The sequence below is a fragment of the Cornus florida genome, unplaced genomic scaffold, assembly GCF_030987335.1.
Source record: "Cornus florida cultivar Cherokee Brave unplaced genomic scaffold, ASM3098733v1 CherokeeBrave_3.0.0_Hap2_Chr11, whole genome shotgun sequence".
Lineage (NCBI taxonomy): Eukaryota > Viridiplantae > Streptophyta > Magnoliopsida > Cornales > Cornaceae > Cornus > Cornus florida.
This window is the reverse complement of record NW_026775581.1, coordinates 88,539,854-88,684,032: the sequence shown is the minus strand read 5'-3', so window position 1 is coordinate 88,684,032 and position 144,179 is coordinate 88,539,854. Positions and strand designations below refer to the sequence as shown.

Here is a 144,179-nt window from a genome sequence, read left to right as displayed (position 1 = left end):
CTTCTCCCAAGTATTAATCTGAACAACCGGTGCTGGTAACGGTGGCGGCTGTACCTGAGGCTGATTCCGAAGTGTAGCCATTACCCCTGCTTCTATAGCCCGAGCAACAAGGTTATTGAGGTGAGGAGGAAACTCTGGATCTCCTCCCTGATCCCGAGTCTGCTGAACTTCCTCCTGCTTCTCATAGAACTGACCTTCATCTTCCTGACGCTGCCTACGGGCCGCTTCCCTTCAGGCCCACATGCAAGTCTTGATCTACTACGATCCAAACAGGAATCTGATACGCAGATACATCCTAGATAGACTCAATAATATCTAGAGTAGTCCATCTATGTATATATTACACACTATAAGACGCTCACTAGTCCAATAGGTCTGTCTCAGCCTGAGTAGAGATACCATGCAAATCGTACATTACGTGGTCATGTGTACCTAGACCTACCAGGGAACAACACCTATGTCCAATTATCCATCCTAGGTGATATACGCACCCTAACCATGGTCCTGAGACTCAAGCTCATACCATGGCACCATATAATAAATATATAAAGTACGTACTCTTCCTAATACAAAATACCATCCATCTGTGTAGTGGTCTGATATATGCATAATCATCCGTCCTGAAATCATATTAAGTCATTCGACTATTTTGTTGACATAACACAGTTAGGTGATGGACTTAACCTATATGGTTAAGCCGTACCTTAAACCAAATTAGGTAGCACTTAGTGTTTGAACTAGTCCATACCTAATATATCACCGTCCCATACCGATACATACAGTCCTCCAGTTAACAAAGTGGACAAAACAATATAACTATTTATCAACCACTTCCCAAAATAAGCATAAACACAATTTAACATATGTATAACTAAATTTTGTATCCAAAAAAAGATTTAGAATTCCAACTCCAGTCCATTAAATTGACAAAGCAAGATTATGCAATTTATTTCACCAACAGTACCATACTGATGCAATTTATAGCAAATTGAAACCATCGGTTTATTCCATTCAAGCATACATATATTTGAAATACTATATGCTTATACTTCAACTAAAACATGATTAGCAATTTAAGATGTTGCAGAAGAATTAAAATCCAAAAACAGTAGCCAAAAGAAATTAATTCTCCAATTATCCACCTACGAGTTCTCTATTTAGACTTAGGTTAATTCCATCCTCAATACCTGAATGTAAGCTTGCTTCCCAACATTTCTATAAGTCTTAAGCATTGAATTACCTCAGTCAGTAGCTTTTAAACAATTTTAGAAAACCCAACCACAACCCAAACAAACCCTTAAATCCATTTTCTGTGCGTTTTAAGAAGGAGCAGGCTCTTAAAATGGGATCCTGCTCCAATTTTCTTCTAGAGCCGGCTCTAGGCTCTTTAGAGCTGGCTCCAAGAACACCCAGAGCCAGCTCCACCTCTTTGGGAGCCGGCTCTAAGGAAATTGGGAGCCTGTTTTCCCTCCCCTTAGCAGCCGTTGTCCGTTCCAGTTTTATCTTCTCCAATTCCGGTGATTACAGTTGTGTTTTAATTCCTATTTTAGGTTCAATCTCAGTCCTAGATAAATTTTAAACCACTGATAATCAATCATAATATGTATTGAACACCAGTTTTAAAGCAACGAATTACAGAATCATCGTTAGAAATTTTAAGCAACTCATAACAGATTTATACAGATTAATTTAGTGAAATCAAATACTATTTTAAGAACTTGTTCTAGGGTTCAAACTCAATCCCAGATTAGTTACAAGACATCCAATCCATTACAAATCTCTATTAAACAAAACTTAAACGTAAACAACGAGAGAAAACAAATAAGAGAACATCACAGATTTATGCAGACCAGTTAATTCAACGAGATTAAATAAAATTCATATATGCATAAAAGACTTGTTATAATGTTTGCTTAAATCCGTTTTAGCTTTTATTTAATCCATGGAGTCTAACTAGGCATGCACAGAACACGAATTAAAGGGAAAGAGAAGAATAGAGACTTGCCTTTGAGTCTCAACCTTGAAAACTAATTCCACGTCTCTGAGTGTTAACCCACCCTTGCTGCTCCTACTGCAGTCCAGTAACACACACCAAACTTCCCTCATTGATTCTGTGTTGTGAACCACCCAAATTCCCACTCCGGTTATCTCTGTATCTCTCTGGTTTTCACTACCAAACTAGAGGCTCTGTTTGTGGTTTACAGAACGCACGTTTATTTTCTCTAAACCCAATATATATATATATATATATATATATATATATATATATATATATATATATTTATTTATTTATTTATAGGTGCAAATTAACACTAACCCTAATCCATGTACAATCAGAGGCTAAGCCCTAATTCCAATTCTAACCGGCCCATGAAATTATTAGTTCTAACCTACGGTAGCTCTTATAACTGTAACCTTAAGTTACCATAAAGAAAGATACAGTACATTAATTAAATAAAACAATTAAATCAGTATTAAAAATTAAACAGGTAATTAATCCACATTACATAAATTCAGCACTTAATTTAATTTAAATAATTAATTAAAACCGATTAAACAAATAAAATTTAATCAACACAATAAAATAATTAAACAATTAATCAAATAAAAACATTCAAATAAAAACAATTAAATCAAGAATTAAATACTAGAAATATTCTTTTAAAATTAGGGGTATTACATTCTTCCCCCCTAACAAAAGGAATTCCGTACTCGGAATTCGCTCTTACCTTCTTCCAATATTTCAAGAAACTATGAGCGAATGACATCTTCCCGTTCCCAAGTGGACTCAGCCTCATTGTGATGACTCCACCGAACACGTACCAAAGGAATAACTTTGTTACAAAGATCCGATCCCGTCGGTCTACAATACGACATGGCGGCTCCAAATAAGTTGCATTCGACTGCAACTCAATCTCCCCAACGTCGATATGCTGATACCGATTCTCATCTCACAGAAATTTTCGCAACATGGAAACATGGAACACATTATGGACGTGATCCAAGTTATCCGGAAGTGCCAACCGATAAGCAACAGCTCCAACACGATCCGTAATCATGAATGGACCAACAAACCGCGGTGACAACTTCCCTTTCTTCCCAAAGCGCATGACACCTTTCATAGGTGACACTTTGAGTAGAACCTGATCTCCAACCTTAAACTTCAAAGCACGAGTACGCCGATCAGCATAACTCTTTTGCCTACTCTAAGCAGTACGCATGCGATCTTTAATAAAAGCTATCTTTTTAGAAGTATCCTTGATGAACTCAGGACCCAAGAATCGGCTCTCATTAACCTCCATCCAACAAACAGACGATCGACACGGTCGGCCGTATAACGCCTCAAATGGTGCCATCCCAATAGTCTTCTGGAAACTATTGTTATAAGCAAACTCCACAAGCGGTAAGTAATCCTCCTAGTGGCCCTTGAAATCAAGAACACACGATTGAAGCATATCCTCCATAATTTGATTCACCCGCTCAGTCGGTCCATCAGTCTGAGGATGATAAGCAGTACTAATGTGCAATTTTGTACCCAAGGCCTGCTGAAAACTCTTCCAGAATCCAGACACAAAGCTCGAATCCCTGTCCGATATAATAGACAATGGAATGCCATGTAACTTCACAATCTCGGTAATGTAAAGTCTTGCCAACTGCTCCGAGGTGAAGTTAGTGCGAATAGGCAAGAAATGAGTTGATTTCGTCAGTCTGTCCACAATAACCCAAATGGAATTGTGATCTTTGAAGGAATTTGGCAACCCTTCCATAAAATCCATAGAAATACTCTCTCATTTCCACTCCGGTATCGGTAGTGGCTGTAAAGCTCCTGGCGGCCTCTGATGATCAATCTTGACCATCTGACAAGTACTACATCGTGAAACAAAAAGAGCAATATCCCTCTTCATACCTGCCCACCAAAACTGCCGCTTCATATCCTGATACATCTTGTCGCCTCCTAAATGAACAGAAAACTCAGAGTGGTTAGTCTCAGTCATCACATCCTTCCTCAAATAATCAGCAGAAGGTACCACTAACCGTCCCTTGTACCTTAAACCCCCATCAGCCCCAACATAGTAGAATGGAACCTCTCCGGAAGCTATCTCTGCAACCTTGTCAATGCACTGCTGATCCGTGAGTTGTGCCTTCAAAACCTTGTGAATGATAGAAGGTGTAACTACCATACAGGCCATGAAAGTATTAGACATCTCATCCACTATCGTCAAAGCGTTCCACTCAGTAGCGAACAGAGCAGAAAGACTACCAATAGGTCGGCGACTGAGTGCATATGCCACCCCATTCGCTTTCCCTGAATGATACTGTATAGAGAAGTGATAGTCTTTCACGAATTCCAACCACCTGCGCTGTCTCATATTCAGCCCCGCTGAGTGAACAAATACTGCAGACTCTTGTGATCGCTTATAATCTGAAGGACTCACCCAACAGATAATGCCTCAAAATGCGTAAGGCAAAGACCACAGCTGCTAACTCTAAATTATGTGTCGAATAATTAAACTCATGAGCCTTAAGCTTTCGCGATCCATACGAAATCGGTCGCTCCTCCTGCATCAAAACACATCCAAGACCCTGCAATGAAGCATCTGTGTAGACCAAATACTCTATCCCACTCTGTAGGGTAGCTAAAACCGGTGCAGAAGTCAACTTATTCTTCAGCTCATCAAAAGCTTTCTGACAATGTTCATCCCACACGAACCGTACACCCTTCTTAGTCAGATGAGTGAGTGGTCCTGCTATCTTTGAGAACCCCTGGATGAACCTCCTGTAATATCCTGCCAGACCGAGGAAACTCCGAATCTCGGTAGGTGAAGTAGGCTGTCCCCACTCAACCACTGCGGAAACCTTGGCTGGATCCACCGCTATTCCTTTTTCTGACACCACGTGACCCAAAAACTTCACCTCCCGCTGCCAAAATTCACACTTCTCGAACTTGGTATACAACTGGTGTTCACGAAGCGTCTGTAAAACTATCCGTAGATGTCTAGCATGGTCGTCCTCTGACCTTGAGTAAATCAAAATGTCATCTATGAAGACAATGACAAATTAATCCAAGTAAGCCCTGAAGACTCTGTTCATTAAATCCATGAAGACCACTGGTGCATTAGTCAACCCAAACGGCATCACCCGAAACTCATATGATCCATAACTAGTGAGAAACGCTGTCCTCGGAACATTCTGCTCCCGAACTCGAAGTTGATGATACCCTGACCGCAGATCAATCTTAGAGAAATAGGTAGCTCCCTTCAACTGATCAAACAGATCATCGATCCTGGGCAAACGATACTTGTTACGAATCGTAACCTTGTTCAACTCCCTGTAATCTATACACAGGTGGAGCGAACCATCATTTTTCTTCACGAATAACACTGGCGCTCCCCAGGGTGAAGTACTTCGGCGAATGAAACCCTGGCTAAGTGGCTGCTGAATCTAATCCTTCAACTCGTGCATCTCCACTGGTGTCATCCTATAAGGTGCACTAGCAATAGGCGCAGTGCCTGGAGCTAAGTCTATCACAAAATCGATCTCGCGACTAGGTGGCAACCCTGGAATCTCCTGAAATACATCTAGGAAATCCTGTACAATCGGTATGCTATCCAATGATACAGTAGTCCCCTCTTCCGTTTTCTCCTCCGCATGAAACAAATAGGTGCTAATGACTCCGCTAGAACGCGGCATGACGACGACATACATGTCCTGACCAGGTATGGTAAACACAATAGATCTATCAAAACAATTAACTTGGGTATGGTAGTGCGATAACCAATCCATCCCAAGTATCACATCATAAGTGTGCATGTCCAGGACCAATAGATTGGCTAGAAATCAGAGTCTGCCAATATTTAATGCCATAGGCCCATCACTCCTATGAAGAATGGTTGTATCGCCCAACGGTGTAGAAATACCCTGAGGTCTACTGCATACCCGAGTCGTCATCCCAGACAAAGTAACAAAAGTCCTAACTACAAACGAGTGTGTAGCACCCGTATCAAATAAAACACGTCCATGAAAACCATGTATAGGAAACTTACCCTCAACAGCCTGAGGTGCCTGCATACCCTGTGACATAGGGTTGTACACCCTACCATAATGTAGCTGCTGCGGTGCCTGTCCTTGAGGCTGCGACGGCGCTGGTAAAGCCCGATAAGTCTGTCCCTGAATCCGTGGAACCTGTAGAGCTGGTAAAGTCACTGGCGCCCTCTGCCCCTGCTGCACATGTTGCCCCTGTCCCTGTCTCTGTCCCTGTCTGGCTGTAGGACACTGCCTGAAAGTGTGACAACTACCCTGGAAAGTACCAAATGGTCTCATTTGTCGGTTAGCCTGTGGCTGACCCTGTCCTGCTGTGGTCCCCCATTCTGCTGTTGCTGATCTGTTGTCCCTGGAACTTGCCCTTGTCATTCTGTCGGTGACGGTTCCTATTCCCTTTTTCAGCTGACTGATTAGCAGAGTCTCTGTCACCCCGCTTCTTACCCTTGGCCTGTCTGATATCCACGATCAACTGATACTGCTGTAGAGCGGCATCTACCACCTGAGCATAGGTAGTATAAGCTGGACTACCCGTAATAGCTCTCTTGATAAACCACATCAGTCCCTTAACGAAACTGTTGCACTTCTTCTCCTCTATATCCACCTCCTCTGGTGCAAAGAGAGACAAACGTGTGAACTGCTACTCATACTCTGCCATTGTCATGTTCCCCTGCTGCAGATTTAGAAACTCAGTCTTCATAGCTGCCCTGACTGCATAAGGGAAGTACTTCTCTTCAAAGCGTGCACTGAACTCATCATAAGTCAACGCCATCTTCTTCTCTATGGTGGTAACTGACTCCCACCACTGCAGTGCATCCCCAACTAGCTTGAAAATAGCAAGCATTTGTTTCTAAACCTCCGTGCACTGAACCAAGCGAAGATGTCGCTCGATGTCCTGTTTCCACTGGTGAGCTGCTCTCGCATCGGTGGAGCCTGTGAACTCAGGTGGGCTCCCCTTTGTGAAAGAACTCCTAGCCTTCTCCCAAGTATCAGTCTGAACAACCGGTGCTGATAACGGTGCCAGCTGTACCTGAGGCTGATTCTGAAGTGCAGCCGTTACCCCTGTTTCTATAGCCCGGGCAATAAGGTCATTGAGGTGAGGAAGAAACTCTGGATCTCCTCCCTGATCCCGAGTCTGCTGAACTTCCTCCTGCTTCTCATAGAACTGACCTTCATCCTCCTGACGCTGCCTACGGGCCGCTTCCCTTCGTTGCCGATTGTTCCGTCTGGTTCTTGCGTTAGCCTTTCTGTCAACACAGAAAGACAGACATTAGCACGATTAAACCGAACCGTAAAGAATACAATGAATCCTAATACTTAAGCTCTAATCAAGAGAAAACGCGGAAGTCTTATACGATAGAATCCTAGAGACACTTGAACCTGGAGTGCTTTGATACCAACTGTGATACCCCTCGGATTCAAGACACGGGTTGATCAGGCCCAGTCCCAAACCCGAGGGAAATATCAAACAATTAATACTTTAATGAACACATAATACAAGATGAAATAAGAAATAAAATAATAAACTGAAGGAATGCTAATTGAAAATTCTTAAAATAAAATTATTCAAATATGATAATCCAAAACTCCATAAGTTTAACAACTCGGGAATCCATCTAGTGGACCCCTAATAAAAATCCCAACTGTAAATGAAAATACTAAAATAAGATCCAAGGCTAAAAAGTAAGCAGTTCTACGTAGTCGATGGAATAAAAGTCTGTATCTGCTCTGCACGACCAAGCTCTAACCCTGGAACTGACGAGCACCTGAAAAATAAAAGAGTGGGTTAAGCCCACATGCAAGTCCTGATCTACTACGATCCAAATAGAGGAATCCGATACGCAGATACATCCTAGATAGACTCAACAATATCTAGAGTAGTCCATATATGTATATATTACACACTATAGGACGCTCACTAGTCCAATAGGTTAGTCTCGGCCTAAGTAAAGATACCATGCAAATCGCACATTACGTGGTCATGTGTACCTAGACCTACCAGGGAACAACACCTATGTCCAGTTATCTATCCTAGGCGATATACGCACCCTAACCATGGTCCTGAGACTCAAGCTCGTACCATGACACCATATAATAAATATATAAAGTCCGTACTCCTCCTAATACAAAATACCATCTATCTGTATAGTGGTCTGATATATGTATAATCATCCGTCCTAAAATCATATTAAGTCATAAGGGTAAGCAAATAATCCGTCAATCTGATCCGAACCAATCCAATCTGTGTGGTTCAATTCGGTTTTCAGATGTCATGGTTCGGTGATGGTTTGAAAAATTTGTAATCCGGCATTTGCGGTTCGGTTAACGGATTGGACTATGGGAAAACCGATCCGAACCGTTAACCGATCCGTTGCCAATCCGAACCGAACCGTTACTAAATAATATATATATATATATATATGTATAATATTAAATATAGTAATGTGCAGTATACTTATTAGTTATTACCGCATTTCTTTTTTCTTTTTCTTTTTTTATTCATTATTCTAACCCTAGCTCCCAAATAACTCATCACTCTCATCTAGTATCTCATTAGTACAGTCGCGCCTCCCTCGTCTCTTTCTCTTCACCCTATTCTCTCTTCTCCCAGACTCTTCACTATTTACTCTTCACCTCTGTTTTTGTTCACTCTTCGCCTCCCAATCTCTCACCTCTCAATCATTCACCTCTCAATCCATATCCATCGTTCACCAGATTCGAAGCAATGGCGACCTCTTCGAGTGGATCTATCTCTTTTCCGGTGAGTTCACAAAATTTTTGTATGGATTTTCTTCTTCTCCTCTTTTCTGAACATTTTTTGTAAATAAAATCAATATTTTCTCTTAATCACCGTAACACAGTGATGGATCTTCTTATTCTGGAAGACGCCGCCGCCGACGCCGACGGTCATCCCGTGGCTGAGCTATAACTGTGTGGCTTCAGGCTCCACTGTATTCGCCATCATGGAGGGTTCTCGTATCTTTTCGGTGAACGCCGCCGATCTCTCAGGTCGCCGGAGTACAATTCAGCCTAGTGTTAGTAGACCTTCAGTTTATTTTCCTTTGTCAAGACAGGGAATCCATTGCCCTAACCTTTCCCAAGATGTAAATTTAAAGTTATTCATTGGAAAAAAGACCCATATGAAACTCTGTCTCGAATTGAGGAGGTTTGTTTTTTCTGAAATTTTGTTTCTGTGTGTTTTTTTCTTTTAGGGTTTCCTTGCTGCCATGACTCCTTTCTTTCCATGTAAATATCATTTATTTTGTATTCATATTTTTTTAAAAAAAATAATCAAGATTGACAAAGCCTAATCCGCATAAACCGATCCGATCCGTTACTTCACGGATCGGTTTGGTTCGGATTGAAGGCTCCAACGGATCGGTTCGGTTTCATTTTTTCCAATCCATGGGGAGCGGTTCGGCTTGATCTTTATCCCCAAACCGAACTGATCCGAACCGTGATCAGGCCTATTAAGTCATTCAACTATTTTGTTGACATAACACAGGTAGGTGATGGACTTAACCTATATGATTAAACCGTACCTTAAACCAAATTAGGTAGGACTTAGTGTTTGAACTAGTCCATACCTAATATGTCACCGTTCCATACCGATACATACAGTCCTCCGATTAACAAAGTGGACAAAACAGTATAACTATTTATCAACCACTTCCCAAAATAAGCATAAACACAATTTAATGTGTGTATAACTAAATTTTGTATCCAACAAAAGATTTAGAATTCCAACTCCAGTCCATTAAATTGACAAAGCAAGATTATGCAATTTATTTCACCAACAGTACCATACTAATGCAATTTATAGCAAATTGAAACCATCGGTTAATTCCATTCAAGCATACATATATTTGAAATACTATATGCTTATACTTCAACTAAAACATGATTAGCAATTTAAGATGTTGCAGAAGAATTAAAATCCAAAAACAGTAGCCAAAAGAAATTAATTCTCCAATTATCCACCTACGAGTTCTCTATTTAGACTTAGGTTAATTCCATCCTCAATACCTGAATGTAAGCTTGCTTCCCAACATTTCTATAAGTCTTAAGCATTGAATTACCTCAGTCAGTAGCTTTTAAACAATTTTAGAAAACCCAACCACAGCCCAAAAACCCTTAAATCCATTTTCTGTGCGTTTTAAGAAGGAGCAGGCTCTTAAAATGGGATCCTGCTCCAATTTTCTTCTAGAGCTGGCTCCAAGAACTCCAAGAGCCGGCTCCACCTCTTTGGGAGCCGGCTCTAAGGAAATTGGGAGCCTGCTTTCCCTCCCCTTAGCAGCCGTTGTCCGTTCAAGTTTCATCTTCTCCAATTCCGGTGATAACAGTTGTGTTTTAATTCCTGTTCTAGGTTCAATCTCAGTCCTAGATAAATTTTAAACCACTGATAATCAATCATAATATGTATTGAACACCAGTTTTAAAGCAACGAATTACAGAATCATCGTTAGAAATTTTAAGCAACTCACAACAGATTTATACCGATTAATTTAATGAAATCAAATACTGTTTTAAGAACTTGTTCTAGGGTTCAAACTCAGTCCCAGATTAGTTACAAGACATCCAATCCATTACAAATCTCTATTAAACAAAACTTAAACGTAAACAACGAGAGAAAACAAATAAGAGAACATCACAGATTTATGCAGACCAGTTAATTCAACGAGATTAAATAAAATTCATATATGCATAAAAGACTTGTTATAATGTTTGTTTAAATCCGTTTTAGCTTTTATTTAATCCCTGGAGTCTAACTAGGCATGCATAGAACACGAATTAAAGGGAAAGAGAAGAATAGAGACTTGCCTTTGAGTCTCAACCTTGAAAACTAATTCCACGTCTCTGAATGTTAACCCACCCTTGCTGCTCCTACTACAGTCCAGTAACACACACCAAACTTCCCTCATTGATTCTGTGTTGTGAACCAACCAAATTCCCACTTCGGTTCTCTCTGTATCTCTTTGGTTTTCACTACCAAACTAGAGGCTCTGTTTGTGGTTTACAGAACGCACGTTTATTTTCTTTAAACCCAAAACCACCGTAATACATATATTTATAGGTGCAAATTAACACTAACCCTAATCCATGTACAATCAGAGGCTAAGCCCTAATTCCAATTCTAACCGGCCAATGAAATTATCAGTTCTAACCTACAGCGGCTCTTATAACTGTAACCCTAAGTTACCATAAAGTAACATACAGTACATTAATTAAATAAAATAATTAAATCAGTATTAGAAATTAAACAGGTAATTAATCCACGTTACATAAATTCAGTATTTAATTTAATTTAAATAATTAATTAAAACCAATTAAACAAATAAAATTTAATCAACACAATAAAACAATTAAACAATTAATCAAATAAAAACAATCGAATAAAAAAATTAAATCAAAACAATTAAATCAAAAATTAAATACCAAAAATATCCTTTTAAAATTAGGGGTATTACAAACATGCAATTGCAGAATTAAATAAATGGAGACTTGCATAAATAGTCCAAGAGAGAGAGAACAAAGCTTATTCACCCAAAATAAAAATCACTTAACCAACTCTAAACAATAATTATTTTGGTCCATTTGTCCACATTCATAAATTGTTATTTAAAAAAATATATACATTCACATATTGTTGCAAAGAGAAGTAACAACATGGATTTTTGTAACCAAACAAGTATACCTCTACAATATTACTAAAATTCAATAACAGAGTTGTAAATAAAAAATTAAAAAAATTAGGGGAATTGCAGAGACAGATTCAAAGAAATAAGTTGTTGTCCATCCCGTTTGATGCCTCACTAAGAAGTTTAAACCACATAACCTTATGATTCATATTAATGTTTCATTATTTCCTATAGAGATAAGAGAGTCTGCAGCTGCATATGCATGGAAGAATTAATGAAATAAAAGAGTTTTGAAATATATTAGTTCTTCTAAGAAATTCGATACTAATCCCAAATATGAAGAAACCCAGATCCAATAGCACGATTCAACACAAAACAATCAAAATTTAACCTAAAGTAAATAAACTGATTTTCCAAAATCTTCGGACAATAATCCAAAAAAAAAAACTCAAATCACAACCCTACGATAATAACTTGGACAAATATACTAAATCAAAGCTGTGATTTAATCCCCCATAAGAAACCCTTCGTGGGCTTTCATGGTCTCTCGTTCTAGAGACCCTCTGCGAACGAACTAGGGTTTCAGTCATATGAGCTTTGAATTGTCTCACACCAGGTGAGACAACAAAGAAAAATGAGTGACAGAACAATGATTTTGCAGCTCAAAACCTAAGATTTGTGGTGGCACAACGATTGAACTCTAGGGTTCTAGTCGGATAACCAAAATCACCCAGAGAAACTGACTGAGAAAAGAGAGAAACGAGAGGGCACAGGGGGTGACAGAACAATGGTAGGGTTTCTGAAAGATTTGCAGAGAAAAATGATCGATCTGTAGTTTAGCAACGATAGCGTAAGGTAAAGGAAGATCGGCCATGAAATCGACCATGAAATGGCCTCCAAGGAGCTGTGCAAAGAGAGAGAAAATGAGGCTGCAAATGAGGGTTTTTTAATATGCGATATTATATATTTGTTATGGCTGCTACAGTGTTTTGATATAAGTTATTGATATCAGTTTGGGTTGATATCTTTGCTATAGTGCCCATAATACTCAATATCACCAAATTGGTGATATGGGTTTGGGCTTATATTTGGTATTTGTTATTATACTATTTAATATTATATCAGCCCATCCCAAACGTGATATGGGATCAAAATGCAATATCAAACAGGCTTGTAGTTATGTGTTGCACGGGTTCTGCACACGGTACTTAAACAATAGTTTTTTTTTAATAATAAATAAACAATATCTAAAGTACAACTAGTAAGCGTTACTATCAATTTGAAGTTAATGAGCGTAACTAATGGTCTAAATCTTACTATTATTTATGCAATAAATATAAAAATAAATAACTATATTGTGGACTCATAAGTAAGTTTTTATCTATATTTTGTGTTTAGACTTTTTTAAATATTAAATACTCTGTCTGTCCAATATTAATAGTCCAGTTTTCCTTTTGCGGTTGTCCTAAGCTACTTACCCATTTTAAAAAGTCAAAGCAAAATAAATACAATTTTTTCATCATTACCCTTTAACTTTTCAAAAGTCTTTCTACTTGATAATACACATATTTAATGTTGAAAGGATAACTTGGTAACTTTAAAAGGGGACAATACATTAATTGCATGTTCGCTTAAAAAGTTATAATATAAAAAGCGAATAATTAATATAGGACGTAGGGAGTATATAAGTAATGTGAAGACTATCTTACCTAATTCAAAGAAAAAAAGAAATGTGTGTATGACTTTCATGTTTTAGTTAACTTGAATGACATACAATACAAGGAGAAGAGTGTGTTGTTAGAGCTTAACAACAAAGGAAACAATTTATTTTGTAGTGAGGCATGATCTAAGAAAGGGAAGAATAAATCGCGAAAGATCTTGTAAAAAATTTGATATGTGAGTGTTCTTAGATTTTTTTGAGCACATATTTCATTTTTCACTACGATTTCAGTTCATCCAGAGGATTTGGGTTCTTCCAATCAGGCTTTGCGCTGTACAGTTGGGGTTTGTCTCATTGAGGTAAGTCGAAACTTCTTCTTCACTTGATTGTAACATCTCATGTTTTGAAAATAAAGTCATGGCAGAACAATGCCTTATTTCATTAATCAATGAGATTTATATGTTTGCCTTGTTATTGATACTTTATGCAAGATATATTGATATACTCTGTTATATTTTTGGTAAATTTTTCTCCTTAAAAACATTATTTGTGTAGCAAAAGAAATAATGATTTAGTTTCCAAATTCACCCTCGAGATTTCGGGTTAAAGTTTTTACACATTAATAATTCTTAGCATAATTTATATGAATTAATTAAAAATGTGTTTATTTTATTATTAGATTGATGCCCATATATTTTAAGGTGCGTCCAAATTGTCTCAAAATTATTTTAGAATTTAAGGTGCATCCAAATTGTCTAGGAATTATTTTTTCAAATTTTACTAATTATTAATGTGTAATTGAAATATATATTTTTAATCTCTGAACAATTTTAAACTCAAACCTTGTAATTGAAAATGATTATGACTAATGATTTTTATAAATCTGTATATTATTGTTGTTGTTGTCGTTATTATTATTTTGTTATTATTGGTGAAAAATAAGACCACATTTTTGTAGGGTAAAGTGCCCAAAAAAAAAAAAAAATTGTATATACAGAATGCACAAATACCTTTTTATTGTTAAAAAAAAAAAAAAAAAAAAAAACCTATATTTTTTATATTATGCAAATAAAGAAAATTCTTTAATTTGAAGACTAAAATACCTAAAATGCGCTTAAGTAAAATAATAATAATAATAATAATAATAATAATAATAATAATAATAAAACAAAAGGTAAAAAATAATACTAATAAATAATAATGGAATTTAAAATTTTGTTTACTTATTTTATTATTTTTTAAATTTTAAATTTTATTTTATATTTATTAAAAAAAAGAAATACCTTAAATTCCCTGAAGGGTATTTTTATGATTAGGCAAAGTACAAAACCTCTCTCGATTTGTAACCTTTTTCAGCAAACCCCTCTCATCTAATTTTTTACCAAAGAACCCACCTCGACTTATAACCCTTCCCAATAAATCCCCCTTGTTTAATTTTTTACCAAAGAACCCTCTGAATTATCTAAAGGGGGTAAAATAGTTGATATTTGGACCAAAATGCCCGTTTATTTAAATCTTCACTTTCCCGAACTTCAAAAATTCACATCTCATAAACTGTACATTCAAATATTGCAAATAATATATGCATGGAAAGCTTATAACACAAGGATTTTAGAAACATAAGATTTGTTTAACAAAATTTCATAATCAGAGAGAAATCGACAATCTAAAAATCTACTGCAACAATCTTATTTGATTTTATTTTTTATAAAATACTCGGGTTATTTGCAAGAAAATTTTTAAAATTATTCATTTTTATATGGAGCATAACATATAAAAAAATTAACCCTAATAGAGACCGAATATTCATTTTTATTTTTTTAAAATGGTGAGTTTATAAAAGAATAAAAATACTTTGACGCAAAATATGATATCTCATTAAATCGATCTCTGTTGGGGCTAATTTTTTTATATATTTGGCTCCATATGTAAATGAATAATTCGAAAATTTTTCTTACAAACATCTCAAGTATTTTATTTTTTAAAAATAAAATAAGATTGTTGGAATAGATTTTTAGATTACCTATTTCTCTCTGTTTATGAAGGTTTGTTATGCAAATCTTATATTTCTGGAATCCTTCTTTCATAAGTTTTTCGTGCATATATTATTTACAATTTTTAAATATACGGGGTTTGTGAGATATGAATTTTTAAAGTTCGGGAGAATTAAGATTTAAATAAAAGGGCATTTTGGTCCAAATATCAATTCTTTTACCCCCTTCAGATAGTTGAGGGGGGTTCTTTGGTAAAAAAAATGGACAATGCGGTTTACTATAAAATGCTATAATTCGAGGAGGGCTTTCTGTACTTTACCCTTTATGATTTTATAAAAATAAATTGGTCAAAATTGATGATAAAGGGTCAATGTATTACAAAATTTCAAAATATAAGGATTTATATGAACTGTATAAAAAGCGGGAGTGTTTCTTGTACATTTTTTATGTAGCATGATTTTTTTTTTTTTGCAATTTATCCTTTTTTTTAATTAATCCATGTATAGCCTAATGGGTATCTCGTTATCCAAAAATTAGATAGCGGTTCGCCTATCATAAAAATTGAAAAGGATGCACATCGCATGACTAATGCACATTCCAATTATTATAATAGCTTTTCAATGATAAACTTATCAGTGCCATATTAAGTTAGCTAATTATATTATAGCATGGTAGCTAAGTACTAATATGAAGAGCTAGATTTTTTATTATAATTATGAAAAAGTATACAATACATTAAGGGTATTTACTTTATGGTATCTCCTACAAATGGACAGTCATTTTTTAAAAAATAAATAAACTCTCAATTTCTCTATTATTAAGACAAATTGAGAGTTTTCATGAATGTCTATTGGTATAGACTTAACAATGTGATAATTAATTTAAAGCATCTTTTAAGATTCTGATTAAAGGTACATGTCCATGGCATAACACTATGATGCAAATTTAATCTGATAAATTATCAATTCTACAACAACTCTTATTTTGAGTAATTTATACATAAATTTCTATACAAAAATGACCATAGCCGATGCATTTTCACACACTGTTAAATATTGTAAGTCAATTTTATTCTTTTAAAAAAGAAGGTTAAAAGTTCAAATCCTTGCAGGAATAGTGTGGGTAAATAGATGAGATCTAAAGTGAAGATATATAGATGAGATCTAAAGTGAAGATATATATATGACGTACTTCTGTTAAGTGTTGACTTAAGTATAGAGGTGGCAATTTTAAGTCCAAACCCGTTAAACCTCCCAAACTCGCCCACTAAAATTAAATCATTGGACAATCAAATTTAAATGAGTGAGTAATAATGAGTAAAAAGTGGGTACCCATATAATTCAATGATCAATAATGGGTTAAGAGTGAGTACCCATCTTAACCCACTCAAATAAAACCATCTTTTATTTTTCCTCCATTTCTCTGTCTTTCATCCCCTTCCTTTTCTACCTCTCTCTCCTCCATTTTTATTTTTATTTTTATTTATTTATTTATTTTTTTCCTCGATTTATCTCTCCTCCCTCTCTCTCTTCCTGCTTCTTTTATTTTTTATTTTATTTTATTTATTTCCCTATGTTCTCTCACCTCGTTGCTTCATTTCGTTTTTTTCTTGCGTTCTCTCTCCTCCCTGGTTCTTTACTTCTTATTTTTTTCCCCTGTGATAACCCCCCTCTCTTCACTCTTCCTACTAATTTTGTTTTATTGTATAAAATAAATTACTAATAATTAATGAAAACTCTTGCTCAAAACTCATTTTTTAAAAATATATGTAATTAATAATGTTGAGTAAGTTGTATAGTGACTTTCCTCATAACAAATTAAAAATAAAAAATTGTAACTCTTGAAATCAAAAAATTAATTAATATTGTTGATTAAGTTGTACGCTGACTATTCCCAAAAGAAAAAAGGAAAACAATTTGTAATGCTTGAAATCAAAAAATTAATGTAAGAACAAATTATTAAATTTTTTTTTTAGCCATGGATGGTAGGAAAGTAAAAAAATTGCAGAAAAAAAAAAAAAAAAAAAAAAGAGTTGGAATGAGCTAACCCGTTTTGATCCGTCCATTTAAACATTTACTCATTTGTAATTCACTATTAATAGGTTAGGAATAAATTATTGATCCATTCATATCTAACCAATTCAAACTCGCCCAAACTAACGCAGCTACCACCCCTACTCTGTGCCTAACTATTTTAGGCTTTTGATCTTAGGAAATTCCATTCTGGTCTTGTAACAGTTTATCTAGTAAGCTTATTGTAGTTGTCATTTCTTTGATTTTATTTTTATTTTTATTTTTATTTTGTTTTTCATGCTTACTGAGTTGACCAGGAGAAAGGTTGACCTCTGACTTTTGACCTTTGGTAGAACTAACTTCAAAGGAAAATCAAGTAGAGGTAGGACGTACCTCTGGCTTCATATTTGTGAAAAGTCTTGAACCAATGACAAGCCCACTTTGGTATAGGCATGACCTAATTTTGAGAATGTTTGTTAGAGGGTTTGCTGGTGACAAGAGTTATTTATTTATATTTAATCACCAGGATAAATTAAATGATTTATTTTGACATTTTATATATTTAAAAAATATATGTGAAGTGATTAAACATAAAAAATTTATAATTTCTGTCGTTAGAGACCCCCCTCGATAGTATTATTTGTAGGTAGTATTTGATTCTTGATGAGATAGAGGTTGGACCTGTCTTTGCCATATCTTTTACGGCCTAAAAAAGATAGTCCTTGTGACATTTTGAAAATATGGTTAATTGGACTCGTATTTTTCTTGGCCCTTAGATTCTATGGAAGATTTTGCAGGCCACGTTTAGCAAAGGCATTAGTGTTTCCGAACTCGGATCTTTTTCGGTCAGTGCATAGAAAACGATAGAGATCATTCACATAAGGTGGGGTTCACTCTATCTGTGAAGACCACATCTCAAGTGAGGTGATTTCCTCCCTGCCCTGCATGTTGGATGATCGGATATATGTAATTTATTTATTTTTTATCTAAACACCAATACAACTAAAGCAGAATCAGTGCCAACTACTTAGACTAATGGCGTAAATGATAGAACTCATTTTGACTTCTATCATATCATAACAAATTGTTCCACCTCTTAATTTTACTACCATCTAGATGAACTCTGAATAAAAATTTTATTCGTGTAACATTTTCATTCTTAGGAAGCCTAAAAAAGTAATACAAATAATTACACAGAAAAGTTTACTGAATGGACCGTATGAAGATCACATGACGCTTGCATCCACAACCACAAACACTATAAGTGACAATCTTGATGATTTTTAAACGATTAAAATTATTTGATAGCAGTTATAGATCATCATTCAATAAAAAATAAAAGCTAGTTGTTATTTTCCTCTTCAGCTTCAATTACTATATTTAACTGTCCATGAACTATCATAGTATCTACGTTTCAATGAAAGATGATAAACAAAACAGTAGTGAGAATAGGAAACAAATCAAATTAATTATGCTTTATATTATGTATCTACTACCTTATTCTGATAACTTACTTCTGTATACAACTGTTTTTATTTATTTATTTTGTTTCCTTTTTTGCATGAATCTGTATTACATTATTTCTTAGAGCTAATTGGGAATTCTTATAGTTGTTTAGGATCACAAACATGGATGACAGATCGAAGGATCAAAGTGATCATACAAGTGATTCAAGCACTGACCATTCAGATCATATCCATGATCCTGATTACTCTGTTAGGTGGTCAGAGATGCTGATGAAACAGAAGCAATTCACTTCCTATGATGAATATAAGAGCAAGAAGACAGAAATGAAGCTTGAAGAAGGAATAGGAAGTTCGAGTAAAACTCCCGGTAGGGGAAGGAATCGCGGTCGTCCTCAAGAATTGCAAAGGGTAAAAGCCCCAAGAAAAACAAGAGCAAAAACAAGTCGAACTTCAAGCTCTACAAGTAGAAGAAAAAAGGCGCTGAAAGCAACCATATTGTCATGGTTAATAGATTCCAAGGCAATTCAAGAAAGCGCGAAAGTCTGTTGCATGGATGAGGCAGGGGAGAAGGGAATCAAAGAAGGGGAAATCGCGAGGGAGGGGATACTATGCTGTTGCTGCAACGAGGTTTTTGCAGTAATGGACTTCGAGGTTCATGCAGGAAGCAACCTCAAGAGGCCTTACGAGAGAATTTTCATCGCGGAGACTCGTGCTTCTCTGTTGTCCTGCATGATTGAAGCTTGGAATCAGCCTGAGGAGTCCAAAAACCACAAGTTCAACTTGATTGAGGCTCCAGGCGAGGCTAGTGACTCGTACGATGATGCTTGCATCATCTGTGCAGATGGAGGGAACTTGATGTGTTGTGAGGAATGTAATTCAACATACCATCAAGCCTGCATGGGAATGGAGGTAAGGACATTTTTTCACTAGCTAAAACTCTCTTCTTTTCTGACAAACTATTCGTTTTTTTTGTTCAAATTATTACATATTAATTGAAAATCCACGAATTTCGATTGCAGGAACTTCCTCAAAATTCATGGTACTGTCCATACTGTGCTTGCAAATATTGTGGGGAAAGTAGTCACGAACACAGTTTTTTACTCACTTGTTCTCAATGCGAGAAGCGATGTATGTAGACTAGTTTCTTATTCAAAATTGGACTTTTTTTAGCTTTTGGACCAGTTTTCATTAAAAACCATGACTTAAATGTGTTAAACAGATCACTGGGAATGCTTTCATGACAGAGAGCAGATGGTGATTGATATTAATAGTGAGCCTCTCCCATTTTGTGGGAACAGCTGCAGAGAGGTACTTCTTACTAATTTCATTTCATTTCATTTTATTGGATTCAAAATCCTCATTTTATGTAATGTATCTGAAATTAAGAAGATCAAATTTTCTAAGTGTAGCGATAAGCAGAACATTTTCGATGAGATTAAGTTATAACTAACCTCGTTTTTTTTTGTAAAAAGGTCCATGAGAAACTTGGAAAGATGGTCGGAGTGGAAAATCAGATTGATGAAGAAATTACATGGACACTGCTTCGACAAATGGATCGACAATTTGGTGTTCATGTGGATGACTTATATCATAGAACTGAATGCCACTCCAAGCTTGCAGTTGCATGGAGAGTAATGGAGGATTGTTTCGAGACAATAATAGACCGACATACTGGAATCAATGTTATTCAAAGTGTGGTCTATAATTGTGGGTAAGCACGAACCTAGAAATAATTTTGTTCACTATAAAGCAATAAAAATGACCAATAATTTCATCTAAATCATTGCAGCTCAGTGACCATGGTCAGTGTATAACAATTATTTTTAAATTTGTTCACTAAATTACAAATTTCCCATATGTTTCTATTATACAAATTGACAATATTGCTGATAAGTCCTCGTCTTATTTTCTTCTTATTTTCTTGGGTGTGACTGAACTTACAATGCAATTTTAAATTAAGATAAAAAAAATTTGCTCACTTCTAACCATTTTAGTTTATTTTTGCAGATCCAATTTTAATCGGATCAATTTTAGGGGCTTCTATAATTTTATATTGGAAAATAACAATGAGATCATCTCTGTAGCATCCTTGAGGTATCCTTCATCACATGCTTATATATACGCAAGTCTGTTTAATATTTATGCATTTGATTATATGTATTGATGGGTAAATAAACCTGCATATATATATATATATATATATATATATTAGACTGACTGTGGTTCTTGTAGGATTCATGGAACCAGGCTTGCTGAGATGCCCTTCATTGCAACCAGCGAGAATTACCGGTGCAAGGGGATGTGTGCGAAACTAATGACAGCAATTGAATCTGTATGTTATTCTACAAAAATTTCTTTATGAGTATTAAGTTGCATCTAAATGGTCTGAGAATATAAATTTGATTATTCATATATATTTCCACAATGTTGACACTTGAATTTGTATATGAACTCATCCATATGATATTAGTACGTTCATTTTTATCTTTTGAATTTGAATTTGATGAAGATAGTTACTATAACAATCATGTGCATTTCATTTAGTAAATGACAAAAAAAATAAATAAAAATGGAATGCATGATTTCAGCTAAAGTCAGTTACTTTTGATGCCCTTAATTAATTTTCTGTTCTACTTGAACTGGTTTGTGCATGTTAAAAGAACTTCTTGTGCTGATTTAATTTTCAGACACTTTGCTATCTCAAAGTCCAGAATCTTATCATTCCATCCACTGAAGAAAGAATTGGAAAGTGGATACACAGCTACGGTTTTCGCAAAACCGAGGCAGAAGCAATGGAGGACATAATGCAGTTCAACACTCTGATGTTCCACGACTCAGTCAGGTTAACCAAGACATTATGTTCAACGGTTGCCAGAGAACCGAACGCCGAAATCAATGAAGGTTCTCTCTATATATCTACATGTACTTTTGTCCAAGTTTGTTTGTGTGCATTGTTTCTTGACCACCTTGTTTATCTTCAACAGCTGTGGATGATCAGGTCGAAGATGATCAGATTGGAGTATCCGGGACGAAAAATTCTGAAAATGTGAATCGTTTTGACCTCAATTTAGAACCTGAACCTGAAGAATCGTGAAGATAGCTTGTAAAATACATAGATAGTCATGTACTTGTTTTAATTAGCTCATTGTTTGCATATGATAGATAGTTCAATGACTTGTGACCTAATTGAGTAAAAGCTGTGATGAAATCTTGCTAGTTGTGGATAAATAGAGAAGAAAGAGGGAGGGGAGAGATTTTGGAGCAAGAGAGGTTAGATTTATTTGAGGACTGACATAATTGGCCCTATTGTTTGGTGTTGTACCATGTTTTTGTGAATTGTCTGCAACAGAAACTTCATTTGTATGTTCATTTTCAATTTCCTTTGTGTACTAGTATTGTACATGGATTGAACTTGATTTCACATGTGTTTTGGAAGCTCTTCAATTAATTGAAGGGTATTTTGAGTGAAATTTCAAATATACATGAATAGTCTATGTAAATGACATAGGCAAATAATTCCCGCCAACCAAAGCAGCACAACTCGCACTGTGCTCTACGGTGTGTATCAAAATAGCACCGTTTTGATGCAACCGTTCTTGAATGTGGGTTGCTCTAAATCAAGTCGTCATGTTTCGTGCATATGCCTAATACAAAAATTTTCACAGATTGTTTACTACGAGACTCGAATCCCTCATCTTCTGTTTGAAGCGAAAAGGTTATACCATTAAACTAATAGCCCACTAATTATAAAGAACAAGTTTGAAATGTGAACATTCAACTAATTTCCATATACCATATCAATGTTTTTCAAGATGAATGAATTTTTATGACTTGGAAGACTTGACTTTTTGCTAAACATGATAAACCCCATCCAAAATATTCATATTTCAACCACTAAAGCTAAAGCGGACTGCGTGCATAGAATTGAGGCATTCAAATTAAAAATAAATTAGTTGTTAGTTTTGAAATTTTTTTTCAATTTTAATTTTAAAACATCAATTCTGTGTAATTGAATATAGCATAATAATATTAAGATATAAACCAATTTAACAAATTGTGGCATCGTGTATTTTTTATAAATTATATATGAGAGAAACAAAAATAAAACATTTATAACCTTAAGGAATTGGCTTCGGTGATGAAGCCCTGGGATTTAGTGTCTCATGAAGCATTAAATTTCAAGTTTGAATTCTCTTGCGATCAATTTCTTAAGGATTATGACCGCAAACATAGTCTAAACTTTACCCGATTCGTGTGGAGAATTCGTTATTGAAATATATATATATATATATATATTATTTATCTAGTACTGTACCTACCAATTAGGGTTTACTTGTTGAGAGTGAGTTCCTCTCTCTTTCTCTTTCCCTCTGTTTGTGCCGTGGATCATGTTTCCCACCATATACAAGAAATACATGCAGTTCATGAATAACACGAGTTTTTTAATTGAGGAGTGAAGTCCATTACCATTATTAACAATGGTTGTTAAAATCCCATCCCTCTCTTTCTCTGTATCTTCCCCTAACTTTCACCGTGTCGGTTAGCCGAATTACTCACAGGGCCAGGCCTCTGTGGGCCCACACAAAAGCCCTAAACCCATAAAAAAATATCATCACTTTTCACTTTTTTATCCTTTTTCAATAGAAATTCTGCAAGTCTTTTCTTTTCTTTTTTAATTAAAAAATCTACAAGTTGAGTGTCCTATTTCTAGGAAAAAATGATCTCCTTGTGGGTATTACTATTTCGCTTTTAAATCTATACGGTTTTGTTTTGCTTTGTTTTTATACACTCGACTTTAAGTATCAAAAGCAAAAAAAAAAAAAAATCTCCTAGGTCATTCTCAATTTAGTCAACTCCCACTTACTATGAGTCATATATGCACATTTAAAATTTTTGATTGACAAAATAATGTTGGTCACACGTTGGTTGTTTTTGCCGTGTCACACGTTACACATCATCCAACATTGAGTTTATTTAAACAACGACTAAAGGTAACCTTTTCTTTTTATTAAAAAACATCTAGAGTCAATATTTTCACTAATTGTAGTCAAACCACCTAATTAGTAGTTTGTAACTTTGTGTTAGGATTCAATTAGAGTAATAATGAAAATGTGGAAGAAAATGAAGCCGCTATGGTGATGGATACTGTATAATGGATTTGATAACTCCCCCACTATGGCACTATTGAGTCCCTCCACTATGTAGCACTTTTATGCATCATTGTGACTCTGAATGTTTCACGTGATCCAAACACAACAATTAATTATACCAAAAAAAAAAAATTAATAAAGTAATTAATATATGACATTAATATAGTATTGCATGCATGCCTTAATTATTTAAAGAAAAAAAGAAAAGTATTGGCTAATTCTGGCATGACACACGATTTTTGCATGTGGTCGGTGTACAGGAACAAAAACACGTTTGTAAGTAATAACAACAAACCACTTTTAAAAAACACATGCATGCGTAAGAAAAAGACAGAACGAAAGCATAATGTAAGTGGAATTTAATGTAAGATTTTTTCTAACTTTAGGATTGAGACCGCGTATGGTGAACGTTGTCCTACTTTCCCAAAAAATGAGTGGCCAAAAAATGAGTGTGCTAATTAGAGCTAATGGTGGTTAGTGAAAGTGTATTTGATTTCAAAATTTTAAACCTTTTTCTTGTGGGCAGTTATTAATACTTACAATTAAGGCAGCCGCAAGGCAAGGCAGACCCAATGATTAAGGGATCTCAAAAGATGAATAGTAACCATCGACTACTAAGTTTAATTTTTATAAAGTATAAAAACACACAAATTAACATGATATGTGTGATTTACTAGTGATTACACATATTCAAGATTTACCTTACCGTCATAAATCTAAATGGCCGATGGTTGGAAGAATGCAGATCCAATGATTAAGGGATCTCAAAGGGTAAATAGTAAACACGAACTTTTTAAGTTCGATTTTTAAAAAGTATAAAAATACATAAATTAACATGATACGTGTAATTTATTGGTGATTACATATATTCAAAGTTTACCTTACCGTCATAAATCTAAATGACCAATGGTTAATCGGAAGAATTCTTAGTTTTTCATAAATAAATAAAAAAAAACCCTAGCCCAATCAATTAAAGCTTTCATAAGGGACAAAAATTAAGAATACAATAAAACAAATAACATACAATTTAACAAGTACAAGGCCAAACACAAAAAGTATTTGGTTTGACGTATTAAGGAAAAATTTTATTATGTGAAAGAAACAAAAAATCAACAAGGCTTTGTCTCTTTCTCACTGTCTACCATGACTTTCAATATTTTCTCAACCCTAAGCTCTATTCTCACTATCTACCACGAAATTTTATTGTCCTCTCACACCTTTCGCAAATCAATGCACAGGACTTTAGCTGTTGAGGGTTAGGTGTACTAGATACACTATCTACGCATGTAGAAATGCTGTTTCTTTATTTTGAACATTTGACCACTAAATATATATTTGCTTTGATTAAAACAACAAAATTTTTAAATCACAATAGAATAATCTTACAATTTTAATATTCTTTATGGTACCCGGGCACAAACCATTGCAGTCTTTTATATTGGGTTATAATATAGACTAGACCTACCCACAATACGAAAGGAGTCAAAAAAAAAAAAAAAAAAAAAAAAATCTCATTTTTTTGAGTCATAGTCCAACCACAACTTCAGACAATGCATTAAACAAATTCAACAAAACTAAAAAAAAAATCTCATTTTTTGAGTCATAGTCCAACCACAACTTCAGACAATGCATTAAACAAATTCAACTAAACTAATCTGAATTGCAAACTTGATAGTACTTATAATTATTTGTAATAAGATAATATAGCCATAGAATTAAGTGTGTGTGTGTATATATATATATATATTTATATAAATGAATTATACTTAAACAACTCCTCCTCCTCTTCCTCGAAACTTCCAATTCTAAGAATAGAAAAGGCAGCAAAGGAGGGGCCCGTGAGCCGACTAATTAACAAGCCTCCTGCCAAATTTTCAAAAATCAAGTCTTCATTTGTTCGCTTTTGTTGTTAAAATTCATGAAGTTCGATAAATCGAATTTCACGAGATTGATGCAATTATTTTAGGACTAATTGTAAGGAAGGACAATCACGTGTTGGCAAAAAACTCAACAAACTTGAGAATCAAATCCCGACACGAAGAAGAAGAAAAAGAAAAAAAAAGAAAAAAAAAAAGGGCACTAGAATGCAGTAAAATTTTATTTCAAACACCTGTGAAGTTTTAATTGAGACAACTAAAAATTTTTATTTGGGTCACTTGTGTTACATGCCAATCTTGACCAAATAATATATATGGTACTAAAACATATTAGCTAGTGAGTTTTCGAAAGAAGAAAAAAGAAAAGCAAGTTGGTTTTTGGTCATTGCAAGAAATGTAGTATATTTGGCAATTGAAACATATATATATATATATATATCAACGCAGACAAACATTCAACTTAGAAGAATTGACAGAAGTTGCAGCTGGACTTGAATTTAATATTATTCATACTTGTAAACAAATTCAAGATTCAACCTTTTACTGCATCAAAATTCCGGTGAGAGGCGTTTCTTGCGTACCGTTGTCTCATAAACCGACGACCAAATTAAACATTCTTCGACCTGCATGTATTATTTGTATGCATTAACAAATTAATGACCAATTTGGTTATCTCTTGACAGAAAAGGAGATATTGATGGCAACATATTATTCTGGTCGAGTCCTCAAAAGTAGGTGTAAGACTATGTTGAAGGATACTTCGCAACGAAAAACTGAGGAAAAAAAGGAATTAAGCACCGTCCCATTAACTTTAGTAAAAGAGAATCCCGTTTATGTGTGGCGACTTTTACTCTTCAAACTTTGAAACAGATCAACATCAATAGTTTGAGAGTGACAGTATATATGACGAGCACTCTTTTACGCAGGCTAGTATGTCATGAAAAATCAAATCCAACATAAATTAGTGACTTAATTGATAGAGCGTCCAACTTTTTGTATAAATATACCCGTGTTCGTATCTCCTCTCCCCTCCCCTTAATTTTTCAGGATAAAATAATAATAATAATAATAATAAAAAGTGTCAAAAAAACAATATAAAGTTGATTTTGTCTTTTATATATATATATATATAATGGTAGACCCTCTGTTGTATATTCATAATGTTATTTTTTAGGACTATGTGTTGGCTTTATACATGTTGTAGAATGTGTTAGTTGAGTACGGTGTTCAAAAACCAAGTATTGGGTATGCCTCTAAAAAATTTCAATATGTGTTGACTAAGTACTGGGTCTGCCTCTAAATAAATTCAATATGTATCGATTAAGTGTTCAAAATAATTATCTATATAAATTATGGACACGGTCATAAAGTGACATACACATTTTTAAAAGAGTCTATAAAATAGTATTATTGTCCGATAAATATTTGACACGAATAGATGGTTGGAACACCTTCGACGCAAGTTTCAAAATTGTTGTGACATTATTATTATTTTTAATATTTGGAATTATTGACAAGTCAATTGCAAATAATCCAATGATGGATCCCTTGTAAGAAAAGTTAGCAAAACAATAGGAGAGTTTGGGTCAATCAATCTCATCCACAAGGTCGTCAAAATATGTGCAAAAGCTAGTAGAGCAGGAGACCGCGGTTCGTGCAAAAAGATAGATGGCTTTATGAGTTATGACCGTTCAAAATTGCAACCCATTTTAAATTGTGACATTAGTTATATGGTTTTTGCTGTAATTTAGGAGAAGAACAAGGGTATACATTGATAACTCCCTCTATATATTACCTCATTGATCCAGTTAATCCCACTCTCCAACTAACATCTTGTAACTGTCCTTTCGGCTTCTCAAGAACACACACTCTCTCTCTCTCTCTCTCTCTCTCTCATCATCATCATCATCATGCAGATAGGTTTAACAGTTCCGGAACATAACCTTCACCTCTTTCAGGCTAGACGTGCCAGCTTCAAGCCTCATGTATCACTATTGAACCCTCTAACAAAAATACAAGCTGTTCAAGTTCAAACACAGACTGCTAAACCGGTCACGTCCACTGAGTTGACTCGGCAGCACCTATCCAACCTAGAGAAGCTACTGCAAAAGGACTGCCAGTCAAACCAACATGACCCACAACCAGTACTTGAGAAAAAAACCAGCATTGGGTCATCGGAAAACAAGGGAAAGTATGTTTTGGAAGGCTTAAATTTGTCTACAATTTGGCCACAAAAGAATGAAGGAGAGGAGATGTCCCCGCGGCATCTAAACCGTCTCCACCGGCTTTTATCAATGTTGCCGGAGAAATCTCCGAGGAACAATCTTGGTAGCCGGTGGCGCGAGTACCACGGCAGCAATAACTGGTCCGGCCTCCTCGACCCGCTCGACGAAAACCTCCGGCGAGAAGTGGTCAGGTATGGTGAGTTGGTTCAGGCAGCCTACCATGGTTTTCACTCCGATCCATCCACGTCAGCAGATGAAGCTCCGTTACCGAGACACGTGACATTGCCGGAGAGTTCCTATAGAGTGACAAAGAGTCTCTATGCCACGTCATCAGTTGGTTTGCCCAAATGGGTGGATGATGTGGCTCCGGATCTTGGTTGGATGACCCAACGTTCTAGCTGGATCGGGTATGTGGCCGTTTGCACCGATTGGAGGGAGATTGCACGGATGGGACGTAGAGATATTGTCATTGCCCTTCGTGGCACTGCCACGTGTCTTGAGTGGACCGAGAATATGAGGGACTTACTAGTTCAAATACCAGGACAAAATGACACCAGCGATGGACAACCCAAAGTGCAATGTGGATTCTTGAGTTTATACAAGACACACGGAGCTCATGTGCCGAGTCTATCTGAGTCCGTGGTGCAAGAAGTTCGTCGATTAATTGAACTATACAAGGGCGAGACCCTAAGTATCACTATAACCGGACACAGCCTCGGAGCAGCCTTAGCACTATTGGTGGCGGATGAATTGAGTACGTGCGCGCCAAAAGTGCCTCCAGTGGCCGTTTACTCCTTTGGGGGGCCTCGTGTTGGTAATCGAGGCTTTTCAAATCGTCTCAACGCCAAAAATGTCAAGGTGTTACGTGTTGTGAACTCTCAAGATGTGATCACTAGGGTTCCAGGAATGTTCGCAAGCGAAGACCTCGACAAGAAGCTAAGAAGCACGAATGTCGCGGGAGTGCTCGACGTGCTGGATGACAATATGCCATGGGCATACTCGCATGTTGGGGCAGAATTAAGAGTGGAGACAAAGATGTCACCATATCTAAAGCCAAATGCAGATGTAGCATGTTGCCATGACTTGGAGGCCTACCTACACTTGGTGGATGGGTTCTTGGCATCTAATTGTCCATTCAGAGCAAATGCTAAGAGAAGTCTAGTGAAGTTGCTCCATGAACAAAATTCTAATGTGAAGAAATTGTATACAAGGAAGGCAAAGGCCTTGAACTTGAACTTGAATCTTGAAAGAGATGGAGTTCCTATGCCTGCTTGTCTGCCAAGTCCATCTTGACACTTCATGCAGGTTGCATATATGGTACAGATATTTTTTAATTGATCACAATAAAATGCACAAAATTTTATTGTACCAAATTGACAAACATAAAGGAGAATTGTTTTTAACCATTGTTTTGATTACTTTTCACCTTAAAGTCCTTAAGAATGTGCATCACATTTGACATCTATTTGGAACAGTCGGTCCAGGAAGACAACCTAGCTAACTCAAAAAGTCTTCAAACTAGATCCAAGTTCAACAACAAATTATTAAATGGTTAGTCTATTTACACTTGTTGTCTCAGTTTAATTTAGACTCTTTAATTAATAAAAAAAATATGAATTTACAAAAATATAATAATACATTATACAAAAGAAGTACTAACGATAGTCTCTACGCTTGTCTTGGACCCTTGTAGCATTTAAAGATTGTTGAAAATTAATGCTTGTGTGTGTATATATATATATATATAGTAATTAATTTTCAATCACTACAATCCTCGTTACAAAAAGAATTATAAATTTTAATTTTAATATAAATAAAAAATAAAAAATAAAAAAGTCCTAAGAATTTAATAATTTCTCTTTATTATTTTGTCTTTGAACTTGACACGGTACTGGCAGCCATCTTAGATATTTTTATTTCTATTTATTTATTATTTTTGTGGTGATGTTTTAGTCTTGTACACGTACTTGTCAAGTTGACCTAATTACTCGTTATTTTTCTTAATCTTCTTTCGTCAACGACTTTGTTGATGAGACAATCACTTGTTAAATCTTAGAATGGTCATCGAACCCGAGTAGATTGACACCATATGCTATAAGTTTAATTATTGTTGTTACTGATACTATATTCTATGTAAACAGTATACACGCACCCTTTTTAGTTTGTGGTTCACAGGGCATACATATATATATAAAGAGAGAATCTCCTTCTCATGTATACATCAATCAGCATCTCCCCTAGCGTGGCATCGCATTATTAATCACGCCATGTTTGCACGTTATGTCCATGACTGACTTTTTATATATATACACACATGCACACACATATATATATACACACACACACACAAGTATATACATATAAAATAATGATTTCTTACTCCTGCAATAAATTATCTACACACCAAACAGGTGATACTGATAGTTGATTATGATTTAAGTGTAAAAATGATAATTTAAAAAAAAAAAAAAATCCCATAACAATAGCAAGATATCATTTATGCATATATTTTATTGTAAAGAGGGATAATTAGTATGGATAAATTTCTTAGTTACCAGCGAGCAAGATCATTGTATATATTATATTTAATCATATTAAATATAATGACCGTTTAATATGACTTATAATTATTTTTTATAATTTTTTCAGACTTGAATTATATCTACGGTCATCATATTTGGTATGGCTAAATTTTATACTCATTGGTTAGCAAGAGATTACTGACTGTGTATTCCCTACTAGAATATTTTTTAATTTTATTATTGTGTTTTTATTCGAGGTGGAGAGATCTTTAATTGAGGTCGAGTTATGAAAAGATCTTCATTCGAAGTGGAGATATAAAGGAGCGCATGAAAATCGAACTCGGGTCAAGGTGGAGATTGTTAAGTTTTGTGGCTCAAATTCGGTATGCGAGTAATGTTTTAGCGGAAGTTATTATGATGGAATCAGTTTAACATTTTTTTGGAACCAATTGGACATACAACCCCAATTGAAACCGTTCAAGAACAGTTGAATCAGTTAGATGTGCAAGTACTATTTTAGAGTTGAAGATTTATATGGTAACTCCTAATAGACAAATTGAGAAATACTTATATATGCAGTAAGGAATTGAGTTTGAAAACTTTATAAATAAGGTGTGAGAGGTTGATAGAAAGAAAAGATATAAAAAATGTAAGGAATTTAAAGGTAAACATATGTTGTAAGGAGATGGGAGAGTATATGTAATTTCTTAATATATAGAATTAATCTCAAAAGAAATGATGAGTGGGTATGAGTGAGTGAGTAAAGTTTTGACATCTGGTTATATAAATGCAGTTTTCTATAAATATTTTTGAAGATTTCAATTTTTTCTGATTTTATTATTTATATACAAAGTAATGCTATTACGAAGTCTCCCTCGAAACACTTATCGTGAGCTTTTATTTTTATTTTTATTTTTATTCCTTTTAAATTAACATATTTTAAGCAAATAAAATAATGCAAAAATTATATTATCACGTGGTTAATATTAAAGTGATCTCAGTGTAAAAAGGAAATTTAGTTTAAAATACCATAAAATAAAATTATACAATACGTGCGGTTAAAGTTAATGGTATAATTTGATCAAAATAAAGAAAAAGCGAGTAAAATTTTGACTGATTGGTGTGATTTATTGTAAAAAAAAAATATTATAATTTTGTTGATTATATAATGACTGTACAATCATCTTTCAAAAGGTTAGATTCACGGCTTAATATTTATACACGAGGCATGACAAAAAGACAAAACTGAAAAGTGATCATGGTAGCATTTAAACTTTAAAAAAGATAAATCCATAATTTTAAAAAGGAACAATGTATCAATTGCAATACCCTTAAAAACGTTTTATTTTCAACAAAAAAAACTCTCTACTTCTTAAATTGGAGAAAAAAAAATAATTGCTTGTAGTGATGATATGGCATAATTAGCTTATTAAATATTACTATATAACTCATGGAATAGATATTTGATGCACCAGGCGTCATGTTATTAGTGTATCCATTCAATGATAATGCACTATTTTAAAAAAGTTAGTCCACTTATAAAATTATAAATAATAAGATAATATGTTATATTTCATTGGAGGGTTACACTAATGATATGGCATGCCTAAAACACCTAATATTTATTCGTAATTAATGTGACATGATATAATTAATTGATGACACAAATAAAGAAATATTAAACGTACACATAAGTCTATCCCTCAAATTGAGACATTTGGCAAGAGTCTATTTTGGATGAACATGGCAGTTGGGCCTGTATCGGGAAAGCTGAAACAGGGCCAGTGGGCCTTGAATTGATTAGGCATCGGACTCGTTTTTGCAGGGTCTGCTTCTAGGGTCTTTAAGATACAAGCCAGCTTCAAAGATACAAGCTTGTAGGGTCATTCTTGGACAAATAAATAATATGCAGTATAATTGAAGATATATCAGGATCCACCAAAACTTACAAAAGAGTCAACATTTCTTAGATGTTATTGAACAAGTATTTGGTAAATTAAAATGTATCCATAGCTTAAAATCAGAATTCTTTATCCTTGTACACATAATGGACACCTCCTAATGTCGTACTAAAATGTGATTTATGAAAACACTTTCTTTTAGCTGTTTGGTTTTTATCATCAGGAGGCACCCTTGAGTAAAGGGGGGTATAGTACCTTGGATGTGGGAAGTTTGATCACGAGGCCTCCATTTTGATTCTTTGTGCTCTCTAAAATTAAGTGTTTGACTCTAATAAAAAAATAATAATTATATGCTCCATTGTGAGAGATGTGATGTTAGTGTTAACATTATTATACTTTTTTTTTTTTTTTTTAAATATATATAATATATTTGTATTTCACTTTCTTTGTATTATTTAGGTAGAAGTCTATCATTTGTTATAAAATACTCGTAGGGCCAGAATATTTGTAACAAGAGTCTCTTGTATACTTGTAAAGCAATAATATTAGTAAAAAAATGTCTCTCTAAGTCTTTTCCAATTCACCTATAAATATAGATAGCCATTGTACACAAAATTAAGAGAGAGTATTGAAAGAGATATAAGTCCTTTAAATTAGTGTGTGTGGATGGAAAAAACTGTAATGTTTGTCTTATCAACGCACAAGTAAATATTGGCGAAAACCGGCTTGATCGGTCGATTTGATTCATGAGAGTATTTAACGATATCGGTCATTTGAAAAAGGGTTACGAACCGAAACCATGATATACAGCTGACTTGATCGGCCGATTCGATTCATGAGAATATTTAACGATATCGGTCATTTAAAAAAGAATTACAAACCGAAACCATGATTTATGTTAATGCAAGTGTAATTTTTTAAAGATAGAGAGCAATCGCGGTATAATAGATTCGAACAAAGTCAATATAAATTGACCAATACGAACCACGTATCAAACGAGCATATACTTATGCCCTACCCGCACCTTTTATGCATGATGTAACACACAATCCCATGTGAAGATCTTAATTGGTATCTGGTACACTTTTCTTGCCCGACCCGGTATGTTTGGTGTGAATCTCAAGGCCACCAGACCAACTCCTATCTACATCGGTTGATGGTGACAGCCTCACTTGCTACTGTGAAGCCACCCTCACCCTAACTCATCCCACTAGGGTTTTTAAGATTAAGTTAGGTCCTTCTCGAATCTCTGCCACTTCGGCTAGGGTTTTCAGAGCCCCCATCTCTCTCTCTCAATCTATCTATTTCCGTTATCATTTCTAAGTTATTGTTGTATTCAAATTATCAGATCCATTAATGGAGTTTAATAATAACTAGGGTTTCGTGGTTGCTCGCTGTCTTCACAAAGTTGAGAGCTTTATCTCTCTGTATCTATATATCGAATAACAAATGGCAACCACAAACCCATTTGATCTTCTCGGTGACGACGACAACGACGACGTCAATCAGCTCATCCAGAAGCTCCCGCCGCCTCAGAAGTCTCCAGCTCCGCCTCAAGCCGCCGCTGCTCAGCCGGCTAAGCAGGCGAAGCTGCCCTCCAAGCCCCTCCCTCCAGCTCAGTCTGGTAAATTCATCAATTTCTCTCTTTCTCTTTCATTTCCGAATCATATTGTGCACTTTGCTATGCATGTATAACATATGTAATTTTGGATACACATGCTGATTTTTCTGGGTTGCTTGAAAGATGTTGGAAATGAAAAAGATTTGTAAATGTTATTGTTTTTTTCTTAAGTGTGCGCGCGCGCGCGCGCGTATAGAGAGATATGCATACCCTCCTACATTTAGTTATTGTGCTTTTCCCTCTCTCTCTATATATATTACTGTGTCTTAGAATCAGTGTGAGTGGTAACTGAAAAAAAAATATAAATTTTTTACTGTTATTGAATTTGCCCTATGGGGTGTTCAACAATCCTTTTACGGAGAGAAAAAAATAGAGCAGTAAGTATTTCGTTTCTGCACTTTTTTTTGCTTTCATAGATTTAGTTTTTTTTTATATTAGAGTTGGTTTAACTTTTTTTTTTTTCCTCCACTTCCACCATGATTGACAAAAATGTTACTGAAATTACATCATATTTTGAATTTTACTGTTATAATATTGTCATTGTTTATGTTTTCTGTTGTGTTTCAGTGGTATTGATTTTTTATACCTTTCAAGCTGTAAAGGGATCTATTGATTGGCTAGATAGTAGCACATGCTTCATATTTGTGGTTTTTGTTCCCTACTACTGTATGATTGCTGGTGTTGAGTGAAGGAGAGTTTGTTCATCAAATGATGATCAAGCAAAGTGGGTTTAGTTTTCTTGGGGCATCTTTGGAATTTCCATGGAAATTGAATTGGTCCACGTCCACAGTTCCTATATATGGTTTTTTTGAACAAATTCATCACCTGCACGCCCTATTTTCACCACCATCACCTCCATCTCTGATATTACAAAAGCCCTCACCACCATAACCGCACCAATTTCGGCACGTCTCTATCGTCACCACTAGATGTTTATTGTTCTCAACATTAGCATCACTTTTGTCCACCACTGCTATAATGAAATTCTTCACATTAACTTCACGAATTTTGTTATTGTCAAACATTGTCTTCAATGTTGTTCTCCACCTTCACCATCCATATACTTGAACCACATACCACGCTCAGTGACTTGCAATCTCTACCACTACCAGGTTTTTTTGCATTCCATATAGCATCCTGATAAGAGCTCCACCATCATCTTGTAACTACCATCATTTTAGTTTTAGTGTCAAATTTAATATTAAATTGAGTTCCATATCAATGGAAAAGGTGTGCTTAAATGACTCATCCAAAAAGTCAAATTTTGGTTTCACATATTTTCTTTTCTCTGTCATGGAGATCCAAAGAGTTTTCCAGTCCAATTTTCTAAACCAGATGCATTAGTTTGATGTTCATATTTTGCCCTTCCTGATGTCCTTTTTTGGTTATACATAACTTATAGGGGTGATGATTTACATAAAATTATCATTCCTCCTTATTTTCTTTTCCATGGCAGTACTCTCTCACTCTCTTGTGGGGTCTTGTCAGAATATGCATAGCTGTTGGCAATTTTATTCAATTTTTATGTATACTTCCCAAAGGATTTGCCTCACAAGGCTTTATTTTTATATTTTCTGTTCCGCCATTTCCTCTCCGCCCCGTCCCACCAAAAAAGTAAAAAATAATAGAAAAGAAAAATTTATTGTCCTATTGAAGAAATTTGTTTGGTTTTGTGTTTTATTTTTGATTTTTCCTTGTATATGTGATTTTGTTGTGTAGTGAGGGAGGCCAGGAGTGAAGCTCCTCGTGGAGACCGTGGTAGGGGACGTGGATTTGGGCGTGGACGTGGTAGAGGTGGTTTCGATCGTGATTCTGGTAGAGGTGGTTTCGATCGTGATTCTGTTAGAGGTGGTTTCGATCGTGATTCTGGTAGAGGTGGTTTTGATCGTGATTCTGGTAGAGGTGGTTTCGATCGTGATTCTGGTAGAGGTGGTTTTGATCGAGATTCAGTCAATAATGAGAATCCATTTGGCAACAGCAATGGTTATTCTAAAGGGTACAGACCACTTGAGGAGGGAGATGCTGGGAAATCTTCCGAAAAACGTGGGTATGATAGGCCTCGCGGTGGTTACCGTGGTGGCCGCCGTGGTGGTTTCAGCAATGGAGAAGTTGTAGAAGGAGAACGCCCACGGAGGGCGTTTGAACGTCATAGTGGGACCGGACGTGGGTCAGTTTTTCTTCTTCTTTTTTCCCTTTTTATTTTTTATTATTATTTTTTTGCACTTGATTATATTGTACAAGTTTATGATTCTCTATTTTGTTATGCTTACATTGTTAATTCTTTTTTATGCTTTCATGATTCTCTATTTGTATTATTCTCTCCACCTTATTAATTTGCGTTGTTGTGAAGGAATGAAATCAAACGCGAGGGTGCTGGCCGTGGAAACTGGGGAACTCCAACTGATGAGATTTCTCCGTAAGTGATTCTCTTTGAACTCTTAGCTTTATGTTAGACTCTTTACTTTTGGTATGATTTTATTCCTTTATATGATTTTAGAACTATTTGAATATATTTGGCAACATCTATCTTTTTCTTCCCCACAAATTTAGGGAGACTGAAGAACCTGTTAATGAAAATGAGAAGACTGTGGATGCTGAGAAACAATTGGGAAAGGAAGATGCTGAAGATGCCAATAAGGAGAATCCAGTGAATGAGCCAGAGGAGAAGGAGCCTGAGGAGAAGGTGAATTTCTTATCTGCACATGTTTGACATATGTCATCTTAAAAAAGTTATGTTTCAATTCCCTGAAGTGCTGTTTGGCTGCTGACAATAGGTATGAGAATAGAAGAAAACTTATAATTCTACGACTCATTGGATTTGAATTTTAAAGGAGTCTTTGTTCCGGGACTGAGTACTCCAGCATTGATAGGAATTGTCATGTTGGATTGAAAAGCTTATAAGCTCTAGAATCTCAATTAATCAAATTTAATTCATTGAACCTTTTTGAGTGAGGTCAACCAATCAGAGTTGTGGCTTTGCTAGTACCTACCCCCACCTCTCTTCCTCTTTTTTTTTTCCCCCGGAAATTTCTCTTCTCCCTATTTCTTTTAACTGATACTTACCAAGATTAGAAAGGAAAAGAAATAGTTATGAGTCAGTATTATGAGGGGATCATCTGGTAGAAAACATTTGTCCCTTTGCTTATATGCCTTTTGTACTGCTGAAGATAATAGCCAGGTATCAACTCATTCAAATGTGTATGTTACAATTACATCTAGGTTGGTTCACAACACTACCTGCCAAAGGATATGAATTTTTTATTTCCAAGTGAGGACTTCGTAATGAGGAAATATTCTAGTTATAAGAGGGACTTAAATGCCATTTCTGATACTTCGTAATCAACCATTTGTAAGTTTCTTGTTGGTATACTGTTGTTTAATTTATCTGAAAAAAGGTAAATTGTTATTTGTTCAACTTCAGTAACATATATGAAATGTTAACTACATGCGAGTTAGGATATGTACTTGGTAAATTTCACTGAATTTTATAAATAAAAATATGCATTTTAATAGTAATCGGTTTTAGCACCTACTGTCAATAATGTGTAAAATTTATTAAGTTTCTCTCTACATTGAGCTGGCTTGGTCAAATCTCAGCCTCTTTGATTGTAAACATGTCTCTTGGGATCTTCAATGGGTGATGATTTAGGCATGTCTTACTTTGGGGTGAATTACCCTGACCTCCCCTGTGATTTGACGTTCACTTGTGGATGAACTTTGGTCAAATTTGCGTCAACCTCCCTTGAGGTTTTGAAAAAATCACAGATTTTCCCCTGCCGATAAGTGGCCTTTAGAGGTGTTAAAAAAAGTTAGACTGAAGTGCCAATATTACCCTTATATACTTTAAAAATTGCAAAAAAAACCGTGTAAACTTTTTGTAATGATTTATATACCTATTCCTTATCCTTACCTACTGCCATTTATGTATTTTGGCTCTATTTATTTATTTATTTTACATTTCCCTCCATTTCTCAACAACCAAGCTGTCTCTTCCCCCCTACTGCCCTCCATTTGCAGTAGGGGACGACCTTGTTTGCTCTCTCACTTCACACACACACTGTTAACTGCCATTTGTAGTAATATAATTGGTATAATTTATTATTAAATTTATTACTAAAAATCATCTGTGAACATTTTTATAACATTTTAGTACACATTTTATCTACATGATTAAAAATTGTATATAGATATATACATTATTTTATTTGCATAAAATTTAATCTGCAAAATTTATAAACTTACTAAATTATATGAAGCATTTAGTATATACTTGTCTCTTACACATTACAATTTACAGTTAATTCATCTTCCCTCTCTCACTGCAATTTTAGAATTATAAATATATAATAAGTTTATATATGTATGTGTTTGTATACAGATTTGCATGCAGAATCAAAAACAGCAAAACTGACGAGAACTTAAAAACTAGTACTATATATATATATATGTATAATATATACTCATACACACATTTATGGCAGTTAAATCTAATTTCAGTTGCAAGATCTTGAAGTGCAGAACCAAAGAGCCTATATAAGAATTTCCACTTCACATACTCCAAATAATTCCTACTAATTTCCCTTTTGAGAAAAAAATTCCTAATTGCCAAACTACTCTCTCGACAATTTCGGAAACACATCTTCGAAAATGGAACCCAATGACCACAAAGTTGAAAACATTTTCATCAACAGAATTTCTTTTAGCTCCTTTCCATTCCAAAAATACCTAGAGACACTACTAGATTGTCGAATTACAGTAGGGCAGCATGCCGAAATGGCACATTTATTGTTTTCATGAAGTTTTTCTCATTTGAATTCGCAACCAAATGAAGTTTTGAAGTGTTTGAGAGAGTTAAGGGCTTACGAGAAGGTTTGGGATTAATGGGTATGGTTGTTTAGGGGCATGGGAATGTGGGTTTTGTGTGCTTTCCATGGATACTGACTGGAAATGAGGAGGAGAAAAGGAAGCAGTGTAGTGTATCATCAGAACCAACAAAATTCTATATATGTGTTTTGTGTGCTTGCGCGTGAGAGAGAAAATGATACAGATGGAGAGGGTAGAGAGAGAGAGAAATGAGATTTTGTCTATTCAACAATGGTCGATTACGATACAAACTCTGACATGGAGGTCAGAGTGATTTTTCAAAAGGTTTCATCCATGGGTGAAAATTCTAAACCTCAGGGGATTTTGGGGTAATTAACCCCCTTACCTTTTGGTAATTTAGCCCTTACTTTTTATATGAATGTAACATTTTAATCAATAAAAAATATATAATAGTTTTTGCATGTAATAGCTTTAATATAATTAATATTGATCTCAATTTAGTGTATATCCACTAGTTATTAAAATAAGATTTTAGTTTTCCATTCCCGGATGGCAATGCTAGCCAAGTTCCTACGTGATTTCCTACTCAAGGCATCGGCCACAACGCTGGCCTTTCCTGGGTGATAGTCCTCGATATACTCCACCCATCGTCGTTGCCTCATGTTCAAGTCCTTTTGTGAAGTGAGAACTTAAAGATGATCAAGTTTATCCATTTGTTACCTATTCTGCAACTTATTTTTGTTTACTTCAACAATCTCATATACATAATGTTGAACCAGAAATGTTAACTAACAGGTTGAGATTTTCACAATCCTGTTATGTGTCAATAGCAAAATTGGATCATAGCCAAGACCTGCCCTAGAAAATTTGAGAGAGAAACTGCAGAATGAGTTGGACTGTTAATTAAATAAAGAAAGAATGTTTAGGAATATTTATTGTGGGTGCACATTTAGTGTATTATATATTAATTATACAAACAAGAGGCTTGTCAGCTTTCTTATATGCACATGTGCTGAAGGACTTTTGATGTGTGCGATTCTATAAATCTTTTTTTTTTTTTTTTTTGGCATAAATTAATTATAGCTTAAGAAGGAAAAGAAGACGACCATTTGATAGTTTCAACCATTTGCGTTTGACCCATAAATCTATGGCATGTGCATCATAACTTAAATCCTTCTCTCAAAAAGAACTTTTAATTATTAGGGTTTACCCTAATTACACACGGGATGAAACTTTTTAAAAATCTTGCAATTACACACGGATGAAACTTTTTAAAAATCTTGTAATGACACACGGATGAAACTTTTTAAAAATTTTGCAATGACCTCCCCTCTAACAGAAACAGTCAACTTTTTGAGTGATTTTGTCTTTATACCCCGAATATTTTAACATTAAAAACACCAAAATATGAAATGACCACTTTGCCCACCTCTATCTTCTTCCCAGAAGCTCAAACACTTGCCACACCTTCTATTACCTCTATAATCATCTCATTTGTATACGAATTGACACATTTTGGGACAATAAGGATAATCGCGAATGAAAAGAGGTCTTAAAAGCAATCTGGAATTCTGATATCTCAGACCTAATATTCTCCAAATAAGGGATGCAGTGTTTAAAATTCTTTTGGTAATTAAATGTCATTGTATGGGTAATAAAGTCATTTCAAATGGAGGAATCGGTATTTTGGTCAGATCATGTAATTTAGACTAAACAAACGGTTTTTTGGACGGAGGGGGTATTTGTTACAAGTGATCAAACATATGGGGACCACGGTGCAAGATTTTTGAAAAGTTTCATCCAGTGTGCAATTATGGCAAATCTCAGGGGTGGTTGGTATACAAATTAATATGTTCATTAACTTCATTATACAAATAAGTAGTTACTTGCTGGTGGACAGTGGGTGCATACCTAATCTAGCAACAAATGAACTTGATATTTGAATCTCTTGCTTTTTTAACTGTAAAACAAAGTCCTGTGATTGGAACATCGAATTCTTTGTGATTGTTATGTTATAGAGAAATGGGAGAAACTAATAAGTTCTGCATGATCGTTAGTATGTTTATTCTGACAGCTATATGTAAAGTGTAGTATATTTAGCTGAAGTGTGCCTATATTTACATTATATTCCTGTTCTGTCATATTAGGAGATGACTCTGGAAGAGTATGAGAAGGTACTTGAAGAGAAGAGGAAGGCTCTGTCTGCGCTAAAGGCTGAGGAAAGGAAGGTTGACTTGGACAAAGAATTTGAATCCATGCAATTGCTTTCAAGCAAGAAGAGCGACGATGAGATCTTTGTTAAATTGGTGAAACCCAGTATCACTTTCAGATGTCATTTTAACTGATGTTATTCTATATTTCAGTCAGTGTAACTCAATGCAAGTGTATTGATTGTGTTGACATTTATTGTCAGGGTTCTGAGAAGGATAAACGTAGAGAGGCTGCTGAAAAAGAAGAGAGAGCCAAAAAGGTGTGTTTAGTATTTCAGTCTGATTGTTTCCTTTACTGTCTTCCCACTGCATATAGCTTTGGTGCATATATTTGGGACGGTTTGGGCCGGTGCACATGAAATTCATCTTGGCAATTCTGCTCTACCTTTGTGCGTCTCATTGTTATGGGGATTACCTGACTTATTCTTTTTCCTTTTTAGAGGGAATTTGATGCCTGACATGATATCTCAATATTTTACAATCTTCACATATTTTTAGTCGCATCCAAAATGGATGATCTTATAGAATCTGACTTAGCGTTCCGGAGGGCCAAGATAAGTTATCCTACTGGTGCATTAACTTCCTCACTTTGTGCCTCCCTCCCGAGTGCTTCTCCAGCGATTCTGGTTACCCTGCTGTGGACTCTTGCGCTAATAGTTTATTTATCCCCATGAACCTGCCTCATCAAATTTGCCAATTCATAGAGGCATGTGTGAAATTTTCATCGTTTTGGAATTTGTTTTTTTCATACAACTAGGAATTTAAATGACCCCTAAAGTGTCCGAATTTTTATCCTTTAATGGTCTATTACTCCATGCTTTCTTACATAACTCTCTTCAAATTTAGGTGTGGTAGTGACTCTAGTGAGACATTACAACCTTCTGACCTGATAATTTATTTTAGTTTTTGCTTGCTCAGATTTTGTCAACTGCAGGATAATGTATGAATATTACATATATATATATTTTTAATTTGAGAACTTATAATGATATCCTGACATCTCCTTTTATTTGTATGAGATTCTTTATATATATATGAGTCGTTACTTTAACATAGCAGAAGTCCTGAGTGGACTGAATTAGGTGAGGCAAACTTAGAGACTATGTTACACGGACTCTTCAAAAGTAGTTGAAGTACCCGTGTCGGGCACACAATACCCAGACATGGGTATGGGATATGTGTCGACACTTTTGGTTTGACATGCACCTAAAAAGCATATCGAATGATTCAAATTTATTATATAAATGATTCAAAACGAGTTAAACAAGTTAAATGCCTATATTAAATACTATGTAATGTAAATGATTTTACTTTGTAAATTAAATAAAAAATTAGATAATATGAATATTTAGTAGTGTCCATGTGTCTTTCGTTTGGGAATTTGATGTCTGACACTTGGATACATACAAGAGAGAGAGGATGGCAGTGTGGAAGTTCACCGTTGGCCTTTATTTATAGGTTGAGTGAGTGAGGGTGGATGATGGCATGCTAAGGTAGTATATGAACATTTATTAAAACGCAAAGGAAAATAATATAAAGTGATGGGAGATAATAATAGTGTGTGTGATTGTTGATGTAGTAAGGGTAATTATTTAAATAATATTAACATGGTTGGTTTAAGTGAGGATAGGATGAATGGGAGTCGAATTGTCTCTCTCTACAAATCGAAAGTTAGCTGATCCACTATGAGGGAGTGGTTGTCTTTCTCGATGGGCTGTGGACTTGATCCACCAAACCAAGTATCTTATCGGATTCCAAATATTCCCGAGTCCTACCCCCCTCAGGTCTTCAAGTCTCCAGTCTTCTATTTGATAATTTTGATATTTATTGATGATGTGACAAGTGCCACATAACTTCTTGTTGACTAAACTTTTTTGCAATGTGGGCCATTATTAAGTGATGTAGCAAGTGCCACATGGGATAACACATCCTCTACCTACACCTTTCAATTAATGTTTAAATTTATTGTTTATTTTTTTGTAGAATTTTGATTTAGCAATTAATGCAAGACCAAATTTTTTTCTTCATTTTTTTTTTTTTTGCATATACGTGAATTTAATTTTCTTCAATTTATTTTTAGAATTTGTTCTGATTATTGAATTAGGACTTGATTTCTAGGATATTGTTGTTACAACTAAAAAATAATCATCACTTTGTTGTTGATGCGACTTCTGATTGCTTTTTTTTTTTTTTTTTTTTGTGTGTGTGCAGTCTGTCAGCATAAATGAGTTTCTGAAGCCTGCTGAAGGGGAAAGGTACTACAGCCCCGGCGGTCGTGGCCGGGGACGTGGCCGGGGTCCAAGAGGAGGAGGATTCAGTGGGAGAAACATGGTGAACAATGTGGCGGCCCCATCCATTGAGGATGTTGGCCAGTTCCCTTCACTGGGTGCTAAGTGAGTCTCCACCTCCTGCCTCTCTCAGCCCCTTTGGTTTCTCTTTTGTTGGGAAATATGACTGACCCTTGAGGGCTCATCAGAGGCAGGATATTCACAGGTCCATTGTGTTCTGTACCAAATTGTCTTAAAACTTACATGCAGTTAAAGAGTGTAAATTTAAGATGTTTTCTGTGGGTTTGTGCCCATAGTTTCATCTTGATGTTGAATTTTCATGGATACTCTTTCATCGAACAAATTTAGTGTTAGGGGCTATTTTTATATCTCGGATTATCTTGTGGGGTCATTTTTGTTTTGGATATTGATATATTGTTAAGAACTGTTGTCTCTTTTCAGATGACCTGTGACATGCAAGTTTTTTTTCTTTTTTTTTTCTGTCACTTGCTCTCCTTTGGGTTTCTCGTTCTTCACCTAATATATTTCTTTCTCGCTCGCCCAATTGTTGGGAAAACTGGTTGGATGTGAGGGAGTGTTTCTTCACACTTGTTCAACTTTGGACTATATTGGCCTAGTTTTACGTAGTACACTGTTCTCTAAACCTGTGATTACATGTCCGAGTCCATGAGTATGTTACTCTGATATCCCACTTATTCTGTTTCTAATTAACCGATTTGGTTCTTACTGAATTTTTTCACTCAAGTGCTTTGTTAAGAAAGAAATCAATAAAGGTTAGCTGCAAGTTTTAGCATGATCTAAGGAGGTTGAAAGACGGCCACTGGTGCCTGATTTCTTTGTTAACATCTGTATATTTTTCGTTACCGATAGTCCAGTTATATGCCGTCCTCTCCAAATGAGGATGTCTGGTATTGATCATCCTGTGAATGTGTTGGCAATTACTGCGTTTTGCAAAATGTATGCCCCATGCTCTTTTAGGTTTTTGAAATTCCGTAGCTTGGTTATTAAAAGAACTACTAAAATTAATAGCGTTCTTGTGGTGATTCTAAATAGGAATTAAAAAAATAAACAAGAATGATATTTTTTTATAAGAAAATTATTAGTACCTGAGTCCTGACAATGGTCCGAAACTTATTTTTTAAAATACTCCGTAGTACTTTAAATTCGTTTCATATCAAATACACTTGATATTGTGAGTACCCTTTAAATTCGTTTCATATCAAATACACTTTGATATTGTGAGTACCGAAGCATTGTTTTGAATTTGGAGTTAAGGAAATTATACCCGGTTGCATGAAATTAGAGTCTTAGAATATTAGTGAAATTAGAGAAAAGTTTCTTTAAAATATTTGTGAAATTAGAGAAAAGTTTCTTTAGAATCTTAGAATATTAGTGAAATTAGAGAAATTAGAGCCTTAGAATATTAGTGAAATTAGAGAAAAGTTTCTTTAGAATCTTAGAATATTAGTGAAATTAGAAAAAAGTTTCTTTTAAATTCGGCTGTATTATGTTTGGGAGTATTGAATCCGATTTGAATTTGAAATTAAAAGAAATTAAATTAAAAATTTTGAATTAAACTTTCTCAAAACTCAAACTCAAACCAAAATTATCAAGCGATTCGAGCCCACTTTATTAAGTTTGAGTTGAACGATTGGGATGTGCAGATAAATAGTGGGATCCATTATTTACAAATTTGGGAGTGAACAAAGAACAGTTTAAATAAGTTTTTTTTTTTTTTTTTTTTTTTTTTTTTTTTTTTTGTGTGTGAGGAAGATGTTCCATTTCTATTTCAACTTTATAACCTAAACGAGTCATTTGTCCTAGTTTTGACACAACATTCTGTCTCTTCCAACCATGACAAATGTATCATAATCATCTTAGAACTAGTAAGCGGAACCATCATTCCTTAGCCTTCCTCGCAACTTTCCCTCAACCCAAACACCAAAATTACTGTTTTTCCACTCTCACATTTCTCGACCCAGATGCCAACTCAAACTTACAAACCCTTCCTCCCACTTCTTCTTCATCCTCACCACAAAAAACCCACTTGGTTCCCGCCAGTAACATGACAATTTCACCACCAACTCTGCGCAGAACAACCCATGTATCAAACAAATGCACAACATCTGATCAATGCATGTTCAGTGATGTCTTTTCATCGAACAGGACGATCACCAATTATATTCGATCAGGTGATTTGGAATCAGCCCTCGGCGTGTTCGAAAACATGACTGTAAGGACTACAATTTCATGGAATTCAATCTTGGCCGGGTATTCAAAAAAGCCCGGGAAGGTTAAAGAAGCCCGCCAACTGTTTGATAGAATTCCTGAACCAGACACTGTTTCATACAACACAATGTTAGCTTGTTATACACATAATGCTGATATTGGAGCCGCTTGGACTTTATTTGATTCGATGCCGGTTAAGGACACAGCGTCTTGGAATACCATGATTTCGGGGCTTTCTCAGAATGGGATGATGGGCAAAGCCCGAGAGTTGTTTTCAGTCATGCCGGAGAGAAATAGTGTCTCGTGGAATGCAATGATATCGGGGTATGTGGAATCGGGAGATTTGGATTCAGCAGTCGAGTTGTTTCAAGTTGCTCCGGTTAAGAGTGTAATTGCTTGTACTGCATTGATAACTGGGTATATGAAATTCGGGAAGGTTGAATTGGCGGAGAAAATGTTTAAAGAGATGCCCGCAAAGAATTTGGTCACATGGAATGCTATGATTGCAGGTTATGTTGAAAATTGTCGAGCAGAGGATGGTTTGAAGCTTTTCAGGACAATGTTGGAGTCAGAGGTCAAGCCAAATCCATCAAGCTTGAGTAGCCTCCTACTGGGTTGTAGCAATTTATCTGCATTGAAGTTGGGTAAGCAAGTTCATCAGCTCGTTTACAAATCTCCATTAATTTATGATACAACAGTTGGGACTTCGTTGATTAGCATGTATTGTAAGTGTGGAGATTTGGAGGATGCACTAAAATTGTTTCGTGAGATGCCACGTAGAGATGTTGTTACATGGAACTCTATGATTTCAGGATATGCTCAACATGGTGCTGGTGAAAAAGCTCTTAGCTTGTTTGATGAGATGAGAAATAAGGGAGTCAAGCCAGATTGGATTACCTTTGTTGGAGTTTTATCAGCTTGTAACCATGCAGGGTTGGTAAATCTTGGTGTTCAGTATTTTGATTCAATGACAAAGGATTATGGAGTTGAAGCCAGGCCGGAGCACTATACGTGTATGGTTGATCTTCTTGGTCGAGCAGGCAAGCTAGGCGAAGCCATATATTTGATAAACAAAATGCCTTTCAAGCCGCATTCTGCTATATATGGAACCCTTTTGGGTGCTTGTAGGGTTCACAAGAACATGGAGCTGGCTGAGTTTGCTGCCAAGAAATTGCTTAGTCTCGATCCTACAAGTGCAGCTGCTTATGTTCAGCTTGCTAACGTTTATGCTGCAATGAACAGATGGGACCATGTTGCTAGGGTTCGACGATCTATGAAGAACAATGAAGTTGTGAAAACACCGGGCTATAGTTGGATTGAGATAATGAGTGAAGTTCATGAATTTAGATCATGTGATAGGGTTCACCCAGAGCTGGCATCGATACATGAAAAATTGAAAAAGTTGGAGATGAAGATGAAGTTGGCAGGCTATGTGCCAGACCTTGATTTTGCATTGCATGACGTGGGGGAAGAGCAAAAAGAACAACTCCTATTATGGCACAGTGAGAAACTTGCAATTGCTTTTGGGCTGATCAGAATCCCCCTAGGGTTTCCAATCCGGGTGTTCAAGAACTTGAGAATATGTGGCGATTGCCACCGTGCCATAAAGTACATATCAGTATTAGAAGGGAGGGAAATCATTGTGAGAGATACCACAAGGTTTCATCATTTCAAAGATGGCATCTGTTCCTGTGGTGATTATTGGTAAGCCTGCAATATGCGATAGTTTTTGAAGTCTTTTCCAACACCAGAGTCATATTTGACATTGCAAGAAAGATGGTCTAGTCTGAATCCAGATGAGGATTCAAAATTAATGTGAACGAATAGCAATGTTCTGATGCCTAGCTCTATGATACAGATCAGTTTATATCCTCGTCCTAAAAACCAATTGATACGCATCAATGTAATTCTGTTGAACATCAAGCAAAATATTCTTTATTTGCATTGCATTTCCGAATAAGATATTTTATCAGTGGTGTTATTTTCAAGTTATTAATGGTTTCTAGGATCGTATTTATGAAAATTAGCATGCCAAGTTATTCAGTAATAATATTAAAATAGAATACAAAAGTTTGGTTCCTATACACTCTACACTCCTAACACATCTTCACAGCTCATTTAACCCATAAATTTACGAAATTGAAGGTTAGAGACTGCAGAGATATATTTTATAACACAATAGAACCTAAAACATTAGGTTAAATTTATGTTGCTTTTGGAAGCACCAAATCGGCACCTGCCATAAAACACATTCAAAAGCCAAACTGCCTCCTTTTCATGGGGATATCCAGTTCGGATCTCCTCTCTTTGAAACCAAATTGCCCTCGAACAAGTTAGGCAAGTCTGAAATTGTAAGATTGAAGTTGAAATATAGATTTGCATCCAAAGACATTCAAAAGCCACCAATTTCTTCTATATCACCTGATAAATGAAGTTTTCATAGAAATTTCAATCATAATGGGATTATTCAATTATTGCCAGCATCCATGCATGGAGACTCCAAGCAATATGGAACTTAAATGAGAGGGGGAAGAGCAAAAGTAGATACTGCTATTCACCACGGTTCCTACTTTGTACACAGATGTTCTTTAAAAACAAAATACATAGAAAATAATGGAGGGTTCCAAGGACAAGGAAAGCATATCATGACGGAAGTCTAATTCATATCAAACCACTAAAAAAAAAAAAAAAAAAAAACACTAGTTTTACATTCCATGTAGTACACATCTAGGCATTATTAGCTGTGCAACACTTTGTCCATCAAGAAGAGCAGCAACCAGTTTTTTGGTTGACGGGTTGTCCTCGGATTTGCACTGTCTGAGGCCTAGCATTGTTCATGGCTGGTTGGCTTGCCATCCTGTATTGAAAAATCAAAATATGAGAGAGACCGATCAATTCAGGAATATAGAAAAAAAAGGGTACGACGTAAAGGAGATTAGCAGATCTCTATGGTAATTTTCATCTTTAAGTTTTGCACATTTCTTTAATCCATCATAAAAACCACAAAACTACAACACCTGTTCTTGATTTCAGCAGCCATAGCCATAAAAGCTTGTTCCACGTTCGTGGAACTTTTAGCACTTGTTTCCATGAAAGGGATACCTAATTCATCAGCAAATGCCTGACCACAGAAGGCACAAAATCCAGACAGTAAGGGACAAGTCAAAGAGCTCCATTAACGACAAAAAAAATACAAAACATAAAGGTGACTAGGATTACCTTTGCTGTCTCATAGGACACGACCTTTTGCGCTGTGAGGTCACACTTGTTTCCAACTAGAAGCTTATTTACATTTTCACTTGCATAACGATCAATTTCATTCAACCATGTTTTAACATTGTTGAAGCTCTCTTGATCCGTCACATCATAAACCACCTGTCAGAAAGATGTCATAAAAACATTTCTTCCTTGCAAAAGAAAACACTCAGGGAGGGGTGACGCTAAACAAAAGAGAAAAGGCATTACTTACAATAATGCCGTGTGCCCCCCTGTAGTAACTGCTAGTAATTGTCCTAAAACGTTCTTGTCCAGCTGTGTCCCACTGCATGACCAGAGAAAAGCAGCAAGGGTTGATAGAGTTGTGAGCAACAACATAATAACAGAGACATGACACCATGTTCAAAACGTCACAACAAATCCAGGCTCCAAAGAAAAAATGAAGTCATTAAAGTAAGATTCCATTGTGAAAATATGGTGTATTTCAAGATTTTTAATTTTTTTGTTTGGTAGATAAGTTGCACAAACTCACCCATTATTGTCTCATTGGGACTCAAACACTCAACCTTCAATTTCAAAGGGGGAAGAAATACTACTTAAGCTAAGCCCTTGATGTCTATTTCTAGATTTTGTTCAAGCTAGAAGCCTAGAACCATCTTTCAAATTACTAATTTTGCACTTATGCCTTCATAAAATTTTCAGTACTGTTTCAACATGAGAGGAAATTTCCTTAACTAGGGATTTCAAGAAAATCTAGATCAGAAGTTTCATCAATAGTGAAACTGAAATAAAAATCCATGGGTTCGTTTGGTTAGATAGAAGTAGCAGGAAAGGAAAAAAAAATGGAAATATTTAAATGTTTTATGAGTTTGGATAGGATGAAAAGGAAGTTTTTTAGGAAATTAGAATTCTTGCATTCTCGCAAGTGGTTGATTTTTCCCCAAAACATTTTCGTATAAAACACACAAAAAATTTAGTTTCTCACAAAAGTTGGGCCTTTATATTTTAGTTTTCTATTATGTCCCTAAAGTTATTTTTCTTTTCTCTTTTCACCATCTTCCTCTTCTTCGGTAATAGATACATACCTACATATATATATATATATATATATATATATATTAAGTATTTGTTTAGAGCATTATATAATATATACACAATAAACACATCTTCCTCTTCTTCAGCAATAAATTCCCCAATGAAGCGATCCAGTAATCATTTCTGAGAAAGACAATTGGAGAAGAGTAAGCTATCATGAGAGCCCTCTCATGACAAGAGGCACAAGCTCTCCTTATTTAACCATTGGATTGAGACAATCTTTTGAGATGTGTTAAAATTCAAATAAGTTATTTAATAAATCTTTCAATTCATTGATTAGACAAGGAGAGCTGACAATGAGAGGGCTCTCATGATAGCATTACTCATTGGAGAATTAGAGTCCAAGTGAGAAGGTTACAGATAATTGTCCATGCAGATAATATACTTAAGAGTCCAAAGTGCAAAAGTTATTGATTGGGAAATTATCCAAATGGATTCTAATTCCTCAATTATCTATTGAATTATATATCATTAATTTTAATAATCCAACATTTAACCTTTTTTTTTTTTTGCCAAAATTAAATATATACAATTGGGTATAAAGATGATTGATACACAAATTCATTTATTTTTCTAGTATTTGAAATCACAAGGGTAGTTTTTTACAATCATTTTCTTTTCACTTTCATGCTATCTAAACTAACAAAATAATATTTTTCCAAAAAATTCCTGAAATTTTTTCATGCTCACCATATGCATATTGGAAACTTTTTCCTCTTTTCCACTTCACTTTCTTTTACTATTACTTTCCATTACTAATTTCCGTCTAACCAAACAAACCCCTCATATCAACAAAAGAACATAATTCAACCCAAAAATTTATTTGAACCAATAGCCAATTCAATAAAGGTGCCAAAGACGGTAGAAACCATATACATGTGATCATGAATATGAAATCGAAATCCGTACAGCACTTGAAGCAGAACAAAGGCAAACCAAAAACTTACAATTTGGAGCTTAATGGTTTTTCCATCCTGTTCTACAGTGCGGATTTTCTACATTATAAAAAAAAACACACAATATTTAGTGAACATTTACATTAGATTGACCAGTAAGTAAGCTAAAGCCAAGGGCATTAGAAATGATTGCTTACAAAGTCAACACCGATGGTGCTAATGTAACTATCAAGATATGAATCATCCTGGAAAACCATAAAAACAAGTTGGTTAGGGGATGAGTATACATCTTAATCAAAACTATTTATGTTGCACTGAATTTGGGCACGTGAAGACCAGAAAACTTCAATTACTAGAAAACTACATTTTCACAACACTGAAATTGAAGCATTGTCAGAACTCACAAGGAACTGTAATTTCACCTGGTAAAAAACTTCACTAAGACACCTTGGCTATCCATATTAAAATTACACTTGTTCGGAAGTTATTACTAGTCAATATTAATTACTACTATAAAACTGATGTAGTCATAAACCTCATTATATCCACCCCTCCAATGTACACCCCACCAGTTCCTTTTCAAATACAATTGACTCTCTAATAATTAAGGATTATTGGGGCCTAATTTATTAAATTAAAATAGATGTAGAGGCACTAAATTAATATTCGATAATCCTATTAATTTGTTAAACTAATAGAATTATTAAAAATTTCTATTAAACTAATTCTATCAATAATTAATTAAAAAAAAAATTGCAGGTAAGTTGCTCAAGATCCACTATTGTCCCTAACCGGACTTGAAGCCTCAATCTTCCATTTGAAAAGAGGGGAAGATACCACTTAAACTTCGTGGTAATAGATAAAATCTTATAATTAAATTAGTAAAATAATTAGAAGTTAATTTTTTTTTAGTTGTGATTGGCCAAACTGTTTTTATCCTGCACAAAAGCAAATGATGAGACATGTTATTCACAATATTTTCAAATTCCAAAGACTATATATCTTGTGTCCGCTAACTCAAGCAAAAAGGAAATGGAAATTATAACTCTAAAAATATAGTAATTGTTAACTTAAATGCTGAAGGCAACCTGTCTAGTTATAATTGATTGGTATGCATTTCATAGGACAAAATATGGCATGCGAGAAAATATTATAAATATAAAAATAATCAATGTGAGTTTGCAGTTCTACAAATATTTCCATTCTAAGAATTATTATATATAGGATTTCTCTGAAACAATGATTAATTATTAGGCTATACCATAGTTAACAGAATTATAATATATGGGATTTCTCTGAAACAATTATTAATTATTAGGCTATACCATTGTTAACCAAGCTTAGTTCCTCCAAATTGTCAACTATATGAATTCCTAAGTCTTGAACATGAATCATAAAAGATTCGGCTATAGATAGTACAAAAAAATAGACATGGTGAAAGAGAAGATTTATCAATCACAGTTTATGATGGGAATTCTGTTCAATGAACAAAACTACAACTCAAATTATGCTTATACATTAAATGAAGTTGTTTCCCAAACAAAATCAGAACATATTACTTCTGGTCCCTAAGTAGCCATAAGTAATAACACTGTTTATGGAAACTATTTCCTGCAGAAAACTGGGAACTAATAAAACACGTTATGAAGTGACAGCATTCAAAAACTATATAACAATTGCTAAAGAATTGCATTGTAGGATAAGGGAATGAAATAAAGGTAAAAAACATTCTAATACATTAATATGTCCATAAAAGAAAAGAAAAAGAGATATAAGAACTACGAACTTACAGCAAACCTCAAAAGGAGACATGATTTGCCAACACCTGAATCTCCAATGAGCAAAAGCTTAAACAGGTAGTCGCTACAAATTTGCACACAAGAGACCAAAATATTTGTATAAAGATAATTTCTTAAATGAAGAGAAGTGAAAATGTGCCTTCATAAAGAAAAATAAAATGTGAAAAATTATGCAGAAAACAATGTACATACATTCTATAATCTATCTCTTTTTCCCTCTCGTTGTTCCAAATAAATTAAATAAAAAAAATGAGAGTCAACAATCCAACATGTTATTCAAAACAAAGACAAAAGTAGAATCTTTGGAAATAAAGCAATCTAAAAATTGTTCATGTGTAGATGATACAAGAGTACATCTTCACTTTCAATCTAGAAATGCCTAAATTTCAATAATAACCAGAAATCCTGGTTTTAAAAAAAAAAAAAATCCCTTTTTTAACATTTCATATTGGAAAAAATATCAGTTAACATATATTCACGCAATAACACATTAACAATTCATTCTTTATTTTATTTATTTATTTATGGTAAACCGATCAGATTTATTAAACTTTTCCTGAGAAAAATACAACCTTGAGAGTCTTTTTTGCACAATCCCCTTCATCTCTTGTCCAATACAATGAGGCTTGAATACTAAATAACCAACAGGATTGCAATACTTTAACAGAAAAAAAAGGAAGAAGAAGCTACAGGAGTGATTCTTTCTATGAATATGCATCTGCTTAACATACTGGATATCTTTCATTACTGTATTCAAAGGAGTATTCTCAGGTTTATTTATCAAGCACTTTATATGCATCAACAATTCCCTTTTTAATTAATTATAAAAAAAGAAGAAGATAAAAACCACAATTTGGTTGACCTTCATACCAAAATATCCATCCAAGTATGTATACTACCTTCCACAATCAATAGCTGAGTGATTGTTTCAACCTATTTAGTTCAGAAGAAGTGGGTGTAAACATTCTCTTCCAGTGTGAGTGTAGAGATTCATGCTACATGTTAAAGCAAATTATCTATTGACGAATGACGATGTAACATTATTCCTCGACACCAATATCTGAATGGGTTTGGGCAGCCATATTCATATACATTGAAATTTCAAAAATTTCAATTGTTCAGATTACCTTTAAACAAACTTGTTGAAAATATTTTCTAGATTTTTAAATTAAATAATAAAAAAATAGTTTTTTATTTTTTATTTTTTCCTAAAAAACAAAAATCTTACTTTTACCCGAGTTTCAGCCATATTCTCCATATATCCCGACAGAATATTTTGCATAGGGAATTCGCAGCATCCAGAAAGATTTTATTATTCATTGAGTGATCAATACATAGAATTATATGTTTCAATCATACCCAATACATTTTACTATAATCGGTCAGTGGATCTGAAACTAAACTCTGTAGATCTATGTAGTCAAATCAAATCCCCTTAAAAAGCATAAAAAACAAGAATAAAAACCTAATTATCAAAACCGTAAGGAAGTTACCAAAAACGAGCATAGAACCAAAAGAAATATATATATATATATATCAAGATGTATCTATCAAAAACATAACAAATCTAAATAAATTATATCAAACACCTACTGAATTTAACAAAATTAAGAATAAATTATCCATTTTTAATGGTTTTGATTCAAAATTAAAAATCAAATTTAAAAAAAAAAAAAAAGATTATGCGAACTTACTATTCAGGATTCATGGCTGTACTAAGTTGAAATCGATTGACCTAAACAAGGACGATGAATATGCCTGAGTTTTATAAATTTTAAGGAAAAAATTAACCGGGATAAAGATCGTCGCCGGAATATGAGATATATATAGAGAGAAACTCCCAATTCTTTCAGGAGACGAAAAATGTCGGAATTGTCAGTTGTGTAGGGCGGGGGTTGACGTAGGAAGAGCAAATACTGTTCGCTACGCGTCGTCACCTGTGAAATTACAGAAAGAGCCTTTTGTTGTTTCATTGTTGTGAGTTACTTGACATGACATGCCACGACAATTTTTTCATTTATGTATGTGGTTTGTTTTTTTGTTTGTTTTCCTTGGCAAACTAGAAAAGATTCGATAACGGGTATTGGAGTCATACTTATTACAATTTCTACTTGTTGCGATTGGTCCTTATAATTGGTATTAGAGTGAGACTTATTTGGTGTCACGTCAAGTTTACGATCCGGAAGAATCCGAGTTGTCATCCCGGATAGGTGGTTCGACACAATTAGAGTGTTGCGAGTTCAGACGAGAGAGAATATTAAAGGTGTTTTATATCCGATTCAAATGAAGAGTAAAATGAGTATAAATGTGATGAGTATGATGCACTATCTAATAATTTAAAATTTTTAATTCAAGAAGTGTTTTTACTAACTGGATTACTCAGCTCCCTGTAAATAATAAATTTTAATATGTGATATTTGTTGCAATTTAGTATTTTTACACTCAATTTGATTTTTATAATTAAGTACTATTGGAATAATTATAACGACATAAAATGAAGTTAACTTGGCTCGAAATTTGATCTAAATAAAGTTCATTTTAATATTTTTTATTCCACTTTCAAATTGGGTTGGGTATTTAATCTTCATAATAGATGCAAGCATGAAAATTTTAAGGTTAAAATTGAAAACTAATCCAAACAAAGCATATTTTACTTCTGTAGTATCTTGTTTTATATGAATTGGATATAGATCAATCCACAAGATCATATTCGAGATTCTCTGATTGTGAATTATGAATTTGCTCCAATTTTAGGTTGTAGTAAGAGTGTTTTTTGAAGGACAATTGCGTCATTTATAATAACTTATAATACAAAAGTACACAATTGGAGTGTGTCATTTTGCTAAATTTAATTTCTATTTTATACATTTATGTAATTTAAGACAAAAGATAGAAATTGAAAAATCAGGAAGCAATGTTTTATAGTATGAAATTGGAGTTTAGAAATTATTTCAACATATTATTGTTAAATACAATTAATATAGTTTAAGTTGATCGAGTTTAGTTTAGAAGGGAAAAATAAAAATAATAAAACTTCAGAATGGGAGCATAAAAGGGTGTTTAAGTCATATGGTTGAAGAACTAATTATGATTGAACCAAAATAATAATAATAATAATAATAATAATAAATAATAGAGTAATTAATTATAAAGTGCAGTTGCCACATAGATGAGGATATCCAGTGTTTCCTTAGCTGGCTCAATTTACGTGTACGTATCCACGCGATGATGAGGTGCTATTAGATCATATTGGAATCCATCTCCCAAATTGACTCAATGGACTGCCTTCTCTTTCACATAAAGAGGTCACACTTTGGCAAAAGAAAATTTTAATAAATTATTTGCTTGTTTGAATTCTAAATATATATATATTAGATGGGTCTCAACCATAGAGCTTAATACTTTATTTTTGTGATAATTAATATATTCGTATAGGTCCATTTTTATTAGGTAAAGAGGTTCAGTTAGAATAATAGATCAAGTAATTAAAAATCATTGAACTCCGTCACTTATTTATTTATTTATTTATTTATTTATTATTATTTTTTTACTAAATTTGATGCTTCATTATTCATGAGGCATTAGTACCTAAGTATTTTTCAACTAGACGAATTCGTTAGAGTTAACTCCGTCACTTTTAATTATTGAAATAATTATATATTTAATATACACACACATATAATCACATTTTGTATGCTACCAACATAAAATTTTCTAGCATTTTCTACATGTATCATTCTTGTGGTATTAGTTAATAGTTGCATTACAAGTTATTGAAGAATTCTCTAATTTTTAGAAGTGCATAATGGCATTATATAATGAATTTTGGTAGAAGGTTGATTACTGATTAGCAAAGATGATTACGTTTTATGGTTAGACAAATCAAATTGGTTGAAATACTTGAAGATATATAGAGAGTATACTAGAAAAATGCAATTAGTTGGGATGACAAAGATTATGTAATTATAGTATGGACTTTCTTATTTATGTGGATTTTGTATTAACAATTCTGACTTCTCTCTCTACTCTCACCCAACTCTCTACCCGTCACCTATTAGACTTAGTAAGGTGAAAGTTAAAATCAAGATTCGTAATATCGGTCACAGTCGCGGTGTAAACGAACTCAGACAAAGTCAGTGTAAACTGGCCGATACAAATTGCGTATCGGACTTAAAAAAGGTCGCGGATCGGACGATACGACGAACTATTAAATAAAGTAGAATGTCATATTCCAAGTTTGATTACAAAAGCTCGTGTGTTTTTTCCATCATGAAAAGTACATGTACATATATGATTTTATGATTGCAACTATACCCGTGCTTATGATTTGGGTAAAATAAAAAGGGTTGTTATTCAATGTGATTTTCGATAATCGACAGCATTGAAAGTAGTAGACTGAATGCAGACTTAACCTTCGTCACACTGTCTCTAAAACTTACTTTCTTTGTCAAGCTTGTCAACGGATATTTTTACTTTTTTAACAATTGTACAAACCATGACCCTTACAATATATTACATATGTTACAATGCATAAATAAGAGGTTGAATTGAAATTTAGGTTAAGAGATGGTCATCTCCTTGCAGCATGTTTCACTGGACTCTAATATATATACTAATGTAAAGATGTTCATGATCATGCCTCACAAGCTTTGGCACATTTCACTACACTCTTCCACACAGGTCAGACCACCTTATAACCTATGCTCCCTATGCCAAAGTGATTTGTATTGTTGCTCATTCCAGCAAAAGACATGCTCTCAACAAGCAAGGTCTGTATTATTACAACATAGAAAGCTCAGACAGACCTAATTTAATCATATACGAAATGTCTATTGTTATAATTGTAAAGATATATACTTGTATTTGTAGAACCAAGCAAACTTATAGAGGTATGTCAAAATGCAGAAAAACAAGGGTTCCAATGGCAATTAGGATGGCACGAACTTTCTAGTCATCCTGCAGTAATCTAAAACCTGAGTATACACTATAGAGGCTCACAATCAAAATTTGTATGTTCCAATAAAGGTCCAACCTGAACTAGCTTGGGTATGACAACATTGTTCCGAACAGAACACACCACTGGATTATCCCATTGCAGAAGCGTTCCAACAAGGTTTGCACGTATGGTTAAAGGAAATATGCGAGGCCATCTTTCGCTTCCATAAGAGCTGAGAGCATCTTCCACGGTTGCAGGTCCTGAATTGAGTGCACTAGCAAGCTTTCTTGCCAGAACCACGGCGTCCTCTAATGCACAACAAGCACCTTGGCCGAGGTTGGGAGTCATTGGGTGCCACGCATCACCAACCAGCACAACTCTGCCTGCTGAGGCCGGAGGGCTTATGGTTGGCCACAGCCACCGGTCTACAAGGGGAGTTCTAATGATTGTGTCATCTGGGGTAGTATCGATTATGTTTAGTAGCTCTGAGGGCCATTTTTGTACTAGTTCCACAGCTTGCTTCTTCAACACAGATGGATCAGTGATCTTTGGACCTGCACTAGGACAAGTTCAGTAAAAGGTAGTAACATATATGAAAAGCTTCCCAAAAACTATCCAATATACTATCATGTCTAGGACTTGGTATAGCACTATAGCAGACCTGGAGATGAACTGTTGAAGCAGATGAACCAATAAACTTTTGTTGGAGAAACCGGAACAAATCCTGCACGCACACCCCTTCCATAGATGTAGTCAACTTTTGGTCCGAATGGCTGTCCATCCGGGTAAAATCCAAGTCCACGGAAAGCACAATGCCCTACATACTTAGGCTCAGAGAACCCCATCCACTTTGCCACTGGAGACCGGATTCCATCACAACCAATTACAATCTGTCCGAAGTTGTGAAGTTGAAAATCAGGATTTTGAAATAAGAACGTTCATTAAATTTCAATTAATACTCTGCAAAAATATGACTACCATATATACCATAGAATGACTTTCAATTTAGCAGTACTTGACTACAGTTTGGTAATGCAAGGCCACGTATTACTGATTTCAGATTTAAGAGATAATTTTCTAGAACTTAATTGAAATGTAGCAAGTAAGCAGCTAGTGATACCAAAGCTCCAGATTGAGACGTCTAGATTAAGCTGTGATTGCTATTTTATCACAAAAAATTAGAAGTATAGGAAGTGACCTTGGCAGATAAACGTGTCCCATCTGTTAGTTCCAGCAAAGTTTCACCGGATTCGGTTCGTTCAATCTTCAACAGCTTTGAAGAAAAACGGATGGAATCCGGTGGAAGTTGATCGGCAAGTGTTCCCAAAAGTATTCTCCTCTCCACAGCGCGCACCTCTTGGCTGTGCCATCAATTAAATTGGTGATTGAGAAGTTTCATGAGATGAAGTGTGAGCAAGAACATTGAGAGAACTAGAATTGTTACCTTTTATCTTCATCTTTGAACCTAAAGGAGCGCAGATCCCTTCCATCTTCTGATTTTACCACCATCCTGCACGGCTGATACCATGAAAAAGTTGAGAAAATAACAGAAAAAGGAAAAATACAGTAAAATAATAAAACTAAGCATTCATAATATTTTGATGGAAAAAAAGAAGAAGAAGAAAAGCATTCTCAATATTTTTAGGTTTATTTAAATTTTTCTTTAGATCTCCCCACAGGTGGTGTGGGGATTCAACCTTTTCTTGATCTCCATGCAATTCCAAGAATTGAGTTTAACGTAAGGTAACGACAAACATACTTCAATGAGATAGTTCGGTTTTGAAGCAAAATTGAATTTAACATAAGTTAATGATGTACATTCAATCAGATATTTTGGTTTTCAAGCAAACTCACAAAATTCATAAGGAATTGATTACAATTCCATTGCGGTATCTATCCCTTCATCATCTTCAATAAAAGTTTATGATGTATTCATAAAATAAAATAAAATAAAATAAAAATTGGATTCTTGTTCATATTAATTGAGAGTTTTAAGTCCTTTATTGAAGATTTGGGTTTCAATGGATTTTGTATGAAATTATGAAATCTTATTTTTGGAGACTTAGCCATATATTTGAGTTAGTGGTGGGGACTCCGATTTTGGTGGGATAGGTGACAGCCAACATGTAATGTGTGTAAATTGGTTTCTATATGATATATATGTATCATTTTATGGATCAACTGAAGGAACTATTGCTGGAGACTTCCAAATATTTCATTTATTATTATTAATTAGTTTATCCAGCAACACACTAAGCACTAGACACGTATGTCTACATGTGTCAATATGCTAGTCATTTTGAGAAGAAAACAAACGTACACAATGCTACTCACACACACACAAATGTACTATATATATATATATATATATCATAGTATTAAGCAGAGGAAAAAGCTTCATTTAGAAGCAGAAGAAAGACCACCGCCACCGTAGACTCATTTCGATCATTCCCTTCGAATTTAAGGTAGGGATTAAAACTTATGTTGCTATGCTGATTTTGTGCCTTCAAGTTCTTGATGTTGCCATGAAAACAACTGCTGTAACTTTTGTAATTGCTCTCTAAAGTTTGTTCTCTGATTAGATTATTTTGATTCTAGTAACTTCTCTTGCATCCATTGTTCAGTTTTTAAGCTATCTTGGGTATTTATATGATGATATGCATATATACTCCTTGTTTATGAAATCCCATAGCAATGCATGTTATAGTTATTTTCTACTACGACATCTTGTCTCACCCTACCATTTTGTAGGTTTTCATAACCATTTGGATAGAAATTGAAGGGACTGAAATCATATAGTTGGAAGGCCATCTAGTCTTGTACACTTAGTGTTTGCTTAAATGCTTATGTGAATTGATTTTGAAGAAATTAACGTAATTTGTGATTTATATGCTCTTGTTGTATATAATTCATTTATGACTTCTAAAGACTTGATGTATATATTCCTTGTGGATTTTGAATGATTTTTGGTGATTTTATTCGGACGGTTTCCAAATGATGTTTGGGGAATGACACATAATAACAAAAATGTTGTTAAATTTAAAATTATCATAAGAAAAGAAGTAGAAAAGAAAAATTATAGCTAATAAAATAATATTTATTAATATATTAATTATTAATAAGGGCGGGTTTGGGGCTTTGCGGGTTATAAACCCTTTTCCCAAGCTCGCCCCTAAGCCGTTCAGAATGATTCCAAACCCATCCCAATAGGAGCGAGTTAAATTAACATAGATGTTAAGAAGGTGGTGAAAAAAAAAAATTTTGGTACAATAACCACCCTAAGAAAAAAACAAGGATCGCTTTTGTTTGGAGAGTAATTATGTAAAACAGTGGAAAATATTTGAGTCGCTGAAGAACTTAGTCTCTCACCCATTTAAGCACAGTGATAATGGTTTTGGCATGACATTGGAAAAGAAAGGTATGGCCACTTGGGTAACTTAATTCTCACCATTGATTCACGATCAATAAATACATATGCTAAAATAAGTAGAGTTCAAAGTTGAAAGTATGAGAAAACATACCCTTCAATTTCAAGAAATTGGGGCCTCAGATGATTGCCAATTCCAATTGCATCCAATACCCTCCACCCATTCTTGAACAGCGTGAGTGACGTTCCGCCGGACCTAAGTGACTCCGACTGCTCTAGCACCAGTGACCGGACTCCGAGCCTTAAAATAGCAAAAAAAAACCCAAATTGAGCAATTCAAAGTTCATATCAACATTGAAAATTTTGAGGGTTTGCTTAATCTGACCTGTGTAGTGAAACTGCAGTGGCCAATCCGGCAATTCCGGCCCCAACGACGACTATATCTTCCTTTCGAACATCGGATTGAGGATTGGTGGTCGATAGACAGATGAGTCTGGATCTGGTTCGAATTGGAAACCAAGATTGAGTCTGTGAAATTGTTCTTGTTTGGAGTTGAAGTGAAGAAGTGGGTGAGAGAGGAGAGTTCAGAAGCAAAAGGGTAGAAGAGGTTGAAGCCATGGATGCCAATGGTGACTCGTATTGATTTTGAGAGAGAGAGAGAGAAAGAGGGCTTGAAACAAGTGGTGTAGATTTCAACGGTTGGTATCCAAGAGATTTTTCCCGGGAAGATTTTGAAGGGTCTATATTCTGTTATGCATGAAATTACTAATATACCCGTATGGGTATGGCTGCACCAATAACTAGGCAGATTGGGTTTGAAATCCAACAGGGTTACTTATGGGCCTAGGGTTAAGGCCCAAATGTTAAATTGTAAGCTTGGACTAGCCTAAACTAGAAGTTTTGAAGTGAGAAATTATTTATTTTACTATTATTCTGGCACTATTGTAGTATTTTAAAATGTAAGCATCTTACCAAAATCTATTAATCTATCGTCTAATGATATTTATTTGTCTTTCAAAGTAGAAGGTCAGTGATTTAAGTCCGAACAAATAAGTGTGTGAGTATCTTGCAAGGTTAAAAAAATAAAAACTAAAATATTATCCACTAAAGACGAGGACAATCACTTTATGCAAATGGTGGTACCAAAAGATAGTTAAGCCTAAATTAATTTTTAAAAACAAAAACAAGGGGTAATGATAGCTAAGTAAGTTTACTTCAAATCAACGGGTATTAGTTCAGATAATATGATCTCTCTCATAGTGTTTGAATAGGATAATATTGTGGGTTCGTCCAACCTTGTATTTTTTTTTATGTTACCATGATGAATAACCAGAAGTGCCCCCACCATATGAAAACAAATATTGCCTTTTGGAACATTGGTAGGTAGCACCCTATAACCTTAGTCTCTGAAAGGAAAGCAAAAATGACTTTAAAATAAACATTGAGAGAGATTAGTTCTGGTCTGATTACCAGTGTATTAAAAGGCAAAAAAGATAACTAAATTGTGTGTAACCAAGTCATTTCCCATTTGTTTGTGCAACTCCTGAAGGAAGTTGGGTATATCAGCATACTAGTCCTGCTATGCATGATAGAATCCTCAATTAAATATGCCGGAAAAGTTGGAAAACTGTTAAGAAATGCATGATTAAATTAAATAAGGGCAATTTTGTATTTAATCATTAATTTAATTTTATGTATCTTGCAAACTTTTTAGAGGAGGATTTCTTCTATAAGTAGTTTGCTAATGAGCAACTTGTTCTCAAGTTAATTACCCAAGGTGGCATGCTCAATGGCACCACCACCAACTTGGTCCCCAAAGCACACATTGAGGGCGCACTGTCTGTTTCACCATTGGAGGTGACCGATCCATGGCAGACACGCCGAGTGTCGGTTGCAGGCCCTCTTGGTTCCGGCATTTTCCGGCAGTGCCATCACATCATTCTATACTACGAGGTGGAGTCCGGTGAGGATTTGGGTTGGTTGGTGGCAGGATGGACCAAGGAGTCGCTAGGGATGGCATTGCTGCAGCAGCCAATACTAGCCGGGAGGCTACGCCGTGTGGAGGAAGGGAATGGAGAACTCGAGGTTGTGTCAAATGACAGTGGCATTAGATTGGTCGAGGCACGGATGCCGAAAACCTTGTCAGAGTTTCTTGAGCTGAAGGCAAGAGAAGAGGCAGAGGCTGAGCTTGTGTTTTGGAAGGACATTGATGAACAAAATCCTCAGTTCTCTCCACTATGTTATGTTCAGGTAAGTAAACTAATTATGTACAAATAATGTGTACTAGGTAAGGTAAATTTCATTCCAAGTTTTGGTGAATAGTAATGTCCACTTGGGGCAACATTTTGCAAATCAGTAACTTTTTTGACCATATCAATTGTGAATGTCTTGGATACCGTGAGAGCACGGACAATGCAGTATCTCTCTATTACAAGTAGTTATTGGTTGGGATACTACAAAATCGGTATCTCTAAATAGCAAATAATTTTTCATTTTTGAGAACTTTTCATAGATGAATAATCTAATGTGCCAATAAGTGAGGAGTTGTGTTTTTTCAGGTGACTTAACTTCCAGTGTGGGGGATACTCAATTGGGATTAGCTGCAGCCTTCTTGTTGCAGACCCTTTGGTCATCACAAGTTTCCTCAAGAAATGGGTTGATATTCACAAGAACATAGTATCCAAAACTGATATGCCCAAAACACCCCTATTTTACCTCCCTAATCTCCAACCAAGTGGTGGTTCACCCATCAACATAATAGGCTCAAACCCTTCTAAAGACCGTGGCCAAAGCATGATGTTCAAAATTGCAACTAAAAATTCCAACTTGAATGATGAACGACATATGGAGAAGACGGTTGCATTGCTATGCATCGACTAGGTGGAGCGCGAGCTGAGTGTCAAAATGGCTTCGAAATTCTCTCTATTTGTGAAAGAATTAGCCTCTGAAAATTTGAAGATTGGAAAATGTTCCAAACAAGGGCTAGTTGAGAAGCCATCAAGTGTTGTGAATGGAGTCGTTGGTGCAAATTGGGATGATTTAGGAGCCAGTGAAGTTGCTTTTCATGCAGGGAATAAGCCTAAACAACTTTCATATTGGATTAATTCGGCTTCTGGTGAAGGACTTGTTATGGTAATTCCATCCCATGATGAGGGTGTTTCTGGAATGAATGTAATTGTAACTATTCCTAATGAGAAGGAGATCTGATTGGGTTTTTGGTGGACATATACATATATAATATAGTCATAATAACCACCCTTTTAGTTCAGTTTGAATATGTGGGTTTAAGTTGGTTTTACATTGCTTTCTAAGGGTTGTTGGCCCTAGTTTTATAAATGAATGATCTGCCACTTATCATGTGTGATTTCATGTATATTGACTCTCTCTAGCTCTCTTTTTTCTCACACACTCTGTGTGTGTGTGCGTGTGTGTGTGTGGCTGGCTGGAACTTAAATCATAAAACCACAGTTACATACATAATTCATTGTAAAATTATTTGTTACATTAGCTCTCATGCAATTCGATTATGTTATTTACCTCTATAATATTTCGAACCATCAATCTTTCTAATTGATCTAATACTTTCGTTTTCAATTATTTATTTATTTTTTTATATCCTAAATGTCTTTGAGATATCATTTAAATTTACAAAATAATTAACTATTGAAATCTGCAAATTTGGAATATCAAAAATTATTAATCCCTAAACCTTTTAGTCCTCAATTAAATAATAAAAAAAAAAAAACCAAACTCCCAAAAAATAAGCCTAACATATTTTTTTAATCCTAATTCTTCTATTATTTCAAAACCTTAACAAAAAGGGAAGAACTATACAACCTAACCCTAATATATTACTCATGAAAAAAAATATTTTTCTTAACTTAGAAGTTAATTTTAAAGGCCCACATCCTAAATTCTTAATCCTAGAATGCATGCTCCATATTCAATGAGCCTATTTAAATTTACTACTTCAATAACAAAGTGAAGTGCAAAAAACGAGCATGTTTATCAAGAAAGTAGAACTCATTTTAATTTGTGTGCTTATTTTTTAACTTGTGCACGCGCTTATTATTTTGCATGTTTGTAAGATTTTTCTTTTTTATAAATTTTGCGTGTTTGTAAGATAATGTTTCACCTTTGAATAAGCCCGAATTAAATTTGTATTACACAAATAGAAACAGAGTCCGTGTATATTTTTGACAAGATAATACAGGTTTCAACAATCAAAAATTGAACACATCGCTAAGCAACTTTTATATTCTTAACTCAAAAACTTTATCAAAGATAAGTTGAGTGACCATACCTAAGTAATTAAGTACCTCTTGAGTTGAATTATTAGGTGGACTAAAAATTATTCTCATCCACTAGTCTCATTTGACGAAATACGGGTAGGTACATCTCCTCGGCGGTTAAGTCCCAAAGACTACAAGGTATGTCCATATCATTTGGAAAAAGTGTAGGGCTAATTTAGTAATTTAGTTTCTCAACCATTAAAGCTACTCACGACTCGCGCGACCTTACACCACGCGTCTTCTTTGTGCAAGGACCCTTCCCCGACTGTAAATCGTCGTACTTTAGCTTTCAGAAAGAGAAGAGAAAAGTGGGCTTTAAGAGCTTTAAGAGAGAGAGGGTGTGCGGAGAGGTTTTAGGGTTTTAGAGAGAGAGAGGAGGGCTGTGGTTGAAGAATGGAGAATAACATTAGTGGTAGTGGCACTACTATGATTGTTACTAAACAGAGAATGAGAATAGAGAATCCATTTACTTTCAAAGTGGGTCAGGTATTTACCGGATTCGGCATCGGCTGTGGTCTTGGTATCGGTGTTGGTCGTCCTTTGAATTTAGGTATTACCTTTATACTCCCTCTCTCTCTCTCTCTATATATATATATATAATGTGTATATATGTATAAATCTTTATCTATATGAACTTAAACTGATTATCAGACCCAAAAATGGGGAAACCCCTAAATTCAGCCGCTAATGATTATGTGCTCTATTGTGTCGCACTTCTTTATTGTATCTGTGTTTAATTTTAGCTAGAAAATGTATATGCATTTTCAAATTTTGTGAATTGAATGTATGTAATTTCGTGTTAATTACTGTTTGGTTGGAATAATCAAGAACTAGATGAGCAATCTTTAAAGTTTTAACATTTGGTTTACATTACGGCACCATGGGTTCATTATCAGACAGATTAATGATCGTTGTAAGTTATTATATACATCATTTAATCTATGAAAGCTTGTTTCCATATATCAATTTATTTTGAGAATATGGTTGTTTGAGAAATTTGAACCCATTGCCACAGATCATGAATACTTGTGAGAGGGCATACATTTCTATGCATCAATTCTTTGTAGCAGTGATGGAGCCGGGGGTACAGTGAACATCATAAAATATATATATATTTTTTTTTCCTTCAAGAAAAAGATGAAGGCACCATAGGGCTTAAATCTAATCAAGGAGGTAGTTTAAGAAAGATAAATCCCTAGATTTGATAAAGGAAAATACATAGAAAGCCAAGCAGTTGTTTTTGGAGCTTGAATTATAGAATGACGGAGGGGCTGAAAAGCACTAGACGAAGGAATGGGTTCAAAGAACTTGAAAGTCGGTGAAATATAATAGAATGCCCAAATGCACACAAAATAGCTATATATATATATATATATATATATTATTTTTTAACTTATTAGATTTGATGCATGTACTTCATAAAGTTTTTAGTACATGTCAACTTCGATCGTGAATACTATTTTATATAAGTTATATAAAACTAATGACTTATACACATTTAGACTAATGTAACCCAACAAGTTGTAAGTGTATTTGTTGCCTATTTGTACGACTAATGTTGAGGGTAAATTGTGGTTGGGTTTCATTGATCTCGTATCACTGGAATATTTTCCTGAATAACACAATGCATGTATCTTAAAAGCTGGTTGCATGTGACTTGGGGCAACATACTTATCAGACTGAATTTCTCAAACAATGAGTTGAGGACAAGGTGGAGTATTCTGGCAAACTTATCGTTTGATGGAGTGTTCTAAATTATTGAATAGCTGTTAATAATTCCAAAGGAGAATTTTTATATAACAGCTATGTAGCTAGGCTTTATGGTCATAAGAATTGACTTGGTAAATGTAACTGGGACAAGGTTGTTGAACTGGTTGAGTGGATATACTCATTAAAAAATAGAAAGAGAAATGATAGTATTCATAAGAAAATAGCATTGATCCAAGATGAGATGAGAGAATGTCGTTCAAAATGGTTTCTTTGACTTGTAGTGAGGACGACCAGTGTGGCACTTGTGAGTAGTTATCATGAACTAAGTTGAAAAGGCTAAAAGGACAGAGGGAGACCAAAAAGAATGTTTGTCGAGGTGGTTTAGAAGACCAATATGTAGCCCTGGATCAGGTTGAAAGTTATAACTGAGTTCATGTAGTCAAGCCAAAGTAGTTGTGCAATAAGGTGTATCATTGATAGTCATACTATTTTGTGATCATACCACATAAGGTGCCATGAGTTTGAGCCCCTGGAGCTTCGACCTTTTTCAATATTATGGGTATTGTCTGTTTATTGAATTTCAAAGCTTTTATTGCTTCATCTAGTTTTATATTTTCCATCAACGCTGTGATTATTGATGAAATTTTTGTTGCAAGATAAAGGAATGGAAAGCTACTTTTTTCCTTGTAATTATTATTTTATTTATGAATATGTCAGTTGGATATGGTGAGTGGGTTGCTCAGGTTGTTGTTTTTTCTTCATTAAGACAACTATTCACCAGAAGACTTATAAAAAAAAAAAAGAGACCTATTCACCAGAAGCTTACATGATGTTATTTATATTTTCATTTTGATTTAAATTATGTATTAGGTGCAATACCAGTACTGAACCAAGTTATGAGTGCTACCGGAGGTGCAACATCTGCCTTATCTGGTGTCGCTGGACATGTTAATGCCTCCGTATGTTAGTTCTCTGGGTTTTTTGTGGAATTATTGTTTTTTATGTTGTAATTAAATTTTATGACTCCTCAAAACTTACTCTTTGTTACTATCTTTTTTCCAATTTTAGTTGAGGAAGTTGGGAGCAAAGAATATTGAAGCTGGCATTGGATGTGGAGTTGGTTTTGGCCATGGTTTTGGGGTTGGTATGTATGATGAAGTAATGAATGTTGTTTGAGTCTTATGTATGATATTGATGTTGTAATATCCATTTGTGTTATTATATGTATGCCAGAAATTTCCTAATAATTATCTAACCCTTGTAGAATTGGACTAGATCATGATGGAGCCCAAGCGCAACATGCCATGCGCACTTATTTTTTTGTGTTGACTCAAGGGATTAATTTTTAGACCTAAGTTTTAGATAGACTTAAGGGATTTTCCTTAATTTTAGACATTTCTTTTTAATAGCGATTGATTAGGTTTTACTTTAATTGTGTTCTATTCTTTTCAATTCTCTTCTGCATCAGATGCTCTAACACTAATACATCTAACATTCTGAATGTTAACAGCTAAAACATATATGTTCACTTGGCAGGTCTTGCTGTGAAGCCTGGGGTGGTGAATCAAATTCAATCTTGCCTCGTAGTACGTAGCATTTCTTTTTATCACATTTATATTACCTGCTATGGTTTCATTTTCATGTATCTAAAATTGAATCACCATAAAGCAAGCAGTTACAAAGATGATGATGAAGTTTGGAATTTCTTCCAACTCATCCCTCGGTCAAGGCATCCTTCCAGCATCGCTGCAAGGTGGTATGAGCATGATAAATGACCCCTCCAACCATAATCCAATTGGAAGTATTATGCAGTCAGCAACAAAAGTAGAGGACCACACATCTCAAGGCTTGGCGAAAGATGGAAACTCAAATGCAGGTTCTACTTATGAAAATTTTGAATCAAAAAGCCCTTATCCAGAATCTTCATATGGAAGCCGAACAGAAAAGGTTATTGGCAGTTTTATGCAGAATCCAATTTTGAAAGATGATGACAGCGCACTAAGCAAGCTGGTATGTGACAAAGCATACGTGTTTTTCCATTTGGTGCTTTGTAGAAATTTTGCAGGTTATTTTAACTGCTTTGAGAGGTCTAGAACTCCATTTCTCGGCATTGTGCTCAAGTTTCACATGGAAGCTTCTGCCGTTTGTTACTGCTTATGCCTTTACGAGACTAGATATCTGTTTCTATCACTACTCTGATTTCAGATGGAATATTTGTCTTATGTTATATGCATAGATTTTGGCTAGTGCATGGTTGTCAGGTTAAAATTTTCTAGTAAATACAATTTATTCACTCTTTCTTGCGCAACCTTTAAAAAACATGCCATTAGTTGCTTTGAGAAGTTTTTGATTCAAGTCTTGATTGGTTTTAGAAGCTCTAGAAGTTGCAGGAGCAGTAAATAAGTCTAGACCTACTGTTCTTTGTTAATAGACATGCACATCTTATTTTTCTTTTTCTAATTTGTGGATGGGCTACTTTAATGGAGTGTAGTCCTCTATCTTACCGTATCCCCAACTCAGATAAAGGAAAGATTTTTTTTAACAGTAAGTCAGATAAAGGAAAGAATTGATTATCTGTTATAACTACCTACAGACTTACCAGTTATGCTAGTTGTTACCTACTTTCGTATCATCTTCTCTATTAAGAGAAAACTGCATTTGGAGAAATAAAAACTATCCATATGGAACTTTTTGGTTCGATTACCATTTTGCGGATGTTTGAAATTTGTTACCATCACATCCTCCTCACATTGGGATTCAGAAACCATGATCTCAGATTTTAATTAGTTCTGTTAGTTGCTTAGACTTATGTTAACTTCAAACCTGGATTTTCCCTTCAAAGTTGTGGTGCTTTACTTCAGAAACTTCCACTTGTCCAATCATTCCATGAAACAGATGAAGCGTGCTTTTACTTGGGATTACAATTTTGCTGTGATATTTTTTGGTCCAATAGCTTTGGCTACAAAATGCATGGTGGGCCTTCACCTACCAATAACCCCTTAACCGCAGGACTCGGTCCCAGGTCTTGATATGACTGCATAGAGACTTTACCTGCTAGGCTTGCTGCCACCTTTATTATGTTGTCATGTTTGTTTTGCCGAAGTGCCATTTTTAAATTCATTTATGTTGCTTATATTTAGATATTTCCTTGAACAATTTGATTAGAATATTTGGAACTCGAATGGCTGCGTATTTGTATTTCATGGACAACGTAAAACGATTCCATGTCAGCATACTTGTAAAATACCATTTTAGTTTTAAGTATCATGCTCAATTATCATATGCAACACAATGGGATAAAAATACTCGAAAGTTTTCCTATTTTTTTCCCTCCTTTTTTTGGTTTATTTAAGTTAATATCATGAAGTGTAATATTAAATGAAATGCTAAATTATTGGTGTTTACTATTGCAGGCTGGGCGCTTGCAGTCAGAAAATAACGTGCTTCAGATGGTATGTTACATCTTTGTTATCCTTCTTTCACTGATGTAACTCATAAAAATATTCTTTCACTAAATTTCAGACCAATTAATTAAAGTGAGGTTATTTCCATAAGAGTCCCAGGAGGATTTTTGTTAATCCGTATTTTGTTCAATTGAAATTTGTTGAAACATGAAATTCCATGTACTTCCAGGTGTTGAAACACCAGCAAGTCATCGAGGAGCTTATGGAGGAAAATGAGAAGCTTCGCGGGATATTAGTGGAAGACCTGAAAATCCCACCCAGCAAGCTCCAAGCCAACTCAAGAAGAAATAAGTCTCCATGTACTGATTGCTACGAGTGTCGTAGAAAACAGAGGAAAAGATAGATTATACAACTATACTGCTCATACAACTTTCAAGTGATAGAATCATGGTGAGGGATCAAAGGTTATTTAGCAAAAGAAAATACTGCGGAAGTAGGAACCCAGAAACCCAGATTACCTCAACTTCAAAGAGATTCATTATGGAAAGAACCAAGCATTTGGATATGGAGCTCTAGATGTTGAAATGGACTTGTCCATGAGGTAATTCAACATTCCAGTTTAGGGTTTTTTTTTTCTCTCTTTTTTTTAGCTTTTCTTTGTTTCAATCAAGTTTCAATACTTGTTTTAACCTCAAGTCTTCAACTGTTCAAAAGTGAAGCAGAATGCATGTTTATTTGGCAGTGACTGCTGCTAACCATTTTCCTTGATACATGTATCCTTTGCACTATTGTTGTGTGGTGGCAGTTCTCTGTTTCAAGGATATGGGTTGAACAAAGGGTAGGGTGAAATTGGGCTTGCAATCAAGATGAGATTTTTAGGCTTGCCCTTTTAGATGTCCTAATAAATTGTACCTTGGTTTGTAAGATGCTTGGTCTTACAAGGACATTTATAAAATGATTCAAAAATAAATATATTAAATAGACTACTAGAGAGGGCATTACCAGTGGCCTAGTTGGTAGAGCGCCCAGCTCTCTGAGCAGGTGTGCTCGTGTTCGAGTCTCCTATCCCTAAATTTGCTAGGGAAAATTTAAATAAAAAAATAGTCTCCTTGAGAAATCAGCACATTTAGGTTAACTACAAGGGCAATCAACTATTAACTATCAATTGTTTTGAATAAAAAATTATTAGTAAATTTTTTAGAAATTGTGAAATATTAATTGTTAACCACAAAGCAGATCCGTACTTTTTTTGACAAGTACACACAGCAGATCCATACTTGAGTCCAAGAAAACAAATGACTTAATTAAAATAGGAAAAAGAGAGGTAATGTTGTAGAATTTAGAGAATTGCAAATTAACTTGGGACTGCTTAGTAAAAAGTTACTGATTATATTAAAGTGGTTAGCAAGTGGAAGATTCACAAATCATGCATGCAACTTAGTTATCAGTCCTTGTAGAGAGAAAAGGCAAAGATAAAAAGCTGTTGTTTGTTGATTCTCATTAGGACCCTTTAAAATGGAATCCAATGCCTTTTTTTATATCACATGTCATGAAAAGACAACCTTTTAACTTTGGCCCCAGAGAATAAAAATATAATGCATCAATTCTTTTACCAGTTCAAGCAGTTGCCAACCACAACATGCCAACTTACTTGCATAGTATTTATCATTTAGAGACTCTTTAATGGTGTATCATGATTCATGACTTGTTAGTTGAACTAAATATTATATATTTGCAGGTGGTTCATAACTATAGTGTGTCTATCACTCATTAATGTTGAAGCTGCTCTTATTACTTTAAACATTGGGTAGACTCAAAGTTGACTAGAAAGTAGAAAGCTTTTAGGGTTCTAGGAGGAGATGGGGTTGATCATCATGTGTCTCACAAAGATCACTATGTGTCTCAAGATGTTTAATGGAATGTTAAGTGTGTTATTTAATGTTGCGATAAAATATAGGTCAGAATTTTTGGCTCTCTCTCTCTTTTGTGGGTTAACACACCATGTGCATATCACTGTCTTGCTCATCTTCCTTTGTCTCAGATTAACCCCACCACTACCAACCATCCTCAACTCAGCCCTCCACCACTTAAAAGCATCCTCCTCCTTTAATCTTCTCTCTCTCTCTCTCTCTCTCTCTCTCTCACAAACACACACACACACACACAGAAAAGTCCAAAGGACACCTCCTCATGTCCAAAAGGCATATATATACTCCCACCCTTCCTTTCATCCACATAATTTTCCTCTCCAGCTTGCATTGCACCTAACTTTTTGTTCCTCTCATTCTCCACTCCCCACTATCCCTATTACATCCACTCATCACTCCTCCATCTATATCCCCCTCAACTCCCAACTACCCTTATGCCTACTTTATTTTGTGTGTGTGTGTGGCTAGTAGCTCTCATTGGTGGTTCAACATAGTTTTAATTTGTTAGCATAGTTAATGTGCCAAATGAGTCAATAAAAACAAAAAACTAAGATAACAATTTGGTTTTAAGTGGTCTAGAACTGAAAAGATAAATTTGTATCAGACACACACAAATAGATATATAGCAATTGATCAAACAAAAAAAAAACAAGAATCACAAAGTCTTTCTTATTCAACTAAGGTCAAAATGCTACAAAAGAGATGTAACATTTGAAAAATCTCCAACCATCCTTGTCTTCATCACAAATCACAAATGGAGCTCCAAAAATCAACCATGAAAATGGAAATGAAAGAGAATTAAAGAGAGAAACCATGGAAGTAAGAAAAAAAGAATACACAAATAATTATATAAATCTACAGCAAATTTAAGTAAAAGTTTTGAATCAATGACCGCTAGCTATCTTAAACAAGGATCGCAAGTCCTCCGAACAAAGCTAGCATGGCCATGCTACTTCCACTCATGAAGCCTCCTGAGCCAGGAGTTGAGGGCGCCGGTGTCTCTCCCGAAGAAGGCCCTGGGGATGGAGGAGGGCTCATTGAAGGCCCTGGGGATGGAGGAGGGCTCATTGGTGGCATTGGCATAGCGGGTGCAGGTGGGGAACTTATGGAGGGGCTAGGGGTCATGGTTGGAGGGGACATGGTTGGTGTCATCGTTGGTGGTGTCATCATCATTGGTGGTGGTGTCATCGTAGGTGGTGGTGTCATCGTAGGTGGTGGTGACATGGTGGGGGGTACAGCACTTGTCGACGGGGGCATTGTAGTTGGAGGCGGTGCAGCCATGGGTGGTGGGCTCGCGGCCATTGGAGGTGGCGTTGCAGTGGCGGTGGGAGGCATGGGGGTGGCTGTTGGTGCATATGTGGGAGATTGAGCAAGTGATGATGATGCCACGAGAGCGAGTGACAAGGTTACCGCAAGCATGGCACGTGTGAGAGCCATGACTCAGTGAGTCTGAAAAGTGAGGAATTCACAGAGAATGGGGGAGAGAGGGAGGTGTTTTATGAGGAAGAGGTGAAAGTGTGGTTGAGGCCGATATATAGAGGGAAGGAGAGTACAGTGTGGACAATTATCTTGCTATCCTTACCTCTGAGTGCATGGAAATTTTGTGCCATCAAGCATATGGGCTGACACGTGTGATAAGAAAACTGGCAAATTTTGTGGTTTAGCACTTTTATATTGTTTTGATATTTTAAGAACGAATACAAGAAAGTAATGTACATTCATAATTGAAAAAGTCAACCACAACTAAATTTCAAACTTGTTATAGAACTGTTTTTTTGTCATAAAATCCTAAGATTTTTTGTTCTATAATCTTTGCAAAAAAGTGTTATAATAAAACTTTTTTGTGTTTTGATTGATACGTGCAAATGTAAATTTCCTTAGAATTGCGTAATCACTTCCTTTTCCAGACTGTGACAATCATTATAGCCCATGACTAGCATAATTATCTCTCTTTGGTTCTAAAGTTACCCAAACATTGTCAAATTATTATTATTATTTTTATTTGAAACCTGAAACTCCTTTGGGTAAGGCCTTTTGGATTTATCCCAAACTATAAATCGAGGGTGTTGTAATTGGCCCCACAACGACAGTACCGGTTAAATCAAAGGTTATAATGGAGGTGTGTTAGAGCTCAAAACCGGGACATATTAGAACCCAGTCCCTTATCTTACCACCATCACCAAGCCCATGCGGCAAAAACATTACCAAATTCTCTCCTCCTTTTTTTTTTTTTTTTTTTTTTTTTCTTTCTAGTTGGTCACACACATGCCTCTAGGGGTGGCAAATTATGACACGAGACGAGTTAAAAAAGTTTGAATTTGGCATAAACGGGTTTGGGTCATAAAAGGGTCGACACGATTAACCCGTTTACTTAACCGTATTGGGTTAGAGTTGAGGGGTTCAACCCATGTAACACGTTTATGACCCATTTAACTCAATATGTTATAATCGTGAATATAACATATGTAATATGTTACCTATTTAAACCTAATTACTATGGATAGTTAAGTCATTTCAACATAAATTTTATGATTTTTTTTTTTTTTTTTTGAATATTTTATGTCAATTTTTTTCTATTATTTAGTATTTGATTAAATATTAAATGTCTCGTTTTGATAAACATGTCATTAAACGGGTTAATACGTTTACCTGTTGAATAAACTTACATTGACACGACACGAACATAACCCACGAATACGAATTGCCACCCCTGCCTCCACTGAAACTCGAACCCATGACCTCTCTTTGAGAAGTAAAGACTTGGTACTATTAGGCTACTAGCATGGTGGTGGTACCAAATTCTCTCTTCAGTCAATATGAGATTTGATACCAAATTTATATTCAATCAGAAAAGATTTTAGGCACTACCAAATTTATATTCAATCAGAAAAGATTTCAGGCACACTGGTGAGCAGGAGACAAACCTATTCAACCCCCCCCCCCGGCGCGCGCGCGTCTATTTGATAATTAATTTTTTTACCCTTTGATAATATTCTACTGTCAATATATTTAAGGGCGAATTGCAAAAAATTCTCCTTGACTATCTCTCACTTGTAAAAAACACTACTTATGAATTTTTTTAGCAAGAAACCCCCCTCAACTATACTGACAGGAGTATTTTAACTTAACACTTTGTAATTATTTTTTTAGGTAATTTTTTGGACCAAATTACCTCTCAACATTGTGGATTGGGTCATGAAAAAACCTGCGAATTTGGCAAATACGGCCAAGCCACTCCCCCTCTCTGTTCATTATGGTGCTGCAGTAAGATTTCGATAATAGATGAGAGAAATGTTGCAGTGCTGGTATGGAGAGAGAAAAAGTTGGGGGCGGTTGTGGTGGTGTTGGGAGAAAAAGTTGGGGAATTAAAAAAAACACTATTTATCTTCTTCTTCGCATCTTAAAAATATAAATTTATTGCAAACGTAACCTCTCTCCCTTTACTGTTGCACCCAAAACAAAACTAGGATGATGGATCATCCCCACCTACCCAACAAGGAATACTGTTGGTGTCAACTTGGAACCCCATAGAACCCACACACACACACACACATATATATACACAAATACAAACACTATTCATCTTCTTTGCATCCTTATGATAAAAAATAAAATAAATAAATAAATGAATCTTGCCCGACCTATCCTTTCTTTCTCTTTGTGTGTGTGTGTGTGTATAATGTGTCATTGTGTAAAAATTACATATTGTCCCCGAAAAATCAAAGAATTTCCAAAAGAAGCATTTGCAGGTGAAGAAACAGTTGATCAGCAACAAACGGGTTTGAATTAAACAGAGGGTTTGAAACCCAAATTCAAGAGAGTGTTTAACAAGATAAAAGTGAGGACAATGTATGATGAAAGTGAGGACAATGTAAAGCAAGATAAATAAATAAATAAAAGAGAGAGACAAAGAGAGGAAAAACAATTGATAAGCAGATAGTTTTAACATGTTATGTCAATAAGTTCATTACTTCTTTGAGTTCGCATTATAATAAGCTGTGGTTGAATATGTAATGGAATGGAACAAAAATCTGCTTTTTTCTGTTCTTTTTATTTTTAATATAAATAGAGTATGGAAGGCTACAGCATCTGAAACTTCTTGAAGTTCCAAGTAGTTAATCTAGCACTTGATTTTGATGAAATTCGTACCATTTTGATCATTCTTTGACATTCCCAATGGTGAATACGTCCAGTGACTCTGAAGGGATTAACTTCTGTTGCATCTCTTTCCCAAAATAATTCAATGGCAGCACAAGAAAAATGCAAATGAAGGCAGCAATTGAGAAAATTCGGATACTGTGCAGGAGCATTGCAGCAACTGGGTAAGTAAACAAAAAAAATTGAAGAAAACGGAGACTGATTTGACAAACATGCAAGGTAGATGAAATTAAACACATCCAAGGAAGATGTTTGCAGAGGTATCCAGTTCTTAAACAGTCGTGGCGTGAATGTGAATGGAGAAGAAGGAAGGATTGAACTTCACCAGATTTAATGGAGGACTGAACAATGACCCAATCCACAATGTTGAGGGGAGGGGTAATTTAGTCCAAAAAATTGTCCCAAAAAATTATTACACGCGTTAAGTTAAAATACCCCCTCAATATAGTTGAGGGGTTTCTCGCTAAAAGTATTCATAAAGGGTGTATTTTACAAATAAGTAATAGTTTAGAAGAGTTTTTTGCAATTCCTCCTATATTTAAAGTGGATTTTTTTTTTTTACTCATCGATATAGATAATTTCTGATTAAATAATTTTCTTGAATGTGTTGTTTTATAAACAATAAGTAGAATTTTTTTTTTTTATTTTTTTTTAACTTTTTTGAATAAATTCGTCAAGAAATGTCATACTTCAACAGGTGGTAGAATCATTTTCTTAAATGAATAACAATAAAGATGGAGCATAAATGGTGGCAATGATGTTTGTGGTTGTGATTGTGTGTGTATGTGCGTGTGTTTTTCCAATTGACTTGTAAAATTGAAGTCATTATTTTACAAACATGCAAGGTAGATGAAATTAAACACATCCAAGGAAGATGTTTGCAGAGGTATCCAGTTCTTAAACAGTCGTGGCGTGAATGTGAATGGAGAAGAAGGAAGGATTGAACTTCACCAGATTTAATGGAGGACTGAACAATGACCCAATCCACAATGTTGAGGGGAGGGGTAATTTGGTCCAAAAAATTGTCCCAAAAAATTATTACACGCGTTAAGTTAAAATACCCCCTCAATATAGTTGAGGGGTTTCTCGCTAAAAGTATTCATAGAGGGTGTATTTTACAAATAAGTAATAGTTTAGAAGAGTTTTTTGCAATTCCTCCTATATTTAAAGTGGATTTTTTTTTTTTACTCATCGATATAGATAATTTCTGATTAAATAATTTTCTTGAATGTGTTGTTTTATAAACAATAAGTAGAATTTTTTTTTTATTTATTTTTTTTTAACTTTTTTGAATAAATTCGTCAAGAAATGTCATACTTCAACAGGTGGTAGAATCATTTTCTTAAATGAATAACAATAAAGATGGAGCATAAATGGTGGCAATGATGTTTGTGGTTGTGATTGTGTGTGTATGTGCGTGTGTTTTTCCAATTGACTTGTAAAATTGAAGTCATTATTTTACAAACATGCAAGGTAGATGAAATTAAACACATCCAAGGAAGATGTTTGCAGAGGTATCCAGTTCTTAAACAGTCGTGGCGTGAATGTGAATGGAGAAGAAGGAAGGATTGAACTTCACCAGATTTAATGGAGGACTGAACAATGACCCAATCCACAATGTTGAGGGGAGGGGTAATTTGGTCCAAAAAATTGTCCCAAAAAATTATTACACGCGTTAAGTTAAAATACCCCCTCAATATAGTTGAGGGGTTTCTCGCTAAAAGTATTCATAAAGGGTGTATTTTACAAATAAGTAATAGTTTAGAAGAGTTTTTTGCAATTCCTCCTATATTTAAAGTGGATTTTTTTTTTTTACTCATCGATATAGATAATTTCTGATTAAATAATTTTCTTGAATGTGTTGTTTTATAAACAATAAGTAGAATTTTTTTTTTTTTATTTTTTTTTAACTTTTTTGAATAAATTCGTCAAGAAATGTCATACTTCAACAGGTGGTAGAATCATTTTCTTAAATGAATAACAATAAAGATGGAGCATAAATGGTGGCAATGATGTTTGTGGTTGTGATTGTGTGTGTATGTGCGTGTGTTTTTCCAATTGACTTGTAAAATTGAAGTCATTGGGAGGGGGTACTTGTAAAATTAAAGTCATGTTGCGTCATAAATGTCAAATGGTCCCAACACAAGAGCTTTGAGCCTGGCACAGTGGCGCCTCGTCTAACGTCTCCCTCACCAAACTCGTGACCATACCTTCGTCACAAGAAACACAATTGGGGAAAAGACCAAAGGGACCACCACAAATAGCCATTTTATTTGTAATATAGTGTGAAAGCAGTTCCTTAATACATATACAAAAATAATTATAAAAAATTACAAGTATTTAGTAAATAATGTAATAAAAAAATACAGTAATAATACTAGTCTTTATTCGTTAGTACTTCACAAATCACAACAATAAGATAGACTAGCAGGCACAAACCCGGGGCTGTCCACAATGTTTTTTATTTTTTAGTATTATAATATACCCCACTAATTTCTTCATTTTAATACATATACTTACAAAATTTCACTATTTCCCTCCCCTCTCACGGTTCGTCCCCATTAATTTCAAAACATATTAACAATTATAAAGACATATGTCTCTCACTATTTCCCTCCCCTCTCACAGTTCGTCCCCATTATAAAAACTAAAAATACATCTAATTGTTAATATGTTTTTTATAATAGGATGACATATCGAAATGCCTTCGAAAGGAGCGCTCAACATGGCACCGACAAATAATCTCCGTTGGAACCTTGAGGTGGTATCATTGTATCAAGCCCGCATTGCAAAAATGTGAAAATTCCGTGTGTGGTGTGCATAAGAGCCAACTGGCGCAATTTAGTGCCAAACAAGGACAGAGTAACACCTGGAATACTCTAGAACGTATGTACAACAATGGTCGTCTTTTCAGCCCGAGATCAGCGGATGTAATTTGAAAATACATGGAATCTGTGAGGTCATTATAGTCCTTTCACTCTCCAGCTGTCCATCTCTATTCTCCACAGCTGGGCAGCCTTGACCCCTTGTGTGACAGCAAGGGGATAACAAAAGGAAGACAATGTGACAGAATTATTGAATTGAATGGAATTGCCCAAATCCGCATATTTGCACACCTATTCACCAGTCTCTTTCAATCTTTTATTTTTACAATATACTATATATATGAATTTATAATCCTTACACACTATTTATACCAGATATAGATCTCACATCAAATATACACAAGAATTATAATCATAAGGACCAATAAACCATGCCACAACAACTAAGAGGGCTCGCTCTTCACAATGGGCTTTCAAAATATTGAACTTGAACATATGGCATCCAAAAGCATAATATAAAAAAATATATAAAAAAAAAAAAAAAAAAAAAAACAATTTAATCACACAATCATTGAACTTATCTAACTGTTCAACAAAAGTAACAATTTTCTTTGTGCATCATAAAAATGTTTTAACAGATTCAAGACTATTATTACATTCTATATAATTTTGTAAATGATTAGAGAAGCCAACACTGAGTTGGTAAAAGAGGGAATATGTTTTTCAATCCCAAAACCTAATGATAGAGATTGATGGAATGTCTCACATGGAACTGTCAAAGAAGAGATACAACAACTTTGATTGCTTCCAAATTCCAATCAATGATGAGAACCACATTTTGGGAAGTATAATGTTCACATGCCATTCTTTGGAAACTCTTAGCTTACTATTATTTACATAGTCCTGATCTGCCAAACAGCACATAACATGTCGCACACGGGCTATAACTGGTTGCAAATATAGAGGACTTGCTGCACAAAAATATCATCACCAAGGAAAACTTTTTAGGGCTTTACTATTATTCATAGACATTAGAGATAAACACATCTTTCCACTTCTCTAAAATGCTTCTGAAGCCATTATTGCATTTACTCATTATCAATAATTTTTCGACAAGGACAAATGGGGAAGAAAGGTACCGCAAGGACCACCTCAATATAAGTAATCGACCGCCCACAAGTTGATGCATGAATCAAAATTGTGAAATCGGTGAAAAAGAAAAGTCTCAGTACCATTATGAGCACAATACACTCGGTGGCTAAAGAAAGTATATCAACTTTACCATTTTCAGCACAACAATACAAATCAGTGGCTAAAGAAAGTATATCCACTTGAAAAGCCAGCAAGAAGTTCTTCTACACACTGAACATCAGTTTACATATAGAACTACAAATATGAATACCAAAATTTTCATTATGATCTCCAAACAGGCCAGTAAAATTTCACAAATACAAAAAAATTCTATTTGTTATTTCACACAATTATTATGCCACTCACATGTCTAGAATATGTTGTTAATTTACTCAGCATTTTTTATGCTTCACGAGACCAATATCTGATTCACTTCTGGTCACTTAAGAGGGGTCGGGATTCAGAAGCTGCAAAGGAAGAAGAAATACCATCAAGTCCAAAAGAATGCAATAGTATAGATTGGTAAATATTTGTGCCATTATTGGAAAACTCATATAAATAAATAGGTCCAAAATTACAATCATTCAGTTGCATAAGTTAAATAATAAAAGGTAAAAAAAATGTTCACATTATAGTCCAGTCCAATTGAAAATCTCAGAGACAATCCACGAAGACAACTCAACAAACATGCAGTGGTGTCTGCCCAATAACTAACTGCTCTCTTTCAAACAGTGACCATCTTACTTTCTCTCGTGTCTTTTACCAATATGAACATAAAGATGTTCTAAACTAGCAAAATCAGGCAAAAAACACCGCAAAGCTTACATGATATATTAATATCTTTCTGGAGAAAGAAAAATCAGGCTGTTTATAGTCACTACAGAAATCATTCCATCGTAAAAAAGACATTAAGGAAAATATGGAAGCTGAAATCTAGAAAAAACCACACCAATATACCCGTGCACCACTGGCAATCTTCACCGCTCTTCCTCCATTTTTTTTTTTTTAATATGAAATGAAAACGAAACACTTGAGTTATTCCAACTTGTCCTTTGTAATTCACAATTTCAGAAAATTATGTCAAGATACAAAGTATAAATTCAAATTATCCAAGAATCAAATGTTAACTTTCACCTTAAATCTCAGGTAATAGGAGTCCATTTTTTTTTTTTCACCATTCATCTTCGACTTTTTAATTTTGATACTTTTCTAATTACTGTCATATGATATAATCATTATTTCACCACTTACACGCAGGCATATATTTGTAGGTCCACCTTGCAAAAAGTTATAGGTCTTCAAACCCCGATATAGCTAGTTCAGAATTCAATGAGAAAATGCAGCGCAAGATACTAGCTAATTTTAGGGCTAATGTAATAAAGAATATGATTTGAAGGTATTAATAATGAAAATTATTATTATTATTATTATTATTATTATTATTATTATTATTTTTTGATAAGTAAAAAATATTAGAAAAGCGTTTAAAAGGGGAACGCGCCCCTAATACAGAAGAACAAAAACCCCAAGGACCAAAAGAATCCAAAAGGTCAAAAAGATCAGCAATCGAGGAGCAAGCGCTTCCTCTAACATAACAGAAAAGAGAACGGAGAATAACAGATTTTAAGTGAGCAATAGTTGATTCTTTCCCTTCAAAATTTCTGTTGTTTCTCTCTCGCCAGATACACCACCAAACACAATGTGGGACAATTATTATTTTATGGCTACAAAGAGTAATGCAAATATTATTAAGCCACTTAACAAGTTTTTGTTTTTAAATTTTCATCAAACTTTTTTATATTTTTATTAAACAAAGTTAATTTTTAATTAATTTATTTATTTTGCATTGGAAGATACATAATGTTAAAAGTTTGTCTTTTCCTAGTTAATTAACTTTGTATCAATATGTTTATAATGGGTACTTGTACAACACTTACAATATTTAAGTTCTATTTATTTGTTAATTTATGAAGCAAAAATGATATACAAACAAAACCAATTTTCCTTGCTTAATTACAACTTTTCCTTGTTTGGTTATGATGGAAAATAAATAAAATAAAAAATTCCTTCATTCGTTACAATTACATCAAATTAAAAATTTTGATTTCAAAGAATTATTATATATAAGCCTTGATTTCCCGTGTCGTATGGAATTATCAACTGCTATGGAATTCTGTAAAATGAGTTTCAGTAGTTCTCAATTCTAAAGGTCAAATCTCACTTCAATGCCATGAAGGGCAAAAAATATATATATGGATGGTTTAGTTTTATGAGATATCCAAAATCTGCATGCATGTATACATACATAAATAAGCAAGCCTTGTTGTTTTTCATTCATTTTTATTGAGAAACGAAAAGTAGACCAAAATAAATGTTGCAAGATAAAAGATACCACGTTACCTCCAACAGTGTGCTGGCCACCGGATAAAGGCATACTCGAGCTAGTTTTCTCAGAGAGTTCAGTTATGACCAAGCGAGATAAAAGAAGACCGGCAATAAGAGCACCGATCATTAACATCAGAAAAACTGAATCCCAACCCTTTGTCGAAAGGAACCCAGTAAGAAGAGGACCCAGGGCCGCACCAACAGACCCTGTACCATCAATAATGGCAGTGACTGTTGCCAGCGCTCGAGAATCCCCTCTCAGAGAGCTGTGTGTACCAAGATCTGCTGAGACTGCAGTTGTGATAAGTGCATAAGGGCCATTTATGAATAAACCAGCGATCATCATAAGTATAATGTTAACAGTCTTTGATATTTTCCCATACGCGCGGTAAATGAGCATCGAAGGGATTGCCGCATACATGAAACTGGCTGCAGTAGTAGCCCGAGCATTGAGTTTATCAGATATATAACCAGCTAGAATTCCACCAACGATGCCCCCTACATCAAAAAGAGTGGAAAGGTTTCCAGCAGACTTCACAGATACATACTCCCCACCAATAGCTGCAAAATCATGAAAGGGACAAGATGCGAACTATGAAACCAGGGTGGTCACTCCAAAGATTACAAAAAAAAAAAAAAAAAGGTTCAAGAAACTTAGGGCCTGTTTAGCAGTGTTTTTGGAAAACACGTGTTTGGTAAAAAAAAGTTTTGTTTTGCACAGTGCAAAAATGTTTCGTGAATAATGGTCAAAAATCGAAACACCAACTTAGTGTTTTTACATGTTTCAGCACTGTAGCAACAGTGCTGTAGCGATGAACAATAAATTTCTTAAAACTCTTAAATGACATTTTTAAACTAACCATTTATTTTTCAAACTTGCAACACTTTTTTAATAAACATGTTTTCATGTTTTTGCTTCCAAAAAACCTTGCAACAAATGGACATTACCAAACATGCTTCCGATTACTATTCAAAACACTCTACAACAAAGCAGTTGTTTTGTGTCGGGTTAAAACAAAAACACAAAAACAAAACGCGTACCAAACAGGCCCTTACAAATAGGTTTTGTTCTACCATCCAAGCATATAAAGATCTTTAAAAGATGCAAACTTGCCATTATAAAACTAAAAATTTCAAACTACAACTCACTCTATCTCTGTCTGTCTCTGTCTCTCTCTCTCTTCACACACAGGAACATCTAATTTACTTGCCTCAGAATGATCCCTTATGACATGAACTTACTATCGTGTTCTCAAGACTTTTAGTTTAAATTACAATTCTGCTAATGAGATCTATAGCCAAGCAAGAGCAAGCATCAGGCATCACCAAAGACACATCATGTAAGCAGGTGCCAACCCCAGAACAAGTCAAAAATGGCAGAAGAATCACCGAAGTTGAAGACAGTAAGGTGACACAAGAAACTGCAAAGGTGCTATGAGGTTGAAGTATAGCTGACATCGAATCTAAAGGATCTTGTGCTGGATAGATGCCACTGGCATATAATACTCACAGTAGAATGTTAATAGCATCTAAGTGTGTGAATATTGTACCAGCAGCCTGTCGATCAAATTGTCCACCCCACACCTGCCTCCTACATATTTGAGGCCTTCTCTTACATATAAATCCTTAGCACCAACCCTACTTGTAGTTCCATCAAATACTCCACTAACATTATGAGTTAAGGATGCTACGCTAAGATAAATGTAACTTTACTTCATTACTGAATGACCTAGTTCCTGAAATGTGTAACAATCTTTTTTATAGGTGTTCCTGATTCTTCCTTTTATTAGTCTTCTCAATCATAACCATTGAATGGGTTTCTTGAACTTTCTAACCATCTTTCCTATAGGTAGGTTAAATTTCGGCCCTCATTTCTTCCAATTATGTTATTGCACCCAAGCCATAAAGGAACAACAAGAGTCATGAAAGATACTAAAACACTTGTCTCACTATAGTGGTGAGAAAGTGCTCATGATGGATCAAGGTTATCGGCAAAATAGCTTACTCTTTCCTCACCATGCATACTTTCAAGAATGTTTATCACGGAGACTTGTTTTCAATGGATTTGCTAACTGATTGCTTTTCCTCCTCCCTTGTGTTTGACAGATGATAAGTGGCCATAAACAAGTATCCAGAGTGGTCTTCGTAAACGGAAAATATTTGGAGGATAAACCAAGTACGCACCTAACTTTTGACATTATTTAGGAATTAGAGGCCAATACTTTAATTTCTTTTGTTCCTAAGGTCAAGGCAGCTCTAGCCCATGGATAAATGATTCATATACTGCAGTATTATTAGTTACAACATAATTGATCATAATGGCGCAATGGGAAGTGTGATTCATCAGGTGTGATCACTTACCCACACGCCACCCTCATTCAAAAAGCTATGCCATCGAAGTAAAGTTTTACGCCTTGCCTCCTCTTCTATTGTAGTTACGTCCTCATCTGGAAAGCAATTCTTATTCTTACGTTCCTCTTTCATTGGGTGTTCAGCTATTGCCCTTTCCTTCGGCAATTTTACTTATGTATGTGATGTTAAATTTAGACAAATGAAGTAATCATCTTGTCGTCCTCTTGGATAAGTGACTTTCTCGAACAAATCTTTTTTGTGGTCCATGCAAACAATTAAATGCATCAGGTAAGACACACAATGCCTCAATTTCCACAAGACCATACGGAACAGATAATCTTCTTCCTAGCTTAACAGAAATGGCTCCTCAAACCACCATTTTTAAGTGTAGCCGTTGCACATTTCTTGCGTTCCTTTAGAATCTGTTTCATTTCTTAACATTCTCAATAAAGATTATTTTGTGTACCAAATCCAAAAAATCTAGGTAATTAACAGGAGTTCTATCAACTAAAAATCAAAGCCAACAACTTGGCTAATTCATTAGGATCATTTTATTCGTGTCAATATATTCAATGTTATATACTTCTGTAACATCCAACGGTTGTTTGCAATCTCTTTAGTTTCATCACTCATGGACAGAAATTGAAATAGAACATGCCATCAACTTAAATCAGAAGCTATTCAAAAAGTCAGTTGAAAAGATTAAGGCAAAATGAGTAATTCAGATTTTCTGTTCATCAATTAGTTAATATAAATGAGGGAGGGTAAAAAAATACCTGTCTGACTTAGATAAAACGGTAACCAGTACAGAAACGTATATGCCACAAGCTTTGAGAAGAAGAGGCACAATGCAAAAGGTATTACTCCAGGTATTAAACAAGCTTCAAGAAGCCCCACACTTTTCCTACTCACAGACCCAGATAGATTGACAGTATTCATTTTTCCTTCAACAAAATCCTTCCTTGTCTGAGCTTCTACATCACCGTGCACCGTCTCTGCAGTGGGCACTGTCTGTGCATTTGCCGGCGAATCGTGTAGGCCAGGAAATCCAACATCTTCAGGATAAGCAGCCAAGAATAGGTATACCATTATCCCTCCCAGAAAAATAAGGGCACCCGGAAGTATGAAAGACCAGCCCCAACCATACTGCAGAACACTAGCAGCAAGAAGGGACCCAGTAATATTCCCCACAGAAGTATGAGCATTCCAAATCCCCATTATCAATCCTCTCTTCCTCTTGCCAAACCAATTACCAATAACAGCCACAACGGAAGGCCATCCAGTCGCCTGAAATAAGCCGGCCAGCATTTGCATAACCAGGTAGAACCAAAACACATGAATATTCCAAAAATAGCCCATCCCAGAAAGTGCAACAAAAATGCCACTCCCAATCATCCCAGTAGTCAAAAACAACCGAAGATCCAGAGTATCACCTAGATGTCCAGCAACATACATTCCTAGCGAATAACAAGCAAGAAAAGCAACATCAATCTCACCCAATTTCGATGTCCCATCCGGTCCATTAAATGGTGCCCAACCCTTGTTTTTGTCTCTCTTCATTTCACCACCCAACAATTTCCTCTTGATGAAAACTTCACCAATTGGCCAAGAATACAACTGGTTGGCCTCTTGGGTTTCTGGATCCAAAACACTCTTGACTATACTACTGGGTTTCCTAGATGCGTGGTAACAGGCATATGCTATAAATGTAACTAACAAAACCACGTATCTATAGGTTTTTAGGCCCCAATCCCTGGCTCTAATGCTTCTTATAAGCAAAATTCCAGGTGGAGTTCCCCTCATTGTATCAAAAGTAGTACGAGCCATCTTTACAAACAAACAAACTTAGGCTCTAAAATGACATGGAATCCGCTCTTTACCACCAATTGCAACCAAAGTTCATACCAGAATCATCTTCTGAAGAACGAAATTTAAAGTTCAACAACCTCTAACTACCATTAAAACATTTGAAAGAATATATGGAAGTGCTCAAAGAACTAAAATTTTACCGATTAATTGGATAACAAACAATGCAAAAGCCTCTGATTAAAAAAAAAAAAAAAAAAAAAAATCTAATATTTCTTTAAATGATGATGCTATTTACCGAAAGAAAGGACAGAGCTCCAAAGGGCGAAGTCGAGCCATGGCGGATCAGATTGATGGTGAAATTCTTGTGGATTGCGAGAAATTGTTGAAATTCGCAATGATCGGTAGGGTTTTGACCAAAATAGTGAAAGCAATCGATAGATCTAGAGAGGGGTAGAGAGAGTAATATCAGTTTTAGAGAGAGAGAGAGAGAGAGAGAGGGTAGAGAGAATTTTGCTATGTTTGATTAAAAGGGAAACTTTTGCTTTGAGAAAGGACGAATGAGGGGGAGAGAAAAAGAAAGAACGCGATGTTGGCGGGAAGGCAGTAATGAGTCGGCGAAATGGCCACGTGGCAGTTAACGGAGGTTTAAGATTGTGTTTGCGTTATGTTAAGGCGCCACGAAGGCAGATTAAGAAAGTTTATAAGGTGACGCGGGCTCTGAGTTTCTCTACGCTTGCCACGTGGCGAAATCCCTTTTCTTGTATTGGTTTTTTATTTTATTTTATTTGTTTGTCTTTTTCGTGGAATCAAATAATTTCCATTGGTTCATTGCTATAAGCCTATAATTTGAGGATTAGTTCTAGGAACTTCATATTTTTTTACTTTTTTGAGCCCCAAACCTTTAGCATAGTACAAGTTGAGTGATTTAAAAACTAGTAATGAGGGAGAATATAATGTTGATTTTTCCTCATATTTGGACAAGGATAATAAAAATAAATTAAGAGCTAAAAACCAAAATATTTTTAAATAGTTAATGGTAAAATGACAAAATTACCCTCCTCATTGTTATTTTAGTTAAGGACATTGGATCGCGGACATTACCACCACTAACATAAGTTTAACCTATCACACACTTTATTTTTTCTACCATCCAGGCCCTCATTGAATTTTTTTTATTTTTTATAATATTATATTTCATTATTTTTCTCAAAATTTTATTATTATCTTCCTCACTTGTTTCTAGGTCAATCTAATACTATGTGATTGACTTCTTCTCATCCCCCAACCCTATCTATCTCTTTGATACATAAGATGAAACATAAATTTAATGTATTATTTTCTTCTGAAATTTCAAAATTACTCATTTAAATTTAAAAGTTCGTAGTGTTAGTAGGAAAAAGTTTTCAATCAAAAATATTTTAGAACATATAGTAGAACATTTCTATATATATATGTTTTCAATGATGTCGATCACTTAAACATTTCTATATATATATGTTTTCAATGATGTCGATCACTTAAACACTCACCATCCGAGGAATACAGTTACTCTAAATACATTTGATGACAAGGGTATCAGAGTTCATCATAAGCCCCCCAATATTTATTTCCTTCTCAATATGCCTGGTAAATTATAAGCAATTAAGATATTAGGTGCACTTTAGCATGTCACGCATTAACAAGGGATATAATGAGCCTTGAGCGCACCACACTAAACTGACAAAGCTCATCTAAACCCCAGACTTCAACGGATAAGGCTTTTGCGCTTACTCACTCCATGAATTCAACCCTCTGCAAAACCTAACAAGCCCTGCTCTCTCTCTCTTTAACTTTTCAAATCATGGGCACCAATGTTCTTCCTCAGGTACTCTCTCTCTAACCATGCATCAATCTATATTCACAGTCATGTTTCTATATTTGTGTGTGTGTGTATATATATATATATATATATATACATACATACACATATTTATCCACTTGATTCTTTGATAGTAATTCCAAAAACAAAATTCGACATTTGATACACAGGCTTTATTTATGATGCCAAGAAACCCTACACAATGTTCTCCGAAGAAGCTAGGGTTGTGTGCATTTGTCTCTCATCGTCCCCCTTCTTTGAATTACACTGGAATTGCGATTTCTAGGGTTTCAAGGAACCAATTGGGGTTGAGTTTTGATGCGTTCGTTGCAGAAGTGGCTTCCTCTAGGTCTTTTTCTGTCAGAGCCGAATCGAACTCCGGAGGAGAATCAGAAACTGCTGAGAGTGTTGATACTGAGACAGAACCAGAGCCGGACTCTGAAGTTAAATTAGAAGTCGAATCAGAGTCAAAGCCGCCGAGAAAGCCAATAGTTAAGCTAGGCGATATAATGGGGGTAAATTCTGAATTCTCTTTCTCTCACTCATTTTTGTTTTTCCCCTCTTGCTTTCTGTTTGGTTGCCCGGAAAACTATGAAAATGAAAAAATCACATTAGCAAAGTTATAGTAGCGTGACTAGTGTCATAGGCTTGGCCTAGTGAAGTTTTACTGGTTGAGTTGTGTTACTCAAGCCGTGTAAACAGTGCTAAAGAAAATTGGCTTATAGGCATATTCACCTGAGTCGAAATTTCAAAAATGTTAATTCAACTGCTAGTTATTGAAAAGTACTAAATTGTTTCACGCATTTTGGTGTTGTTTGAGTAGATATTGAATAAACAAGCGATTGAAGCATCAGAGAAGGAAAGGCCTGTTCCGGACCTCAGAACTGGCGACATTGTGGAAATTAAACTAGTAATATTGTATTTTATTGATTTGATTTAGATTGTTGAATTGTTGTTTCGGAAGTTTTGTGATCCTCTTTATTTAATTTGTTATAGGAAGTTCCAGAAAATAGGCGTAGATTGTCTATATATAAAGGTATAGTTATCTCAAAGCAAAATGCCGGTATCCACACAACAATTCGGATTCGTAGGATCATAGCGGGGATTGGAGTTGAGATTGTATTTCCTGTGTAAGTATAAGTCTCTGCCTTGCTGATTGATATGCACTGACAATTTTTTGGTGTGGTTTGACTGGGTTCCAATTTTTATCACTTGGAATGGTGAAGCAACTTTGAGTAGTCAACAATTGTTGTATTCACTACTTTTTCTGATTATCCTGACTTGAATTTTTATAGATTAAGAAAGCCAGATTTACTCATAGCAGTATATATTTGTGTACACACACACGCACACACATATATATGAAACAATTGTAATATAATTAAATTGTAAAGTGAAGAAAAAATAAAATAAATATTATTTTGGAAGGATAAATCTGAAATGGTCATGCACTGTTTTTAGGTCTATACGTTAGTTAACTTAGTTCTACTTTGTACAACTGATCTTTATGTTTAATTGTTGCTATTATACCTTCCTTCATGGATGTTATTGACTGAATCACGATGCAATTGGATTTCTCTGTGGGATTTGTATGGTTTCATTCTGATTTGTGTAGCATATTAGTCCACCATTTTGTAATGTAAGATCTAATTGACATCAATATGAAATCCTAAATGCCCGCATTTTACCTGAGCATGAAGAATAATAATTGACAATCCTGTTCTTATTGTGTAGATTTGAAATGCATGCAATCATATAACCGAGGACCCTTCTCTTTTTTCTTTTTTTTTTTAAATGCATTCTATCTGGATGAGTCAAAAATATCTTCTTTTTTTCATTGGGGATAAGAAAAGCTTTTAAAATTAAGCACTTAAAATTCAGCTCTTAAAATTTTAAGTACTTAATGTTCAGTTTTATCAAACAACATCTAAGATCAATCCTCTCCTCTGAATTTGTCTTAGTATTATAGGACAAGGGCTAGTGTAATTGGAAATTCTCAAAAATTACATATATATATATATATATCATAATTGGTGCTGTATTATATAAAAAAAATAGGAAGAATTCAAGTGCAAAGAGGGCATGCCCTCAGAAATTGTGAGAAACTAGGAATAAGACTAAACTCATAATGAGAAAGCCCATTTCCAGTACACACAAAACCAAAGAGGAATAGAACTACAAATGAAAATCAGAAACAGCAACATGATGAACATCAAGAGCTTCCAACAACATATTCCTAGCAAGAGCTTCAGGGGGAGTGCAATCTGCTCCATATAACCTTGCATTCCTCTCTTGTCATACACCCCACATCATAGCAGAAAAATCAGCTTCTCAGCTCCTTAGAATCGTGGTGTCTCTGCCAGAACCAATCAACCCAGGCTTCAAGTTGGTTAGGACCATTAAAAGAGGACAACCTCCATCCCACCAGATCAGCAAGCCAATTCCAAACTGCTTGTGCAAAGGAACATGAGAAAAAAAGGTGATCTGTATTATCTACATCATGTAGACAGTTGGAACACCTAGCTGTCAACCAAATTTTCCTCCTCTGCAGGTTCACCATAGAAGGCTATCTATCCAGCATCACAAAAACAAAATGTATGGACCATCTAGGTCTACTTTTCCTGCAGCACAAACCAGACCAGTCCACCAAATCAGAAGCAGTCCTACATGCTTGCCAAGCCTTCTTGAATGTGAATATTCCATCCTTCCAAAGAAGTCTATCAGGGTCTGGATGAACATGAATATCAGTAAGAAACACCCTCAAGGGGTGGAAGATATCATCCTGTAGCATTACCATAGTCCAATTGCCTCCATCTAGCAAACAGCTGAGTTTTGAATTTTTGGGCAAATCTAATCTTCTAGCCAGCCTATGTCCAAATTTCTGAGACAAGGTCTGACCATTACACCAATGGTCCAAAAACAAATTTACATATATATATATAATTCGCTCTTATTCAAAATGTTTGAATTTGCAAGTCAACAAAATGCACTCCTTATCAACAAAGGATTGTTGTATAATAAAAAATTAAGCTGAACAATTCAGGAAAAATAATAATAAAAAATTAAGCTGAATAGACTGTGTCAACTGTCCTGTAATATAGTCTTGGATTCCTGTGTTCTGAGGATTCTTCCTGACTTCAATTTGCTTGGGTATCGGTGCATTGGAATTTCAATTACTAAATTAGTTCAAAGTTTGAACTAGTTTTTCCTTCAATTCTGATTCCAAAGAACCCATTCCATGCTACCAAACATAGCATGAGTGTGTCAATCGTCTTAGCATGAGTATATCCTTAGTTCATTATGTCCTTTTCATCTATCCTGAGGTCAAAAGGTCAAATTTTGTTTCCTCAGTTGAGTTCAAAGGCGTAGTTTACCACATGTTGCTTCTATTTTGGAGCTGGGGAAATCTAGCATTGACTATGATTTTTCTTTTTCCCCCCTTGCAAGCCGGAAGTATTTATAGTGTTAATGTGGAGTTAAATGGTATTCTTCTTCTTAACCAGTGAAGAGGAAAGATTTATCTGTCATATGTTCTTCGCGAGGTCCCAACCTTTTGACCTGTGGTTTTGTTCCAATGTTCACACATTTAGTGCCCTTCTATTACAATAAGTAGAAGCTGCTTGTGACTACTATTTTCCATTGAGGCCATGGCTCACTTTGCTAGAAAATACTCTTTTTATCTTTTACTTCTAATCAGACGATCTTATCCTATTATAAAGAAGGATACATAGTAGTATCATGTTAGAATGTGACACTGATTTTTCCACATGCTCTGACACTAGTGTATAGAGGCATTTATAACATTGGAGTTGAATCCATTGTTTCAGTGACAATAATTTGAAGTGGGATATCTAAATTTGAGAAAAGGAATTCAGCCAGGTGATGCTTAGAATCTAGCCATGCATATAACTCTTTCTTTGAGTTTAGGAAAGATTTGTCATCCTCGAAAAGTTTCCCTACTGAAGTTGTCTCCCAACTTTGGATCTACGTACGATGTTATGATTTTTATATCAATAGGATGAGGCCTGATTATAATTTTAATATTGTTCTTTAATTATGTATTAACAGAATCGGACACGATTGGTGTCTAATTTTCTATTATTGCAGGTACTCGCCAAACATCAAGGAGATCAAAGTAATTAAGCACAGGAAAGTCAGAAGGGCAAGGTTGTACTATTTGAGAGACAAGCTTCCTAGGCTCTCCACTTTCAAATGAGAATCATCAATGCAGCAGTACATTAGTGTATTTTGCATTTTAAGCATGGTATTTCCTACAAACCCTCTCCTTTTTTTCTTTTTTTCTTTTTTTTGGGTTTGTGATAAACATATAATTAACTGTTTTTCAAGGTAACTGATGAATGCTCGGATGCCATTGAAGAAACAGCTTAGAAAGAGGAAGAAGAATGGAAAAGTGAAATCAGACTGCTTGTTTTATGACTTCCAATGAACACTTCTTTCTCAAGTTTGTAATACATTGTTTAATTTTTTCAATGAAAAACCAGCTATTTTGAAAATATTGCTGTACGCTTTGTCATCAAATTCTTTCGAGTTTGTGACCATTAGAACTCGAAAGAAAATACCACCTTAATATTTAGAAAGTAATATTGGCCCTTAAGGAGGAGCTTCAGGCATTCCACATCATATGCTAGTCCCTAATATAGCATTCATAATGTAGATGGTCCTATGCTTTTCATACATTCCCAGCATGAAGTTCTTTTAATAATATTGGCCCTTTTTTATATATATATTTTTAATATAGCATTAATAATATAGTTATTGCTCATGTTTGTAACTATATAGGTGAACATATCATAGATGCAGCTGTTACCATCTCTTTCATGTTTGCAACAATGTATAGGTGATGAATTCAAAAAATGGTCCCACTATTGATGACTTCTATCGCAGTACAATGTAATAAAATGTTCTGCTAGGACCCAGGGGTAGGTCTCACTCATCATTTCAAGTTTTTTTTTTTTTTTTTTTTTTTTCACCTATGTTCATGGCTGGAAATTGGACTGCTCAATGAGGTTATTAATTTTTTATTTTTTATTTTTGTTGTTGTCGTCGTGGTGTCGCGAGAATAGATTTTGAAAATGTGAAAATGAAAGAAATGTAAGTTGTTGAAAGATTTTTTCTAGACTCCCGGAAAAATATGACACGTTTTGTGTTCATGAAACTTCGTATCCATGTGAAGTTCGAGATTTTTTCATTCTAAGTCTCTAATTTTGAAAATGGAGGAACTAAATTAAGTTTGCAGAACAATATGACACGTTTTGTGTTCATGAAACTTCGTATCCATGTGAAGTTCGAGATTTTTTCATTCTAAGTCTCTAATTTTGAAAATGGAGGAACTAAATTAAGTTTGCAGAACCTGTTTATATATTGGATGCGGGAGACGCATTATGTTATTAGTGTATACATCCAATGATAAAGTATCTTATTTTTTAAAAAAATTTTGTGCCACTTTTAAAATTATTAATAACGATATAATATGTTATATTTCATTAAATAAGTACATTAATGATATGGTTTGTCTGACGCATCTAATATTATTGATAACGATATAATATGTTATATTTCATTAAATGAGTACATTAATGATATGGTTTGTCTGATGCATCTAATATTTATTGATTTACTAGCGCAATTTATATATATATATATATATATATATATGGTCTCTAAAGTAAATCCATTTCAAGAAACCATTTAAGTAGCTTCTTTTTTTTTTTCTTTTTTTTTTTTCAGAAATTGAATATGCAACAGAATCTGTGGTGGGTCCAATGCACATTATGCATCTAAAGGTTGGAAGAAGAAAGTAGACATATTTTAACCAAAAAAAAAAAAAAAAGAAAGTAGACATAAATGGGTATTAAAGTTGAATCAACAACTAATGTCTATTACTCTTGCCCCCTCTTTGTGGCAAGAGCCAATGAGCATCGATGGGCTTTTATGAACATTGACTCATCTCCTACTGCACACATATTATGTCATTGCAATCCTTGAAAAAAAGAAAAAAAAAAAAAAAGAAAGAAAGAAAGAGACTAACTTGGTTCATATACCATATAGTGAATCATTTATATTTCTTTTTTTAATTAAAATTTTGAAATGAATACATTGATATTGATATGTGTGCATATACGTTTTTCAATATTTTTATCATAAATTATAAATTAGTCGAAGAAATACTTGTATAAGTCGAATTTGATTATTGGATATAATTTGTGATAGTAGGCATAAAGGCTTACCTAACATTTTTTAAAAATTAATTCTAAAATACTTCATACTTATTTATAAATAAAAAAATTTAAAATAAAAAAATTCAAAAAATTTAATTTTTTGAACTCATTAAGAATCTGAATTAGACTTGACCTTGCCATGTCATTTGGAAGAAGTAATGGTCCAAGTTAAATAAAGTAGGATGTAAAATTAATAATGGTTCATTTGGAAGAACTGTTCATTATCATGTAAAATTGAAAATAAAACAAATTAATTTACTTACCTTAAGTAAAAATATAAACGAAATTAATTTCAATTTTTTCAAAAAGGAAATGGGTGATTGATTATACTTACCAAAAGAAAAAAAAAAAAAAAAAAAAAAAATGGGTGATTGATTAACTAAACTCGAAGCCACGTCAGCCTACCTTCAAAGTGAGTGTCTGTGGGTCCCACATCCAGACTATCACTCCAACTTTCGCTTTAGAGTCGGACGTCATCATACATCTTTAACCGCCACGTGCCCCACTATTCCCCTCTCCCCATCTTTCTCTCTGGGTGTATATAATATACTCCTACTATATATACACACACACAGTCACATATATCTATATTATACGTAATATATTTTAGGGAAAAGGGCAAAAAAAGAACCCTTATACTATTGAGAAACTTGCAATTAACCCCCTAAACTATCAAAATTGCATAAAACCCCCTGAACTATACAAATTTATTGCAGATCACTCCATCCATCACTATTCTGGTGGGATCCATCACTGTTTGGGTCTGATCCATCACTGTTCCGGTATACACTATAATTTTAATGACCATAATATCCTTGTGAGGTTAAAAAGACACTAAAGCCCCTTATTATTGTAACAATTAAACTCAAACACCCTTTAAACACCCAAACACGTCCTTATCCTTATGTCTATATACATCACACACATATAGTTACAAATTACTGTTCATCTTCTCCAAAATTTATGTTCACTGTAGAACTTTATTCAATCATACGAGATCACATTTATCAAAGTTCATCAAGAAGTAATAGATACATATATAGTCAAACTTCTTGAACCAATTAAAGAAACCTTCTTTTTCTCTTGAAATCAAATGTTTCAGTGGAAAAGAATTTTGATCAGTATAAAATTTCTCTTACATTGAAATCTGTAGATGGTGAATAATTTGTAAATTTGGTGATTGTACCCATGGTCATAATCAGAATCATTACACCCATTACCACAATCTACAGACAAGCCAAAAGAATCAAGCGCAGAACAATTCAAAGATCCAAACTAGACACTGAGCTTTGAGTCCTAGTCTGTATCCAAACCTCTCGAAACATCTCCACCATTATTAACCTCATCGATGCCTCTCACCCCTCTGAGCGCATGACACTTGAGAGAGAAAAAAGAAAGAGAGATGGAGGGCAGTGGTGAGGTGGGACTGGTGGTGGGTGAAATCAAGGGCAGTGGTAAGTGGTGGTGGGTGAAATTGAAGGTGTGGTTTTTTCTTGGGTTGTCTTCAATTAGGTGACATGCGGAGGTTGGGAAATTGGGTATGGCGGCGTCGATGAGGGTGGTGGAGGTTGTAGTATGAAACTGTTGCTGAGAGCAGTGGTGAGAGTAGTTGTGGGTGAATTGTTGCTGTAATATGAAGCTCGCCGGTATTAATGAGATAGTTGTGTCTTCTTTTGCTCGCCGGCCGCCGTCCGAAGACCCCTTGCTCCCCGGCCACAGCCGAGCCCGTCGCTCACCGTTGCACCAGCCGTCGCCCACCGCTGCGCCAGTCACGCCGCCGCGAACCGCCATCAGTTCCGTCCTCGCTACCTTGCCCACTGCAGTTCCTCATCACAGCCGACCACCGCCTAAAAATTAATAAAAAAGACTACAAATTAAAAAATTAGATTAATAATTTTCAATGTTTATAAAAATCAGAATAATTGAGTTACGACATAGTTCGCTTAAATTTTTCGAAATTATTTACTCCCTACAATCAATATATTGTTTTTTGTAATATCAGTATTTGGATCTTCAACACTAGACATTGTTGAATAACAAATAGTTACAGCTAGTTCACGTATCACGGTCAATGACCACGCATCTCCATACTCGTGGTCACCGGTAAATTCCACCTCCGGCAACGTAAAAACTCCAACTTATCATGTTCTGCGCCTGCCGGATTTGGGTCGACGACGGGTCTTGTCTGGTTTCATCTTTCTCATCCCCGATTAAGGGTCCGTCCATGATTAGCCCCTAAACCCAAAATCCGATTGGGAAAATGCTTTGTTGAGTCAAAATCGGATTTGGATGGGACATCTTGCGCCAAACAATCCATCTCGTGTTTTCAGACGAGGTTGCTGCAGGTGTTGGCCACGAGGAGAAGGCGCTGGGAACGGGTACCAAGGCTGAGATTGACGAAGTACCCGAACCGGTGGAGTGCCGGAGATGAGGGGGAGTTGGAGGGTTTTACAGCGGCGCAGGGCAGAGAGGTGGTGGGCGTCGGAGGAGAGGGCTTCGGATCCGAGCTCGTCGCCGTCGCAGTCGCCATCATCCACGGCCGACCATCTATCCCTTCTTCTCTCTCTCTCTATATATATATATATATATATATCAATGCTTGTATAATTCTTCAAACTGTGTCGTTTTAATTGAGGGTAATGTTGTCTTTTGCTTTTCCGTCACCATATTGTTAATTCAAAGGGGTTAAATGCAAAAATTTGTTAATTGAAGGAGGTTTTATGTAGTTCAAGGGGGTTTGTTGCAAAACCCTAACAGTCCAGGGAAATTTTTTGCACTTTTCTCTGTATTTTATACTGAAGCTCTCTGCAACGAGTGGGTGCCCAACAATTTAAATTTTCTCTCTCTCTATATATAGTATATGATATATACAAACTTACACGCAGACACATACATATATACACATAGATAAGCATAGTATCTCTCTCTAGAACTTCATTCGGACCATAAAACCAACCGATCTTTGTGCCTGAACCTTAGAGCCCAGAATTGGACCGAGCAATCCGTCGTTTTCGCTCCCACCACCACATGTACTTACTCCCAACTTCTAATACATTCTTCTCCTGATCTTTTCTCTTTTTATGATCCTGACTCTTCTTCAGGTTTTTCTTTGTTCTCTCTCTTTCTCTCTCTATATGCATATCTGTCACACTTTCTTTCTCTATCTACAGAAATTTTGACATAGGGTTTGTGTTTTGTTATTGGTTATGACAGGTTGTTGCTATAGGGTTTAATTGATTGTTTCGCTCATTTGGGGATCGATCTGGTGTGGCCATCATCACCATGAGTGGTAATAACCAGTTGATCTCCGTTCAGCCCGACGAGCTCAAGTTTCAATGTACGCCCAATCTATCTCTCCCTCTATTTCAATTGTTACGTTCAATATATATAATTTTTCATAATTTTGCTTAATTTTTAGTTAGTTTATTCAATTGAAAAGCTCATGGAGTCAAGGTGTTCGTATGAAGCACTTTAAGAAGACACAAACCCATAAAAATTAGGGCTATATGTATATATGTATGTATGTATGTGTTAGTAGTGGTCCTATTGGAGATGTTTGATTTAGTGACAAATGCTTGATGTGTCATTTTGAATGCTAAAATGGCTGATCTGTGTATCTTGGTCTTGAGTCTATAGATTTTCTGTGATGAATTCCATTTATATTTGTATCAGCAATTGATGAACGAGGTGAATCTGTGTCTGAGAGAGCTTGCTACAAAATACGTGCATACCAATAAAAAAACATATGATTATTACAAATTGAAACCGCGTTCATTTATTCTTATCTTAGTTTTAATGTTGAAAGTTCAATTTCTGCTTTGCATGGATTCTGTAACTTCAAGAATGGCCATCTGGGACTCTGTTTTCTAGTTTGTTTGTAACGTAGTTAGGTGACAGAGACATGTCCCACAGGCAAGTACTCTCTTTTTTTTTTCTTTTTTTTTTTTTTCCTAGTTGGTACTCACACACACATGCCTCTACCGAGGCTCGAACTCCTGACTCCTTTTGGAAAGTAGGAGCTTGGTACCGCTAAGCCACTCGCCTGTTGGTCAGGCAAGTACTCTTATGACACTTGAATATTTTAAGTGACAACTAGATGTAGTCTATGAAGGATTGTGGTTCTTGAAATGATTTAGAAAGATGAGAAAAATCCATGAAGCAACCTTGGTATTGTTCAATGTTGAGTTTGTTTAAATAAGTAACAATAATTTATATATTTTTGGTTTATTCAATAGATGTTTAGTGATGGACAAAGGGAGAAACAATCAGTGAGAGTAGCAATGATTGCTTGACAATCAGTGATGGACAGAGGGAGGGAATTTGACAATTGTATAAAGACTGTGATGGAAGCCTTCTGCAATTATGTATTCTGTTTATTATATGGGAGTAGCACAGGCGTCAACATGAACCATAACATTATGAAATCATATTCAAGGAACATTGACAAGTAAGGGTATGCTGTTGTCAGACACTATGATTAGAAATTCAATGAGAAACTAAGTGGGTAAAAGAGAAAATAAAGGAATGTAAAATACAAATCATGAACTTTATTGAACCAGGGGGCACGTGTGCATGAATAAATTTACCTAATTGGGATTTTTTTTTTTTTATACCTAATATTAGGAGATAATATAATCAACAATTAGTGTTTATGTACCCTAGTAATTTTTTATGAACACATCAATCACAATTTTGGAATGAACATTGATTGAGAGAGAAAATTTGATATATCCAATGGTCATGAAGGAAATGATGGGAAATGATGGGAATAGAAACAATTAGTGGATAACAATCACACAAGAAAACCCATTATTTACGTGGTTTGGCAAGTCGTTTTGCCTACGTCCACGGAGAACACCTGAAATTTCACCATCAATAATGGGTGTTTACAACGGAGTACTCTCACACAAACCTCATAAATTCGGTTGCATGTCAAAAACAACATAAACCCTAAGGCTGTGTTTGGTACAATGGAAAAGAAAAGAAAGGATAAGATTAGTTAGGGGAGAGAAGAAAAGAAAGGAAATGAGAGGATATAGTTAACCACTTATCATGTATGGTTGATAAAAAAGAAAAAGAAAAAGAAATGATAGTAATCATGTTTGGGGAAAGAAATGAAAGGAAAGTATTATCATGAATTTACTACCATACCCTTTTTCATAGATTTTGCCTTTAATAAAAAGAAGGGCAAATTTGGTATTAAAAAAATTTCATTAAAAAAACTAGTCTTTCCTTTCCTTCCATTTACTCCCATTTTTGGAAGGCTAACAAAACCAACACATCCTATATAATTTGTTTCCTTCCAAATCCCTCAGTTTCCTTTCTTTTCCTTTAAAAACCATCCCAAACACAATACTTGATTTCCCTCCATTACCTTTCTTTTCTTTTCCTTCCAATACCCTCCAACCAAACTGAGTCTAACACAAAAGAAAAAAGGGGGTTTAAATACAAATGGCATCCACATCCTCAACAGGAAAATTATGTGGTATAAACTAAAATCAATTAAAAAAAAAAAAAAAACAGTGTGGTGTATAGTTCGATGAAAGACTAGAAACGAGAAATGTTTTAAATGATGTAACTGTGTAAACATAGAGCTAAAAATGTAGTAAGAGTCTATGAGAGGAACCAAATCTAAAAGCACAAAATTATCGTTATATTAAATTAGGTGCAAAGGATTGTGTATATCTACAAACGTTCAACTGAAATAGAAGAAAACTAGCGATTTTAATCATGTTAATTGTGTTAGATGTGAGGTTTTAAGGGTCTTGGTGAAAAATAAGGAATTTTAAAAGATGTAAAAGAGTTACCTTGAGAAAATATTGAATTTAAGTCATTTATAATCATTGAATGTATTAGAAGAATGATAGAAGAAGTTCTTTGATAATCAAAAGTAAAATAAGAAGATTTATGGTGGAATAAGTTTAAATTTTTGTTAATACAGTAAAGCTGTGGAATAAAATATTGCAAAAGATTAGAATTGGGGAATATGAATATGCGGGTCCATTATTGGTAATGGTCTTTTACATATGCCTATAAGGTAAATAGAAAATTATATTTTAAAAAAATGCTTAGGAAAAAAGTAGAGAGCATTATAGAAAATAATCATAAGCTAATTATGCTCTACAAATGCAAAATGTTGGGTAGTTGAGAAACATGTTTTTAAATTTCCAGATATTGAGATCAATGATCAGCAAAAGAAGAAATTATAAAGTTAAAAATGAATACAGTATCTCTGATTTTCATTGTTCTAGTTTCCCTTGGAAGACGATATGGCCAAGGCTCCCCTCAAAGTGGCCTTCTTTGTCTAGACTGCTGTTTGGGGCAAGATTTTGACCCTGGATAATTTGAGAAAGAGAAGACAAATTACTTGGTGGTGTTTGTGCAAGAGGAGTGGCGAGTCTGTGGATCACCTTCTTTTGCATTGCCCTGTAGCTCACGGCTGTTGGAGCCTTATCTTTGGCCTTTTCGGCGTCCATTAAGTTATGCCTTGGTCCTCGAGGGGTTTGATTGATGCTTGGCGAGGCTGTAATGTAGGACCCACCCCCATAAGTGTTGGAGGGTGGTTCCCCTTTGTGTTTGGTGGTGCTTATGGAAGGAGTAGAATAGAAGATCTTTTGAAAGGGAGAAATCTTCCTTAAGGGGCTTTGAAGTTTCATATTATTAGCTCTCTTTTTAGTTGGGTTTTGGGGAGAAATTATATACCCATTGATGAGTTTATTGATTTTTTTGGTTCGGTGGGTCCTTAGGACCTTGTTTCTGGCTTCGGCCTCTATATAGCTCTTGGGACGCGTTCCCAGTTTGAACGCTTTCTAATACATTTTACTTATCAAAAAAAAAAAAAAAAAAAAATGAATACATTCGTGAGATGGTTGAGAAACAACTAAGCCACAAAATAAAATGGGGTGAAAATTTTTTTTGATAGAAAAAAAATGGTGCTATCATTCTCTGGAGGTGTGTTTTAAATGGATGAATTTAAATGAATGCTCTCCTAAAGAATGCAATTCAGTTTACAGACAATATAATATCAATCTGCCTTCATATCCTGTTCAATTGTTACACAATTACTTTCGTCATCTTCATCCTAAAGAATGAAAATTAGTTTTCTATGTTTTTAATTATGGATGTAGTTTTTTAATGACAAGTTGTAGAAAGTCTTATGGACTTGTGTCTGTGATCAGTTGAGCTGGAAAAACAAAGCTATTGTGATATGAAAGTTATGAACAATACAGAACATCATGTTGCTTTTAAGGTACTATCTTTGATCATGTCCAATTAATCCAATTAAAATCTAATCATTTGCATGTAAATATGCATTTATAATGTTATCATGATATTCAATTGATTATGTATCATCTACATGCTTCACTCTTTTTCTTTGCAAGGTCAAAACCACTTCCCCAAAGAAATACTTTGTTCGGCCGAACACTGGTGTTATACAACCTTGGGACTCGTGCGTCATAAGAGGTATTACTCATCTTTTAATAGAAAATGAAGATACCTCTAGGATAGACTATTCACATATTGTGATGGTTTTTCAGTTCTGTAGCAGTATGCATAAACATTAGCAAAATAGTGATTGCCATGTGTGTGGCACTAATGTGAAGAGGGGACCAAGATACAGCACGATAGAGATTTCCTGACACTAAATCCTGAAAGAGCACACATAAACACCACTAGGACACAAAAATGTTTTGCATGCATGTAAATATATTTTTAAAAAAGCCATCATCCAATGCTGGTCCGGCTATCCAAGTTTTGGAGACAAACATAATCTTTGCCATTTTAACAGTTGCATGAGTTGGAGGCTAAAAATTAACAAATAAAATATACAAAGTTATTTGTCTGCAACTCCTATCCTGTTAGGTTCATTTTCCTCCAATGCTATCTTATCTCAGAAAAGTATCACTACATAATGCATTGTTATAAGTTTTTTTTGCTACACTAGTGGCCATAAATTAGGTATCTGATAGAAGATCTCCTACACCGTGGTGAAACCAACCCCCCCCCCCCCCCCCCACACACACACACACACAAAGTTCTGTACTTTGCTGTTGAAATGTCAATTACTTGTGAATGGTGTACCACTCTCTCGTAATTCATAAATACTTATATCTCTGCTCATTAAAGATGTCCCCATTTCTAATACTGGTTTCAACTTACTGCTGTATCTATAGTCACCCTCCAAGCTCAACGAGAATATCCACCAGACATGCAATGCAAAGATAAATTTCTCCTACAGAGCACGGTAGTGCCTCCAAATACCGATGTTGACAAGCTTGCACAAGATACTGTAAGAATATTTACTTGTAAACAACTGTCTTTGTTTGAATGGCTTGGTAAATGATATTTCCTGGTCAACTAATGGAAACTGTTGCGTCCAGTTTACTAAGGAAAGTGGAAGAACAATAGAGGAGTGCAAGCTTCGAGTTGTCTATATCTCTCCTCATGCAGCTGGTGGAAATTCAGAAGATAGGAGCTTAAAACAAAGTGGCTCTGTGAGTTCTACTGTAGTTATGCTGTTTGTTTAGTTAATTTTATGGTATTCTGTAGATTTTTTCCCTCTTTTTCAGTAAAGTTAGGGCAGAACTCTATAGTTTACCATAAAACCGGAGCAGAGCTATTTGCAGTTTGCACCCCAATTTTTTTCTCTTTACTTCATCAATTTTTGATAATTGCTCTGTCCTGTAATGTAAAGCACAGTTGCTCCACTAATTTCTTGATATGGATGATAAAATCTTGCACGTAACTTTCCTCGTCATAACTTCTGCTTTTTTTTTTCCAATTGCAGATGTTCCGCTCCACAAGCTTTGATGATGTGAGTAATCAGTTTCTGGGTCTTTCCTGCATTTCTCATAATTGGTTTCATCTTCTCAGCTGTTTTTAAACAATCATAATATAACTTAACCTTTTATATAGTTTTATGTGTTCCTGAGCTGTATTTTCTGTTATATTTGTTATTTATTGTGTGGGCAGTTCCTTATTCATTTATGAGTGGATGAGTGATGGAATCATGTAGGACGAGTTCTGGAGATTTTTCCAGAACTAAGAATGATATAATCTTTGCACATGAAACTCACTTCATTCTCTGGTGTTTGGGATTTTATGCTGTCAATTTGCTTCACTTTCATAAAAGAAGATGCATCATTATTTTTGGAAACTTAACTTTGTCCAGTAAATCTATTTCTGGGAACTTCCTTGGGGAAGAAATCAAGATAATGGCTTTAAGTAATGAAATGCGAAAGGTCATTTTTCTGATAGTTCTCCATTAGTCCATTGTGTGTCTACTAGTTTTTTTTTTTTTTAGTTAAATATTGTGTGTCTACTAGTTGGTAATTGATATTATACATGTGTGTTTATATATGTAGTTTATTGAGCAAGAATATTAAATTTTCTTAGACTTGTTCTATATGCTTATTTCTGTTACTTTTATCTTATCATTATGTAGAATAAGGCTTTACAGCGCCTCAAGGATGACAGAGATGCAGCCGTGCGGCAGACACAGCAGTTGCATCAGGAACTGGTTAGTGTGCTCTGTATATTTTTCCTCCTACCATTCTTGTTTCTGATTTGATTTTTTGATAGATATGACCTTAACATACACAGAAAGGGTTAGGAATGTGCAGCTACTAATTTAATTTATTATGTTATAAGGTTTCAGTAACATAGGTCGAGAAAAATGCTACATTATGGCATTACCCACCGAGAAGCCTCAAAAAACTATGAAGGCTGTGAAAATTAATTTAAAAGTTGGTCTGTTTGACTTGGTTCTGGTCATACCTTCTTCTAACAGATTGTGCATAAAAATGTATTACATTTTCCTGAGGAGGTATAAAATGTTTTACAGCAGCTAAGACTGGGATTGGGGTTTTCTATCAATTGACTTCTGAGATATATATCCTGTGACAAAAAAATAAAATGACCTAATTGATGGTCAGAACAGGCAGATAATTCGAAATCTTTTCAATAATTAGCTGAGTTATGATGAATGGTATGCACATTCAGTTGAAAAATATTAGATTGACTTGAGCTAATTGAGAATATAATGATTCGATTACAATCCTGTTATGGGACTCCACTACTTGTGCTCGTTCCCTCTACGTGTTTTTCCTAGGTCAGGGCATGCGATTGGTTAAAGTTTGTGATAGATTTCTGCAAGTCATTATGCAAATGCACTGAACAAAACATATTGTATCGTAAGCTGCTGAAAATTTTGACTACTATTGTTATGTTTTCTGTATGTTCTTGTCTCTTTTACAGGAAATGATGAAGAGACGAAGAAATCGGAAAAGTGACCCCAGCTTCTCCTTCAAATTTGCGATTTTTGTGGGACTCATTGGAATCATGGTTGGATTCCTTTTAAACCTTTCATTGTCTTCACCTGCTACGGAATAACTAAAACCAGCTTGATAACCTGAAAAGACAAGATTTCTTGTCTATTTCATTGTATAATTTTTATTGTTGGCTCATAATGGAAAGCTTGCCTACTTGTTCGTTTCTCTTTGTAAATTGACATTGTATACCTTTTTTTCTTCATCAGTTTGGTTTCTCTATCAAAATGTTATGTCAAATCTAGATTTTTGGAATGCTGGTTTGGCTGAGTTTTGGTCATGCTTAGCTGCTACCAGATAGGTAGGTTCGCGTTCTTCATAAATCATATGGTAGATGGCTTAGAGTTGGAGGGTAGGTTTTCAATAATTGGTTGCTGGCGTAGAAGGTTTTGCATTTTCTATAGCTGGATGATTATGATTGGATATATTTGGATACGTTAGACTCATATTTTTCTTCTTCTTTTTTTAAAAAATAAAATAAATAAATTTTATGGGAAAATGCCAAAAAAAAAAAAAATCCTCTTGAAGTTTCTTAGATTTACAAAACTTCTTTGAATTATCAATTTAGCCAAATGGATAATGCTTGGGTCCTCCATTTGTTGTGGTCCAATGTCATTGAAACATTTGTTTTAAAAAATAAAAAATAAAAATAAAAAAAAGATGGAAATTACTCATTTTGTTTTTTCGGGTTAAACTGTTTTTCTTTTCCTTTTTCTTTTCTTTTCTTCTTTCCTTCTTAAACAAGCAGTGGAGGAAGGTGGTGGTGGCGGCAAACAGGTGTCGAAAGGAAAGAATCCGTAAAAAAAAATGGTTAATGCCTATTTTTATTTTTTAAACCCATGTTCCAATAACATTGGACAACAATAGATGGAGGATGAACTTCCAAGCATTGTCATTAGCAAATAACCCTTATAATTTTGTAAAGACTTAAAAATTATTTATTTATTTTATATTAGAAAATGGATTTAAAAAGGAAAAAGTCACGTGAGACTCACATGTCACATTAATGTTGCGTATAAGACATTATAGTGGTATTTTTTTTTTTCCTGAATTACATTAATGATATATTTTGACCAATATGTTCTAATTTGTGGACAAGAATATATGGAGGGAACCATTTTTGGGACAATAATAAGGCAAAATTTAACTGTACATAGTTTTAACTTAATTTTACACAATTTTTTTTACTCAAAATTTTCATTTCTATTTCTATTTTAGACAAAATGATGGAATTATTTTAAATGTACATTCCATGTTCTTATTAGTATGGCCCAATTTATTATTACTCAAAATAAACAAAATGTTGGTAGAGCACCCAGCTCTTTCAGGCGGGTGCCAGTGTTTGAGTCCTTCCTTCATTAATTTGTCAAAAAAATAATAATACTAAGCAAGATGTTGGTGATTTAGAATTACACCCGTAATTAAAATTTCACCATCATAATCACCATGAACTTAGTCCAAGTGAGAGTTACCTACCAAAAAGGAAGGAAAAAAAAAAATCATAATCTTGTTACTTGTGAATGTTAATGACCGACCATTTAATTAGTTGTAACATTCTAAAGTTATTTATTTAATATTAAATATGAGGTTATAATGTTTAATATCATAAAATCAGAAAAAGAAAAACTAAAAGACAAAAAAGGGGACCATAGTACTTACTTGTGACAACCAAGTCCCCAATGATGATGGTATCCTTATTAGTTATTGAATTAGAGGCAAAGTCCAATGTGTATAGACCTACCTAACCAATGCATCAAATTAAGAAGTACTTAATATTTATTTGTATATTCTCCTAGAGTCCTCACAAAGCTGGAGGTAAATTATTTAAGTATTCAAAGAATAAGATGTGTATTTAATTAAATATTTAAGTTGGCTTTAGAGATTAGATGAAGTAATGTCAGGCTTAGCCAAAAGATTAGTTGTAACATTGGGCTATGTGCTAGTTTTAAATTGGATCTGTTGATATCAGCCTTATATTAATATTATTATATTCAAGAATGGTGATCAATTCTTATTTTAGCTTTACTTTTATTAATTTGACCATACTGCCCATTCTAAAAGGGATTTTTTTTTTTTTATATCATTTCTTTTATAATGTGGCCTATATATTTATATATGTATATAAATACATGTTAATTTCATGCATTTTTTTTATTAATAACTTTTATAATTGAAAAATATGATTAAAACTTGTATTTTTTGGTACAAAGTTGAACTCAACTCAAGTTTCTTCTTATAATAGCTTCATATAACAAATATTGTGCATCTCTGGACCTGAACTATGTCATTCACACTAACTTAATTTCAACCTTTTTACAAAATGTCACCAACATTGTAAATGAAAATATAAAATTTCGAAAACCGAGTTATTTTTTTCCGGTAAATAAAAAGTGAGCAAATTAAACCCTCTCTATTTTTGTGTGTATCAAGATTTTCATACTTTTACATTTTCAATAAAAAGTGAACTGATCCTCCTATTAATTACCTAATAATTTCTCATACAAGCACGTGCTACTAATTATTCACGAAAGAGGAGTCAATTTAGTGGATTTTCTTTCATAAATATAAGTGAAATTCTTACTAAAAATGTGAAATAAAGCAAGTCACTCTTGTATATTTACCTTGCAAAAGTAAGTCAAAACAGGATTTCAAAAGCATGGCTTAGAAGTAGTAGATGAGTTAGGTTAATCTGAAAAGCTATGCCCTTACCCTTTATAGAGTTGCAATCCAAGCAATATTCTTTGGTCCCCATCAATTGCCATCCTGATCATCGCCCACCATCTGTTTTGTTTGTGTTTGGGCATCTCTTTTCATTCTCATATTAATATATATATATATATATATATAACTATATAACCAACCCATAGCTCTATATATGACTTTTATCACCTCCCTTAGTCACACCCATATATATACATATATATAGGTTTTTTTTAGTGGGTGATTGCATTTCTATTGTCTTTTATCATTTTGCCTTTTACCACCTGACTCAATCACACGTGTTTAGGTTTGGTCTTTGGTAGATTAATGTAAACAGCCTTAATCAACTCCATATTAAAAATAAAAAAAGTAATAAAAAAATAAAGTGTTTTTTAAACCAAAATAAAGAAAATGTGCATTGTTATAAAGTTTTGAAGTTTTTCTTATCAGTTTTATGGTTTACAAGGAAAGAGAAAAATCACGAAAAATAAGCATAAGAACCCCGTATGGTACACTAACTCTAGGTGCCCTCCACAACAAAATTTCTAAGTCATAAGTAAACTTGCTTATTTTCTTTATTTGTTTGGATCATCACTATATCAGCATAATTATATATGTGCAGCATGCATGTATATAGGGGCAAAATTACATAGAGCCCAAGGGACGTTTGTTTCGATATAAAATATTTTTTTGAAATTTTTTTTTTTTGGGTAAAATATTTTTTTATTTTTACTTTTTTGCTATTTGTCAAAAGTCTACGGAGAGGTTAAGGTTGAGTCCATCGAACTGGACATATAAAATAACTTTCCGAAAAATTGATGGATAAATTATTTTTGTTAAATTTTAAAATTTTTTTTCTTCGTAAATATTTTATGACAACCAAACACCAAAAAATAAAAAAATATTTTCTGAAAAATATTTTACATCCAAACAAACGGAGCCTAAATAATTGAGTTTTAAAAATTATAAAACACCTTTTGCTACCATGAAATTGTGTGTCGTGAAAATGACCAAAGGTCTTGTAGGCCCGATGGTACTTTTTCATCTTTTAAAGTAGAAGGTCAAAGATTTGAGCCTCACAGGGTTAAAAGTGGGTGTACTAATGTGTTTCTTACCAATAAAAAAAAAAAAAAAAAAATTATATATATATATATGTTTTTTCAAATTCAATTTCAAAAAATCAATTTTATACTAGCAAGATTACTTTAATTTATGAAGTTTATATAGAATCCTTAATTTATATCCTTTTTATCTCACTCTTGGAAGCCTACAATTAAATCTTGAGGGAGTATTTTTTCAAAAGGAAGAAAAATAAATGTAACTAGTTATCTTTTTTCTTCTCATTTTGTACACTTAACGGGATATAAAATAATTTTGATTTATAAATAATTATTTATGTTCAATACGTAATTAATATTTGTTTAAAATACATTCATTAAAAAAAAATGTAATTAATATTTGTTTAAATTTTATTTTTTAGTAACTAATTTGAATATGGCCCATAAATAAAAGTTCCTAAATTTCCTGTCCAGAAAAAACAAATATATATATACACACATTACACACACGCAGTACAAATCTACATGCCGAAAAAAGGGAATTCCAACTCTTGTGTAAAACCAATATTTTTTCCATTTTTTGTGGGCATTAGTGTATGACCATTTATATAACTTTACTTGTCGTACAAAACTTATATTAATATTGACGTGTGTATATTAATAAAATACAGATTCTAGTGGCTGTGGTGATGGGCCATGATGCAACAAAACACTGTGAATGGGCTTTTTGGTCAGCCGAAGTGGGTGGGCATCTTGTGGCTATAACATACCAGATGGAAGCCACCAATCACAGCCCTCCACATGCCATTACCTTTTGAGTGTGAGTGTGGGTATGGGTCAAATTCTCTTGCATGAGCATAACCCCTCTTTTGGACCTAAAGGCTACTCTACCAAGATTGAGCATGTCACGAGCCTACTTCTAAAAGGTAAAAGACAAGGATAAATGGACATTTTAAGAAATAATAGACAAGAAAAGGAAAAATGGATATTTTAAGAAAAAATAGGACTATATATATATATAGTAAAGTATTTACAGTTCAGTTACTTCTTGGTGCGCAGAGAGTAATATACACGATTTTTATTTTAGTAGTTGGATTTTATCCAACTATTAAACTTGAAAATAACTATATTATTTGTTTTTGATTTTTTAAAATTTTTTAATAAAGAGGTATTAATAATAAATAAATACTTCTACTAAAATTGTTTGAATAATGAAGAGTGAAAGAAGTGGAGTCCTATTAAGGAAAATAAAAAAAAAAAGTTTAACGAAATTGAATGGAGAAAAAAATAAATTTACCAAATCTCTTTTCTTGTTCTACTGGTAGAGTCCTTCCATAAAAGTTAATATTTTGAAAAAAGAAAAGTCCTAAAAAAAAAAAAAAAAAAACAGACTACAACTTGTTACTTTACAATTAAACAACAAAGTTCTAAACTACGGAAAAATACAATAGTGTGTCGATTAAAATTTTGATGAAACGTAATTTGAATAGGCCACCTTAACTGCTTGATGAATGACATTTTTTTATTTATAAATGTTCCACTATATGTACAGAAGAAAATACGGGAAAAAAAAAAAAAAAATGTTAAGATTGAAGGGAAAAAAAAAAAAAAATTGTATGATAATGAAACAATCCTAGTCTAAATTAAAAATTTGGCTTAGAAGGTATTTTATTTTTATTTAAAACACGATTTTAGAGTCTTAAAAAACCAGAGAAACAAATAATATAGTTGTTTTCAATTTCAGTCATTGGATGAAATCCAACGACTGAAATAGAAGTTGCGTATATTGTTTCGTGCACATGAGGAAGCAACTGAACGGGATTGTTTATATATATATATATATATATATATATATATATATATATATATATATATATATATATATGAGTAAATTACACTTATCTTTCTTTCCGACAAGGATCCTCTAAGTTAAAAGCCCTCTACATTATCATAAGTTTAATCAGTTATACATTGACATATGACATTTTAAGTAAATCAATAGCTAAAATTACACCACATCAGCCAATTTAATAAGACTTAAAATACTGTGTCGTTTTAGGGATCCATTAGCTCTAATGTTTTTAATTGTTTTGATATTCTTAGTTTTTGTAATCTTCCGATTTTTTATGAAATTTTTTTTTTTTTTTTTGAATTTTTTTTTTTCATCAAACCCAATAGAGTACATAGAAAGTAACTACATGAACGTGTTATATGATTCTAACAGATAATTCAATAGGGAGTTTTCACTAACAACTTTTCTTCCTATAGCCCTAAAATGATACAATATTTAAAGTTTTATTAAGTAGGTTGATGTGGTGTAATATTAGCTATAGATTTACTTAAAATGTCATTTGTCAATGTGTAAGTGATTCAACTTATGATAATGTAGATGACTTTTAACTTGGAGGATCCTTGTCCCTTTCTTAAGGTTAGTGGATATGCATGACCTCTTTTATTTGTCAAATTACACCTGCCTCTCTTCTGATATTTGTATGAAAATAACACATACTCTTCTTTTGTTGACAGTCAACACAATCACCGACCAAAAATAGTGATTGTCAAGCAATTTTATAGCTTTCAAATTTCAATTCCACCATTGGAGGATATGTTTATTACAATATAATACAATGTATATGACAATAGAATGTAATTACAAACAAGACAAGTCTGACATTGGAGGTCAGTATAATTTGATAAACAAGAGATAATGTCAGTGTTTATTGATGAAATGTCAAATTTTATTTATTTTTTTTTTTTTTCGATGATATTATGAGGCCTCTTAAAGCATTCTGTAATCCATCACCGATAACATTCAAGCACTACATATCATGGTTCGCCAAATCGTCCAATATTCAATTCTTTTTTAAGTTTTATATGTGACTCGTATCGGCCAGTTTACATTGACTTTATTCGAGTTCGTTACACCGCAATCGCAATTGATATCGTAACTGTGATCAATAGTGCGAACCATATCATATATACACCTGACAATTATTAAGTTTATTTTCATAGAGTCTCTCGTAATAAAGTTTAAGGAATAGTAAAAATTATAGGGAGGGATATTCATTATAGCAAAAGTAAGTATATGCGTAACACATTAAATGCTAAAACTTCTTAACTGTATTATACATTCGCAATTAATTTCCTTATACTATAATAATAATAATAATAATAATAATAATAATAATAACTACCCAAAATTATAAGAAATTTGTAAATAAAATTTTGACATTCAAATAAATTATTAGATGGTCAATGTCCATAGACACTTAATGAACTAATTCAATTTAGACTCTGAGATTGAAAAAATGACGTCACATGAGTGTATTAATCAATTATAAAAAAAATTCAACAACAGTCATGATTTAACAGGTCCACCACGTATCAAATGGACCTGAACCATCTAATAATTTCTTCGACAACACAGAGTAAGAGAACTAATACATCATTATGTTGGGATTTATATGTCCTGGCATAGCAAATTCCTGTTTGGATTAAAGTGACATATGTTCCTGACGTTTCTGAAATATTTATGTTTTGTACAATTGGTGAATTCAATGTATTATGTTTCGATTCATTATAAAATTGATAGTGTCCTATTGATTACAAGAGATATTTATATATGTATGTGATGGCGATCAATACATGAATATAAATAGTAATCATAAATTGTTCATAGTCGGTAATTATGGATGGAATCATAATTAATTAAGACTTGAACTGGATCTATGTTAGGTTGAGATATATTGCGAGAGCCGTCGTATGCAATTGCTCCCTATCACCGTCATGGCATTTAACTCTTAAGCATGAGAAAAGTATAGACTCTTTTATTAATTAATAATTACTTTGATTTATTCGGCGGATTCTTCGGGATCCTTAGACCGACACTTTGGGTAGTTATATAATTAATAGTTAGAGGGTTGTATTTTCAATATTTGCATCATTGTTACTTGTATTTATTTTGTATTGATTATGGTTGATCACACAGTAAATTCGAAGGCCTTCGTGTGTTTTTAGACAAAATGATTTATTATATATTTATTTATTTAAATTATTATTTTTGTCAAACAAATGTTTTATTGTGATCGAGCCAGAAATAATCAAAGGTACCAAAATAAATATATTAATTAAGTAGTCGGATTGATGACTTTATTTATCCGATAACTAATTATGTATAAAGGGGTCAAAGTGCAATATTGACTTAGAAGTTATTTATTATTTAATTGGAGTTCAATTAATTTATTTTAGTGGAGTAGAAATTAATTTATGAATTAATTGAATTGGGTCCATGGACCGGGCCAATTATTAATTCATTGTAGCCAATAAAATAATAGGCCCAATGGATTCTCACTCGTAGCCCAACTTGATATTGGAATTATATTATATTTGAGACATGTGAATTAGAGATTGAGAAAGATTTGTTGTTTCATTTTCTTTATCTTTATGTTGCCTATAAATATACATGGTCTATGTATATTTTTGGAGTAATTTTTAGTAAAAGGAAAAAGAAATATATTTTCTCTCTCTAGAAAATTAAGGTTTATGTTCTCATTTAATGGAGGTTCCCACAAGCCTAGTTTTCCAAGGTCATTCATGGAGGCTTATGAGTGATTCCTAAAGACAAAACAATTACCAAGAAGATAGAGATCCAAGGAGAAGGCATTTTGCTAAGGGATCTACAATAAGTGAGAACATTCACTTTAGAGGAAAGATTTAAAGGTTTATTCAGACCTTTGATGTAAGTATTCAATCTATTAATTGAATGATACATCATATTTTTATTTTTGTATAAAACTTGTCTCTATGTGATGAATCAAGATCTATGAATCAAATCCCTCGAATTTTTTTTAAAACTTGCACGTTTCGCAACACATTACCCTTTATAAAATGACTAAAATGATCAACTGAAAAAAAAAAAAAAAATCTTATAAATTACTATCTTGCTTTTGCAAAATAATCCCTGTATATTAGCAAAAAATCTTATAATATATTAAAAAAAGTGCAAATAAGGCCATCAAAATAATTCGTGCCATAAAAAATTATTGATTTGACCATTAATTAGAAAACGTTGATTTCTTAATTTATTTTACAATTTATCAATCCAATAAAATTGTCACGTGTAAAATCTATACTATTATTAAATGTGCAAAGTGTTTCAGTGTTTCAGTATTTCAGTATTTTAGTAGTTATTTATTAATTTATATAAATTTTATAACACTCAAAATTACATAATAAAATTAAAATTAATTCAAATTAACAAAATATAAAAAGAGTTTAATTCAAATTACAAAGTCCCACATTGGTTTTAAGTAAAAAGGATTACATGAAAAGCTCTTATAAAACTATAGAGTTAAAGAAATAATAATCACACCGGCCTTTTGGCTAAGATACAGTGTAGTATTAAATTTTTTTGGGTCGGCCTTTGTGCAAAGAGTTTCAGTATTTATTTATTAAAATTACCTAATAAAATTCAAATTAATAAAATATAAAAAGAGTTTAATTCACAATAAAGAGCTTTCATTAATTATTATATCCCACGCTATAAATTCTATAAAACTCAAAATTACCTAATAAAATTAAAATTCAATCTATAATCAATTGTGCTTGACCATTAGACAAGAATTATTAATATAAAAATATTTATTAATTGATATATAAAACAAAATAATTTTTCTTAAAACTCTATCATAAATTAGCATTATGAGTTTCTTAGTAAAATTAAATCTAATTAGACAAAGATATATTTAAAGAAAATATAATAATTTCCATAAAACTCTATCGCAAATTACCTATTTTATTTTCAATAAAAGTATATTACACTAAACAAAGATATATTTAAAGAGTTTCTATAAAATTAGACAAGTATTGTTAATATAAAAAATTATTTATTAATTGATATAAAAAGAGGTTCTAAAAGAGTTTCTATAAAATTCTAACACAAATTACCTATTTATCTATTTATTATGAATTTTTTTAATAAAAGTAAATCTAATTAGACAAGAATTATTAAAATCAAAAATATTCATTAATTGAAAATTACCTAATAAAATTATGTAAAGTGTTTCAGTATTTCAGTATTTATTTATTTATATAAAAAATATTTATTAATTGATATAAAAATAGCTTTTGTAAAAATAATTTGTATAAAACTCTAAAAATTGTCTAATAAAATCAATCATATTCTATATAAAACTCTAATTTTTAGTTCAATATAAAAAAAATAGTTATTTTTTATGAATAATTATCACAATATAACCGGCCCATCAGAAAAGGATACATGTCATTATCCTATTAATCCAAGAAGCCTATAATAAGAGGCATGGAGGAAGGAGGAAGGGGTACAGAAATTGAGAATTCTAGAAATCCAAAATTGCAGAGTAAAATATAGAAACTCTACCAAAGAGTTTCACTATTTATTTATTTATATAAAAAAAATTTATTAATTGATATAAAAAGAGTTTTTATCTATATTATTATTAGATGTGCAAAGAGTTTCAGTATTTAAGTACAAATTACATATTTATCTATTTATTATGAGCTTTTTTAATAAAAGTAAATCTAATTAGACAACAATTATAAAAATAAAAAATATTTATTAATTGAAAATTACCTAATAAAATAATGCAAAGTGTTTCTGTATTTCAGTATTTATTTATTTATATAAAAAAAAATATTTATTAATTGATATAAAAATAGTTTCTATAATACTCTAAAAATTATCTAATAAAATCAATCACATTCAATATAAAACTCTAAGTTTTAGTTCAATATAAAAAGAATAGTTATTTTTTATGGATAATTATCACAATATAACCGACCCGGCCTAGTTATGATTATGTAATTCTCAGAAAAAGACACATGTCGTCATCTTTTTAATCCAAGAAACTTATAAATAGAGGGAAAGAGGAAGGGATACAGAAATTGAGAATTCTAAAAATCAAGAATTCCAGAGTAAAATACGAAAAAAGAGTTTCAGTATTTATTTATTTATATAAAAAAATATTTATTAATTGATCTAAAAAGAGTTTTTATCTATACTATTATTAGATGTGCAAATAGTTTCAGTATTTAAGTATTTATTTATTTATATAAAAAAATATTTAAAACACTAAAATCTACATAATAAAATTTAAATTAACCTATTTATCTATATATTATTATAAATTTTTTAATAAAAGAAAATTTACTTCGATAAGAATTACTAATATAAAAATATTTATTAATTGATATATAAAACAAAATAAATTTTCTAAAACTCAACCACAAATTAGCTTTTATTATGAGTGTTTTAATAAAATTAAATATAATTTGACAATGATATATATTTAAAGAAAATACAATAATTTCTATAAAACTTTATCACAAATTACTTATTTTATTTTTGATGAGCACTGAAAAGTGCGCATTTAAACCCGTTAAGCTTAAGCATTCTAGTACCTTTATCTATCTTACTTTGCCGTTTTAGACTTATTACGTGTTATTTATATTTTCAGGCACTAATCCCAAAATTGAGCTAACTCAGCCAAATAAGAGCTTAATTGAAGCAATCCTGAGATAAACCAAATGAGGGAGCAAAGTGGAGAAAGCAAGGAGCAAAAAGGAATCAAAGTTGTGCAGCTGAAAAGTTCGATCGATCCAACTTAGAGTTCGATCGATCGAACATCTATGATCGATCACAGTACTTCTCGATAGATCCAACCTTGGCTTTTGCTGAAATTCCAAGTTCGATCGATCCAACATCACCTTCGATCGATCGAACCCTATTTTGTCCTATTCAAATGATTGATCTTATCCACAGCTGTACGCCTACCAACCACTTTTGTCCTTTTCCCCATAAATATCTTCGAAATATCTCAGCCTTGTCCTTATCCGGAGGAATCAGACCACTTCGATCGATTCAAGATGCAGTTCGATCGATCGAACCCATCTTCGATCGATCCAAGTTAAGGTTCGATCGATCGAACTTCCTCCAGCGAGAAAAAGTTAAAGTCCAGCTCATTTATTCCGTCCTTCACCCAATCATTGGAGAATATGCCTTGCACGACCATAGCTCATCATAGGGTGTATTTGACCTACCTATATAAGGAATATGATACACTTTTTGGAGAGGAGCCTAGAGTCTCTTGTCACACATTGAAAATCATCTTGGAGGCTCTCCTTGGAGAGGAAGAAGGGAGGAAGCTAGAGCAACCATTGGAGGAGATTTTCATCTACAAGGAGCAGCCATGGAGTTAGCCCTTGAGGGTTGGATCATCACTACCATGAGTGGCTAGACATCTTCTTGGGGTTAGAGTTAGCCCCAAGCATGCTTTCTATACTCTAATCTTGTGTATTATTGAGGGATTAGTGTTGTATGATACATCTTGATATTCATGTATATATAAATCTTGATTATTTCATGGTTTGTATGGTTTAATGCTTCCAATTGACTATTCTATGCTACCCATATGTCTATGTATGCTAAAGTAGGATATTCATGTGCTTATCTCTAGATTTAGTGTTTTTGATGCATGTCTATGTGTATTGATACTATAGATCTAGAGATTATCAAGATGATATGCTTAATGAATGTTATTTTGGTTCATTTGATGGTTTATGCCTATTCTTGATGGCTTGTGCCTCTCCCCTAGTCTAGGTAGCTTTATTTTCATGCTAGTAGTGTAGATTTAGTGTAGTGGTAGTATAATGTTAGATGGGAGGACAATCTACTCTTGATGTTTGATGTTCCATGCTTGTGAGTCCAAATGGCATATTCCTCTAATATTGTGTTGTATGTGGATTGTGAGCTTAATGAAGGATTAATGACTAGTTATGATATGTTGTATCTTTCACATGTGTTTAGACAATTTATTCCTCTCCCAATAGATAAATTGTGGCCTCTCACATGATGTCTAGATAATGCATGTTAAACTAAGTCATCCTTATGGATTGCTTGGATTATGAGCTTAATGAAAGGTTCAATGACTTGATTTGATATTTTGTTCTCTTCACATGATGTCTAGACAATATATTCCTCTACCAATAGATGTATTGTGGCCTCACACATGTTGATTGAGACAATTTGCACTTGTAGAGTCACCCTTACCAATTGAATGTCTTTTATACACACAATATTGTTGCAACACATTCATTTCTCTCATTAGTCACTTGATTATGGTTTGGAATAGTATTGTTTGGTGGTAATCTCTACACCCCAAGACCTTTCCTTCTTACTTACTCTTTATCTTAATGCATTTTAATTAATTCTTTTCTAGAAGTAATCAACCAACCCAATTCTATTTTGCAATCATTTGGTACGCTAGAGTCGAAGTTGAAATTTCAACACGTATAATCCCTTGGGACGATCCCTACTCACTCTTGCTACGTTAGTAGTAGTGTTGGTAGTGGTTTTTATAAATTTAAATTTGACATAAAAGGCTTTTCTTGAACCACACAGTTACTACATTTAGTTTAGCGTATTGGAACGGCCGTCGTCAATTTTCAATAAAACTCTATCACACTGACAAAGATATATTTAAAAAGTTTCTATAAAACTCTAACACAAATTACTTATTTATCTATTTATTATGAGTTTTCTAATAAAAGGAAATCTAATTAGACAAGTATTATTAATATAAAAATGTATTTATTAATTGATATAAAGAGATGTTTTAAAAGAGTTTCTCTAAAACTCTAACATAAATTACTTATTTATCTATTTATTATGAATTTTGTTTTTAATAAATGTAAATCTAATTAGACAAGAATTACAAAAATAAAAATATTTATTAATTAAAAATTACCTAATAAAATAATGCAACGTGTTTCAGTATTTCAATATTTATTTATTTATATAAAAAATATTTTTTAATTGATATAAAAATAGTTTCTATAAAACTCTAAAAATTACCTAATAAAATCAATCACATTATATATAAAACTCTTATTTTTAGTTCAATATAAAAATAATAGTTATTTTTTATGGATAATTATCACAATATAACCCGCCCAGCCCAATTATGATTTTGTAATTATCAGAAAATGACATATCTCATCATCCTACTAATTCAAGAAACCTATAAATAGAGGCATGAATGAAGGAGGAAGGAGGAAGGGGTATAGAAATTGAAAATTCTAGAAATCCAGAATTTTAGAGTAAAATACAAAAACTCTGCCAAAGAATTTCAATATTTATTTATTTATAAGAAAAAATATTTATTAATTGATATAAAAAGAGTTTTTATCTATACTATTATTAGATACGCAAAGAATTTCAGTATTTAAGTATTTATTTATTTATATAAAAAAATATTTAAAAAACTAACCTATTTATCAATTTATTATTACGAATTTTTTAATAAAAGAAAATATAATTAGACAATAATTATTAATATAAAAAAATTATTAATTGGTATATAAAACAAAATAATTTTTCTAAAACTCTACCACAAATTATCTTTTATTATGAGTTTCTTAATAAAATTAAATCTAATTAGAGAAGGATATATTTAAAGAAAATAAAATAATTTCTATAAAACTCTATCATAAATTACCTATTTTATTTTTAATAAAATTCTATCACACTAGATAAAGATATATTTAAAGAGTTTCTATAAAACTCTGACACAAATTACCTATTTATCTATTTATTATGAGTTTTTTAGTAAAAGAAAATCTAATTAGACAAGTATTATTAATGTTAAAAATTATTTATTAATTGATATAAAAAGAGGTTTTAAAAGTGTTTCTATAAAACTCTAACACAAATTACCTATTTATTTATTTATTATGAGTTTTTTTTAATAAAAGTAAATCTAATTAGACAAGAATTATTAAAATGAAAAATATTTATTAATTGCAAAATTACCTAATAATATCAATCACATTCTACGTAGAACTCTTATTTTTAGTTTAATATAAAAAGAATAGTTATTTTTTTTGGATAATTATCACAATATAACCGGCCTGCCCCGTTATGATTATGTCATTATTAGAAAAGAACACATGTCATAATCTTATTAATCGAACAAGCCTATAAATAGAGGCATGGAGGAAGGGGTACAAAAATTGAGAATTTTAGAAATTTAGAATTACAGTGTAAAATATAGAAGCTCTGCCAAAAAGTTTCAGTATTTATAAAAAAGAGTTTTCATCTACAGTATTATTAGATGTGCAAAGAATATCAGTATTTATTTATTTATATAAAAAAAATATAAACACTAAAATCTACATGATAAAGAGTTTCTATAAAACTCTAACACAAATTACATATTTATCTATTTATTGTGAGTTTTTTAATAAAAGAAAATCTAATTCGACAATACTACTAATATAAAAAATTATTTATTAATTGATATAAAAAGAGGTTCAAAAGAGTTTCTATAAAAAACTCTAACACAAATTAGCAATTTATCTATTTATTATGAATTTTTTAATAAAAGTAAATATAACTAGACAAGAATTATTAAAATAAAAATATTTATTAATTAATATAAAAAGAATTTTTAAAAGAGTTTATATTAAACTCTAACACAAATTACCTATTTATTTATTTATTATAAGTTTTTTAATTAAAGAAATTCTAATTAGACAAGAATTATTAATATAAAAAATATTTTTTAATTGATATAAAAAATAAAATAATTTTTCTAAAATTCTATCACAAACTAACTTTTTATTTTTATTTTAATAAAAGCTAATCTAATTTGACAAGAATTATTAAAATTTAAAAATATTTATTAATTGATATAAAAAAAGTTTTTAAAAGAGTTTCTATTAAACTCTAACTGAAATTACCTATTTATTTATTTATTATATGTTTTTTAATAAAAAAAAAATTTAATTAGACTAGAAAAACTCTACCACAAATTACTTATTTTATTTTCAATAAAATTATAATACATTAGACAAAGATATATTTTAAAAATTTCTATAGAAACTCTAATACAAATTACCTATTTATCTATTTATTTTGAGTTTTTTAATAAAAGAAAATCTAATTAGACAAGTATTGTTAATATAAAAAATTATTTATTAATTGATATAAAAAGAGGTTTTAAAAGAGTTTTTATAAAACTTTAACACAAATTACCTATTTATTTATTTATTAAAATATAATTAGATAAGAATTATTAATATAAAAAAAATATTTATTAATTGATATAAAAAGAGTTTTTAAAAGAGTTTCTATAAAATTATAACACAAATTACTTATTTATTTATTATGAGTTTTTTTAATAAAAGAAAATATAATTAAAAAAATAAAATAATGTTTATAAAATCTACTACAAATTGACTGTTTTATTTTCTATAAAACTCTATCAGATTATCTACAAAACATTCAACACGTGCATCGCACGTGTCTTTTCCTAGTACTTTTAAAAGCAAAGATCCACCCATCTTACCTTATAACCCGTATAAACAAACAACTTGCAGTAAATCACGTGCATAGCACATGACTACATCATTTACAGAAATTTGACAATAGAAGGGGGTATTTGACAATTCGAGAAATATGGTAGGGAGGTATTTGACAAACCATAACAGTTTATGGGAGTTATTTGTCAAATCACGTAAAAGTAGAGAGGAGTCGTAAAAATTTATAAAATATGCAACTTGGTTGTTAAGGGAATAGAATAAGCAGTTCATGTAAATTTTCAGAGGTTTTTATTTTATTTTTTATTTTTTGTTAAATTAATAGTTTAAGGGAGTTATTTACAAATATGAGGTAGTTTAGAGAGGTTTTTTTTTGTTTTTTTGCGACTTTTTTCTTATACTAATTAAATTAAGATGTTTTTTATTTACATTTGATTTGTTTTATCTTAAATGCTATTTACAGTTTTTTAATTTTCAAACAAGTACTACTTGGATAAACTATAGTTGCTTTTCTTGACTACTGGTGCAATGATTTCACGAAGAATGCTTTTAATATGTTAGATTTTTAGTTGTTCTATACTTTTAACAAAAATTTTGAAATCAAAATCAATAAAATTCAAATAAATTAATAAATAAATAATAAAAGCCTTAGAGAACATATATATCTATATATATATATATATATATATATATATATTTACTAGTTAGTATCATAGTTGGCCGTATCGTTCAATACGCGATCCTTTTTCAAGTTCGATGGACATTCCTTATCGACCAGTTTACACTGACTTTGTCCGAATCTGTTACATCGATACCGCGACCGTGATCGATACTGTGAATCATGATTGGTACTCAAACACTCTCCTTCCCTACTTTATGATACACCAAGACTAAATTCTTATCCACTTGAGTTAACCACTTTGGAACGATTTCATTAAAATTTAACACAACATATTAATGAATTTCTCAATAGTCTAGCATGTAGCTGAGTTGACATAGATCTTAATGCATAATCCAAAGGTTTGTGTTCATCCTTGGAACATCAACTTTCTGCTTAGTTAATTTTAAGGAGATAATCTAATAACAAAGACTCTCACCTCACTTCTTGAAAGTCGAGCGTTTGAATTCACTTAAAACTACTTTGAGAGAATTTTGTCGATAATTATACTGTGTATGTGGGATGGGAGACTACATGTACCTTGTGGTGAATTATGAAGTGTTCTAGAAAGCTCTACATCACCATGACACAATAAATAAAGAAAAAAATGAAGGAAAAAAAAAAACTTGTGTCTATTCTTATTCCGTACTCCTAGTTTGATAATTAGAGGTATTTGAAAGAATTAATCTCATCCAAAAAGAGTATAGACATCCTCATTTACCACCAAAAAAAAAAAAAAAATGTTAACCAAAAATAAATAAATAAAGAAGAAGCAGCAGCAGCCGTCCATTGAGCCACTGTTTCACTTTGAACCTACTTTATTTCCTGGAGGAGTGGGTCAATTATGCTTTTTCCCCCCCAAATACGCTTATGCTATGTTTGGTGTGCAGGAATGGAATGGAATGCAAGTGGGAATGGAATGAGAATGGGAATAGAATGGAATGGTTATTCTCATTCTATTATTTGTTGTAAATATGAAATGTGTAGGAATGGAATGATAATAACCATTCTAATATTTGGTTGGACCAATTTAAAATTTAGAATGGAACAAATTTCTAATTGAATTCTCCAAAATATCCCTCTTAGTAACAAATAAATTAAATTAAATTAATGATAGTGGTGGTGGTGGAAGGCGGTGGCGGTAGTGGTGGTGGTGGCGGTGGTGGTGGTGAAAGGTGGTGGCGGTGGTGGTGGTGGTGATAGAAGGTGGTAGAGGTGGAAAGCGATGGCGGCGGCGTTGGTGGTTATGGAAGGTGGCGGCAGTGGTGGTGAAAGGTGGTGGTGGCGGTGGTGGAAGGCGGCGGCGGTGGTGTAGGGCTGTAGCGGTGACGGTGGTGGAAGATGGTGGTGGTAGTGAAAGGCGGTAACAGAGGTGGTGGTGGAAGGTGGTGGCAGTGGTGAAAGGTGATGGCGGCGGTGGTGGAAGGTGGTGAAAGGCAATGACAGTGGTGGTGGTGGAAGGTGGTGGTGGTGCTGGTGGCAGTGGTGGTGGTGAAAGGCGGCGGCAGTGGTTGTGGCAAACGGTGGCGGTAGCGGTGGGCGATGGTGAAAGTCGGTGGTGGTGGAAGGCCGTGGTATGGTGGTGGTGGTGAAAGGCGGAGATGATTGTGGTGGACAGTAATGGTAGTTTTTGGACTTGGAAAATGAGGCTGTTTTGGAAAGTCGATTTTTTAAAATAAATTACTTGGGAATGGAATGGTCATTTCATAGGTTTAGTTGTGGAATGAATTTTCATTTCCACTTTAAGTTGCATACCAAAAAAAGGAATGGTTGGAATGGACATTCCATTCCATTCCATTCCTGCACACCAAACGTAGCATTAATATCTATAATAAGTTAGAAGTTAATTCTTTAAATGTTGTAAATATATTTTTAATAGCATTTTTATTTTTGATTTCAAATTATATTAATATTTTCATAATTTCTTTTAGGGTAATTTCGACTCATATCCCCTCAGGTTTACAATAAAAATAGTGGATACAACTTAAGGAGAGTGTGATCCAATTGTCCCCCAAATTTGCAAACTTGAACAATATCACCCTCATGATGAGATTACGTAATTGTCATTTGGCTTCTGAATTGACACATTTAAATCATTAAAGTACAATATTAACCTTTATAAGTCTTTTTATTTGACCAAAATGACCTTTAGTATAAAATCAAACTCCACCACTGTGTTCACCAATGCCATATGCATACAAACAAATGGAACTAGTAATGTAAAATTAAAATTTTAAAATAATATAAAAACATTGTAAGAATTTGTTTTTGTGCATGTTTAATGCCCTTGCTAAAATAGGTAGATGAGTTATATTATCTAATACTTAAACAAAATTCTAATATACTTAAACAAAATTCTAATACCAAACTCTAACTTTCCATCTCAAAAAGTAAGAAATATGATTTTTAAATATATATATTTTTATTATTTCGTAGTAATATATTAAATATTAAAAGAACATTTTTAATATTCATGTATTAAATATCACCTTCAAGTAGTCACACACAAGCTAATATTTTTATTTCTTAGTGTTTATTAAAATATTACTTAGACATGTCACATTTTTCTTTCACAAAAACAAAGAAAAAAGAAAAAGAAAACACGTCACAATACAATCATATTTGTTTTTTCATTCTTGAGGGTCATTTTGGTCAATTAATAGAAGGTTATAAAGATAATTTAACGATTGACATAGGTCAATTCAAAGGGTAAATAATCATTGGAGTAGGGAGTGTCATCATCCTAAAAGACCCGATACCAGTGTAATTTACCATTTCATTTATATATAGAAGAACAAAGTTTGACTTGATATTAAATAATTTTTTTGAATAGTGTTTTAATGCAATCTTTATACTTGGTGAAGTAAGAGGTGGACACTTATTCATTTACCCAAAAGTTTAAGATATTAGGTAATATTATATACTCACTCATTTATACTCATTTCACTTTTCATCCATATTCGATGTGGGACAAGTCTCCCATTGTAATATTCTCCCTTAACCGAATTCGTAACACCATTGTTGCAGCTGGGCCACCCTGCCTATTTGGGTGGCACATCCGGACGTCTTTCGAGTTGGGCGCTTAGTGTAACACCATATTAAGGATTGAGTCTGACTCTGATACTAACGGTAACGGGTAGACGCTTGCTCATTTATCTAAAAATTTAAATTATTGGGTAGTGTTACATACCCACTCATTTCACTTTTATCAGAATTCGATATGGAACAAGTCCGTTTAAAATTGAAATTGATAATTCAAACCTTTATACACTATTAAATTAATGCAATTTCTCATTTTGAATTATTTAAGAAAATTAATGAAACATATGAGATTTCAATCAATTATCTACATAATTGATGTCGTCTTTTTAAATGAATGTCAAGTCATATTCATAGGTTTTCTTATCCTTTCCAACAGTTTTCTATCAAAAAGCGAACTAAATCCCAAAATTTGAGTTGTTATGTGGCAGGACCAGCCATTATGGGAGTAGATTACTAGATTGTAAGGGTTTAAATCCATCGTGTATCACCAGAAAAAAAGAAAAGTAAAGGAACACACACACACACACAATTATTATTTGTCACCATTAAAAAACATGCTATATTCTCTTACAATTTTAGTTTTAGCATTGAAAAACAATGCCAAAAGAGACATCACTTTGTAGTTTGTGGAGAGCCCTATTTTAAGTGAAATATTGCTAATATTGTGTTGTAAATTGGGTCTAATCCATCAATCATGTGAGCATTATACATGTTTAGACGTCAATTATCACTTCATAGAGTTTTCTTTTTCTCTCTCCATCCTCATTAATACACACACACACACAACACTGGTCTATATGTATAAATATATGTATGTATAATATTAAGTGTGTGTGTGTGTGAACATTATTAGTTAATACTTCATAAAACAATATTGCAGGTACTGGCGACAATACCCATGATCTGCTGATTCACCAGCCTAGACCATTCATAATGTAGAACTAATGTAGTAGTAATGTCTTATTAAAAACAAAAAAAAAAAGGGAAAAAAGAAAAAAGAATTGAATGAAGACAAAACATGATTACTAGATACATCTAACAACCTAATTACTAGTAATGGCTTTGAGATCCTACCAACTGTTTTTAGTATTTATCTAACTTGATGATATTATCGAGATCTTGTAACGTTACCCCCATGACAAATTTGCTTCTCATTTTTCTTTAACAAATACTCCAATATAGGACATGGTTAAGTATTGATGCTTATATGTCTTTGTATAATAAATATACTACATTATTCATTCACATCTTGATTTATATCAGCTCAGATTTCATTTTGATATATAATGTATATTTTTTGTAATAGAATTATGATTCTTTTTATTTAGATTTTAAGATTAAAACATAATTCTACTAAATGGATGGTTAAGATTTTTCAATCGACATGTTTGGTCAATTGATCTTGAATAATATAATAAAAGACTTGCAAAACGAATTTTCAAAGTGCAATATTTGCATATTGTACAATTGAATATTTCAAAAGAGAATTTAACAATAAAACTACAAATTTGGAAAAATGCTTTAAAATCGAAAGGATAAAATTAGCTGAACTAAAGTCCAGTACATGGAGTCACCCCAAGATCAAAAGATTACTCAAAACAACCACTTTCGTTATATAGAATTATTAAATCCAAGATGATGGAGAAATAGATAGTGGCATAGTGATATAATAGCTAGTAGAGTTGGAGCCGATTGGAGAAAATAGACATAAGCTAGTTGAATTTTATGTGATAAAAGAATTTACATATAAGCTAAGAGGAAATGGCAATTATTAGGCCAACTATGTTGTATAAAGCGGAATGTTGGACCCTAAACAGAAACAGAAACAACTTATAGCAAAAATGAGAATGTTAAGATAGACGAATGGAGTGATTAGAAGAAATTTGGTACCTAAAGAAAGTGTGAGAAAAATTAGATGTAACACCAATTGGTGAGAAAATTAAAAAGAGTAGACTTTTTTTTTTTTTTTTAATTGGTACTCACACGTAAGCCTTCACTAAGGCTCAAACCTCTTACCTCTTTTTAGGAAATAGAAGTCTAGTACCATTAGGCCACTGGCCTGTTGGTAAGAGAGTAGACTTAGATAGTTTAGACACTTGCTATTTGTATTAAAAATTTTAAGAGTTGAATTTTAAGTGCTGAAGTTTTTAAGTGATAATTAAAAAAAAAGTATTTTATGATATCTTTTTTATTTTTCAATGTTTAACATATAAGTGATATCTAAGTCACTTAAAAATTTATCCCATTTTCAGTGGCATTTATCATTTTTAATGATATTCAAATTGGTTTAGAATTAATCCATGAATTAAATTATCAAACATACTTAATTGAATAAGCACTTAATCTGTTCAGAATTAATTCATGAATTGAATTATCAAACCGCACCTACACTGGAGACTTGAGACGCACCGATCAAAAGAGGAAGACTAATCGGTGAAATGACATATAATAAAAAAAAAAATTAAAGAAATAATTTATGTGGCTAATCCAATTAAATGATAAAGCTAGATATGTATATGCTATATAGAAACAAATCTCGGGGAAACAAATATACAATATAGAAACAAATATTGGGGAAACAAATTCAAAACATACTTAAATAATTCAAAACATGATTAGTCAAACAAATCACTTTGATATCTCATCAACATATTTCCTACTTTCTAGTGACAATAGCATAGTAACAAATGCAAATTGTGGGGTTGTTGGTGAAGGATAATTCAGGAATTTCACTTAAATTTAAGAAAGTGATATATTAGATGTTTGACTATACTTAGAGATATCCATTCTATCTATACAAAATAATTATAAATTGGACATTAAGTCTTTGGTTGCACCGGAGATTAGGTCTTCCTGCCCAATAAAGAAGGCTCGTACCTCAGTTATTCAATTAAAATAGTACACCTTTGGAACTTCCTGTGTCTCAGCACTCTACTTCATTCATGCACCCTACCACATAGCCCCTACACGTGGCAGATCAGAAGAAATTTGGCATTGTGTACCCTCTGGAGGCATCATCTGATCCGATTATAGTTGATTAGTTTGTGGGGCCATATGACTTGTATGGACAAGATGGGGTGCTTAAGGTGGACTTACCATCTGAGTGACCACAGAGTATGTATCCCCCTAAAGGAAGCTGTACAAAGGAAACACATGGAGTAAGAGAGAGGAGGGGGAGGAAGAGATTGTCTAATGAAGGACAAGAGTTTTGAATTCTACTTCTGACCCAACAATGAGTCTGACTATACTTATTTACTATATTTATTTTATTTGTTGAAAAATAATTATTGATATTTATTAAGCGTGTTATATTTTAATCAAAGGGAGGTGGTGACTGTGGACATGGCGCAATCCGACGAATCTTGACCGTTGATTCACACCAATTTTTATTTTTCTTGGAGAATTGTCTCATGCCTTTTCAATTATATACATTATCATCAATTTCTAATATTATCTTGTTCCTAATACATGAAATTTATTAGATAAATAATGGCTTAATGAAGGGTCTGTGGATCGGACGGTTTAGATCCTCTGATGGGTAAAATTCTTGTAGAATGAGGGGTTTAGATGCAAAGATATAATGGATGGAAAAAGAAAAAAGTATGTGATGCAAGTAAAAGCACAAAATAGTGAAAGTCATGTAACTTGCCATGACTTTTTGGCTTATTGACCTATCAAATACTAAAAATAAATAGACCCATCAATATGTAAGTCCCCAACTAATCGATGATGCTTAGCCGTCCAATTTGAACACTTTTTTCTAATCAAGGGGTGTCATTTGTTTGTTTGCTGGTTATAATCTATATTGATAATAAAAAGTAATCTAATCGAATGGCTAGGATGATTCTGATGGTGCATTATGACAAAGAATGGGCCAATAGCTTGCAAGGAAGGTGAACCTAATGCCACATGGCACCAAAAGTAGACAAATCCAAGTAATATTCACTGTGAATCCATTAACATATTATTTTATCTCATTTTTCAAAATTATAATCAAATTAAAAATTGTAAAAAAAATAAAAATTTGCATTTTCCCTTTTATGGGTACTTTCCTAAAATTTTATAGGGTGGGTTTATGTGGGTACTTTCTTGGTGGTTTGCTTTTTCTTGGGGTCATTACACCATTACAATCAATTCTTCATGGTTGACACTTTTGGTCACAGCCCCATCATGGTTGAATTTCAAGTTTTCTACTAGAAGCCCAATATCAGTGCATGACACATCATGTTTGGGTCCCACAAGTATTATGCACTTTAGTACATCTATGGTTAGGAATGTGACTGTGACAACAAATGGGTACCAATCAATGTGACTCTATATTATTTATTTAAAAACCCATTAGATAAATGTAATTATCAACATCTCATCATACACAAATGAGAATATATAAATAATTTTCTCTTATCTTTACACCCAAAAAGAAGTTAGAGAGTAGGAAAAAAAGACCAAACAAACTCTCTTTGTTTCTTTCTCCTTTCTTGTTTTTCTCTGGTTTAATGGCTATCCCTTTTATTTATTTTTTTAGAATTTGGTGTTTTTGAAAACCAATTATTATTATTTTAATTTTTTTTTTGGGTTCTGAAGAAAATTATAGATGTAGCAGAAAAGTCTATTTGTCAACAGGATATATGCAAATAATATTCCATGCCTCAAGTCCATTAGGGGTTTAAAATATTGATTTTTTATTATTCAATTAAAAAGAAATTGAAATGAAAGATTTGAATGACATGGAAAAAATAAAAATTAAAAGAGAGAGAAAAAGAAAAGCAATGGAAAGCTTAAACATTTACTTCATATACAATACAAGAAGGAGAGGTCATACACAAACACAACCCCCTTCCCATTTCACCTTCCTTTCCCAACCATTTATTAGATTCCTCTCAATGGACTTTTCTCTTTCCCATAAGATTGTACAGATTCTCAGCTAAGAAAGAACCCATCTCAATCCCTTATTTCTGGTTGATTTTTTTTTTCTTCTTTTTTTTCTATTTGGAGTGTTGTTTCTGAGACTTTGAGAACAGACTCTTCTTGGGTTTTTAGTTTTTCTGCAGAATTTTCTCTGGGTATCTGGTAGAAAAGTCTTCCAAACCCAGTAGAATATGTATATGCCATTAAAGGGTTGTAGGGAATAATCTAATTTTCTGATTTTCTATTTTTGTTGTAACTTTTTTCTTAGAAAACCAGTCGTTTGTCTTCTTTTTTTTTTTTTTTTTTTTTTCCCCTTTGAAATTTCTTCTTTGAGATTTAGGGAAATAAAGAAATAGAGAGACATGGGCAAGCAAGGACCTTGCTATCACTGTGGTGTTACAAGTGAGTTTTGTTTCTTCAATTGTTTTTTCCCAGAATTTTTCAATATTCAACAAAATGGGTTCCTTTTTTGCTCTTTCTTTTTAATATTTAAAAAAAAGAAATTCATTTGGTAGTTCTATATTTATAGATTAATTTGTTCAATCATGGAATCGAATACTCATATGATGTGATTTATTTCTAAAATGAATAGTTTACCTGGACAAAGAGACCCAATAATATGTGATGTATATTATTGGGTTTGTTAATAAGTGATTTGTTTGTATTATGGAGGTACAACCGAGTTACAATTGCTCTTTAATTTTTGTACATCAATACTAGTTTCAGTTTGTGAATGATATTGGGGTTCTTATTGTTTTTCAATCGTTTCTTCTTCCTTATGGGTTACTTTGTATTCCCCTTCCACTCCTCCACACAGTGTGCAACAAGTGGGAATTTAGCTTGGTGTCTTTTGAGTACCGGAAAATTTGGAGGTGTTTCTGTTTACCCATTATAATCCCCTTGTGTGTCAAATTTAGTTCTTGCTAAATTGCATGCTCATATTGCGCTTCTTTGGAGTTATGATCCCGGCAACAATTACTTCCAAGCAATGGGCTGTTTGTTCTAATTCATTTTCTCAATCTTTGCTAATAGAGTGTTGTGCTTGTTGATATTGGAACTTTGTGTCATTCAACAGCTTATGATTCAGTCACGAAGTACTTGTAAACAACCAATTTAGTGTTCAATGTGCTACTCAATGAAAATTGTTCGTTTTAAATCACTTTCTCTTCTTCTCAGACTGTCCTTCAATCTGTTTGCTTTAATGTCTGATAGGGGATTGTTTAGCATATCAACTGAATCTTAAGTTTAGTTCTCATCCTTGTTTTCATGGCATTACTTTCTAGAGAATTTGGTTTGTTATTTGGGTTCCAATTCATTGATGCTGCAAAGTGAAGTTGTTGTTGCTATATTTTCAGTGTCTTTTGTTTTCTATCAGCTGCAGGGAGGTCTAGGATAAGGTTGCTTTGGTGGTTTCCTTCTAGCTTGCCTTCTACAAATGATCAGAATGTAAATGAGCCTAAAAGCATTGTTCCAAATAGGTTTTGGAATGTATACTGCCATAGGAAGCACCCTAGTGATTTATGCAGCAAAGAGACATCCAAGAACCATGCCAATTTTGTTCATACAGTGATTTAGGTGTCGGTTGATTTTCTGAGAGTATAAGAATTCCATTCATTGTCCAAATTATTATTGGTTTGGTGTGTCTTTGATTGAGAGTTGCAGCTGCTACTCCAATCAACCATCAATGCCCTCTTTTATCTATACTTTCTTTGTGTTACATTGGTCCCGGCCCCTAAGAGGGTGGGGTTATCCCCCTCCCTTCTCCCCTAACATGCACCAAAACAAAAAGAAAATGAAAGAAGAAAGTAACTAGCACATTGCATCCAATAAAACCAACCTCCTATTTCTCAATGTAGATTAAGATACTCACAATCCTAACAATTTTTTCTCAATGTAGATTAAGATACTCGCAATCCTAACCATAAACTGTAAAGTACTCAATTTGTTTAATTCCTTTCTATGTCTACCACTTAATTCAATACTTTGCTTTCTCCCCATAAGGAGCCTGTCACTTTGTTGGTTCCTATTGTATCTGTTAATGTGTTGTTCTGGTAGTCTCTTTCATTTTGAGTTCAATGGAACTTTCATTGCTGATTCTGCTCATGCTTAAGCACAAATACGCGTCTGATCATAAATAACACTGTTATCAACACATCTAGAAATTGCAACTGCATTCTGATTGAAAAGTTATATCTTTGTCTCAACCATTAATAGTTTTTTCAGTTGTTTTTCTAAATGCAACATTATGAGATTCTGTTCTCTTGTTTTGTTTAAGATAAAAGTAAAAAAACACAAACCATTCGCAAGCATTTTTCGAGACTGCTTCTTTTTGAGTGTATATTTTATAAAGATACATGACAAATGCATGTTCAATTGGTTATTTTAAGTTGGAAAATGCTGCAGTGTGATGTGAACCGTCTTCTTTGTAAGAAACCCAAACATATTACATGTAATAGGTCTGTCATGGCTAGTATATACATGCTTATTGTTGTTACTTCTCTATTTACTTAAGTTCTGCTCTCCTCAATATATCAAGAACATGGTGCTTTTTATCTTCTAATATATAAGTTGTTCTTTTTTCGTCTTTACGACCTTCTTTAGGATTCAGATAAGCAGTTCCTCTTCGTTCTTCTATGTTTATCTATATCACATCTTTGGTCATTCTTCTTCAGAATTAATTTGTCTGTAATGATTTCTGACAATTGAATTTTGCTATAGGCACCCCTCTTTGGCGTAATGGGCCTCCAGAGAAGCCAGTACTTTGCAATGCATGTGGTTCCCGGTGGAGAACAAAAGGAACACTAGCAAACTATACTCCTCTACATGCTAGGGCTGAACCTGATGAATTTGAGGATTATAGGGTTTCAAGAGTGAAGAGCATATCTATAAAGAACAAAGAAGCGAAGGTTCTAAAAAGAAAGCAACATCATGAAAATGCAGTAGTTGCCCCTGATTATAACCAGGGTTTTCGTAAGGGTCTTGATGAAGATACAAGTAATAGATCAAGTTCGGGCTCTGCCATATCCAACTCTGAAAGCTGTGCACCATTTGGCAGTGCAGATGCAAGTGATCTGACAGGTTGGTCAGTCACTATATCTGCATGATTTATACCTACAATTCCAGTAGTCTTTAGTGTCAACCTCCACCCGCTTACATCTTTAATTATATTATTAGAAGACTGATCCTTTTTCATTGTTAGCATGGAGGTTTTCTTTTTCTTTTTTTTCCTCCCCTTCTTTGGGTAGGTCTTAGAGAGAATCCATGGTGTGAGGAGTTACATGGCATAGACCACTGTATTATGCAATGAGAAAAGATCATATTCCAGTTCAAATGTGAAATGAGATGGTGTGAGGAGTTACTTGGCATGGACCATTGTATTATACAATGAGAAAAGATCATATTCCAGTTCAAATGTTAAATTTCCTGCCTTCCAGCTTAATGTGAAATTGCTTGTCCGAAGCTAAGTGCTTGGTATGGTATAAGGGAAAAGTAAATTACAAACTGATTCTATGACGCACGCTATTATGTAATCTGCAGGAACTACAAAAATGGTTACATTAATAGCAAATACTATCATTTTCTAAGAATTTTATAGTGCCCATTGATGTACTTACATTTTTATTGAGATCTATGGAGTAGAGACACCTTGTGTTCTACTCTCTCAATCAGAGCTGTGGACAGAATTCAAAAGTTCCTTTTGTCTTCTTTTCTCTCAATCATAGCTGCGGACATAATTCAAAAGCTTCAATTTTGATTTTGATGATTCAATGTTTTATTTATGTTGTTATTAATAGTAATTTTTAGTAATTTCTCCTCATTTTATAATCTGCTTGAGAATTCAGTTCTGCATCTTCTGCTGCATTCTGCAAAGCTGTTATGAAATTGTTCCACTCATATAGTTGCAACATATTGTTGACTGTTGTAAGTGACCCTGGGTCATCCTTTCAGGCCCAGCTCAGTCCATTGTGTGGGACACAATGGTACCTTCAAGGAAGAGGACCTGTGTCAGTCGTCCAAAGCCATCTCCAGTCGAGAAACTTACTAAAGATCTATATACCATCTTACACGAACAACAATCTTCTTACTTTTCCGGATCTTCTGAAGAGGATTTGCTTTTTGAGAGTGATACGCCAATGGTCTCAGTTGAGATAGGACATGGAAGTGTTCTTATTCGACATCCAAGCTCAATTGCCAGAGAAGAAGAATCTGAAGCAAGCTCCCTTTCAGTTGATAACAAATCACACCTGGCAAATGAGGCGTATTCTTATTCTACTACTCTTCCTGTAAATACTGATAACAAGAAGGTTAATTTTCGAAGTCCTGGGATCCAAGATATCAAGAAGCCTATTGGACAACGGATGCAACAAGAGCAAATGAAAAGGTATTTCTTTCCCGTATTACTTTTGATTATAAATTAATAACTCAAAATCCAAATTAAATCTTGTAATGAAATTTTGCTAGTTATGTGACGAGGATACAAGGTTTGAGGTGTTTAATGCCAGCAACCTCCGGTAGGTCAGAGATGCAGTATAACTATGAACATGGGTGTTGGTGCCCTCCATGGATATAAAGTCTCGAACACCATTCACAAGGGAAAAATAGAACTGTTATGTCAGATAGTTTGCCAGGAAGACTGGAGAATGAGTTTTAATGTGAGTCCTAGGGTCCTGATATGCTTAGCCATTCTGCTGGGATAGAATTTGTGCCTGGGATATAGAAACAGAAATAATTTTACGAACTTTTGGCCTGACAGTAAAAGTGATAACATGGGTACACCCATCTGGAGATAATTTATCCTTATTTTAAGGAGGGTTGGAGAGTATTTTGCTTCATTGGTTAAAACTAACACTACTTATCTTGTTGAAATCGCAGGGACAAGACTCCACATGAAAAGCTACAGATTCTGGGAAATCATAATTCACCACTATGTTACATAGATCTAAAAGTAAGTTGGATGTCTCTATTTATTTTTTATTTTTTGATGGTATGCTTGAAAGCCAACTCCTGCATACATGAGGTCTACTATTGCATTAGTATCCTTCTTGTTGAGCTAATCTTCAGGGTCATTAAGACAGATTCTCGGAATCTGTGAAAAAATGTTTTACATCGAATTGAATCCTTTTCATTGACCATATAGAATATGTCTGTTATTTGAATGATGACTTTCATGATTTGTTGTGAATTCTCATTCATTCTTTTACTTTTTTTTGACTGATTTCTAGAGTTGCTAAATTACTCGTTCTTCCTTGTGTAGAGTGAACCTGAATGCCAAATTTGCTGGCTCAGTCATCATGATTGACCACTTTGGATCTTATTCTTCATTAATTTATTCAGCACTGTCATGATTGCTGTTAATTTTTGGTGCAGGATGTTCTTAACTTTAACGTGTTTTCCAGTCATTTGACTAGTGAAGAGCAGCAGCAGTTGCTGAAGTGTATACCTCCAGTTGATACTGCCAGACTACCTGATAGGTTTGTATCTCTGTTTGTGGAATTGAATTTACCCATTTTGTTAAAAGTAGCATTTGATCTCATGAAGCCATCTATAGTAAGGAAGTGAATAAGTACTTGCAGAAGCTCTAAACATTTCCAAAAAAGAAGAGGAAAATCATACAGATGCTTTTGACCATCTCAAATGCAAAGTAAACCTATATGAAAAATTTTCTTTCTCAATTTTGATATCTCTTGCTAACATAGAATATTGTGATATTCAGTTCCAGTTCCCTTTTTTCTCCTTACATCATATTGACTGTAAATTAAGGGTTCTAAAGAAGCTATGCATGGTCCAATATTGATGATGATCTTTGTTTCCTTATCAACAGCCTCAAAAGCATGTTTGATAGCCCTCAGTTCAAGGAGAACCTATCCTCCTTTCAGAAACTGCTTGCCGAAGGGGTTTTTGATCTCTCTGTCTTAGGAGGGAAAACTGAAGATTGTAGGACCTTGAAGAGACTTGCATTATGTAGTTTGACAAAATCTAAGTGGGTGGAACAGTATAATCTACTCAAGGTTTGAACCAACTACTACATGAATATCCTGTCGTGAGAGTTTTAATTTATCTTTGTAAATGAATACAAGACTATTAATACTAAGCCTATTTTGGTTGTAGGATGTAAAATATAAAAACAGTATTGGGGATACAGTAGTTGCAGGAGGGCTTAATGCCATAGCATCATGTAGTTCAGTAAATTTAAAGAGATCGCAAGATGGTCAACATCAAATTTATCCAGGTTAGCCATATTTTTCCTTTGTGAATATACTTTTGGATGGCTTAGAGTTGGTATAGACATGACTGCTTCAGAAACAAAACTTCATCCGGCCATGAATTTTAAAGAAGAATAATTCTAATCGAAAAGGCCATTCTGCAGTCTTTGGTGCTGGGGTAATCAATTGGGTACCCAACTAAGCTATGACATTTTCTGCACAAAGTGACTGTCTCAGACTCAAACCTCTAGTCTCACGATTGCAACCCTATGAGTATGTTATTTGTTTCTCTTATAGAGGAAACTACTGTCATTCCAACTAAAAGGAGCTTACATAAGCTTAGGGTATCCTTGAGCCTAATTATATTGGCATTGCATCTTTTCTAGTGATTCTACTTTTTAGCATCATCCATTGTCCAAATCTAAAGACAGATGGACAGGGAGGGATCAACTATCAAAATGATTGTTTATCTTCTTCAAAACATTTGGAGAAAAAGTTTTAACACCAGATCGCTTTGTCTCTAATGAGATAGGAAAAATATATTTCCCTTCCTTCGATAGATACACCATACCCACACCCATGAGGTGTCTTGTTGACTCAGCTTTGCACATTTCGGACTGCCATTGTATAATATGGTTGAGAGGGGCTCATATCCTTTACAATAATTGTGACCTATAGTTGCTTGCATGTCTTGTACTTCGTGGACAAAGTCATCGTTTGTTTAAATGTCTGCAAGCTATCCTGGTTTAGGGGATATGAACCCATTTTGGGGTAAAACGAATCTCCTTGCAACCTTGGCTGTGACTTTTATTTTGAAAATTGAATGGAAGGTTCTCAAACAAACATGTGTACCTTATTTCCCTCGAGCATCTTTCAACACAACTTATATAAATTCCTTTGGTACTTCATTTTAACTAAGGTTGAATTTAAGCTATTGTTTCTCATGGACGCACTAGTCATCCCTTTTCTCATGGACACATACCAAATTCCTATCCATAGTGCAATTCCGGCATCACATCCTCACGTCATGATTCAAGGAAAAGAATCTCATAAAACCAGAAGCCAAAACAAAAAGGAGTCACGTATTTATGTCTGAAGTTGTGGTGGAGTTTAAGGCTGAAGTAAAGGCTCAAAAGGTGATTTGAGCCACAAGCCTGCATGCATTAATAACAACCTTGTGTTGAGTGAATGAACAAGAGAACTTGATGATGTCACTTTCTTGAATTTGAATTGCCTTTGCTGTTAACCATGTATGTGGTGTACATTGCAACATATTTTAAAATATACCGTGCATCTTTCAGGAGCGAAGATGACAATGAAGAGCCCCAAAAGGGTGATGATGAAGAGTAGCTACGAACACAAGGAAGTCATAGACAATGATGGCTCTTGCTTTAGTCCAAGGAGCCTATTTGCCTTGCCTCCTGATAGTAGCTCTCTCATGCTGGACTCCTTCCGTTATGCAGATGAAAGTTCTGATCAAGATCTGTTGCTGGATGTGCCGTCCAACAGCTCTTTCCCACAGGCGGAGCTCCTTCTCCCAACTTCAAGTTTTAGTGCCCAAGCAAGTACCATTAGTACCTCAGCATGCCCATATCTTGCCCGCCATTGACAATCCTTGTCAAAACACTATAATCAGTAGGGCTATTTTAGGCACCACTTTTGCCAAAACCGTAATTGGGTTCCACATATTTTGCATACAAAACATACAATAATCTATGTGAATGAGGTGTGAATGAGGTTTGATGGTTGCTTTTTTTTTTTTTTTTTTTTTAAAGTATATTAAACTTGAGGTGCCAAGGGATGAAATGTGGGTGGGCTTTTTTGTATAGGTTGACAAAAAGATTGTAATATATATAACACAAATTGCAGAAGAGGTTTAATGTCCCCAGTTTTTGCTCACATCTTAGTTGACTTGCAACATAACTTTGAGATACCTTTCTGTTTCTTGCTGTTATGTTCATTATATTAGTTTTTCTTGGCAGGCAGTTGAAAAAAAAACGAAGGAAAAAAAAAAAAGTGGCATGCATAAAATGGAAGTTAAAATCTATTCTGCTTTTATGCCTTTTGGAGGCAATTTGGCTGACTTCACAGCATAGAGAGATCTGCCTGGGCAGCCATCCACCGTGGATAGAAACAGCTCACAGCCACTCTCTCTCTCTCTCTCTCACACACACACACACACACACTTTTTCCTAATTCTTTCACTGAATGGATCTTAAAACCATTTGGGAGACTACTAATCTTGTTGACCAATTTAAACTCTTGAAAATAAGCATGACAGCCTACATATTAGTTGGAAATACATGAGTTTGAGAAAACCCCAACTAATTTCGCATTATTGTATAGGTTACCAAGTCCAGAAAACAATTTGTTGGAAAGCAAGAAAAGGCATTGCAGTCTAGAACCTGAAGATTTTGTTATAATGGGCAAGGGCAAGCAGAGTTAAACCAATATGCTTGTCAGGAGTTAATAATCTGAACTCGATGTGAGCCAATTGAAACAACAAATCCAGTATCTGTAAACACCATGCGATTAAAACAGCAAATTCAGCGTCTGCAAGCATCAAAATGTTCATCAAACTTGAATCAGTATGTATCCTGACCGTTCACATCCTCGATTATGCAGTGTAATATGTAGAGAAATAACACACACACACACACATTTAGCTGGACCTGAAAGGGTTTAAACAAGTTGATTTTCATCTATGAGATATATCTCTTTATTTTGTTTGGAGAAAAAGGTGGGCAAGGAGATGTTAGCAGCTACTCTTGATTTGACCCTACGGTCCCTACCTGCTATTATTTACATGAAGATAATGCTCAGATTTGGCAAATAATTGCTTCATCTGAAAGAGACAGGTATTTATTGAATTCATCAAAGAAAGTTGAAGAAGCTACATTGTTGGTCAGTATAGCGTCCCAAAAGTCATTCTACAAGCTTGTATTATTCAACTAGCTTTGAATTTTAGCTAATCTACTTTTAGTTATGTATTAAATGATACAATAACATTACAAAGATATCCTCTTCATTTATCATTAGAATATGCGAATACTTTGCCTCAGTTTCTCAAGTAATCTCAACCATCCTTAAGCTTCCCTTTTACGTACAAATTAGACTGAATAAAGTCCGGGAAAAAAAAAAATGCAAGGCTGATGAAGATGTTCAATATGCTTTAATCTTCTAGGAATAACGGCAGTTATTTGCATTTCCCAGCAGTCGTTAATTCTATGTATCAGGATTCAAAATTAGGTGCAATTGAGTTCATGTTTGGTTAATAAGAAAACAAGAATATTTGATAGGGAGCAGAGATAGAAGATTTTGCTTTTCCTTTCGATGTCAAACTGAGTTCAGATGTGAAGACATAAAAGGAGCACTATAGATTGACAACACTGATGGATCTTATGGCATTTCATACATTCGGGAAAAGCACTTATGGATATTCTGAGAGAAGTCTGTTTAGGAAATGTTACACAAGATCTTAACGTAACAAATTTTCTTATCTATGAACTTGAGGGAGTTAACATATTTTCTTATCTATAGACTTGGGAGAGTGAGGTACATACCTACTTACTTGCAAAGATTCCACAATTTCGTGCAAGTAAAATAACATGGCGACTTTAAACAGTGAGTGTAGCATAACCTCGTAAATATAGTGTTCTAGCAATTGAGGCAGTGCTCCCAAACTTCCAATCACAATGTTAGTTACTTGGCCAATTGGCAGTATTATCTGCAAGTAATGAGTTCATCATGTTCATTTTGTAGGTTAAATTTTGGCTCCTCACCTTGCTACAGTAGGGGTAACTTGTGCATCGATTTTCACCATTGTTCTTCAGTGTTGGTTATGCATTAGAGTGTCAAAGCCTAAGCTAAAGGGTAGAAAGGAATTGATAGCAAACATGAAAAGGGAAGGATCCATGTAATAAGAGTTGAATAAGGGATGATTCTAAGCGCTGGAGTCCGAAGGGTCTGAGGAGTGGTATCAAGCCAAGGTTTCAATTTTGATAGTGAAAAGTGTTGAAACTTGAAGAAATTAATAAAAACAACTACAGAGCTCGATAACGTGCATTTAAAGTAGTAGATGTCTCTATTGGAATACTTTCAGGGCACCATTGTCTTCTGATTGTTGGTGGTACTTTTTTAGTTGTTTATAAGTTGCTAGAATCTACAACATCTTGTGTAGGATTATTTCCTATTCTGCACTGTTGCATGCCTTCTCACAAACAAAATTGAAACTACAAATCAGCCATTTACTGAGTGAGGCCAAAATTTTGGTGATTTTGGTGGCTGAGGTATGTACATACATTCAACTACAGATTTACACAGGCATCTTACAAGTAGCTCAGCAATTTCACATAATTTATACACATTCTATTAAAGATGTACACCAGCATGCTGAAACCAGTTCAGTATTTTCCAGATAGTTTGATTGAGACATAAATTGCCATTTGAGGCCATGAATCTCATACTGGACTTTAAAGAATATAAACAAATATATTCACAGAAATACCTTATTGTTTCTCAGAAGACAAACAACAAACACAAAAAGTCATATATATATAACAGGATTTATAAATGTAAAATAAGGCCAACAACATTTAATTTCGTTACAAACAACTATGCGCAATTCTTAAAACATCATCTTCTATCATCAAATTGAAACTCTTGAACTATCATTACTTTACAGGTTCTAAAGTTATGGCCTACCTGGTTCAATTGACAGAAGTATCCATAGAAATTCATCGGAATTTCCATAACCCATGACAGAGAATTCCCATAAATGACATATGAGTCATGACCCCTCCGGTGGCAACCACCTAGGCCGTCGGAAAGTCATGCAACGTCTCTTAGCAGTCTCCAGGAAATCTGCATCCTCGGAACCATCATACAGCTGCCCAGAAACAATTTTCAAACCATCCAATAAATCTTTCAACAGCTGATTCTTAGCTGATGAACTCCCAGGCACTGGCTCCCCTGTCACATTCCCCTTTTGCCCAGTAAGCGAAGATGGCAATTCGCGCCTTTCCTCAACAACTTTGGCCTTCCCACAATGCTGTTCATTGCTGGAAGATGCCACATATCTGAAATAATCAAGATCATCAATATTCTTACTACATGAACCATTCTCATGAATTTTACGCCTTTTACTAACCCTAGCACCTTCCTGAGTTTGTTTCGCCTGCGAATTCGCATTCATTGTGTCCCCACTCAACCCTAGACCTTTATCAATTCCTCCAAAATCTGATTCAAGAACTTCAGTGTTAACATTCAAATTCTGGTTAGCTTCCACGGTCGTTGGCTCATTATTGCCTAAACAACCATTTGGAGATCCCAAGCGTACAATTTCCTCAGAAGATCTCAACTTTCTTGACATAGACGAAACTGAAACGCCCTCATTAGATTTAAATTTCTCCAATTCACACTCAGAAACCTCACTCACACGCACACCAGAAACACCACCACCATCATCGATTACCTGCGTCAATTGGACTCCCGAAAACCCTAGATTATCCGAGTCCTTACTCAAATCAACCGTTTTACCTGCTTCCGGACAAACATCATCATGGGGCATGGTCTCACCGTCATCACCACCATCATTTGTACCGTTGATTTTCTGACCGGTCAAAGCATCAACGGCCGTCGTCTCTCTCTGTTCTTCAGAGCTAGCCAACAAAGACTGCTCTTGGGGGGTTTGGAATTCTTCGTCGTTATTCGAGCTGTCCGACAGAGAGACCATGACGATTCCGGTGGGTTCCACCGGAGTCTCGTGGGTCTCCTGCGACGGCGGCTCGCCTTCGGAAAAGACCTCCGATTGCCGAGCGAAAGGGCAAATTCGGAGGATTTCTTCTTGAAAGCACGAAATTTGACACTGATTAACGAGAAAGGCAAATGGGTCGTTGGCCATTTTGAGGTTAGAGGGTCGGAGACGGTGAAATTTCGAGAGTCTTTTCTAGGGTTTTTGAGGGTTTCTTGGTGTTCCTCTTTGTTTTCTCTCTCTTCTGATAGGGTGTTCCCGCCTTCTTCAATCAAACTGACGCCGTTTTGATAATTTAAGGGTTCCCGCCTATTCAGTCAACGGTAGTATTTTATTTATTTATTTACTTTTCATATTTTTATTTTTATTTTGCTTTAAATTTGGCAAGCAACTCACACATTTATTTATTTACTATTATTATTATTAATTTTGTTTTTTCTAACAAGAGTTGAATCTTCCGCCTTTCGTCGCAGAAATTAGAAAAGATATCTACCGTCCCTAGTGGTAGTCAACCGGAATTAATGAAATTATGAAGGAAAAATTACAGGCCTATTTAATTTGTTTTAAAAAAATAATTATCAATAATTTAAAAAATAGAAAATTAATCCTAAAGAGTTGCTCCTATAAGAGAAAGTACTCACATTTTTTTACCTTGAGCTCTCATAATACAATTCTAAAATACTATCAACCAAGTAGAAGTGTTGTATAGTTTTATGATTTTTAAGTACTTAGAAAAAAGATCCCATCATTCTTTGGTTTTTTAATTAAAAAAAATACTTGTAATCTAATGTTATCTTGTGTGAATTAGTGCACAAATGTACCACTTTGTTTTAAGGGTAATTTTATTTTTAAATAAATTCTGAAATGTTTTATAAGTATTCTTCCTAGTTTCATAATTTTAAAACACAAGTCACAAGTTTGTAGTCTAGCATTTGAAAAATGTTACCAGGGAGGTTTCTCAATTCTTCAGCCTACGCAAATAATAGGCTTTTGCCCCTGGGGCGTAGCAGAGTTGGTAGCCAGGACGGGTCTCAAGTGCTGGGCTACCCATCTAGTGTTTAGCCAAGGTTCGAATTCTAGTACCTCTTTGCGAGCAGTTCTCGATTGACCGCTGAGCGTGTTGTGGGGCCGGTGTGCTTGGCCAGGACCAAGCTTCGGATACCACTGTTCCAAAAAAAAAAAAAAAAAAAAGGCTTTTAAGTGTTACAACCTATGCAATTGTCACAGCATATTCACCGCTGATGTGGACAAATAATAAATAGACACGTTGTATTTTAATTATTAAATTATAGATGGTAATCAAATCACTATCTCTGATTTGGTAAGTGAATATCTACCATACCATCTTTTATTATTGGTCCACATCCGTAGTGAGTATTTTATAAATCTTTACCAGTGAGGACCTAAATATTGTCCTATATTTTTTACAGATTTATGTAAAATTTTTTTGGAAATAGGATTCAATTTGATTGAAAGGTCTCAATTGAAATATAATTTGAAACATAAGAGCATTTAAATTATAGAATTAAGTTAAGTCACACAATCTTTCTTAACAGGTGTTGCTCTTATGCTCCCAGCGCACTTCCGCTCTCACGCTTTGCACGCGCTCTAACTTAAATTATCACTATTTATGATTTAATTCTGCCGCTCTCACGCTCCTACTCTCAAATTCGCTCCCTCTCCCGCTCCCGCTTTGACTTAGGAATTAAGCTCGAATCCCATTTTATTTGGACATCAACGTAATTCAAATTCCAACTTGAATAAGTACATATACATACATATATATATATGTGTGTATATATACACACTCACAATTGTACTGAAGCTGTTAATTTTTTTTTTACCCCTCAACTAGTCAAGCGAAATTTATAAATAGTTCTGTTTGGAAGCCTTAAAGTTCGCATTGAATTAAATTTTCTTCATTTTAAGTTTAGAGTGCAAAATCAGTGCTTTCGAACGCAACTTAAATGAAGTTTAATTTAAAATGACAATTTATATTTATTTTTATATTTAATACTACCATTAGGAACGTAATTAACTTTTATTTTTTGTATACATTTTTATATTATTTTTTTTATCAAGGAGACTAAAGTTCTATATATATATATATATATATTAA

The 144,179-nt window shown here is 34.0% G+C and overlaps 13 protein-coding genes across 17 annotated transcripts; 10 read left to right on the top strand and 3 right to left on the bottom strand.

Moving 5' to 3' along the window:
- Positions 1–8,764: 8,764 nt before the first annotated feature.
- Positions 8,765–21,904, top strand: LOC132281500 (increased DNA methylation 1-like). The gene is made up of 11 exons (XM_059783200.1): positions 8,765–8,800; positions 8,925–9,074; positions 12,804–12,882; positions 13,630–13,697; positions 18,955–19,719; positions 19,830–19,938; positions 20,030–20,118; positions 20,283–20,521; positions 21,058–21,142; positions 21,498–21,711; positions 21,795–21,904. The coding sequence occupies exons 1-11, from the start codon at positions 8,765–8,767 to the stop codon at positions 21,902–21,904; spliced, it is 1,944 nt and encodes a 647-aa protein (XP_059639183.1).
- A 5,771-nt stretch (positions 21,905–27,675) lies between these two features.
- On the top strand, positions 27,676–29,447 carry LOC132284922 (phospholipase A1-Ibeta2, chloroplastic-like). The gene has a single exon (XM_059787064.1). The coding sequence runs from the start codon at positions 27,748–27,750 to the stop codon at positions 29,353–29,355; it is 1,608 nt and encodes a 535-aa protein (XP_059643047.1). The 5' UTR covers positions 27,676–27,747; the 3' UTR covers positions 29,356–29,447.
- Positions 29,448–33,713: 4,266 nt separating this feature from the next.
- Positions 33,714–43,870, top strand: LOC132282733 (RGG repeats nuclear RNA binding protein A-like). Its single transcript, XM_059784500.1, has 7 exons — positions 33,714–34,109; positions 35,826–36,273; positions 36,457–36,522; positions 36,657–36,789; positions 41,078–41,236; positions 41,344–41,400; positions 43,352–43,870. Exons 1-7 carry the CDS (start codon positions 33,935–33,937, stop codon positions 43,535–43,537), a joined length of 1,224 nt encoding a protein of 407 aa, XP_059640483.1. The 5' UTR covers positions 33,714–33,934; the 3' UTR covers positions 43,538–43,870.
- A 1,231-nt stretch (positions 43,871–45,101) lies between these two features.
- Positions 45,102–47,649, top strand: LOC132281215 (pentatricopeptide repeat-containing protein At4g16835, mitochondrial). Its single transcript, XM_059782938.1, has one exon. It carries the CDS (start codon positions 45,290–45,292, stop codon positions 47,363–47,365), a length of 2,076 nt encoding a protein of 691 aa, XP_059638921.1. The 5' UTR covers positions 45,102–45,289; the 3' UTR covers positions 47,366–47,649.
- Positions 47,650–48,176: 527 nt separating this feature from the next.
- On the bottom strand, positions 48,177–54,572 carry LOC132281216 (GTP-binding protein YPTM2). Its single transcript, XM_059782939.1, has 8 exons — positions 54,358–54,572; positions 52,655–52,727; positions 51,062–51,109; positions 50,916–50,963; positions 49,127–49,198; positions 48,877–49,032; positions 48,675–48,778; positions 48,177–48,514 (listed from the first exon to the last, which is right to left on the bottom strand). Exons 1-8 carry the CDS (start codon positions 54,369–54,371, stop codon positions 48,418–48,420), a joined length of 612 nt encoding a protein of 203 aa, XP_059638922.1. The 5' UTR covers positions 54,372–54,572; the 3' UTR covers positions 48,177–48,417.
- A 2,809-nt stretch (positions 54,573–57,381) lies between these two features.
- On the bottom strand, positions 57,382–61,683 carry LOC132283146 (monooxygenase 2). 2 transcript variants are annotated; one of them, XM_059785054.1, is made up of 6 exons: positions 61,352–61,683; positions 61,121–61,267; positions 59,044–59,109; positions 58,798–58,960; positions 58,261–58,489; positions 57,382–58,153 (listed from the first exon to the last, which is right to left on the bottom strand). In XM_059785054.1, exons 1-6 carry the CDS (start codon positions 61,582–61,584, stop codon positions 57,648–57,650), a joined length of 1,344 nt encoding a protein of 447 aa, XP_059641037.1. In that variant the 5' UTR covers positions 61,585–61,683; the 3' UTR covers positions 57,382–57,647. The 2 variants fall into 2 exon arrangements, with proteins under 2 accessions (XP_059641037.1, XP_059641038.1); XM_059785055.1 differs by lacking the exon at positions 61,352–61,683 and having other exon boundaries at positions 59,044–59,117; positions 61,121–61,263.
- Positions 61,684–62,748: 1,065 nt separating this feature from the next.
- Positions 62,749–63,846, top strand: LOC132281499 (hydroxycinnamoyltransferase). The gene is given in 2 exon segments (XM_059783199.1): positions 62,749–63,233; positions 63,525–63,846. Coding segments are annotated over 2 exon segments (807 nt in total).
- A 1,625-nt stretch (positions 63,847–65,471) lies between these two features.
- Positions 65,472–71,160, top strand: LOC132281158 (uncharacterized). Its single transcript, XM_059782888.1, has 7 exons — positions 65,472–65,808; positions 67,839–67,927; positions 68,037–68,112; positions 68,505–68,554; positions 68,637–68,978; positions 70,382–70,420; positions 70,602–71,160. The coding sequence occupies exons 1-7, from the start codon at positions 65,652–65,654 to the stop codon at positions 70,773–70,775; spliced, it is 927 nt and encodes a 308-aa protein (XP_059638871.1). The 5' UTR covers positions 65,472–65,651; the 3' UTR covers positions 70,776–71,160.
- Positions 71,161–72,882: 1,722 nt separating this feature from the next.
- Positions 72,883–74,152, top strand: LOC132281159 (glycine-rich cell wall structural protein 1-like). Its single transcript, XM_059782889.1, has one exon. It carries the CDS (start codon positions 73,241–73,243, stop codon positions 73,667–73,669), a length of 429 nt encoding a protein of 142 aa, XP_059638872.1. The 5' UTR covers positions 72,883–73,240; the 3' UTR covers positions 73,670–74,152.
- Positions 74,153–80,542: 6,390 nt separating this feature from the next.
- LOC132285201 (putative glycerol-3-phosphate transporter 4) lies at positions 80,543–87,522 on the bottom strand. Of its 2 annotated transcripts, XM_059787372.1 has the most exons (4): positions 87,256–87,522; positions 85,928–87,068; positions 82,815–83,360; positions 80,543–80,881 (listed from the first exon to the last, which is right to left on the bottom strand). In XM_059787372.1, exons 2-4 carry the CDS (start codon positions 86,976–86,978, stop codon positions 80,844–80,846), a joined length of 1,635 nt encoding a protein of 544 aa, XP_059643355.1. In that variant the 5' UTR covers positions 86,979–87,068; positions 87,256–87,522; the 3' UTR covers positions 80,543–80,843. The 2 variants fall into 2 exon arrangements, with proteins under 2 accessions (XP_059643355.1, XP_059643354.1); XM_059787371.1 differs by having other exon boundaries at positions 85,928–87,522.
- A 1,150-nt stretch (positions 87,523–88,672) lies between these two features.
- Positions 88,673–93,332, top strand: LOC132285202 (large ribosomal subunit protein bL19cz). Its single transcript, XM_059787373.1, has 6 exons — positions 88,673–88,824; positions 88,989–89,333; positions 89,642–89,728; positions 89,815–89,948; positions 92,926–93,082; positions 93,166–93,332. The coding sequence occupies exons 1-5, from the start codon at positions 88,801–88,803 to the stop codon at positions 93,032–93,034; spliced, it is 699 nt and encodes a 232-aa protein (XP_059643356.1). The 5' UTR covers positions 88,673–88,800; the 3' UTR covers positions 93,035–93,082; positions 93,166–93,332.
- A 4,453-nt stretch (positions 93,333–97,785) lies between these two features.
- On the top strand, positions 97,786–105,613 carry LOC132286739 (vesicle-associated protein 2-1). Of its 2 annotated transcripts, none has more exons than XM_059789118.1 (9): positions 97,786–98,086; positions 98,271–98,394; positions 102,236–102,306; positions 102,440–102,521; positions 103,232–103,347; positions 103,439–103,552; positions 103,846–103,872; positions 104,503–104,577; positions 105,315–105,613. In XM_059789118.1, exons 2-9 carry the CDS (start codon positions 98,340–98,342, stop codon positions 105,447–105,449), a joined length of 675 nt encoding a protein of 224 aa, XP_059645101.1. In that variant the 5' UTR covers positions 97,786–98,086; positions 98,271–98,339; the 3' UTR covers positions 105,450–105,613. The 2 variants fall into 2 exon arrangements, with proteins under 2 accessions (XP_059645101.1, XP_059645100.1); XM_059789117.1 differs by having other exon boundaries at positions 97,786–98,158.
- Positions 105,614–129,944: 24,331 nt separating this feature from the next.
- Positions 129,945–138,207, top strand: LOC132282346 (GATA transcription factor 26). Of its 2 annotated transcripts, none has more exons than XM_059783996.1 (8): positions 129,945–130,507; positions 132,824–133,183; positions 134,054–134,486; positions 134,978–135,050; positions 135,473–135,576; positions 135,927–136,113; positions 136,214–136,334; positions 137,610–138,207. In XM_059783996.1, the coding sequence occupies exons 1-8, from the start codon at positions 130,468–130,470 to the stop codon at positions 137,915–137,917; spliced, it is 1,626 nt and encodes a 541-aa protein (XP_059639979.1). In that variant the 5' UTR covers positions 129,945–130,467; the 3' UTR covers positions 137,918–138,207. The 2 variants fall into 2 exon arrangements, with proteins under 2 accessions (XP_059639979.1, XP_059639978.1); XM_059783995.1 differs by lacking the exon at positions 129,945–130,507 and adding an exon at positions 130,580–130,977.
- The last annotated feature ends 5,972 nt before the right edge of the window (positions 138,208–144,179 follow it).

What these genes read in the sequence shown, in the direction of transcription:
- LOC132281159 (XM_059782889.1), top strand. Translation starts at nt 73,241, where the DNA reads ATGGCCATGCTACTTCCACTCATGAAGCCTCCTGAGCCAGGAGTTGAG.
- LOC132283146 (XM_059785054.1), bottom strand. Translation starts at nt 61,584, where the DNA reads ATGGCTTCAACCTCTTCTACCCTTTTGCTTCTGAACTCTCCTCTCTCA. An exon ending in ACTGCAGTTTCACTACACAG is followed by an intron (nt 61,268 to 61,351) that starts GTCAGATTAAGC and finishes TGCTATTTTAAG; the next exon opens with GCTCGGAGTCCGGTCACTGG. An exon ending in TTCAAAGATGAAGATAAAAG is followed by an intron (nt 58,961 to 59,043) that starts GTAACAATTCTA and finishes TTGATGGCACAG; the next exon opens with CCAAGAGGTGCGCGCTGTGG.
- LOC132285202 (XM_059787373.1), top strand. Translation starts at nt 88,801, where the DNA reads ATGGGCACCAATGTTCTTCCTCAG. An exon ending in ACATTGTGGAAATTAAACTA is followed by an intron (nt 89,729 to 89,814) that starts GTAATATTGTAT and finishes AATTTGTTATAG; the next exon opens with GAAGTTCCAGAAAATAGGCG. An exon ending in GTTGAGATTGTATTTCCTGT is followed by an intron (nt 89,949 to 92,925) that starts GTAAGTATAAGT and finishes CTATTATTGCAG; the next exon opens with GTACTCGCCAAACATCAAGG.
- LOC132282733 (XM_059784500.1), top strand. Translation starts at nt 33,935, where the DNA reads ATGGCAACCACAAACCCATTTGATCTTCTCGGTGACGACGACAACGAC. An exon ending in AGAAGGAGCCTGAGGAGAAG is followed by an intron (nt 36,790 to 41,077) that starts GTGAATTTCTTA and finishes CTGTCATATTAG; the next exon opens with GAGATGACTCTGGAAGAGTA. An exon ending in ATGAGATCTTTGTTAAATTG is followed by an intron (nt 41,237 to 41,343) that starts GTGAAACCCAGT and finishes ATTTATTGTCAG; the next exon opens with GGTTCTGAGAAGGATAAACG.
- LOC132281158 (XM_059782888.1), top strand. Translation starts at nt 65,652, where the DNA reads ATGGAGAATAACATTAGTGGTAGTGGCACTACTATGATTGTTACTAAA. An exon ending in CTGGACATGTTAATGCCTCC is followed by an intron (nt 67,928 to 68,036) that starts GTATGTTAGTTC and finishes TTCCAATTTTAG; the next exon opens with TTGAGGAAGTTGGGAGCAAA. An exon ending in ACAGCGCACTAAGCAAGCTG is followed by an intron (nt 68,979 to 70,381) that starts GTATGTGACAAA and finishes TTACTATTGCAG; the next exon opens with GCTGGGCGCTTGCAGTCAGA.
- LOC132284922 (XM_059787064.1), top strand. Translation starts at nt 27,748, where the DNA reads ATGCAGATAGGTTTAACAGTTCCGGAACATAACCTTCACCTCTTTCAG.
- LOC132286739 (XM_059789118.1), top strand. Translation starts at nt 98,340, where the DNA reads ATGAGTGGTAATAACCAGTTGATCTCCGTTCAGCCCGACGAGCTCAAG. An exon ending in CGACGAGCTCAAGTTTCAAT is followed by an intron (nt 98,395 to 102,235) that starts GTACGCCCAATC and finishes GTCTGTGATCAG; the next exon opens with TTGAGCTGGAAAAACAAAGC. An exon ending in GGACTCGTGCGTCATAAGAG is followed by an intron (nt 102,522 to 103,231) that starts GTATTACTCATC and finishes CTGTATCTATAG; the next exon opens with TCACCCTCCAAGCTCAACGA.
- LOC132282346 (XM_059783995.1), top strand. Translation starts at nt 130,839, where the DNA reads ATGATATTGGGGTTCTTATTGTTTTTCAATCGTTTCTTCTTCCTTATG. An exon ending in CAACAAGAGCAAATGAAAAG is followed by an intron (nt 134,487 to 134,977) that starts GTATTTCTTTCC and finishes TTGAAATCGCAG; the next exon opens with GGACAAGACTCCACATGAAA. An exon ending in ACTGCCAGACTACCTGATAG is followed by an intron (nt 135,577 to 135,926) that starts GTTTGTATCTCT and finishes CCTTATCAACAG; the next exon opens with CCTCAAAAGCATGTTTGATA.
- LOC132281216 (XM_059782939.1), bottom strand. An exon ending in GCACCATCGGTGTTGACTTT is followed by an intron (nt 50,964 to 51,061) that starts GTAAGCAATCAT and finishes TTTATAATGTAG; the next exon opens with AAAATCCGCACTGTAGAACA. An exon ending in GGGGGGCACACGGCATTATT is followed by an intron (nt 49,033 to 49,126) that starts GTAAGTAATGCC and finishes TCTTTCTGACAG; the next exon opens with GTGGTTTATGATGTGACGGA.
- LOC132281215 (XM_059782938.1), top strand. Translation starts at nt 45,290, where the DNA reads ATGTATCATAATCATCTTAGAACTAGTAAGCGGAACCATCATTCCTTA.
- LOC132281500 (XM_059783200.1), top strand. Translation starts at nt 8,765, where the DNA reads ATGGCGACCTCTTCGAGTGGATCTATCTCTTTTCCG. An exon ending in AAGCCTGCATGGGAATGGAG is followed by an intron (nt 19,720 to 19,829) that starts GTAAGGACATTT and finishes TTTCGATTGCAG; the next exon opens with GAACTTCCTCAAAATTCATG. An exon ending in AGTGTGGTCTATAATTGTGG is followed by an intron (nt 20,522 to 21,057) that starts GTAAGCACGAAC and finishes TCATGGAACCAG; the next exon opens with GCTTGCTGAGATGCCCTTCA.
- LOC132285201 (XM_059787371.1), bottom strand. Translation starts at nt 86,978, where the DNA reads ATGGCTCGTACTACTTTTGATACAATGAGGGGAACTCCACCTGGAATT. An exon ending in GTTTTATCTAAGTCAGACAG is followed by an intron (nt 83,361 to 85,927) that starts GTATTTTTTTAC and finishes ATGATTTTGCAG; the next exon opens with CTATTGGTGGGGAGTATGTA. An exon ending in TGGCCAGCACACTGTTGGAG is followed by an intron (nt 80,882 to 82,814) that starts GTAACGTGGTAT and finishes CTTCCTTTGCAG; the next exon opens with CTTCTGAATCCCGACCCCTC.